The sequence below is a fragment of the Somniosus microcephalus genome, unplaced genomic scaffold (assembly GCF_052327205.1).
Source record: "Somniosus microcephalus isolate GS21.2 unplaced genomic scaffold, FLI_Smic_1.0 unresolved_chr3, whole genome shotgun sequence".
In the NCBI taxonomy this organism is placed as follows: domain Eukaryota; kingdom Metazoa; phylum Chordata; class Chondrichthyes; order Squaliformes; family Somniosidae; genus Somniosus; species Somniosus microcephalus.
In genome coordinates, this window is record NW_028225181.1 from 57,523,101 (window position 1) to 57,664,194 (window position 141,094).

At 48.2% G+C, this 141,094-nt stretch overlaps 4 protein-coding genes and 1 long non-coding RNA gene across 5 annotated transcripts in view; 2 read left to right on the forward strand and 3 right to left on the reverse strand.

Moving 5' to 3' along the window:
* The first annotated feature begins 16,320 nt into the window (after positions 1-16,320).
* LOC147091569 (uncharacterized) lies at positions 16,321-67,758 on the forward strand. The gene is made up of 2 exons (XM_085976812.1): positions 16,321-16,739; positions 66,987-67,758. Exon 2 carries the CDS (start codon positions 67,283-67,285, stop codon positions 67,661-67,663), a length of 381 nt encoding a protein of 126 aa, XP_085832938.1. The 5' UTR covers positions 16,321-16,739; positions 66,987-67,282; the 3' UTR covers positions 67,664-67,758.
* Positions 29,746-30,521, forward strand: LOC147091570 (uncharacterized; the record flags this gene model as incomplete). Its single annotated transcript, XM_085976813.1, has 1 exon — positions 29,746-30,521. A coding segment is annotated over one exon (618 nt), but the record flags the coding sequence as incomplete, so codon positions are not given.
* Positions 67,759-72,212: 4,454 nt separating the features above from the next.
* LOC147091571 (uncharacterized) lies at positions 72,213-89,221 on the reverse strand. Its single transcript, XM_085976811.1, has 2 exons — positions 89,130-89,221; positions 72,213-73,184 (listed from the first exon to the last, which is right to left on the reverse strand). The coding sequence occupies exon 2, from the start codon at positions 73,076-73,078 to the stop codon at positions 72,377-72,379; it is 702 nt and encodes a 233-aa protein (XP_085832937.1). The 5' UTR covers positions 73,079-73,184; positions 89,130-89,221; the 3' UTR covers positions 72,213-72,376.
* Positions 89,222-109,390: 20,169 nt separating this feature from the next.
* On the reverse strand, positions 109,391-115,363 carry LOC147091572 (uncharacterized). Its single transcript, XR_015075218.1, has 2 exons — positions 114,848-115,363; positions 109,391-114,645 (listed from the first exon to the last, which is right to left on the reverse strand). It is a non-coding gene; the product is annotated as an uncharacterized LOC147091572 (long non-coding RNA).
* An 8,145-nt stretch (positions 115,364-123,508) lies between these two features.
* LOC147091573 (uncharacterized) overlaps positions 123,509-141,094 on the reverse strand; it is a 43,828-nt gene continuing 26,242 nt past the window's right edge. Inside the window, exons 3-4 of the mRNA XM_085976808.1 lie at positions 127,959-128,045; positions 123,509-125,191 (exon numbers count right to left, since the gene is read on the reverse strand). Coding sequence (XP_085832934.1) covers positions 123,874-125,055 — 1,182 coding nt within the window. The 5' untranslated portion in view covers positions 125,056-125,191; positions 127,959-128,045 and the 3' untranslated portion in view covers positions 123,509-123,873. The remainder of the gene's footprint in view (positions 125,192-127,958; positions 128,046-141,094) is intronic.

Genomic DNA, 141,094 nt, shown 5'->3' on the forward strand with positions numbered 1-141,094 from the left:
ACTCGGACCGGCGCCACACGGAGCTCATGAGCGTGGTGGGGCGCATGCCTGAGGCCATCGAGTCGCTGGCGACCAGTGTGCGCGAGTTCGGGGCAGCAACTGCCGCGACTGGCCGCATGCTAACTGATGCCGTCAAGACCCTGGCGGATGTGATGCGCGCGCACACCAGGACCACAGGGCCACTCACTGCTGCCACACGCGCTGTCTCAGGCAGGCATCGCCAGGGCAGGCGCCGCACTGGACCATCCCAGCAAGCCGGCCGACGGCTGATTGCTGCGGATCCTGCAGTGCGGGCCCGGCCGAGTGCCACCGTGCCACAGCACCAGCCAGCGCATCCCAGATGCCAGCTGGCCCACATTGCGCCATCCGTCGCCGCCATTCCCCCTCTGGGGCGTCGACGGCAAGCGGCTGCAGCTGATGGTGGCCAGGCTCAGGTGCGCCACTCAGCAGACGGCCCCTCGAGGCCCAAACGCCGTGTAGGCCGCCCCCCAGCGGCATCTGGCGGAAGGGCATCTGAGCCTCAGGCGCCTTCCCCCAGCCTCGCAGCAGCCACTGGGCAGAGCTTGCGAAGGAGCAGCAGGCAGGGCAGGGGAGGCAAAATGCTGGCCAAGGTCTCGCCCTCGCGGGCCACTCAGTAGAGGGTGTGGCCAGCTTTCCTTTAATATGGCGGTGGCCATCTTTATTTTGCCCATGGTTGTGCTTTTGGAGGGCTTTTTTTTTGCGTTAGGCCGACGTTGAGGCCCGGTTTCAATAAAGGTGGAGTGGCTCCTCCCCAGTTTGTGCGAGTGAGTCGTTTGTTGGGCTTTTTGTGGGGCCCGTTTATTGTTTTTGGGGATTCATGTGGGAAGGGCTTTTCATTTTTGTGCAATAAAAAATTATCTTTATTCATGCAGTCTCCATGGTTGTTCTTCTTAGTGTTTGTTGGCTTCGCCGGCTGAGGGCTTGCGGAGCGGCTGCATTCATCTTCCCTCATGGCCCCTGGCCATTCCCTGACAGGGGGCTTAGAAGTACCGTGTAATAAGGTGGCGTCGTGCGGCCCTTGGCCCTGGTCGCTCCCTCCTGGGAACGTACTCCTGCTCCTCCTCCTCCTCCTCATGCTCCTCCTGCTCCTCCTCCTGAGGTGCTGGTCCAACATCAGGTGGCAGTGCCTGAGTCCTGCGGATAGCCAGGTTGTGTAGCATGCAGCAAACCACCACAAATTGGGAGACCCGGTCCGGCGAATACTGGAGAGCTCCTCCGGAGCGATCAAGGCAGCGGAACCGCTGCTTGAGGACCCCAATAGTTAGCTCGATGATGTTGCGGGTGGTTTGATGGCTCTCGTTGTAGGCCTCTTCAGCAGCGGTCCTGGGCGCGCGAAGCGGGGTCATGAGCCAGGTGCACAAAGGATAGCCTTTGTCCCCGATGAGCCATCCTCTTGGGGAAGGCTGTGCCTGGAACATGTCATGCACAGTACTCTGCCGCAGGATAAAGGCATCGTGGCTGCTGCCTGGGAAGCTGGCATTGACTGCCATGATGCGCTGCTTGTGGTCACATACCAGCTGCACATTCAGAGAATGGTAGCCCTTCCTGTTGCGATACTGCTCGCCATGCTCCAGAGGGGCCCGCAAAGCCACATGCGTACAGTCAATGGCGCCCTGCACCAAGGGGAATTCCCCGAGTCTGGCAAATCCCAATGCGCGCTGATGCTGGCTCTCGAGGGCCATGGGGAAGGAGATGAATTGGCTTCTCCTTCTGAACAGTGCTTCGGTCACGTGGTGGATGCAGCGATGCGCGCCGTACTGGGAGATGTTTGCTATGTCCCCAGCAGCGTATTGGAAGGAGCCGGTGGCATAGAAGTTCAATGCCACCGTCACCTTCACTTCCACCGACAGAGACGTCCTGCACCTGAGCTTTGGCCGCAGATCTCGGCGAAGCAGGTGGCAGATCTCTGCAATCACCTCCTTTCGGAATCGGAGCCTTCTAACACATCGCGCGGCACTCATGTTTAGGTAGGAGCGCTGCTGGCGGTATAGCCTGACTGGGTAAGGCCTACGTGGCCGACGCCTGTAGCCCCCTCTGCCTCTAGCCAGGGCTGCCCCTCTGACAATGCGTCTGCGAGCCCTACGGATATGGCGCTGCAGCTGCGCGTTGGCACACCATGCAGCCCCCATCAAATCCTGGCAAACAGTCTAATTTCCAAATGGCCACTTGCAGCGCTATTGCCTGAGTCCAAAAATACCTGGCTCTTGCTGCTTGAAACCAGTTAGCTATCCTCCTTGTTGTGTCTCCAGAAATGCGTTGCACAAGACTGTTTTCTGAAAAAAGGATGGCCTTTATACTGGAGAGGACGTTCCCTTTAATTAGCGCCCCCCGGGGCCCGCGCTGGTTGTGTTGCGTTCCTTTTTCCAAACGCTCCGGCCGCCCGCCGCACAATGGGGCGGTCCGACTGAAGTTTGCAATCGGGGCGGCCAAAGGGCGTTGCACGAGGATGTGACGTCATTTTCTGCGCGCGCATCCGGGCGGGCGCTAAACTTTGCGCTGGCGCTAACGGGCAACTTAATTTGGGGCGGAGCGCAAACTGCACTGCGCCCGGGCGCTACACGCATAGCGCCCGGAAATCACTTCTCTTAAGGCGCTAACTGCTGGTGCAAGCTACTGAAAATCTAGGCCCTTTACTCTTATACTCAAATCCTCTTGTAATAAAGGCCAACATACCATTTGCTTTCCTAATTGTACCTGCATGTTAACTTGGAGTGATTCGTGTACAAGGACACCCAGGTCCCTCTGAACACCAGCATTTCCCAATCTCTCACCAATTAAAAAATACACTGCTTTTCTATTTTTCCTACCAAAGTGGATAACTTCACATTTCTCTGCATTATATTCCAGTTGCCATGTTCTTGCCCACTCACTTAGCCTGTCTATATCCCCTTGACACCGCTTTGCATCCTCCTCACAACTTACATTCCCACCCAGCTTTGTATCATCAGCAAACTTGGATATATTGGAGAAGGGAGTTGTTGCTCGGGGTGGGGAAGGGGAGGTGGGGTGGCTATGTTAATAAAGGAAGGAATCACTGTAATACAGAGAAATGATATTGGGTCAAAAGATCAGGATAATGAAACAGTTTGGGTGGAGGTAAGGAATAATAAGGGGAAAAAAACACTAGTGGGCGTAGTCTATAGGCCTCCGAACAGTGGCAACTCTGTTGGACGGAGTATCAATCGGGAAATAGTTGAGGCTTGTAATAAGGGAACATCTATAATTATGGGGGATTTCAACTATCATATTAATTGGACAAATCAAATTGGGCAGAGCAGCCTTGAGGATGAGTTCATTGAATGTATTAGGGATGGGTTTCTTGAGCAGTATGTAACTGAACCAACCAGGGGGCAAGCAACCTTAGATCTGGTCCTGTGTAACGAGATGGGATTAATTAAAAATGTCCTAGTAAAGGATCCCCTTGGAATGAGTGACCATAACATGGTTGAATTCCATATTCAATTAGAGGGTGAGAAGGTTGGATCTCAAACAAGCGTGCTAAGCATAAATATTCTGGCATGGATAGAGGATTGGCTATCTAACAGAAGGCAGAGAGTTGGGATAAATGGTTCATTTTCAGACTGGCAATCAGTAACTAGTGGTGTTCCGCAAGGGTCAGTGCTGGGTCCCCAACTCTTTACAATCTATATTAACGATTTGGAGGAGGGGACCGAGTGTAACATATCAAAGTTTGCAGATGATACTAAGATGGGAGGGAAAGTAGTGAGTGAGGAGGACATAAAAAACCTGCAAGGGGACATCGACAGGCTAAGTAAGTGGGCAGAGATTTGGCAGATGGAATACAATACTGGAAAGTGTGAGGTTATGCACTTTGGCAGGAGAAATCGTAGAGCAAGTTATTATCTTAATGGCAAGAAACTGGAAAGTACTGAAGTACAAAGGGATCTGGGGGTCCCGGTGCACGAAACTCAAAAGGTTAGTATGCAGGTGCAGCAAGTGATTAAGAAGGCCAATGGAATGTTGGCTTTCATTGCTAGGGGGATAGAATATAAAAATAGGGAGGTATTGCTTCAGTTGTACAAGGTATTGGTGAGGCCGCACCTGGAATACTGCGTACAGTTTTGGTGTCCATACTTAAGAAAGGACATACTTGCTCTCGAGTCAGTACAAAGAAGGTTCACTCGGTTAATCCCGGGGATGAGGGGATGGACATATATGGAGAGGTTGAGTAGATTGGGACTCTACTCATTGGAGTTCAGAAGAATGAGAGGCGATCTTATTGAAACATATAAGATTGTGAAGGGGTCGGATCGGGTGGATGCGGGGAAGATGTTCCCGATGATGGGTGAAACTAGAACTGGGGGCATAGTCTTAGAATAAGGGGCTGCTCTTTCAAAACTGAGATGAGGAGGAAATACTTCACTCAGAGGGTGGTAGGTCCATGGAATATGCTGCCCCAAAAAACTGTAGAAGCTACATCATTACATAAATTTAAAACAGAAATAGACAGTTTCTTAGAAGTAAAAGGAATTAAGGGTTACGGGGAGCGGGCAGAAATTTGGACATGAGTCTAGGTTCGGATCGGTCATGGCCCTGTGGGTAGCGGAGCGGGCCCAGGGGCCGTGTAGCCTGATCCTGCTCCTATTTCGTGTGTCTAATTCTGTTAGATTCAGGAGATGGTTCTGTGATAGTGGATTGGCGGTTAGGATCAGATCAGCCATGATCTTATTGAATGGCGGAGCAGGCTCGAGGGGCCGATTGGCCTACTCCTGCTCCTATTTCTTATGTTCTTATGTTCTTATGTCCTGCTGTATCCTTGCCATCCTACTGAGCCAGAGAGTGCAATCTCAGGCAGCCGCTGCAGTTTTAGATGTGGCATTAACAGGGCAATCTTATGGCCCAGCAGAAGGAGGTAAAGAGTCATCTGTATCCAAGTAAACATTCAGTCACGTCCATCAGGTCGCTTACATTAGGTAGTTGGAGACGCGCTGGACACAGAGAAGCAGTCGGATAAGGAGGCATTAATTCATAATGAATCCTGCACTGTTTATTGGAATCACGTTTTCACTCTTACTGGGGCACATTTCTGTAGCAGGAAATGAATGGGATTGATATGTTTGATGGCCGGGGTTGGATAGAGCATAATGGTGTGGATGGGTTTGGTGCATCAGTTTCGTTGGGAACATGAGTTCAGCAATGCTTGTGCTGAAGTGACCTTTGAATGTCTAATTGAAATGGTTGTCCATTAGAAGTTGCTGGGCTTGTCTTCCTTGCTGCCAGTCTGGTGGAGCAGCCAGCCGTGAGCTCAGCCTCTGTCAATCCTGACTGTCCTTCCTGTCCCAACTACTGCATGGTGATGTGTCTTCTGAGAGCATAATTATGCACTGTGCAGCATACCACTATAATGGATACCTTTCTAGCGCTGTGCAATAGGACAGCCCCCACCCTCCACCCTCCCAGACCTGTTCAAGCAGCAGAATCTTTGCTTCAGCGTGACTATGGTATGCTTTATGCGTATTTTTGTCAAAGAATGTGCCTCTTTATATTTGATTTCAGGCGTGGTTTATGGATGAAATATCGAGTCATGCTGCTAACGATAATCCCGGATCTCCTTGATCCATCTGCCTGGTCTAGGTATTCCAACAACAACTTGCATTCATATAGTGCCTTTAATGTAGTAAAACGTCCTAAGACGTTTCACCGGAGAGTAATCAGACAAACATTGACACCGAGCCACATAGGGAGATATTAGGGCAGAAAGACGTAGGTTTTTAAGGAGCGTTTTAAAGGTGGAGAGAGAGAGGTAGAGAGGATTTAATTCCATTAAATAACGGTAGAAACATAGAAAAAAATAGAAACATAGAAGATAGGAGCAGGAGTAGGCCATTCGGCCCCTCGAGCCTGCTTCACCATTCAATGTGATCATGGCTGATCATCCAAGCTCAGTACCCTGTCCCTGCCTTCTCCCCATATCCCTTGATCCCTTTAGTCTTAAGAAATATATCTAACTCCTTCTTGAATATATTTAATGAATTGGCCTCAACTGCCTTCTGTGGTAGAGAATTCCACAGGTTCACCACTCTCTGGGTGAAGAAATTCCTCCTCATCTCAGTCCTAAATGGCTTACCCCTTATCCTTAGACTGTGACCCCTGGTTCTGGACTCCCCGACCATCGGGAACATCCTTCCTGCATCTAGTCTGACTACTCCTGTTCGAATTTTATAAGTTTCAATGAGATCCCCTCTCATTCTTCTAAACTCCAGCGAGTATAAGCCTAATCGACCCAATCTCTCTTCATACGTCATTCCTGCCATCCCAGGTATCAGTCTGGTGAATCTTCGCTGCACTCCCTGCATGGCAAGAACATCCTTCCTGTAGCACTGTCAACTGCCGCAGGATAAATGAGCTGTGACAGCTTTCAGGGTACCTAACATCCAGCTGGATGAAATGGTGCAATCTGTCATTCACAACCTATACATTAACTGAATGGAAAATCGAGTGCGCTTCATTACAGGTGCGCGCGAGCTCCGCGCTGCACCCTGGCAAGGCTTTATGCCCAGACATTTACACCTTTCTGAATCCCTGTGGTGCCCTATAGATTCAACACAATTGTCAATCACTTTCCTGATCAAGTGGCTTGGTCCATCTTACTAATTCCACTCAACACCCCCACCCCCCAGCTCCTCCAGGATCACCATATCGATACTGAACGTATTGCAGCACTGACCAGGGACGCAACGGTTGTACAAAATGTATTTTGCTTTTTGTCAAGCTGCACCCCTCTACGAAGCCTTTCTCCAGAATGCACCGTTACTGAAATTTAAAGAAAGACGTGCATTTATGTAGCATCTTCGCGTCACTGTTGTAATGTAGGAAACGCGGCAGCAAATTTGCGCACAGCAAGCTCCCGCAATCAGCAATACAAAAGCAAAATACTGCCGATGCTGGCAATCTGATATAAAAACAGAAAATGCTGGAAATACTCAGCAGGTCAGGCAGCATCTGTGGAGAGAGAAACAGAGTTAACGTCAGATGAAGGGTCATTGACCTGAAACGTTAACTCTGTTTCTCTCTCCACAGATGCTGCCTGGCCTGCTGAGTGTTTCCACAAACAGCAATGTGATTATGACCAGATATTCTTTTTATTTGTGATGTTGATTGAGGGATAAATATTGGCCAGGAAACCAGGGATAACTCCCCTGTTCTTCTTGGAAGTAGTGCCATGGGGTCTTTTACGCCCACCTGAGAGAGCAGACGGGGCCTCGGTTTGACTTCTCATCCGAAAGACGGCACCTCCGGCAGTGCAGCCCTCCCCTCAGCACTGTACTGGGAGCGTCAGCCTTGATTCTTGTGCTCAAAGTCTCTGGAGTGGGACTGTGAGCCCACAGACCTGCTGACTCAGAGGCGAGAGCGTGCTCCTCACTGAAAGCTGATGTGTTTCCCACAGTCAAAGTCTCTGGAGTGGGACTGTTAACCCACAGACCTGCTGACTCAGAGGCGAGAGCATGCTCCTCACTGAAAGCTGATGTGCTTCCCACAGTCAAAGTCTCTGGAGTGGGACTGTTAACCCACAGACCTGCTGACTCAGAGGTGAGAGCGTGCTCCTCACTGAAAGCTGATGTGCTTCCCACAGTCAAAGCAGGTTATCTTCGCACGATAGCAAAATGCTGCAGATGCTGCAAATCCGAAATAACAGAATAACAACATGGCCTAGAAATTCGGTGGGCTGCGCCACCAGTTAGTGACGAAAGAGGGCACTTAGTGGTTTTAGCGCCACTGGCCACGCCTCCCGCAAAATTTAGTGGGGCGCTAATGGCGGCGTTAGCCTGTAGCGCTGCGCCACCACCGATGATGTCATCAGTGTGCGCAGCGCCCCGCTACGGCCCCAATCACGATATTTGGTCGCACCCCCCGCTGTAACACCGGTCGCAATTTGCAGCCAGTTCAGGGGGGCCTACCTACGGCGGTAGTGGCACTAATTAAAGGAAGGTGCGGGGCGCCATTTTTTCTGCTGGCCGTCTGCCAGCACCTCCTCGCGCTGCCGTCCCAGGCCTCCTGAGCCCCCCTCCTGGGCAGTGCCAGCTGTGTCCCAAGTGCCCGGCCCTTCTCCTCGGTGCCGGGCTCTTTTGCCGGCACTCGCAATCTCCGATCACGCTGGTGCAGGCCCCTCCCCTTTAAGAAGGGGAGGAAGGCCTGCAGTACCGCAGCGCACCGTGCTGCAGCATGTGGTGCTGCAGCATGTTACGCTGCAACTAGACATTCTTATTATGAACACAGCTAGCTTCTAGCTAGTCATTTATTCAGTACATGTTCTCTAGGTACAGTATCTGTAGAGATGCAGCATGTGTGCTCCTGTGTGCAGGCTGCCATCTTGACTGTTGCCTTGAGGGTAGCCTAGTGCCTCATGGGTAATGTAGTCTTAATATATATACAGCTGGGTAGTGTAGTCTTATACATACAGCTCTACACAGCTCTATGGCTCCACCTAGTGTCCACTATAGAATGACATGTTATTGATCGTTACAGGCGGTAGTGGCGCTAATTAAAGGGGAGGTGCGGGGCGGCCATTTTTTCTGCTGGCCGCCTGCCAGCACCTCCTCGCGCCGCCGTCCCCGGCCTCCTGAGCCCCCCTCCCGGGCAGTGCCGGCTGTGTCCCAAGAGCCCGGCCCTTCTCCTCAGTGCCAGGCTCTTTTGGCGGCACTCACAATCTCCGATCGCCCTGGTGCAGGTCCCTCCCCTTTAAGAAGGGGAGGAAGGCCTGCAGTACCGCAGTGCACCATGCCGCAGCGTGTGGCGCTGCGGCATGTTATGCCGCAATATTCAGTTGCAGCGCCCCAAGAGGGATGCGGGGTGCCTCGAGCAGTGCCCCGCTTCCGTTTGGGGTGCTGAAACTGAATATCGGGCTGGTGCAAGCGACTCCTTCCGGGGTGGGACTTCTGGTGCCCAGGCGAGACTGGTGCCCCAAACGGGGCGCCACCGAATTTTTAGCCCCATATCTCTTAACGGCTCTTCGTTCATCCCCTCCCCCATTTCCCAGCCCCCAAACTGCCTTTTGTTTCATTTCCTGCCTTTTCTCTCAGTTCTGTAGAAGGGTTTCGACCCGAAACATTGACTCTATCTCTCTCCCCACGGATGTTGCCTGGCCTGCTGAGTTCTTCCAGCATTTTCTGCTGTTTTTTAGGTTAACTTCGCACCTGTGTAGCTTGCCTGAAGACCCGGGAACTGCAACAATACCGTTCGCGATCCTGATTGGCCAATTCATGTCCATTGTATCCGAATCACAATGGAGGCCTCGCCGCTTCAAGACTGACCTGCGCTTCCAGAGCTCGGCCGTCATGGCCCTGCAGGAGGCCAGCGAGTTCTAGCCTACCTGGTGGGGCTCTTCAAGGACACCAACCTGTGCGCCATCCATGCCAAGCAGGTCACCATCATGCCCAGGGACATCCACCTGGCCCGGCGCATCCGCGGGGAGCGCGCCTGAGCCTCCCGCCACCAGCAGCCTTGGCCCATTTGAGGAACGGGAACTTGAAACCAAACGGCTCTTAAGAGCCACTTCAATCTTTGTGGGGAAAAAGCTGTAATGCAGAGAAACCTGAATAACCCAATATTTACATTGCAAAAACAAAACAGTGCTGGGAATCTGGAATGTATGCTGGAAATACTCAGCAGGTCACCGACGTGAAACGTCAACTACGAATGTTGCAGTGACCAGTTTAAAAAAGTAGAGCATGTTACAATAATACAATATAAAATCTTGCAGCACAGGAGGGAGGTCATTCTGCCCATCATGCCTGCACCGGCTCCTTCTATCCAATTGGTTCCATTGCTCTTTCCCTATAGCCCTGCAAAAAATGGTTCTTTTTCAGTATTTATCCAATTACATTTTGAAAGTGACTATTGAATCTGCTTCCACCACCCTTTTAGGCAGCACATTCCAGCTCACAACAACTCGCTGTGTTTAAAAAAATAAATCTGAAGGCGGCGGGACATATTGAGAGAGTGGTTAGCAAAGCATATGGGATCTTGGGTTTCGTAAATAGAGGTATTGAGTACAAAAGTAGAGAAGTTATGCTGAATCTTTATGAAGCGCTGGTTAGACCACAACTGGAGTATTGCGTCCAGTTCTGGTCACCACACTTTAGGAAGGGTGTGAAGGCCCTTGAGAGGGTGCAGAGGAAATTTACCAGAATGTTTCCGGGGATGGGGGATCTTAGCTACAAGGACAGGTTGGAGAAGCTGGAATTGTTTTTATTAGAGCAAAGGAGGTTGAGGGGTGATGATAGAGGTGTACAAGATTATGACGGGTTTGGATAGGCTAGACAGGGAAAGGCTGTTCCCACTAGTTGATGGTACAAGGACTAGGGGACACATAATTAAGCTTTTGGGCAAGAGATACAGGGGGATGTGAGGAAAAACCTTTTTACGCAGCGAGTGGTGAGGACCTGGAACTCGCTGCCGACGGAAGTGGTGGAAGCGGAGACACTCAATGTTTTCAAGGGGAGACAGGATAGGCACTTGAGGGAAATAAACTTGCAGGGCTACGGGGATAGAACGGGGGAATGGGACTGAGTGGATTGCTCTACAGAGAGCCGGCATGGACTGGATGGGCTGAATGGCCTCCTTCTGTGCTGTTATGACTCTATGGCTATGGGCTCGATTTTGCCATTGGTGCGGGCTGGGGCTGTGTCAGCCGCTTTTCGTGTTAGCCACCCGACTCCAATTTGATGTGGGAAAAATATGCGATTTTCTCCTAATTGGGCAATTGATTTCCAGCGTGTGGTAACCCCTGGCCCACTTAGTCTTTCCATCCTGAAAGTCATCTCTGATGCCATCATCAATGCTGCTGGATTTAAGGCCTGCAAGTAGCCTTGCTTCTTCTGCAGACTGCAAAGCTTATGGCCTTTGGTGTGATAGATTCCTCCAGCCAATATGTCCAGCAGTAGGCCAAAGTCTGCACCAAGGTTCGATGACGCTGCCCTGCAAGCTCTGGTGGTGGGAGCAAAAGGAAATAAGAAGGTGCTCTTCCCTTCCTCAGGGAGGAAGACGCCTCCCCAGCAGATGCAAGCTCTGTGGATGCAAGTGACCCAGGAGGTCAACTCTTTGTCTATGTGCTGCAGAACCTGGTTGCAGTGCAGGAAGAGGTTTCATGACCTTCTGCACACTGGAAAAGTGAGTATGACTTTCCCATCACCCTCACTCTGATCCCCATTGCCTCTCCTCACCAGCACTCAGCTTTGACAACCTCTTCCTCCACATCCCACTTGACACTGACGTCCCTGAACCCTTACCCATTCCCTCTCTCTCTATGGTCACATTCACCTAACTATTCGACTATGCAGCCCTCACACTCCCTATCACTGTGATGCTATGAAAACAACTTACAACACACAGGGAGGGCCCTTGGTCTTGCCATCTCACTCCATCTTTGTCTCCTTCTAACCACCAATGATATGGATTCTCTACACTCACTCGTTCATTCTCACTCAAACTCCACTTGTCTCCCTCATTGCAGGAAAAGAGCACTCACAATAAGAGGGAAAGAGTGAAGACAGGAGGAAGGCCACCCTCAGTAGCCCAGCTCACCCCCTGGGAGGAGCTGGCCCTGGAGATCGTGGGAGCGGAGGAGGATGCGCAAGTGGGGGACGGACAGGCGGGTGCATCAGAGCAAGCTGGTGACAGAATAGTTTATCATCTCTCTCATTGACATTGCATGAGTCACTGATAATGATTCTGATGCTCTAACAGATTGACTTATGATCATCTGCAATATTCAATGTGCACGTAACCTTGGCCTCACATCTCTGACTCTTTCCTTTACTCCTCCACAGGACCATCGAAAGCCCCCATCCCCACTATCCAGGAGGAACAGCCTGAGCCTCCAAACTCCTCAGAGGAAGCTGCAACCTCTGAGGGTGCAGTGTCAGCAGAATTCAGCGCACCCAGCACCAGCGCAGACACTCACACTTCGGTGTTACCTTCGTGAGATAGTGCAGTGTTGTCACCTGGTGTATCACAGCGCACAAGTGAGCATCAGCAGATGGTGGAGACAGGGACAGCTGTGGCGAGTCCTAGTTGGAGGGCGCAGGACTCTGCCAGCTCGGCTCAGCAGCATGTCGAACCTCTGCCTCTGGGTCCATCCAGAAGAAGAGCGGTGCTGGAACTCCAGGAACAGGTGCAGGAGTCCCTGGCAGGTTTTGTCTCCAGGGTCGCTGCGAGTGTGGAGTGAATGGAGGAGTCCTTCACTAACATGAGCAGAGCCTTTGTGGAGGTGTTGGCGCATGAATGCATCACCACAGAAAGGATGGCAACCTCCGCGGAAAGGATGGCTACCTCCATGGTAAGGCTGGCTACGGTAGAGGAGAGGATGGCAATGGTAGAGGAGAGGATGGCTACGTCCATGGAGGAGCTTAGTCGCCAGGGTATGGAAAACATGGTATTTGTTCAGAATAGACTGACATCTCTTGAGGAGCGATGGTCAGCTCTAAGGTGCTGTCAAGCTGCTTGCTAGCTCTGAAGTGGGGCTGACCCATGAGAGGGATGTTGGTGGCATACAACAAGGAAGTGGGGGCTCCACTCCAAGCACTCACACGACCATGCCACTGCAGAGCCCTCGGTCAGAGCCCCACCAGAGTCCCCACCCGACTGAAATCGGCATCTCAACCCCTGCACAGTCACAGGAGCAGCAGGCTGTTGCCAAGCCCTCACAGGTTCGCAACCCCAGAGGACGCCCGTCAAAGATGTCGAGACAGGAGCAGCAAGAAAGTGAGCAAAGGGCCTCCACATCCGCTGAAGCCACAGGGGAAGCACCACGGAGGAGCATGCGTAAGAGGAAGATAATGCACAAGTAGTCACAAGGGTAGTCACTTGGGTGAAATGTTATGTTTAATGTTAAAAAGCCATCAGTTGGTTATTGTCATGAAAAATTCTGATGTCAACTGTTGCAGTTGTGGCGTGTGTAATATCGCTAATGGGACTTCCACATTGAGGGCTTAGGATGACTTGCAATTGTCAGTATGGTGGTCAGAGTGGTAGGAACTGCAGGTTCTTGGCCATTGTCGACGCTCTGGTAAGAAGCTGCGAGGCAAAAGTGCTTGATTGGCTAGGTTAAGCAAACCTGGCCAAGATGAGTGCGTGCCTTGCATCCCGGCCAGCAATGTGCTCGCATGCTGCTGCTGCTGGTTCATGCGCCTCTGCAAGCTGGTCGTTGTCGCTCTCCTCCTCCTCCTCATCTGAGGATGCTATGTGATGAGCCACTTGTTCCTCAGGCATCTGCAAGCCACGATGCTGTGCCATGTTGTGAAGTGCACAGCAAACCATGATGAATCTGGAAACATAGAAACATAGAAGATAGGAGCAGGAGTAGGTCATTCAGCCCCTCGAGCCTGCTCCGCCATTCAATGCAATCATGGCTGATCATCCAAATTCAGTACCCTGTCCCTGCTTTCTCCCCATATTCCTTGATCCCCTTAGCCTTAAGAAATATATCCAACTCCTTCTTGAATATATTTAATGAATTGGCCTCAACTGCCTTCTGTGGTAGAGAATTCCACAGGTTCATCACTCTCTGGGTGAAGAAATTCCTCCTCATTTCAGTCCTAAATGGCTTACCCCTTATCCTTAGACTGTGACCCCTGGTTCTGGACTCCCCGCCATCGCGAACAGCCTTCCTGCATCTAGTCTGTCTAGTCCTGTTAGAATTTTATAAGTTTCAATGAGATCCCCTCTCATTCTTCTTAACTCCAGCGAGTATAAGCCCAATCGACCCAATCTCTCCTCATATGTCATTCCTGCCATCCCAGGTATCAGCCTGGTGAATCTTCGCTGCACTCCCTCCATGGCAAGAACATCCTTCCTCAGATAAGGCGAACAAAACTGCACACAATACTCAAGGTGTGGTTTCACCAAGGCCCTGTACAACTGCAGCATGACATCATTGCTCCTGTACTCGAACCCTCTTGCTATGAAGGCCAGCATACCATTTGCCTTCTTAACCGTCTGCTGCGCCTGCATGCTTACCTTCAACGACTGGTGCACAAGGACGCCCAGGTCTCGTTGCACTTCCCCTTTTCCCAATCTATTGCCATTCAGATAATAATCTGCCTTCCTGTTTTTGCCACCAAAGTGGATAACCTCACATTTATCCACATTATACTGCATCTGCTATGCATCTGCCCAATCACCCAACCTGTCCAAATCATCCTGGAGTTTCTCGGCATCCTCCTCACAGCACACACGCCCACCTAGCTTTGTGTGTGTGTGGGGGAGGAGGGGGGGTGCGAGTCCATGGAGGAATTTGAAAACAAGGATGAGATTTTTTTAATCGAGGCGTTGCTTAACCGGGAGCCTCTGTAGGTCAGCGAGCACAAGGGGTAATGGCTGAACGGGACTTGGTGCACGTGCGGACAAGGGCAGCAGAGTTTTGGATGACCTCAAGTTTACGTAGGGTGGAATGTGGGAGGCCGGCCAGGAGTGCATTGGAATAGTCAAGTCTAGAGGTAACAAAGGACTGGATGAGGGTTTCAGCAGAGGCGGAGTTGGGTGATGTACCGGCGGCGGAAATAGGCGGTCTTAGTGCTGGCGTGGATATGTGGTCGGAAGCTCATCTGAGGGGGGTTGGGGGTTCAAATATGACACCATGGTTGCGAACAGTCTGGCTCAGCCAGCTGCCCAGGGAGAGGGAGGGAGTCGGTGATGTGGGGATGCAGTTAGTGGCGGGGACCGGTCTTCCCAACATTCAGCTGGATCAATGTCGGGCAAGCAGTCTGCAATTTAACAGGGCAACTTATGGTACCAAAAATACATTTTTCAACAGAAAATGCTGGAAATACTCAGCTGGCCAGGCAGCATCCGTGGAGAGAGAAACAGAGTTAACGTTTCAGGTCTGGGACCCTTCATCAAGTATTTCCAGCATTTTCTGTTGCTATTTCAGATTCCGCAGTATTTTCCTATTGTAATATATTTTTCAAGCTGCAGCCATGTGGAGACTCTCCCCCACGTGCCTGAAACCAGCTGCAACACCATGAGCGTTTCTGATTGGCCAGGTGGCACCCCTTGTTCCTAACTCACAATAGATTTATGCGCTGGTTCACCAATAGGAATCCTTCACTTTCTGATTCCTCATTTGCATACGGCTAGCTATTAAATAGCGCGTCCGGGAGACTTTCTCCATCACAAACCCTCGCATCCATTCACCAGGCCTGAAGGGGCGTCGCCCCGAAAAAGGGACCGAAGAAAGCGGCCACCAAGAAGCGCAGGAAGACCAGGAAGCAGATTTACAGCATCTACATCTACAAGGTGCTGAAGCAGGTCCACCCCGACCCGACACCGGCATCTCATTTATAAGCGGGTCGCTGAAAAGCTAAAATGAAATTAAATCTGTCAATTCAGGAACCAGTAATTTTAAAGGATCAATTTGCCATAATTCACAATTTAATAATGAATTATTCAGTCTCACAGATGCCATCTTAATGATTATTCAGTCCCACAGACGCTATAATTTTAATTAAAATTATTCAGTCCCACAGATGACAATCTTTAGCAGTAATGATTATTATTTAGTCTCACAAATGCCATAGTTTTAATTATTATTCAGTCCCAGATACCATAACTTTAACGATTATTATTCAATCCCACAGATGCAATGATTTAAACAATAATGATTATTATTCAATCCTGAATTGACAGATTTAATTTCACTTTAGCTTTTCAGCGACCCGCTTATAAATGAGATGCCGGTGTCGGGTCGGGGTGGACCTGCTTCAGCACCTTGTAGATGTAGATGCTGTAACTCTGCTTCCTGCGCTTCTTGTCGCCTTTGGCCCGCTTCTTGGTGGCCGCTTTCTTCGGCCCCTTTTTCGGGGCGATGCCTCTGGACGCCGCTTCAGGCCTGGTGAATGGACGCGAGGGGTTGTGATGGAGAAAGTCTCCCGGACGCGCTATTTAATAGCTAGCCGTATGTAAATGAGGAATCAGAGGATTTTAACAATAATGATTATTATTCAATCCTACAGATGCAATAATGATTATTCAATCCTACAGATGCAATAATTTAAACAATAATGATTATTATTCAATCCCACAGATGCAATGATTTTAATAACTGGTTAATATTCAGTCCCACAGAGGGCCATCACTTTAACAATAACGAGTCTGATTCTATAAGCCGCCTTTTTCGTTGGTGTCTGAGGTTGGAGCGGATTGAAAAACGCGCCAATCAGAGGCAGAGATTTGCCGGGTTTTCAGGCAATCAGAAGGCGCGGCTGGGCTGGGCTGGGCGGGGCCGGCGGCTGCTATAAAAGCCGCAGCCCGGAGCGGGGAGGAGCAGTTGGAGAACAGCGTTAGAGAGAAGTTCGCCCCCTTAGCCCCTCCAGGGGGAAGGACCGCCGCCCGCCCGGGGAGAAGGGACAGCAGTCGGCCGGCACCTTGGGCAACAAGGGCTCGCCGGTGGGCGGGGATATGACCTCACCCGCGCGCTGAGGCGGTTGAACGGCCGATCAGGAGCCACGTGACGCCGGAGCTGGCGACGGCCTTTTAACACAGTGGGCGGGGCCCCGAGGCGTTGCTGGCTGCGATTGGTGAGCGCAGCTGTCAATCTACGAGTCGCAGCCAATAGAAGAGACGGACTCAGTCAGGGACTTTAAGCGCGCGCTGTGTGGACGCAGTGCGCATGCTCGGTGCTGCTCGCAGTCCCCGGATGAGGATTCGGTTTGAGGAAGGAGATAAAATGGCGGCGGGACTGAGGAGTGGCGGATGGTGCGGTGAGTGTGGATCAGAGAATCTCCGACATTTACAGCAGCGCCTTAGGCAATCTCTGGGAACATTGGGTCGAAGTGGGGCTGGTGGTGGAAGCGGGAGGGTGGCGTGCTTGGGGCAAGTAGTGGGGGGGGGGGGGGGGGCTGCTTGGGTTGACGTGCGCTGCCTGCGCTTGTCTTCCGATTGCTCCCGGCGAAGAGACTCGGTGTTCGGCACCTTCCCGGATTCTTCTCCTCCACTTTGTGCGGTCTTGGGCCAGGGATTCCCAGGTGTCGGTGGGGATGTTACACTTTTTCAAGGAGGCTTTGAGGGTGTCCTTGAAGCGTTTCCTCTGCCCACCTGGGGCTCTCTTGCTGTGCCGGAGCTCCGAGTAGAGCGCTTGTTTTGGGAGTCTCGTATCGGGCATGCGGACAATGTGACCCGTCCATCGGAGCTGATCGAGTGTGGTCAAAGCTTCGATGCTGGGGATGTTGGCCTGAGCGAGAACACCGACGTTGGTGCGTCTATCCTGCCAATGGATTTGCAGGATCTTGCGGAGGCAGCGTTGGTGGTACCTCTCCAGTGCTTTGAGGTGCCTGCTGTACATGGTCCATTTCTCTGAGGCATACAGCACGGCGGGTATCACTGCTGCTCTGTAGACCATGAGCTTAGTGCCGGGTTTGAGGTCTTGGTCTTCAAACACTCTCTTCCTCAGGCGACTGAAGGCTGCACTGACACACTAAAGGCGGTGTTGGACTTCGTCATCGACGTCTGTCCTTGTTGACAGTCGGCTCCCGAGGTATGGAAAGTGGTCCACGTTGTGAGACTATGCCCTGAGACTATGCCCCCTAGTTCTAGCCACTCCAGCCCGGGGAAACAACCTCGCAGCATCTACCCTGTCAATCCCCTTCAGAATCTTGTATATTTCAATGAGATTACCTCTCATTCCCCTACATTACACCCCATCTGCCACCTTACTGCCCACTCACAGTCTATCTGTATCCCTTTGCAGACTCTGTGTCCTCACAGCTTACTGTCCCACCTACATTTGTAGCGTCAGCATACTTGGATACATTACACATTGTCCCTTCATCTAGGTCATTAATGTAGATTGTAAATAGCTGAGGCCCCAACACTGATCCTTGCGGCACCCCACTAGTTACAGCCTGCCAACCTGAAAAACATCCGTTTATCCCTACTCTCTGTTTTCTGTCTGGTAACCAATCCTTGATCCATGCTACTATATTACCCCAACCCCATGAGCCCGAATCTTGTGCAATAACCTTTTATGTGACACCTTATCGACTGCCTTTTGGAAATCTAAATATACTACATCCACTGGTTCCACTTTATCTACCCTGCTAGTAACATCATCAAAAACTCTAATAAATTTGTCAAACATGATTTCCCTTTCATAAAACCATGTTGACTCTGCCTAATCATGTTATGATTTTTCTAAGTGCCCTGATACCACTTCCTTAACACTGGATTCCAGTGTTTTCCGAATGACTGATGGGCTAACTGGCCTGTAGTGCCCTGTTTTCTCTCTTCCCTCCTTTCTTGAATAGCGGTGTTACATTTGCGACCTTCCAATCCGCTGGGACCATTCCAGAATCTAGGGAATTTTGGAAGATCAAAACCAATGTATCCACTATCTCTTCAGCCACCTCTTTTACAACCCTAGGATGTAGGCCGTCGGGTCCAGGGGATTTGTCGGTTTTCAGTCCTATTAGATTCTCTAGTACTTTCTCTACTTATATGAATTATGTTAAGTTCCTCACCCTCATTAGACCCTTGGTTCCCCACCATTTTTGGTCTGCTTTTTGTGTCTTCTACTGTGAAGACAGATACAAAATATTTGTTTAACGTTTCTGCCATTTCCTTATTCCCCATAATAATTTCTCCTGTCTCAGCCTCTAAGGGACCAATGTTTACTTTTGCTACTCTCTTCCTTCCTACATACTTGTAGAAAATCTTACAATCTGCTTTTAGATTTCTTGCTCGTTTTCTGTCATTGCATTTTTTCCCTTTTTTATCAATTTTTGGTCAATCTTTGCTGGTTTCTGAAACTCTCTCAATCCGCAGGCTTACTATTATTCTTTGCAACATTATAAGCTTCTTTCAATCTAATGCTATCCTTACCTTCTTTAGTTAGCCATGGTTGGATCACTTCCCGTGGAGTTTGTTTCTCAATGGAATGTATTTTAGTTGAGAATTATGAAATATTTCTTTAAATGCTAGCCACTGCTTATCTATCGCCATACCTTTTAATCTATTTTTCCAATCTACCTCAGCCAACTCTCCCCTCATACCTATGTAATTGGCTTTATTTAAGTTTAAGACACTAGTTTCGGACTTAGGCAAGTCACTCTCAAAATTAATGTGAAGTTCTAACATATTATGATCACTCTGCCCCAGAGGATGCTTTACTATGAGATTGCTAATTAACCCTGTCTTATTACACAATACAAGTTGTAACATTGTTGGTTCCATGACATTTTGTTCCAGGAAACTGTCCCGAATGGATTCCATGAACCCGTCCTGCAGACTCTTGCTCCACAGCCCTGTAGGTTACGGCTCTTCAAGTGTACACCCAAGTACTTTTTAAATGTGCTGAGGGTCTCTGCCTCTACCATCATTTCAGATAGTGAGTTCCAGACCCCCACCACCCTCTGGGTGAAAAAAATTACATCTGCTCTGCACCCTCTAGTGGATGGACTGGGGAGAAAGGTCTTTACTAGCCGAGGCATAGAATATAAGAGCTGGGAGGTAATGCGTGAACTGTATAGCTAGGCCGCAGCTAGAATACTGCGTGCAGTTCTGGTCAACACATTACAGAAAGGCTGTGATTGCATTACAGAGGGTGCAGAGGAGACTTACGGGGATTTTGCCTGGGCTGGGGAATTTTTGCTATGTGGAAAGATTGGATAGGCTGGGGTTGTTTTCTTTGGAACAGAGAAGGCCAAGGGGAGACTCGATTGAGGTGTATCAAATTATATGGGGCCTAGATAGAGTGGAGAGGAAAGACCTATTTCCCTTAGCAGAAGGGTCAATAATCGGGGGGCATAGATTTAAAGCAGATGGTCAAAGGATTCGAGGGGTTTTGAGGTGAGTTTTTTTTACACCCAGAGGGTGGTGGAGGTCTGGAACTCACTGCCTGAAAGGGTGCTAGAGGCAGAGATTCTCATCACGTTTAAAAACTGCTTGGATATGCACTTGAAGTGCCGTAAGCTACCAGGCTACGGACCAAGTGCTGGAAAGTGGGATTAGAGTGGATAGATCTTTGTCAGCCGGCTCGGACAAGATGGGCCGAATGGCGGCCTTCTGTGCAGTAAATTTCTATGATTGTGTAACCTGGGGAGGATGGGTCCAGTGTGGTCAGACAGTGTGTAACCCGGGGAGGATGGGCCCAGTGAGATCAGACAGTGTGTAACCCGGGGAGGATGGGCCCAGTGAGATCAAACAGTGTGTAACCCAGGGAGGATGAGCCCAGTGAGATCACAGTGTGTAACCCGGGGAGGATGGGCCCAGTGAGATCAAACAGTGTGTAACCCGGGGAGGATGGGCCCAGTGAGATCAGGCAGTGTGTAACCCAGGGAGGATGGGTCCACTGAGATCAGACAGTGTGTAACCCGGGGAGGATGGGCCCAGCTTCGGTTTGCCTAAAGCACAGGGAAATTGTACATTTCTATCCAGAACTTTGGTGATTTGCTGGAAGCCCAGGCGGGCGCGGCAGGGATCTGAGAAAAGGGACAACATCAGACAGAAGCACTCGGACCCAAACTTTTATTTTTATTAAGCTGAAGAAAAGTCTACATTACATTACTTCACACTATTCATGTTGTTATTTTCAGTCCTGCCATAATTAGATTTCCCGGTGGAAGACTGAGTGATTGAGAAAGGTCCACAGCTGAGAGTAAACAGGGATTGTAGACTGAGGAACGACAGCAGGTGAACCAACACAGGATTGTGAGAGCACCAACTGGAGAGAACTCTTCCGATTCAAAGAGCTTCCAGAGATCGACTGGGGGAAAAGGTCAGAGAGAATCCCATTGACTCGGATACACACTGGTCCTGGAGATGGACTGGGGAGAAAGGTCAGCGAGAGTCCCATTGACTCAGATACACACTGGTTCCTCCCTCCCTTCCATTTCCTGATTTACAGCTATTTCTGGGATGTTATTTGTATCCTCTATGGTGAAGACTGATACAAAATACCTGTACAATTCAACTGCCATCTCCTTATTTTCCATTATTAATTCCCTGACTCTCTTTATCGGACCAACACTCACTTTGTTAAATCTTTTCTTTATTAAATATCTATAGAAACTCTTACTATCTGTTTTTATATTTCTAGCTAGCTTTCTCTCGTGCTCTAATTTTTCTCCTTATTAATCTTTTAGTCACTCTTTGCTGTTTTTTATATTCTGTCCCACTGACCTGCCAGCCATCTTTGCGCAATTATATGCTTTTTCTTTAAGTTGGTTTAGTTAACCATGGATGGTGGGTCCTCCCCTTGGAATTTTTCTTTCTAGTTGGAATGTATACTGTGTATTCTGAAATATCCCCTTAAATGTCTGCCACTGCATCTTTAATGACCTGTCCCTTAACCTAATTTGCCAGTTCACTTAACTAGCTCTGCTTTCATGCCCTCGTAATTGCCCTTATTTAATTTTAAAATACTAGTCTTTGACCCATTCTTCTCTCCCTCAAACTGAAGGTAAAATTCAAACATATTATGATCGCTGCTACCCAGGGGCTCCTTCACTGAGGTCTTTAATTCTATCTCGTTGCACAATACCAGGTCTAGTATAGCGTACTCTCTGGTTGGCTCCAGAACGTGCTGTTGTAAGAAACTATCCTGAAAACATTCTATGAACTCCTCACTTAGACTACCTTTGCCCATCTGATTTTTCCGGTCTCTATGTAGATTAAATCCCCCATGATTATTGCCATACCTTTCTGACAAGCTCCTATTAGTTCTTCCTTCATACTCCATCCTACCATGTGGTTACTGTGAGGGGGACTGTACACCACTCAAGTGACTTCTTGCCTTTATCATTTCTCATCTCTACCCAAACCGCTTCTACATCCTGGTTTCCTGAACTTAGGTCATCCCTCTCTATTGTGCTAATACCATCATTAATTAACAGAGCCACCCCTCCACCTTTTCCTAGCTTTCTGCCCTTCCTAAATGTCACGTACTCTTCAATATTCAGGTCCCAATCTATGTCATCCTGCAGTCATGTTTCTGTAATGGCTATCAGATCACATTTATTCCTATTTGCGCCATCAGTTCATCTGTTTTGTTTTGAATGCTACGTGCATTCAGATGCAGAGCCTTTAGTTTTGTCCTTTTATTTTTGTAACCTCTAGCCTTAACTGTTGATTTACTCTTAGATTTGTCCCCTCTATCCCTTCCTGTCACGGTCTATTAATCATTTCCCATATTAATACCTTTCTCTATTGCCTTGTCGCTACTCTTTGATTTACCACATCTTCCCAAATTTGATCCCTTGCCCCCACTATTTAGTTTAAAACCCTCTCTACCGCCCTAGTTATATGACTCGCCAGAACACTGGTCCCAGCACGGTTCAAGTGAAGACCGTCCCAACGATACAGATCCCACTTTCTCCAGTGTGGTGCCAGTGCCCCAGGAATCGAAACCCATTTCTCCCACACCAGTCTTTGAGCCATGCATTCTTCTGTCTAATTTGATTTACCCTATGCCAATTTGCTCGTGGCTCAGGTAATAATGCAGACATTATTACCCTTGAGGTTCTGCTTTTTAATTTAGCCCCTAGCTGCTCACAGTCTCTCAGCAGAACCGCTTTCCTAGTTCTAACTGTGTCGTTGGTACCTACATGGACCACGACCATTGGCTCCTCCCCCTCCCACTGCAAGTTCCTCTCTAGCCCAGAGCAGATATCCTGAACCCTGGCACCGGGCAGGCAACACAGCCATCTGGACTCTCGCTCTTGGCCGCAGAGAACTGTATCTATCGCCCTGACTCTGCTATCCCTTATTATCACTATATTCCTATTAACTCCCCCCGCTTGAATCGCTTCCTGTACCTCAGTGCCACGGTCAGTTTGCTCATCCACCCTGCAGCCACCGCTTTCATCCATACAGGCCGCAAGAACCTCAAACCTGTTGGACAATTGCAAAGGCTGAGGCTCCCATACCTGCCTCACTTTAAATTTAATTTGAATGAATTAAAGGGTAAGGCATGGCAGGAGAGCTCTGTGCCGTGGTATGCTCCTCCTGCACTATGTGGGAAATCAAGGACACTTCCTGTGTCCCTGACGACCAGGTGTGCCGGAAGTGTATCCAGCTGCAGCTACTGACAGACCGCATTGCGGCGCTGGAGCTGCGAGTGGATACATACTGGAGCATTCGCGATGCTGAGGACGTCGTGGATAGCACGTTTAGGGAGTTGGTCATACCGCAGGTAAAGGCTGCACAGGCAGGAAGAGAATGGGTGGCCACCAGGCAGAGTAGTAGGCACAGGCAGGTAGTGCAGGGGTCCCCTGTGACCATCCCGCTCTCACAGATATGCCGCTTTGGATATTGTTGGGGAGGATGGCTTATCGGGAAGGCAGCAGCAGCCAACTTCCTGGCACCGTGGGTGGTTCTGCTGCACAGGACGGGAGGAAAAAGAGTGGGAGAGCTATAGTAACAGGGGATTCTATTGTAAGGGGAACAGATGGGCGTTTCTGCAGGCACAAATGTGACTCCAGGATGGTATGTTGCCTCCTGGTGCAAGGGTCAAGGATGTCTCCAGAGCGGCTGCAGAACATTTTGGAAGGGGAGGGTGAACAGCTAGTTGTCGTGGAGCATATAGGTACCAACGATATAGGTACAAAACGGGATGAGGTCCTAAAAGATGAATATAGGGAGTTAGGAGGTAAATTTAAAAATAGGACCTCCAAGGTAGTAATCTCAGGATTGCTACCAGTGCCACGTGCTAGTCAGAGTAGAAATAGAAGGATATTTCAGATGACTACGTGGCTAGAGGAATGGTGCAAGGGGGAGGGATTCAAATTCCTGGGACATTGGAACTGGTTCTGGGGGAGGTGGGGCTAGTACAAACCGGACAGTTTGCACCTGGGCAGGACCGGGACCGATGTCCTAGGGGGAGTGTTTGCTGGTGCTCTGGGGGAGGGTTTAAACTAAAATGGCAGGGGCTTGGGAACCTGAGCAGGGAGACAGAGGAAAGGGAAACAAGGATAGAAGCAAAAGACAGGAAGGAGAAAAACAAAGGTGGCGGTCAGAGAAATCATGGGTTTAAATCAATCATAGCCACAGTAAATAATAATTCTAAAAGGTGTAAGAGTGTTTAAAAAAAGCAAGCCTGAAGGCCTTGTGTCTTAATGTGAGGAGCATTCATAATAAGGTGGAGGAATTAGTTGCGCAAATAGAGGTAAACGGATGTGATATGATTGGGATTTCGGAAACATTGCTCCAGGGTGACCAAGGCTGGGAACTCAACATCCAGGTGTATTCAATATTCAGGAAAGATAGGCGAAAAGGAGGTGGGGTAGCATTGCTTTTTAAAGAGGAGATTAACACAATTGAAAGGAAGGATATTAGCTCTGATGATGTGGAATCTGTATGGGTAGAGCTGAGAAATACCAAGGGGCAGAAAACGTTAGTGGGAGTGTTATACAGACCGCCAAACAGTAATGCGGCGGTTGGGGATGGCATTAAACGGGAAATTAGAGACGTGTGCAATAAGGGCACAGCAGTTATCATGGGTGACTTTAATCTACATATAGATTGGGCTAACCAAATTAGTAACCATATACTGTGGAGGAGGAATTCTTGGATGGTTTCCTGGACCAATATGTCAAGAAACCAACTAGAGATCAGGCCATCTTAGACTGGGTATTATGTAATGAGAGAGGATTAATTAGCAATCTTGTTGTGCGAGGCCCCTTGGGTCAGAGCGATCATAACATGATAGAATTCTTCATTATGATGGAGAGTGAAGTAGTTGACTCCGAGAGTAGGGTCCTGAATTTAAATAAAAGAAACTACGATGGTATGAGGCGCGAGTTAGGTAGGATTGATTGGGGCATGTTACTCAAAGGGTTGATGGTGGATAGGCAATTGCAAACATTCAAAGATTGCATGGATAAACTACAGAATTTGTTCATCCCTGTTTGGCATAAAAATAAAACAAAAAAGGGGACTCAACTGTGGCTAACAAGGGAAATTAGGGATAGCATAAGATCCAAGGAGAGGACATATAAATTGGCCAGAAAAAGCAGTAAACCTGAGGATTGGGAGCAGTTTAGGATTCAGCAAACGTGGACAAAGGGATTAAGTAAGAGGGGGAAAATAGAGTATGAGAGTAAGCTTTCAGGGAACATAAAAACTAACTGTAGATATGTGAAGAGAAAAAGATTGGTGAAGTCAAGCATAGGTCCCTTGCAGTCAGAATCAGGTGAATTTATAATGGGGAACAAAGAAATGGCAGGCCAATTAAATACATACTTTGGTTCTGTCTTCACAAAGGAGGACACAAATAACCTCCCGGAGATGTCGGGGAACATAGGGTCTAATGAGAGGGAGGAACTGAAAGAAATCAGTATTTGTAGGGAAATGGTGTTAGGGAAATTGACGGGATTGAAGGCCGATAAATCCCCAGGGTCTGATAATCGACATCCTAGGGTACTTAAGGAAGTAGCCCTAGAAATAGTAGATGCATTGCTGGTCATCTTCCAAAATTTGATAGACTCTGGAACAGTTCCCATGGGTTGGAGGGTAGCTAATATTACCTCACTATTCAAAAAGGTGGCCGAGAGAAAACGGGGAATTATATCGGTAGTGGGGAAAATGCTAGAGTCCATTATAAAAGATGTAATAGCAGAGCACTTGGAAAACAGTGACAGGATCGGACAAAGTCAACATGGATTTACAAAAGGTAAATCATGCTTGACTAATCTACTGGAATTTTTTGAGGATGTAACTGGTAGAATAGATAAGGGAGAACCAGTGGATGTGGTGTATTTGGACTTTCAGAAGGCTTTCGATTAGGTACCGTATAAGAGATTAGCGTGTAAAGTTAAGGCACATGGGATTGGGGGCAAGGTACTGACTTGGATAGAGAACTGGTTGGCAGACAGGAAGCAAAGAGTTGGAATAAACGGGACTTTTTCCGAGTGGCAGGCAGTGACTAGTGGGGTACCGCAGGGATCGGTCCTAGGACCCCAGCTATTCACAATATATATAAATGATCTGGGCGAGGGAACTAGATGTAACATCTCCAAGTTTGCAGACGACACAAAGCAGGGTGGGCGTGTGTGAGGAGGATGCCGAAAAACTCCAGTATGATTTGGACAGGTTGGGTGATTAGGCAGAAGCATGGCAGATGCAGTATAATGTGGATAAATGCGAGGTTATCCACTTTGGTGGCAAAAACAGGAAGGCGGATTATTATCTGAATGGCAATAGATTGGGAGAAGGGGAGGTGCAACGAGACCTGGGTGTCCTTGTGCACCAGTCGCTGAAGGTAAGCATGCAGGTACAGCAGGCGGTTAAGAAGGCAAATGGTATGTTGGCCTTCGTAGCGAGAGGGTTTGAATACAGGAACAAGGATGTCTTGCTGCAGTTGTACAGGGCCTTGGTGAGACCACATCGTGAGGATTGTGTGCAGTTTTGGTCGCCTTATCTGAGGAAGGAATTTCTTGCCGTGGAAGGAGTTCAACGAAGATTCACCAGGCTGATACCTGGGATGGCAGGAATGGCGTATGAGGAGAGATTGGGACGCTTGGGCTTTTACTCACTGGAGCTTAGAAGAATGAGAGGGGATCTCATTGAAACTTATAAAATTCTGACGGGACTGGACAGACTAGATGCAGGAAGGATGTTCCCAATGGTCGGGGAGTCCAGAACCAGGGGTCACAGTCTAAGGATACGGGGTAAGCCATTTTGGACAGAAATGAGGAGGAATTTCTTCACCCAGAGAGTGGTGAACTTGTGGAATTCTCTACCACAGAAGGCAGTAGAGGCCAATACGTTAAATATATTCAAGAAGGAGTTGGATATATTTCTTAAGGCTAAAGGGATCAAGGGGTATGGGGAGAAAGCAGGGACCGGGTACTGAATTATGATGATCAGCCATGATTGCGTTGAATGGCGGAGCAGGCTAGAGGGGCCGAATGGCCTACTCCTGCTCCTATCTTCTATGTTTGTATGGTTCTATGCTTTAGTTTGAGCTGGAGTGGAGATGGAGGAGAAGCTGCTGGGTTTAACCGCCAGTACTTCTGAGCCCAGGAGGACCCAACAATTTGCAATGTGAGACTGTCAAGGGAGGTGGATTCTAGGGGAGATTAGGTTGTTAAACAGACACTGTCTGTACATAGAGTCATAGTTATACAGCACAGAAAGAGGCCCTTCTGCCCATCGCATCCGAGCCGGCCATCAAGCCCTGTCTAATCTAATCCCATTTTCCAGCATTTGGTCTGTAGCCTTGTATGCTATGGCATTTCAAGTGCTTATCCAAATGCTTCTTGAATGTTGTGAGGGTTCCTGCCTCTACCACCCTTTCAGGCAGTGCGTTCCAGATTCCAACCACCCTCTGGGTGAAAAAGTTCTTCCTCAAATCTCCTCTAAACCTCCTGCCCCTTACCTTGAATCTATGCCCCCTTGTTATCGACCCCTCTACTAAGGGAAAAGTTTCCTTTCTATCTACCCTATCTATGCCCCTCATAATTTTGTACACCTCAATCAGGTCCGCCCTCAGCCTTCTCTGCTCCAAGGAAAACAAGCCCAGCCTGTCCAGTCTTTCTTCATAGCTGAAGCGTTCCAGCCCAGGTAACATCCTGGTGAATCTCCTCTGCACCCTCTCCAAAGCAATCACATCCTTCCTGTAGTGTGGCGACCAGAACTGTACACCGTATTCCAGCTGTGGCCTAACCAGCGTTTTGTACAGCTCCATCATAACCTCCCTGTTCTTATATTCTATGCCTCGGCTAATGAAGGCAAGTATCCCATATGCCTTTTTAACCACCTTGTCCACCTGTTCTGCTGCCTTCAGGGATCTATGTACATGCACACCAAGGTCCGTCTGATCCTCTGTCTTTCCTAGGGTCCTACCATTCATTGTGTATTCCCTTGCCTTGTTAGCCCCTCCAAAATGCATCACCTCACACACTTTTCAGGGTTAATTTCCATTTGACACTGTTCTGCCCATCTGACCAACCCATCTATATCGTCCTGCAGACTGAAGCTACCCTCCTCGCTATTTACCACCCCACCAATTTTCGTGTCATCTGCGAACTTACTGATCATACCTTTTACATTCACATCCAAATCATTAATGTAGACCGCAAACAGCAAGGGACCCAGTACCGATCCCTGCGGTACCCCACTGGACACAGGCTTCCAGTCACAAAAACAACCTTCCACCATCACCCTCTGCCTTCTGCCACTAAGCCAGTTTTGGATCCAATGTGCCAAGGCACCCTGGATCCCATGGGCTCTTACCTTCTTGGCCAGTCTCCTATGCGGGACTTTATCGAAAGCCTTACTGAAATCCATGTATACCACATCCACTGCACTACCCTCATCCACACACCTAGTCACCCACTCGAAAAAATTCAATCAAATTGGTCAGACATGATCTTCCCTTGACAAAGCCATGCTGACTATCCCTGATTAATCCTTGCCTCTCCAAGTGGAGACTAATTCTGTCCCTCAGAATTTTTTCCAATAATTTCCCTACCACTGATGTTGGGCTCACTGGCCTGTAATTCCCAGGTTTATCGCTACTACCCTTCTTGAATAATAGTACTACGTTAGCTGTTCTCCAGTCCTCTGGCACATCCCCTGTGGCCAGAGAGGTTCTGAAAATTTGTGTCCGAGCCCCTGCAATCTCTTCCTTTGCCTCACACAGCAGCCTGGGATACATCTCGTCCGGGCCTGGGGATTTATCCACTTTTAAGCCTGCTAAAACCGCTAGTACCTCCTCCCTCTCGATGCTAATATGTTCAAGTATATCACAGTCCACCTGCCCGATTTCTATGTCTACATCGTCCTTCTCCATAGTGAACGCAGATGCAAAAAATTCATTTAAAACCCCACCTACATCTTCTGGCTCCACACACACATTGCCACTTTGGTCCCTAATGGGCCCTACTCTTTTCCTAGTTATCCTCTTGCCCTTAATATACTTATAAAACACCTTTAGGATTTTCCTTTATTTTGCTCGCCAGTGTTATTTCATGGCCCCTCCTCGTTCTAATGCAATGTAAAAGAGTATTGTTTTAGGAACAAGTATTTCTGTACAGGCTTTTAACCCAGTTTATATCTACAGATTTGTTTTAATTCATTCTTGGGATGTGGGTGTCGCTCGCAAGAGCAGCAAATATTGCCAATCCCCAGTTTCCCGTTGAGAAGTGGGTGGTGAGTCGCCTTCTTGAACTACTGCAGTCCGTGTGGTGAAGGTATTCCCACAATGTTGTTAGGTAAGGAGTTCCAGGATTTTGACCCAGCAATGATGAATATATCTGAGTCAGGATGATGTGTGACTTGGAGGGGAACTTGGATGTGATGGTGCTCCCATACAACAGCTGCCCTTGTCCTTCTAGGTGGTGGAGGTTGCGGGTTTTGGAGGTTCTATCAAAGTTCTGGTCGAGTTGCAGATGTATAAAGTTTCTTTCCTTCGCCCCCTCCCACCTCTCTCTCTCTCTCCTCCCATAGAGGCCAGAGTCTTGTGTAGGCCCAGACCAGGTGGCGGATTCCCTTCCATGAAGGACATTAGTGAACCAGTTGGGTTTTTATGACAATCCGGCAGCTTTTATGGTCACTTTTTTCTAGTGCCGGTCCCACAAATGACCAGATTCACTGAGCTCAATTTCACAACCTGCCTTTGTTTTCTTGTGGGTTGTCTCTCACACTCCCAGTTTTAAATTAATTTTACAGGGCACTGGAAGGGGAGGATTTACAGACGGTAAGCTCAAACCAAACCACTTCAAGATCTGACAGTCACTCGACTCATCGGATCTGAATATCACCGGCCTCTGAACATGGAAGCAAAAAGCACCGTTCACAGCGGGGAGAAACCGTACACGTGTTCTGTGTGTGGTCGAGGCTTCAGCCAACCCTCTGGCCTATCGAGACACAAGCGCATTCACACCGGGGAGACGCCGTTCACCTGCTCGGAGTGTGGGAAAGGGATTCACTCAGTTATCCACCCTGCTGAATCACCAGCGAGTTCACACTGGGGAGAGGCCGTTCACCTCGGAGTGTGGGAAGGGATTCACTCAGTTATCCCACCTGCTGAGACACCAGCGAGTTCACTCTGATGAGAGACCTTTTAACTGCTCGGACTGTAGGAAGTGCTTTAAAACTTCCAGGGAACTGATACGCCATCAACGTGTTCACACTGACGAGAGACTGTTCAGGTGCTCTCACTCTGAGACTGGGTTTAGGCAGTCATCTGAGCTCACTGCACACCAGCGCACTCACACTGGGGAGAGACCGTTCAGGTGCTCCATGTGTGGGAAGGGATTCACTCAGTTATCCCACCTGCTGAATCACCAGCGAGTTCACACCGGGGAGAGGCCGTTCACCTGCCCTGAGTGTGGTAAGGGATTCACTCAGTCATCCCACCTGCTGACACACCAGCGAGTTCACAAGTGACTGCAGGGGTTGGATTCTGTTGTTGCTGCTGTTAATCACATCCAGGACTGAACCATGTTCATTCTGACAGGTGGGGATTGTTTCTGCTGATGTTAATAACTCCGGGAACTGGGCTGGAGTTTAATATTCTGGATATATGTCAAATAAATCAACTTTGTTTCAAACACGTTTTTGTAGATCTTTGTCTTTCCCACCTGAGTGTTTAGCATCACCTGGCTGGAGCTCAAAGGATAATCTTGGGGAGGATCGTACGGCGGGAACAGAACTCCAGCCTGGACACAGTCCTTCAGGGCCACACTGAGAGGGGCAAACGGCACTTTGGTCTTTCTTCTCTCTCTTCACTGACAGCAAAGTTGCCGTGTGGGTTAATCTCAAGGCGTGTGAGAAATGTGTCCCAGCCACTCTCTGCCATGGTTCAGAGCTCCTGGGCACGGAACAGAAGGCTCCTTTAGGAATGTACCCAAGTGCTTTTTTTTTTAATGGCCTTATTAACCTGTGTTGCTACTTTTAGTGATTTGTGTATCTGTATCCCTGGAACCCTCTGCTCCTCCAGCCCATTTAGACTCTTAGGGGGAAATTCGGTGGCACCCCCTTTGGGTCGCTAACATCACTGGGGCTAATTTTAGCCCCCTGAAAAAGTTAGCGCCCCTGCACATTAAATTCAGTGGTAGCGCCCCAAGCAGGAGGCGGGGTGCCACTGGAAGTGCTCCCCTCCCTCTGGAGGCGCTACCAGTGATTTCACGGTGCTTCGTGTAACAGCGCCACGCTCGCCGGCACATAGGACTGCGTCATAGCAGACCTCCCTCCCTGATTAAAGCGGAGGGGCCTAGCACTGCGCACACTGGGGCCGTGCTGGACCACCGGGGAGCAGGGTGTTGGATCAAGAGGAGCGCCCGACTGAGCGATCACGGCCGACACCCCGAAGAAGAAAGGGGAAGGGGGCAGGTGCTCGCAGTTGGCCAAAATAAAAAGTTGCCGCCCGACACCTGCCCTTTAAGTGGTGTCGCCGCGGCTGCAGGAACGACCCCTGACGCTGTCGGACATGTCATCCGGCGATAGGTCAGGGGTTGCAGCCGGGGTGCTGCACATGGCAATGACATCATTGCCGGCGGTGCGGTGCCACGGGGCGCAACCAGCTGCCGCTGCCGCTAACCTTCCACTGAATATCACAGGAGGCACAAAGCAACACAATTTCACCCCCTTGTCCAAGTCATGTGTGGCCTCCTTATTCTTCCCACCAAAACACACCACTTCACACTGATCTACAGTGAAATTCATTAACACACCACCTCACACTGATCTTTTGTGAAATTCATTTGCCAATTACACCCCATGCTGAAATTTATTAATGGCTTCTTGCATTTTGTCTTCCTCAGTATTAACTCTACCTTCTTTGGTGTTATCAACAAACTTTGAAATTGTTCTTCTGATTCCCGAGTCCAAATCATTTATGAACAACTATGATCCCAGCACAAATCCCTGTGGAACACCATTGTACCTGATCGAGTATGTCACATGGCCCCTCGCGCCTGCTCCGCCATTCAGTAAGATCATGACTCATCATTGACCTCAGCTCCACTTTTCCACCCGATCCCCATATCCCTTGATTCCCCTAGAGTCCAAATATCTAACTATCTCAGCCTTGAATATACTCAAAGACTCAGCATTCACAGCCCTCTGGGGCAGAGAATTCCAAAGATTCACAACCCTCTGAGTGAAGAAATTCCTCCTTATCTCAGTCTTAAATGGCCGACAACCTATCCTGAGATTATGCCCCTTAGTTCTACACAGTCCAGCCAGGGGAAACAGCCTCTCCACATCTACCCTGTCAATACCCCTCAAAATCTTGTATGTTGCAACTTAAAATGTACATTTCCCCTCATTTTTCCTCCCAAAATGTATCACTTCACATATCTCTACACTAAATTTCATCTGACCCCTACCTGTTCAATCTACTAACCCATGTATATCACATTTAAATCACTCTTCACAGTTCCCCACACTCCCTATTGTAGTCTCATCTAGATATTTTGATCTTGTGCTCCATAAACCCAAGCCCAGATCATTTGTCTATATTGAGAAGAGCAATGGTTCCAACACTGACCCTGGGGGACACCACTGTTTACATCCCTCCAGTCTGAACATCCATTAACCACTACTCTCTGTCCTTTACAAAACTTCCTATCCATGCTGCCCCACTCCCTTTAATACCATGAGCCTTAACTTGTCCTCCCACTTTTAAAGGTTTGTGTAACTGAGCCGTTTGTTTCCTACAATACAACACTGTCAGTGACTACACTTCCAAAGTACTTCATTGGCTGTGAAGCACATTGCGACGTCCTGAGGTGGTGAAAGGTGCTATATAAATGCAAGTCTTTTTTGTAGGTTTTTGAGATATTAACATAAAAAGGCTAAAATTCATTGTCATGAAGTGTCTCATGTAATATGCATTATGGGAAAGAGAAGTTTAGTCTGAGTTAGAAACTCAAACAGGTGTTTCACTGCAGAGAGATCGCCATGGCAACACTGATGAGACATTCCATTCACTGAATCGACTGATTGGAATCTGTAATCAGATCAGGGGAAAAACAGGTTTTGTCTGTTATTAAACACAATATAAGCTTAAAGCAGAGTGAGAAGTAGAATAGTTTAAATTATAATGTGTGCTGTTCATATGTATAATTGTGAAACTATAAGAAATAACATAATTAACAGCAGGCATGGTAGTTTAGGGATGATGAGAACATTACTGAAGAAAAGTAACTGTTGGGAACCAGGGAATGTGTCCTTGTAAATCACAGATTAGCAAACTTCCAGCTGTCTTTTCCTCGCTTCCTGCCAAAACCCAGCAGAGAAGACAAAGAGTCAGGTGCCAGAGATGGATCACTGCAGGGTATAAAAGTGAGGGGATACTGATGTAAGGGGGCAGTTGGGACTGGAGATCAAGCTCAGGGCACCTGAGGTTCCATCCAGCGAGCTGACCTCATGTAATGTTAGTGGGGGTGGTATACAGACCTCCAAACAGTAATGCGGAGGTTCGGGATTGCATTAAATGGGAAATTAGGGATGCGTGCAATAAGGGCACAGCAGTTATCATGGGTGACTTTAATCTACATATAGATTGGGCTAACCAAATTAGTAACAATACTGTGGAGGAGGAATTCCTGGAGTGTATACAGGATGGTTTCCTGGACCAATATGTCGAGGAATCAACTAGAGATCATGCCATCTTAGACTGGGTATTATGTAATCAGAAAGGATTAAGTAGCATTCTTGTTGTGCGAGGCCCTTTGGGTCAGAGCGAACATAATATGATAGAATTCTTCATTAAGATGGAGAGTGAAGTATTTGACTGAGACTAGGGTCCTGAATTTAAATAAAGGAAACTACGATGGTCTGAGCAGCAAGTTGGGTAGGATTGATTGGGGAATGTCACTCAAAGGGTTGATGGTGGATAGGCAATGGCAAACACTCAAAAATCGCATGGATGAACTACAGAATTTGATCATCCCTGTTTGGCATAAAAATAAAACAAAAAAGGTGACTCAACCATGGCTAACAAGGGAAATTAGGGATCGCATAGGATCCAAGGAGAGGACATACAAGTTGGCCAGAAAAATCAGTAAACCTGAGGATTGGGAGCAGTTTAGAATTCAGCAAAGGAGGACAAAGGGATTAATTAAGAGGGGGAAAATAGAGTATGAGAGTAAGCTTTTAGGGAACATAAAAACTGACTGTAAAAGCGTTAATAGATACTATCTGGAGTGCCCGGCAGTGCCAAGGCTTTTTCGAGGGCATGTTGTTGTTGGAAGAGAGAGAGAGAGAGCGACTGAGGGAGGGGTGAGGGGGTGAAGAGAGGGGAGGGGGACGGGGGGAGAGGGAGGGGGGAGGGGGAGGGGGAAGGAGAGAGGGAAGGAGAGAGGGAAGGAGACAGTGAGGGAAGGAGGAAGAAACCGGGCAGCCCAGCCTAAAGATGGCGCTGTTCGGGCCCACATTGAAGTTCCGCCATGATCAAAGATGGCATCACAAGGAAATTGCCGTGCCGCCATTATCAAATATGGCGCTGTTGTTTCGCTACATTGAACTGCTGCCAGGGTGAAAGATGGCCGGGCCCAGTTGCCGGGGTAACCCTCCTCCCCTCCCGATCTCCAGAGCCGGTTGCCGGGTTAAACCTTTCCCCCCTTCCGAACCCGTGCCCCGCGCGCACCCCCCGCCCGAGCTGGCGATGGCTCCGGGGAGCTCCGTGCCGCCCCACGCACTGACATGGCCCCGCCCTCCCGAGTTGGCTTCAAGCGAGCCGGCTTCAAGACCGCCGAGCGGGGAACAGAGAGAGACGGGCGCAACCGCCTAGGAGACCCCGTGCTCCCGACTGAGTCAGTGGACGCGAGAGTGATGAGAACGGGGGGGAACCGAGGAGAGCGGGGGGGGGGACCGAAGGGGGGGTGCGGGGTGGGAGGAGCTTGCCACAAAACAATTGCCTACGGTCCAGCATAGCTGGCAACAAACGCCCAGGCTTCGAGGCCTACCTGCAAAAATGGGGAAATGTAGGAAAATTAATGAGATTAGATAAAAGATTTAGAAAGCAATTAACTTTTTTAAAAAACAATATGTGTTTTAAAAGCAACTTTTTTTTATTAAAGGCGCAGAAAGCGGGAAAAAGAAATGAAAAGTTTGGAATCAAGATGGCGGCGACTCACCTCAGTTCAGAACGATAAGGGCCGCCCACACACGCACCGATTGGTTGACCGTCAGGTCACCGAAGCGTAGGATTGGTGAATCGTCCCATCACTCAAATCTAGGAGGGCCCGCCCGCACGCACCAGGAACCCGCCACGCAGCGATTGGTCGACCGTCGGGTCGCTCGACCATACGATTGGTCGACCTCGACGTCACTCAATGCTAATGAGCAGATAAAGAGTGGAATTTTGAACGTTTTTTGGAGACCTCGGGCACAATTTTAGTCTCACCGAACCGTAAATATGCTTACGACCGTTCTGGAATCGTAAGCTTTCTTTTGATGTAACACACATGTAGGTACGCTCTATAACTTGAGAGTGTATAGCCGGACAGACAGACGGAATGACAGACAGAAGAACTGCTTTATGTATATATATATATATAGATAGATGTGAAGAGAAAAAGATTGGTGAAGTCAAGCGTAGGTCCCTTGCAGTCAGAATCAGGGGAATTTATAATAGGGAACAAAGAAATGGCAGGCCAATTAAATACATACTTTGGTTCTGTCTTCACAAAGGAGGACACAAATAACCTCCCATAGATGTCGGGGAACATAGGGTCTAATGAGAGGGAGGAACTGAAAGAAATCAGTATTTGTAGGGAAATGGTGTTAGGGAAACTGATGGAATTGAAGGCCGATAAATCCCCAGGGCCTGATAATCGATATCCTAGGGTACTTAAGGAAGTGGCCCTAGAAATAGTAGATGCATTGCTGGTCATCTTCCAAAATTTGATAGAATCTGGAATAGTTCCCATGGACTGGAGGGCAGCTAATGTTACCCCACTATTCAAAAAAGGTGGTAGAGAGAAAACTGGGAATTATAAACCGGTAAGCCTGATATCGGTAGTGGGGAAAATGCTCGAGTCCATTATAAAAGATGTAATAGCAGAGCACTTGGAAAACAGTGACAGGATTGGACAAAGTCAACATGGATTTACAAAAGGTAAATCGTGCTTGACTAATCTACTGGAATTTTCTTAGGATGTAACTGGTAGAATAGATAAGGGAGAACCAGTGGATGTGGTGTATTTGGACTTTCAGAAGGCTTTCGATAAGGTCCCACATAAGAGAATAGCGGATAAAGTTATGGCACATGGGATTGGGGACAAGGTACTGACTTGGATAGAGAACTGGTTGGCGGACAGAAAGCAAAGAGTTGGAATAAACGGGTTGTTTTCCGAGTGGCAGGCAGTGACTAGTGGGGTACCGCAAGGATCGGTCCTAGGACCCCAGCTGTTCACAATATATATTAATGATCTGGACGAGGGAATTGGATGTAATATCTCCAAATTTGCAGACGACACAAAGCTGCGTGGGAGGGTAAGCTGTGTGGAGGATGTCGTGAAACTCCAGTACGATTTGGACAGGTTGGGTGATTGGGCAGAAACATGGCAAATGCACTATAATGTGGATAAATGTGAGGTTATCCACTTTGGTGGCAAAAACAGGAAGGCAGATTATTAAGAACATAAGTGTTGTGTATGTACCTTTAAGGGAATAACTGGTCTCAGACTGCAGTACCGGCAGTGACCACCCCTGTATAAAAGGCCCTAGCAGGCTTCTGTAGTTTCAGTGTCCAGGTTGTCTCCATTCAGTAAAGACTTGTTATAATCAACTCCTGCAGTCCGTGTCTCAATTATACACGGACATAATACTGGCAACGAGTAAGAAACGAACTTACCTGCAACTTGGCAGCACCTCAGATGACGTTATTGAAGGTCGAAGCCAGAAGAAAGAAAAAAATAACAATAATCCAAAGAAACTCGAGAAACGGGCGTCGACCGTGGGCAACCGCCCTCCAAATCATCGAATTGAAAAGTGCAGGAGTGACTGTCGAGAGCCAGGCTTGGTCTCCAGTCTGTGGTTTCCCAGCTAATTGGGCTGGTGGCAGGTACTGCACTGATCCTTCCTGGGCTGCGGCGGGCTAGAGCTCGATCGGGTGGCTCTGCAACGGGGCCGGCAGCGAGTCGGGAAGCAGAGAGAGAGAGATGGTGGAGCACACAGGGCGCGGCCGGTGCTTCGCAGCCGGGCAGTGTTCGGACCTAAGAAGAGGGAGGGAAGTGTCCCAGGGGGTCCGCTCCACGACGGGAACGGTTCTTCAATTAACGGAGCAAATATTGAAGCGCGATAGAAAAATAAATATACCGCAGAGAGCGGCGTTGGCAGCAGTGGCAGCGGTGGGAAAGCGCGGGAGGTGCCATCTTAACTCAGCAGGGAAGAAGGAAAAGCATGGGAGGCGCCATTTTGATCCATCGGGGACGAAGGGAAAGCGTGGGAGGTGCCATCTTAGATTTTCAAGATGCCAAAGACTGGCGATATCACTGCCTTCGATAATGCAATAGAAGACTGGACCACATATGTGGAAAGAGTCGAGGTATATTGCGAGGCAAACGAAATAGCCGATGAGAAAAAGGCATCGGTATTGCTAAATTTAATGGCCGCAAGAACGTACGGCCTATTGCGGGACCTGATTACTCCAGCCAAACCGAAGGCGAAGAGTTTTAACGAAATTGTTGCTATCCTACAGGAACACCTAAATCCTACACCGCTGCTGATAGCAGAAAGATTTAAATTCCACAGGAGAAATCAGCATAAAAATGAGAGCAATGCTGATTACCTTACGGAACTACGCAAGCTATCAAAGCACTGCCAGTTCGGAGCAGGACTGGCAGATACCTTACGGGACAAATTTGTCTGTGGACTCCTGAGTGAAGGAACCCAGAAGAGGTTACTCTCCGAGAAAGAGCTGACGCTAGATAAGGCTTTCAGCGTGGCAGTATCGTACGAAGCAGCAGCAAGGGGAGCTGCGGAAATACAACAAAAGCCACAGGAATACGGCACCCATGAAATGACACGGGGATTAGCAAAATGTTATCGTTGCGGCAGAACAAACCATGACCAGAAGGACTGCTGGTCCAAGGACAAAATATGCAGGCAATGTGGAAAGATGGGACACATTGCATGAGTTTACAGGTCTGGGAAGAAGACCAATGACAACAAAAAGGCTACTAAGGAACCGTACAGGAAAGTACAAAAGATGACGGACAGTAGTTCCGAAGACCAGATGAGCGATAGTGAATCCGGGAACAAGAGACGAAGCTGTCTCAAACTTCACAACGTAATCGCAAAAGAGGATCATCAAACCATTTGGGTCACCCTCACGATAGCAGGGTCCCAAGTCAAAATGGAATTGGATACAGGATCAGCTCTAACCGTCATGAATCGACGAGACTATGAGCGGCTATTCTCACACATACCCTTGAGAGAGACATCCATTGTCTTGAGGACGTATACGGGGCAAAAAGTATACTCCAGAGGAAAAATAAGGGTGCCTGTCAAATACAACGGCAAGAAAATACGGAAATTGTATCTCTACATTCTGCAAGATGGTGGACCACCGTTATTGGGACGTGAATGGATCAGAAAGATAAGTTTAGACTGGCACTCCATTTAGGTACTGACGGTGGCTGGTAAAAAGGATGACGACGTCACTCCTGGACGATTGTCAACAATCTTAGCTGACGCCAAAGAGGTATTTCAACAAGAACTGGGCACTCTTAAAGGCGTAACCACCTCGATAAAAATAGAGGAGAATGCAATTCCCAAGTTTTTCAAAGCAAGACCGGTACCATATGCAATTCGCCCAGCCGCCGAGGCAGAGCTGGAGAATCTGGAGAAGGCAGGCGTGTTATCTAAGGTAGACTGGAGCGAGTGGGTGACTCCCATCATTCCTGTCATGAAGAAAACGTTAAACAATAAGTCTGAGGAGCCAAGGAAGGTTCGCATCTGTGGGGACTTCAAGGTGACGGTGAACCCAGTCCTTCACACAGTACAATATCCTCTTCCACGGATAGAAGATATCTTCGCCTCACTATCTGGAGGGAAGCGTTTTACAAAAATTGACCTAGCACAAGCATATTTGCAGATGGAGGTTGAAGAATCCTCCAGGAAGTATCTCACGATTAACACTCACAAAGGTCTTTACCAGTATAATCGACTGGTATTCGGAGTAGCATCAGCTCCGGCGATATGGCAAAGAGCGATGGAACAAGTCCTGCAAGGGATTCCGGGGACTCAGTGTTACTTGGACGACATCCTAGTGACAGGTGAAGATGACAGTGAACACCTTGCCAACCTAGAGCAGGTGCTCACTAGACTACGTGAACATGGGCTACGAGCCAATCGCCCTAAGTGCGAGTTTTTTAAGAAACAGATATCGTATTGTGGCCACGTGATTGATGAAGAGGGGTTGCATAAGTCCCCTGACAAAATTGAAGCGGTAGTTAAGGCTCCAGTGCCTGAAAATGTGCCGCAACTGAGGTCATTCCTCGGATTGGTGAATTACTACCATAAGTTTTTGCCGAATTTGTCCACAATCCTGCATCCACTGAACGCCCTACTACGAACGGGAGTAGCATGGAAATGGAGCGATGAATGCAAGCGGGCCTTTCAGAAGAGTAAGGACCTAATCACTTCAAGAGAAGTATTGGCTCACTACAACCCATCATTACCGATAAGACTGGCGGTGATGCGTCTCCCTACAGTGTTGGGGCGGTACTGTCACATAAATTCCTTGATGGTTCAGAGAGGCCGATAGCTTTTGCGTCACGCTCGTTAACTTCAGCCGAGCGTAACTACGCCCAGATTGAGAGAGAGGCCCGCAGCCTGGTGTGGGGGGTGAAGAAGTTCAATCACTAGCTGTACGGTCAGAAATTTACTCTACTAACTGATCATCAACCTCTCGTCTCCATTTTCAACCCTCAGAAGGGCGTACCGATAATGACGGCAGAACGGCTACAGAGGTGGTACTTTTTCCTAGGGGCACACCAATATGACATCGAGTACAAAGGAACTAAACAGCATAGGAATGCTGATGGATTGTCGCGCCTACTGTTGCCGATGGTGGAAGAAGAACTGGCAGTGGATCCAGTGGAGTTATTCCACTTGACTATAGTCGAATGTCTCCCTCTGACGACTGCAAACATAGAAAAGGAAACACAAAATGACCCGACACTCTCCTGGGTCTATGATTTAACGGTGAATGGATGGCCAGCACATGGCGAACCACTGCTGCCAGCATTCGCACCGAGAAGAGAACAGCTGTCAGTGTGCAGAGGAACCTTGATGTGTGGATCCAGAGTAGTAATTCCACCCAAATTGAAGGATAGAGTGCTCAATGAGCTTCATGAGGGTCATCTGGGAGGGGTAAAAATGAAGAACTTAGCCAGAGCGTTTGTGTGGTGGCCGGGAATTGATAGAGAAATCGAAGAGATGACCAAGAGCTGTACAGGAGGCCAGAAGGTCCAAAAAGCCCCTCTACATCCATGGGAGTGGCCCTCATCTCCATGGCAAAGGGTGCACATTGATTTTGCTGGTCCCTTTATGGACTCGATGTTTTTAATTGCAGTGGATGCACATTCAAAGTGGCCAGATGTAATAAAAATGTCCTCAACCACCACAGAAAAAACTATCACAGTCTTACGAACCATATTCGCCAGGAATGGGCTGCCTGAACAGATTTGCTCTGACAATGAACCACAGTTTGTTTCTGAAGAGTTCCAGAGGTTCTTAAAGAACAATGGTGTTAAGCATTACACATCCGCCCCATATCATCTAGCCACTAATGGATTGGCTGAGAGGTTTGTTCAAACATTCAAGAAGGCTATCAAGGCAATGTGTAATGAAGATATACCCCTACAACACAAGGTGGATAACTTCTTGTTTGCCAACCGGAATGCGACCCATGCGGTTACCAACCAAACTCCAGCCATGTTGTTCTTCAATCGAAGACTGCGATGCCGCTTGGATTTGGTTAAGCCAAACGTCAGAAGAGATGTGGAGAACAGGCAGTTTCAGAATATGAATGAAAGGCCGACCAGGAGTTTTAAGATACGTCAACCAGTTTTGGCCCGGGACTACCGCACAGAGAAATGGCAGCCAGGAACGATCTGTACACGGCAAGGACCTCTAATGTATACCGTGGACGTTGGAGAGAGCATTGTAAGACGCCATGCTGACCAGATTCTAGAGTCACTGGAAAACGTCAACTCCACACCATGATCTGATACACCTGGCGATGAAACCGAAGTACCAATTGCATCTACCGCAGAATCGGTGATATTGGAAGCAGACGAACCAAACAATGACATTGATCCCGACGCAACCTTGCCAGAAGAACCTGATATCCCAAAGAGGCATTATCCAGACAGAATCAGGGAGCCTCCTCAAAGACTGAACTTATAATTGCTTAACTTCAACCAATGTATCCAGCAACCGTAATTGTAATTAGTTATTATTTAGTTGTTAAATGAATGTTATGTACTGTTTATCTAAAAGGGGAGGAATTGTTGTGTATGTACCTTTAAGGGAATAACTGGTCTCAGACTGCAGTACCGGCAGTGACCACCCCTGTATAAAAGGCCCTAGCAGGCTTCTGTAGTTTCAGTTTCCAGGTTGTCTCCATTCAGTAAAGACTTGTTATAATCAACTCCTGCAGTCCATGTCTCAATTATACACGGACATAATAATAAGAACATAAGAAATAGGAGCAGAAGTAGGCCATATGGCCCCTCGGGCCTGCTGCACCATTCAATAGGATCATGGCTGATCTGAATCTAGTCTCACGTCCACTTCCCTGCCCTCTCCCCGTAACCCCTAATTCCCTTATCTGCTAGGAAAATGTCTATCTCCATTTTAAATTTATTTAATGTTGCAGCTTCCACAGCTCTCTGGGGTAACAAATTCCAGAGATTTTCTACCCTCTGAGTGAAGAAGTTTCTCCTCATCTCAGTTTTGAAAGGGCAGCCCCTTATTCTAAGATTATGCCCCTTAGTTCTAATCTCACCCATCAGTGGAATCATCCTCACCGCATCCACCCGATCAAGCCCCCTCACAATCTTTTATGTTTCGATAAGATCGCCTCTCATTCTTCTGAACTCCAATGAGTAGAGTCCCAACCTACTCAACCTTTCCTCATACGTCAACCCCCTCATCTCTGGAATCAACCGAGTGAACCTTCTCTGAACCGCCTCGAGAGCAAGTATATCTTTTCTTAAATATGGAAACCAAAACTGCACGCAGTATTCCAGGTGTGGCCTCACCAATACCCTGTATAACTGCAGCAAGACTTCCCTGTTTTTATACTCCATCCCCCTTGCAATAAAAGCCAAGATTCCATTGGCCTTCCTGATCACCTGCTGCACCTGCATACTAACTTTTTGTGTTTCATGCACCAGGACCCCCAGATCACTTAGTACTGTAGCACTTTGCAGTTTCTCTCCATTTAGATAATAACTTGCTCTTTGATTTTTTCTGCCAAAGTGCATAATCTCACACTTTCCAACATTATATTGCATCTGCCAAATCTCTGCCCACTCACTTAGCCTGTCTATGTCCTTTTTGCAGGTTTTTTATGTCCTCCTCACTCACTGCTTTCCCTCCCATCTTTGTATCGTCGGCAAACTTGGATATGTTGCACTCGGTCCCTTCCTCCAAATCGTTAATATAGATTGTAAGTGAAGGTAAGCATGCAGGTGCAGCAGGCGGTTATGAAGGCAAATGGTATGTTGGCCTTCGTAGCAAGAGGGTTCAAGTACAAGAACAAGGATGTCTTGCTGCAGTTGTGCAGGGCATTGGTGAGACCGCACCTTGAGTATTGTGTGCAGGTTTGGTCACCTTACCTGAGGAAGGATGTTCTTGCCATGGAGGGAGTGCAGCGAAGATTCACCAGGCTGATACCTGGGATGGCAGGAGTGACGTACGAGGAGATACTGTGTCGATTGGGCTTAAAGTCACTGGAGTTTAGAAGATTGAGAGGGGATCTCATCGAAACCTATAAAATTCTGTCAGGTCTGGACAGACTAGATGCAGAAAGGATGTTTCTGATGGCCGGGGAGTCCAGATCCAGGGGTCACAGTCTAAGGATAAGGGGTAAGCCATTTAGGACTGAAATGAGGAGGAGTTTCTTCACCCAGAGAGTGGTGAACCTGTGGAATTCTCTGCCACAGAGGGCAGAGGAGGCCAATTCATTAAATATATTCAAGAAAGAGTTAGATATATTTCTTGAGGCTAAAGGGATCAAGGGATATGGGGAGAAGGCAGGGACAGGGTGATGAATTTGGATGATCAGCCATGATCTCATTGAATGGCGGAGCAGGCTCGAAGGGCCGAATGGCCTACTCCTGCTCCTATCTTCTATGTTTCTATGAAAGGGTTCGAGTACAGGAACAAGGATGTCTTGCTGCAGTTGTACAGGGCCTTGGTGAGACCACAGCTTGAGTATTGTGTGCAGTCTTGGTCGCCTTATCTGAGGAAGGATGTTCTTGCCATGGAGGGAGTGCAGCGAAGATTCACCAGACTGATACCTGGGATGGCAGGAATGACGTATGAAGAGAGATTGGGTCGCTGGAGTTTAGAAGAATGAGAAGGGATCTCACTGAAACTTATAAAATTCTAACAGAACTAGACAGAGTAGATGCAGGAAGGATGTTCCTGATGGCTGGGGAGTCCAGAACCAGGGGTCACAGTCTAAGGATAAGGGGTAAGCCATTTAGGACAGAGATGAGGAGGAATTTCTTCACCCAGAGAGTGGTGAACCTGTGGAATTCTCTACCACAGAAGGCAGTAGAGGCCAATTCATTAAATATATTCAAGAAGGATTTAGATATATTTCTTAAGGCTAAAGGGATCAAGGGATATGGGGAGAAGGCAGGGACAGGGTACTGAGTTTGGATGATCAGCCATGATCTCATTGAATGGCGGAGCAGGCTCGAGGGGCCGAATGGCCTACTCCTGCTCCTATCTTCTATGTTTCTATGTTTCTAAGTTACTGTGGACACGCGGGACTTGCATGTTTACTCTGATAGAGGATCAATATAAGGTACGGTAGAGGACAGAGAATCTGCTGACCTTATATTTCCGAATAAGGTATTAAAGTTGGTGACATGAGACTCTCAGTTCTGCTAATTAATAAGACAAGGCATTTGCTAGAATCTTACACCCCAAAGTCCCTCTGCTCCTCCATACCTTTAAAAGTTTTACCATTTAATGTAGATTTCCTACTTTTTTCTGCCAGCCAAAATGCATCACCTTATAATTCACTGCGTTAAATTTCATTGACATCTACATGCCCCATTTACTAACCTGTGTATTCACACTGAAGTCACTTACAGTCCTCTTCACAGCTTCCCACAGTCCCTATTCTGGTCTCATCTGGAGATTTTGATCTTGTGCTCCATATAGCCAAGCCCATATCATAGAAACATAGAAAAATAGGAGCAGGAGTAGGCCATTCAGCCCTTTGAGCCTGCTCCACCATTCAATATGATCAAGGCTGATCCTCTATCTCAATACCATATTCCCATTCTCTCCCCATACCCCTTGATGCCTTTGTGTCTGGAAATCTATCTATTTCCTTCTTAAATATATTCAGTGGCTTGGCCTCCACAGCCTTCTGTGGTAGAGAATTTCACAGGATCCCCACCCTCTGAGTGAAGAAATTTCTCCTCATCTCAGTCCTAAATGTCCCACCCCGTATCCTGAGACTGTGACCCCTCGTTCAAGACCACCCCAGCCAGGGGAAACCTCCTCCCTGCATCCAGTCTGTCTAGCCCTGTCAGAATTTTATACGTTCCAATGAGATCCCCTCCCATTCTTCTAAACTCTCATGAATACAGGCCTAGTCGGTCCAATCTCTCCTCATACGACAGTCCTGCCATCCCAGGAATCAGTCTGGTGAACCTTTGCTGCACTCCCTCTAAGGCAAGTATATCCTTTCTTAAGTAAGGAGACCAAAACGGCACACAGTACTCCAGGTGTGGTCTCACCAAGGCCCTGTACAACTGTAGTAAGACATTCTTGCTCCTGTACTCAAATCCTCTTGCAATGAAGGCCAACAAACCATTTGCCATCCTAACTGCTTGCTGCACCTGCATGTTTGCTTTCAGTGACTGGTGTACAAGGACACCCAGGTCCCTCTGTACATCAACATTTCCCAATCTATCACCATTGAAATAATACTCTGCCTTTCTGTTTTTCCTACTAAAGTGGATAACTTCACATTTGCCTGGATGAGTGTAGCTCCAACAAGACTCCAGAAGCTCGACACCATCCAGGACAAAGCAGCCCGCTTGATTGGCACCCCATCCACCACCTTAAACATTCACTCCCTCCACCACCGTCGTACCGTGGCTGCAGTGTTTACCATTAACAAGATGCACTGCAGCAACACGCCAAGGCTTCTTCGGCAGCACCTCCCAAACCCGCGACCTCTTCCACCGAGAAAGACAAGTGCAGCAGGTGCATGGGAACACCACCACCTCCAAGTTCCCCTCCAAGTCACACACTATCCTGACTTAGAAATATATCGCTGATCCTTGTTCGTCGCTGGGTCAAAATGCTGGAACTCCCTAACAGCACTGTGGGAGCACCTTCACCACACGGACTGCTGTGGTTCAAGAAGGCGGCTCACCACCACCTTCTCAAGGCCAACTAGGGATGGGCAATAAATGCTGGGCCATCCAGCGACGCCCTGATCCTAGACATGACTAAAAATCATGTATCCGCATCATACTGCATCTAGAGCAGCCCAGCGCGCATGTGTGAAAGGGGAGGGGCGGGCCTTATATTGAGCATGTGCAGTACGGTACTGGAGACTGATGGAGGATCAGAGGCCGTTCGAGCGATTCCACAGTGGGTAAAAACCAGAGGTGCAGGGGAGTAATGGACCTGTGAATGGTTGAGGAGATTTCATAAACAACTTGTGTAGGCCACAAGCCACTAATAATAACCTGAAGATCCCGTGTTTGCAGCTGGGGGGGATTTCTTCCACGAGCAGGCCCTGGTTAACGGCCGCCATCTTTGTAAAGGAGTGCGGAACGTTCCTGTGAGATGCCATTCTGACTCTGTGTGTAACCGGATGCATGCGCGACCATCTTAGTACAGGAACATAGTGTGGACGGGGCTTCCAACCAGGCCCTAGTGCCCGGGAGTGACAATCAATGTCTCAGTTATTGTATTCTCACTCTCCACACAGGGGATTTCTCACCATCTCTCCTGAAGGCGCTGGTAAGTGCTAAGCTTAGAGTTTATATGCCATAGAATTGTAAGAGAAGAGGGTCAGAAGGTTGTGGGTTCAAGTCCCACTCCAGAGACTTGAGCGCAGAAATCTAGGCTGAAACTCCAGTGCAGTGCTGAGGGAGTGCTGCACTGTCAGAGGTGGCGCTTTTTCAGATGCGACGTTAAACCGAGGCCCCGTCTGCTCTCTCAGGTGGGCATTAAAGATCCCAGGACACTATTTCGTAGAAGAGCAGGGGAGTTATCCCTCAATCAACATCATTATAAAAAAAGATTATCTGGTCATTATCACATTGCTGTTTGCGGGAGCCTACTGTGCACAAACTGGCTGTCACCTGTCCTACACTGCAACACTGACTACACTTCAAAAAGCACTTCATTGGCTAGAAATCGCTTTGGGATGTTCAAGGTTGTGAAAGGCACCACAGAAATGCAAATCTTTCATTCTTTCAGAGCTGCGCCCCAATGTACAGTCCCAGGGTTAGAATCCCCATGTACAGTCCCAGGGTTAGAATCCCCATGTACAGTCCCAGGGTTAGAATCCCCATGTACAGTCCCAGGGTTAGAATCCCCATGTACAGTCCCAGGGTTAGAATCCCCAAGTACAGTTCCAGGGTTAGAATCCCCATGTACAGTCGCAGGGTTAGAATCCCATTGTACAGTCCCAGGGTTAGAATCCCCATTTAAAGTCCCAGGGTTAGAATCCCCATTTAAAGTCCCAGGGTTAGAATCCCCATGTACAGTCCCAGGGTTATAAACCCCATGTACATTCCCAGGGTTAGAATCCCCATGTACAGTCCCAGGTTTAGAATCCCCATGTACAGTCCCAGGGTTAGCATCCCCATGTAAAGTCCCAGGGTTAGAATCCCCATGTACAGTCCCAGGGTTAGAATCCCCCTGTACAGCCCCAGGGTTAGAATCCCCACGTACAGTCCCAGGGTTAGAATCCCAACGTACAGTCCCAGGGTTAGAATCCACACGTACAGTCCCAGGGTTAGAATCCCCATGTACATTCCCAGAGTTAGAATCCCCACGTACAGTCCCAGGGTTAGAATCCCCATGTACAGTCCCAGGGTTAGAATCCCCATGTACAGTCCCAGGGTTAGAATCCCCATGTACAATCCCAGGGTTAGAATCCCCATGTACAGTCCCGCGGTTAGAATCCCCATGTACAGTCCCGCGGTTAGAATCCCCATGTACAGTCCCGGGGTTAGAATCCCCATGTACAGTCCCTGGGTTAGAATCACCATGTAGAGTCCCGGGGTTAGAATCCCCATGTACAGTCCCAGGGTTGGAATCCCCATGTACAGTCCCAGGGTTAGAATCCCCATGTACAGTCCCACGGTTAGAATCCCCACGTACAGTCCCAGGGTTAGAATCCCCACGTACAGTCCCAGGGTTAGAATCCCCACGTACATTCCCAGGGTTAGAATCCCGATGTACAGTCCCAGGGTTAGAATCCCGATGTACAGTCCCGGGGTTAGAATCCCAATGTACAGTCCCAGGGTTAGAATCCCCAAGTACAGTCCCAGGGTTAGAATCCCCATGTACAATCCCAGGGTTAGAATCCCCATGTACAGTCCCGGGGTTAGAATCCCCATGTACAGTCTCAGGGTTAGAATCCCCATGTACAGTCCCGGGGTTAGAATCCCCATGTACAATCCCAGTGTTAGAATCCCCATGTACAGTCCCAGGGTAGAATCCCCATGTACAGTCCCAGGGTTAGAATCCCCATGTACAGACCCAGGGTTCGAATCCCCATGTCCAGTCCCAGGGTTACAATCCCCATGTACATTCCCAGGGTTAGAATCCCCATGTACAGTCCCAGGGTTAGAATCCCCATGTAGAGTCCCAGGGTTAGAATCCCCATGTACGGTCCCAGGGTTAGAATCCCCATATAGAGTCCCAGAGTTAGAATCCCCATGTACAGTCCCAGGGTTAGAATCCCCATGTACAGTCCAAGGGTTAGAATCCCCATGTACAATCCCGGGGTTAGAATCCCCATGTACAGTCTCAGGTTTAGCATCCCCATGTATTGTCCCAGGGTTAGAATCCCCATGTACAGTCCCAGGGTTAGAATCCCCATGTACAGTCCCAGGGTTAGAATCCCCATGTACAGTCCCGGGGTTAGAATCCCCATATACAGTCCCAGGGTTAGAATCCCCATGTGCAGTCCCAGGGTTAGAATCCCCATGTACATTCCCAGGGTTAGAATCCCCATGTACAGTCCCAGGGTTAGAATCCCCCTGTACAATCCCAGGGTTAGAATCCCCACGTACAGTCCCAGGGTTAGAATCCCAAAGTATAGTCCCAGGGTTAGAATCTGTTAAGCCTGTGTGTTATATTGAGAATTAATACACAGACCACAAGAGTAAACTTTAACAGGTCTTTACTAGTCGAAGGTCAGGGCGGAACTGCCCAATAAATCATTACACAGCACTTATATACCGGTGTGGTCACCACCAGTATTACAGTATACCGCAGCCAAGATAAAGTAGTGCAACTCTTAAAATAGTTCTCTTAAAGGTGGAACGGTTACATACACCACAATCCTCCCTTTTTAGCTTAACAGTATATATTCCCCATTAACATAACATAACATATATACACAACTTCATGCAAAAACAGTTCACAGATTCAGTCTCTCTGGAGGCTTCCTGACTCGGTCCGGATAACGCCTCGGTGGTGTAGTAGTTTTCGGTGGTGTGGTAGGTTCTTTTGGCAAGGTCGATTCGGCTTGAATGCCAGTGTCGGGTTCATCTGATTCCAGTATCACCGGATCGGAGGTAGATCCTATGGGTATCTCTGCTTCATCATTAGGCGTATAGAGTTGTGGAGTAGGTTGTCCCTTTTCGGATGACTCTATAATCTGGTCAACATGGTGCCTTATTATGCTTTCACCAATGTCCACGGTGTACATCAGCGGTCCTAGTCGTGTGCAAATAGTTCCAGGCTGCCATTTCTCGGTACGGTAGTCCCGGGCCAAAACTTGTTGACCTATCTGGAAGGTTCTCGTTGGCCTTTCATTCATGCCTTGAAATTGTCGGTTCTCTACGTCCCTTCTGATGTTTGGCTTGATCAAATCCAGCCGGCATCTTAATCTTCTATTGAAAAACATCATGGCGGGAGTTTGGTTTGTAACCGCATGTGTTGCATTCCTGTACGCCAACAAGAAGTTATCTACCTTATGTTGTAGATTTATGTCTTCCTTCCCCATGGCCTTTATGGCCTTCTTGAAGGTCTGGACAAACCTTTCAGCTAATCCATTGGTGGCGGGATGGTATGTGGCGGACGTGTAGTGCTTAACCCCATTGTTTTTAAGAACTTCCTGAATTCTTCGGACACAAATTGCGGTCCATTATCAGAACAGATCTGTTCCGGCAGCCCATTCCTGGCAAATATGGTCCTTAATACTGTGATGGTTTTTTCCGTGGTGGTGGAGGACATTTTTATTACCTCCGGCCACTTGGAGTGTGCATCCACCGCGATTAAGAACATTGAGTCCATAAATGGACCAGCAAAGTCGATATGTACCCTTTGCCATGGAGATGAGGGCCACTCCCATGGATGTAGAGGAGCTTGTGGTGGGGCGTTTTGGACCTTCTGGCATCCTAGACAGCTCTTGGTCATTTCTTCGATGTCTCCATCGCTACCTGGCCACCACACAAACGCTCTGGCTAGGTTCTTCATTTTCACTCCACCCAGATGCCCCTCGTGAAGCTCCTTTAGCACTTTATGCTGGAGTTTGGGTGGAATCACCACTCTGGATCCACACATCAAAGTTCCTCGGCACACTGACAGCTGTTCTCTTCTTTGCGAAAATGCTGGCAACAGTAGTTCACCATGTGCTGGCCATCCCTTCACCGTTAAATCATAGACTCGTGAGCGAGTCGGGTCATTTCTTGTTTCCTTTTCGATCATAGAATTTGTTACTGGTAGACATTCCACTATGGTTGAGTGGAACATCTCCACTGGGTCCACTGTAGGCGCCTCTTCTACCGTTGGCAACGGTAGGCACGATAAACCATCAGCATTCCCATGCTGTTTTGATCCTTTGTATTCTATGTCATATTGGTGGGCCCCTAGGAAAAGGGACCACCTCTGTAGCCTTTGCGCTGTCATAATGGAAACGCCCTTTTTAGGGTTGAATATGGATACCAACGGCTGGTGGTCTGTCAGCAGTGTAAACTTCTGGCCCTGCAGGTAATGATTAAACTTCTTTACTCCCCACACCAGGCTGAGAGCCTCCCTATCTATCTGAGCATAGTTGCGCTCCGCGGAGGTCAATGATCTGGATGCAAATGTGACTGGCCTTTCCGAGCCATTTGGCAACTTGTGAGAGAGTACTGCTCCTATACCATAAGGAGAAGCATCACAAGCTAAACGAATAGGTAGCGTTGGGTTGAAGTGAGCCAACACTTCCTCTGAGGTGATCAATGCCTTGCTTTTGCGAAAGGCCTTCTTACAGTCCTCGCTCCACTTCCATGGTACTTCTTTCTGCAAAAGAGCATTCAGCGGGTGCAGCACCGTGGATAGATTTGGCACAAACTTATGGGAATAGTTAATCAACCCTAGGAACGACCTCATCTGGGATACATTTTCCGGAGCGGGAGCCTTCACAACAGCTTCGATCTTGTCAGGTGACTTGTGCAGCCCCTCCTGGTCAATGACATGACCACAGTACGAGATCCGTTTCTGAAAGAACTCACATTTCTGGCGATTAACTCGAAGGCCATATTCCTTCAACCTGGCGAGCACCAGTTTCAAATTTGCAAGGTGTTCCTCATCGTCATCTCCTGTAATCAGGATATCGTCCAAGTAACATTGAGTGCTTGGAATTCCCTGTAATACCTGCTCCATGGCCCTCTGCCAAATTGCTGGAGCCGAAGCCACTCCAAAAACCAGTCTATTATATCGATACAAGCCTCTGTGTGTGTTGATTGTGAGATACTGGCGCGACTCTTCCTCAACTTCCATCTGTAAGTACGCTTGCGCCAGGTCTATCTTGGTGAAGCGTTTCCCGCCAGACAATGAAGCAAAGATATCCTCAATCCGCGGAAGCGGATATTGCACCGTGTGAAGCACCGGATTAACTGTGATCTTGAAGTCTCCACAGATGCGGTCCTTCCCCGGTTCCCCTGGCTTGTTACTTGATGAACGCTTCATGACGGGAACAATGGGCGTGGCCCACTCACTCCAGTCCACCTTAGACAGTACTCCTGAACGTTCTAGCCCTTCCAGCTCAGCTTCCACAGCAGGTCGTATCGCATAAGGTACCGGTCTGGCTTTGAAAATTTTTTGGGTTTGCATGTTCTGCAATCTTGATTTTTGCCTTAATTCCTCTCAGTGTTCCCAGTCCCTGTTGGAACACCTCTTTAGCCTCATCCAATATTCTGGACAATCGTTCAGGTTTGACATCTTTTTTTCCAGAATCTACCGTTATTGCGTTTAGGGAGTGCCAGTCCATATTTATTTTCCTGAGCCACTCCCGTCCCAGAAGTGGTGGACCTCCCTCAGGTAGTACATATATGTCCATTCCTTGGTGTGCTTTGCCCTTGTGTACCACCTTGACTTTTATCTTTCCGATGGGGTATACTCTTTGCCCCGTGTATGTCTGCAATACTATCTCCATATCCCGTAGGGGAATATGTGTGAATAACTTTTTGTAATCTTGCTTATTCATGACCGTCAACGCCGATCCGGTGTCCAATTCCATCTTCACGTGGACTCCTGCTATCTGCAGTGTGACCCAGATAGTTTGGCGGTCGGCTTCCTTACTCACATTGTGAATTCTCAGACTACCCAGTTCCTTGCTGTTGGAGTCTGAATCCGAATTCTGTTCATCTGAACTCTTCTCAGCCACCTTATGTACCTTTCTGCACTTTTCCTGCAGTGACTTTTTGTTGCTGGTCTTCTTTCCTGACCGGCATACTTTAGCTATGTGACCAAGCTTGCCACATTTTCTACATTCCTGGTTTTTAAACCAGCATTGGTTCTGCTCGTGTGTTGTCTTTCCACAACGATAACATTTCGTTGTACCCAGAGCCATTTGATCTATGCTGAGTACCGCTGCCTTCAGCTGCATTTCCGCAGTGCCTCTCGCTGCGGCTTCGTGCGATGCTGCAATAGTGACAGCCTTATCAAGTGTAAGATCATTCTCTTCAAGCAGCCGCTTTTGTGTTCCTTCTTTCGACAATCCACACACGAATTTGTCTCTCAGTGCCTCTGTCAGGTTTTCCCCAAACTGGCAGTATTTCGCTAGCTTACGCAGTTCAATTAAATACTCCGCGTTGCTTTCCTCTTTCAGTTGCGTTCTCGCATAAAATTTAAATTGTTCTGCTAACATCAGCGGTGTGGGGTTCAAATGATTTTTCAGGATAGCAACAATTTTAGCGAAAGTCTGATCCGTCGGTTTAGCTGGTGATAGAAGATGCTTCAATAGCCCGTATGTATTCGCACCCATTGAGTTTAGTAAGGTTAGTGCTTTATCTTCATCTGATATTTTATTTGCCTTACAATATATCTCTATGCGTTCTACATACGTGGCCCAATCTTCAACATCGGGATCGAAATTGTTGATGTTACCACGCTTAGGCATCCTCGCACTCTTCTTGAGAAACAAAAAGAAATTTTTCTTTAACTTTTTTTTTCAAAATGGCGCGTTCCCACGCTCGTCTTCTTCCCCCCCCCCGCTGGCTGTAATGGCGATTGCCGTATTGCTGCGTTTGCCCTCCCCAGCGGTTTTCAAATCGTGCCTCCCAGCTCCCTTGCAGTCCGGTCCTTTCCCCCGGCTGCGGCTGAGTTCTCCGCGGTTTTTTTATTATTTTTATTTTCTCCCGCGCTTACGACGTCCCGGTCGGCGGTTTAAAAAAAAAAAATTCTCCCGCGCTTACGACGTCCCGGTCGCTGCGCCTCGCGGCCTCGGTAGCTGCCCGGCCTTTCTCACCGGTCGCGGTCGAGCTCTCTCTCGACGCTGTTGCGTCTCCCAGCCCGCTTGCAGCCCGGTCTTTTACACCGGCTGCGTTTGCATTCACCGCGGCTCCCGTGCCTTACGCTGCCCCAGTCTCAGCGACTCTGGCCCCGACTTCTGTCCGGCTCTTTTCCCTGGCCATGGTCGAGTTCTCCGCCCTTATATCCTCTGTTTTTCCCTCCCCTACTTCACAGTCAACATGGCCAACTTGCTGCTCGTCGCTGATCGGCTTACCCACAACCATGATAGAAGGGATGATCACTGCCTGTTGCTGATGGAAGGCTTCGTGTCAGAATTCTTCCTTTGCTCTGCAGACCCGAGTCTTATCTCAGCAGAATGAGGAGGGTGGATGCCTCCTTCTCGATGCCCGTTAAACTGCCTTGGTTGTATCTCTGCCGCAGGGTAAGATCGTACTCGTCGCCACTGTTAGGTCTGTGTGTTATATTGAGAATTAATACATAGACCACAAGAGTAAAATTTAACAGGTCTTTACTAGTCGAAGGTCAGGGCCGAACAGCCCAATAAATCATTACACAGCACTTATCTACCGGTGTGGTCACCACCGGTATTACAGCATACCGCAGCCAAGATAAAGTAGTGCAACTCTTAAAATAGTTCTCTTAAAGGTGGAACGGTTACATACACCACAGAATCCACACGTACAGTCCCAGGGTTAGAATCCCCACGTACATACCCAGAGTTAGAATCCCCATGTACAGTCCCAGGGTTAGAATCCCCATGTACGGTCCCAGGGTTAGAATCCCCATGTACAGTCCCAGGGTAAGAATCCCCATGAACAGTCCCAGGGTTAGAATACCCATGTACAGTCCCAGGGTTACAATCCCCATGTACAGTCCCAGGGTTAGAATCCCCATGTACAGTCCCAGGGTTAGAATCCCCATGTAGAGTCCCAGGGTTAGAATCCCCATGTACAGTCCCAGGGTTGGAATCCCCATGTACAGTCCAAGGGTTAGAATCCCCATGTACAATCCCGGGGTTAGAATCGCCATGTACAGTCTCAGGGTTAGCATCCCCATGTACAGTCCCAGGGTTAGAATCCCCATGTACAGTCCCAGGGTTAGAATCCCCATGTACAGTCCCAGGTTTAGAATCCCCATGTACAGTCCGAGGGGTAGAATCCCCATGTACAACCCCAGGGTTAGAATCCCCATGTACAGTCCCAGTGTTAGAATCCCCATGTGCAGTCCCAGGGTTAGAATCCCCATGTGCAGTCCCAGGGTTAGAACCCCATGTACAATGCTGGGGTTAGAATCCCCATGTACAGACCCGGGGTTAGAATCCCCATGTACAGTCCCAGGGTTAGAATCCCCATGTACAGTCCCGGGCTTAGAATCCCCATGTACAGTCCCAGGGTTAGAATCCCCATGTACAGACCTGGGGTTAGAATCCATATGTACAGTCCCAGGGTTAGAATTCCCATGCACAGTCCCAGGGTTAGAATCCCCATGTGCAGTCCCAAGTTTAGAATCCCAATGTACAGTCCCAGGGTTAGAATCCCGATGTACAGTCCCAGGGTTAGAATCCCCATTTACAGTCCCAGGGTTAGAATCCCCATGCACAGTCCCAGGATTAGAATCCCAATGTACAGTCCCAGGGTTAGAATGCCCATGTACAGTCCCAGGGTTAGAATCCCCATGTACAGTCCGAGGGTTAGAATCCCCATGTACAGACTCAGGGTTAGCATCCCCATGTACAGTCCCAGGGTTAGAATCGCCAAGTACAGTCCCGGGGCTAGAATCCCCATGTACAGTCCCAGGGTTAGAATCCCCATGTACAGTCCCATGGTTAGAATCCCCATGTACAGTCCCAGGGTAAAAATCCCCATGTACAATCCCAGGGTTAGTATCCCCATCTACAGTCACAGGGTTATAATCCCCATGTACAGTCCCAGGGTTAGAATCCCCATTTACAGTCCCAGGGTTAGAATTCCCATGTACAGTCCCGGGGTTAGAATCCCCATGTGCAGACCCGGGGTTAGAATCCCCATGTGCAGACCCGGGGTTAGAATCATTATGTGCAGTCGCAGGGTTAGAATCCCCATGTACAGTCCCAGGGTTAGAATCCCCATGTACAGTCCCAAGGTTAGAACCCCATGTACAATGCTGGGGTTAGAATCCCCATGTACAGTCCCAGGGTTAGAATCCCCATTTACAGTCCCGGGGTTAGAATCCCCATGTACAGTCCCGGGGTTAGAATACCCATGTACAGACCCGGGGTTAGAATCCCCATGTACAGTCCCAGGATTAGAATCCCCATGTACAGACCCGGGGTTAGAATCCACATGTACAGTCCCAGGGTTAGAATCCCCATGTACAGTCCCAGGGTTAGGATCCCCATGTACAGTTACAGGGTTAGAATCCCCATGTACAGTCCCAAGTTTAGAATCCCCATGTACAGTGCCAGGGTTAGAAGCCCCATGTACAATCCCAGGGTTAGAATCCCCATGTACAGTCCCAGGGTTAGAATCCCCATGTGCAGTCCCAAGTTTAGAATCCCAATGTACAGTCCCAGGGTTAGAATCCCCATGTACAGTCCCAGGGTTAGAATCCCCATGTACAGTCCCAGGGTTAGAATGCCCATGTACAGTCCCAGGGTTAGAATCCCCATGTACAGTCCGAGGGTTAGAATCCCCATGTACAGTCTCAGGGTTAGCATCCCCATGTACAGTCCCAGGGTTAGAATCACCATGTACAGTCCCGGGGTTAGAATCCCCATGTACAGTCCCAGGGTTAGGATCCCCATTTACAGTCCCAGTGTAAGAATTCCCATGTGCAGTCCCGGGGTTAGAATCCCCATGTGCAGACTCGGGGTTGGAATCCCTATGTGCAGACCCGGGGTTAGAATCCCCATGTACAGTCCCAGGGTTAGAAACCCCATGTACAATCCCAGGGTTAGAATCCCATTATACAGTCCCGGGGTCAGAATCCCCATGTACAGTCCCAGGGTTAGAATTGCCATGTACAGTCCCAGGGTTAGAATCCCCATGTACATTCCCAGGGTTAGAATCCCCATGTACAGTCCCAAGGTTAGAATCCCCGGGAACAGTCCCGGTGTTAGAATCCCCATGTACTGTCCCTGGGTTAGTATCCCCATGTACAGTCCCAGGGTTAGAATCCCCATGTACAGTCCCAGGGTTAGAATCCCCATGTACTGTCCCTGCGTTAGAATCCCCATGTGCAGACCCGGGGTTAGAATCCCCATGTGCAGACCCGGGGTTAGAATCCCCATGTACAGTCCCAGGGTTAGAATCCCAATGTACAGTCCCAGGGTTAGAATCCCAATGTACAGTCCCAGGGTTAGAATCCCCATGTACAGTCCCGGGGTTAGAATCCCCATGTACAGTCCCAGGGTTAGAATCCCCATGTACAGTCCCAGGGTTAGAATCCCCATATACAGTCCCAGGGTTAGAATCCCCATGTACAGCCCCAGGGTTAGAATCCCCATGAACAGTCCCAGGGTTAGAATCCACATGTACAGTCTCAGGGTTAGAATCCCCATGTACAGTCACAGGGTTAGAATCCCCATGCACAGTAACAGGGTTAAAATCCCCATGTACAGTCCCAGGGTTAGAATCACCATGTACAATCCCAGGGTTAGAATCCCCATGTACAGTCCCAGGGTTAGAACCCCCATTTAAAATCCCAGGCTGAGAATCCCCATGTACAGTCTCAGGGTGAGAAACCCCATGTACAATCCCAGGGTTAGAATACCCATGTACAGTCCCAGGGTTAGAATCCCAATGTACAGTCCCGGGGTTAGAATCCCCATGTACAGTCCGAGGGTTAGAATCCCCATGTACAGTCCCAGGGTTAGAATCCCCATGTACAGTCCGAGGGTTAGAATCCCCATGTGCAGTCCCAGGGTTAGAATCCCCATGTACAATCCCAGGGTAAGAATCCCCATGTACAGTCCCAGGGTTAGAATCCCCATGTACAGTCCCAGGGTTAGAATCCCCATATATAGTCACAGGGTTAGAATCCCCATGTACAGTCCCAGGGTTAGAATCCCCATGTACAGTCCCAGGGTTAGAATCCCCATGTACAGCCCCAGGGTTAGAATCCCCATGTACAGTCCCAGGGTTAGGATACCCATGTACAGTCCCAGGGTTAGATCCCAATCTACAGTCCTGGGTTTAGAATCCCCATTTACAATCCCAGGGTTAGAATCCCCATGTACTGTCCCAGGGTTAGAATCCCCAAGTACAGTCCCAGGGTTAGAATTCCCATGTACAGTCCCAGGGTTACAATCCCCATGTACAGTCCCAGGGTTACAATCCCCATGTACAGTCCCAGGGTTAGAATCCCCATGTACAGTCCCAGGGTTAGAATCCCCATGTAGAGTCCCAGGGTTAGAATCCCCATGTACAGTCCCAGGGTTGGAATCCCCATATAGAGTCCCAGGGTTAGAATCCCCATGTACAATCCCGGGGTTAGAATCGCCATGTACAGTCTCAGGGTTAGCATCCGCATGTACAGTCCCAGGGTTAGAATCCCCATGTACAGTCCCGGGGTTAGAATCCCCATGTACAGTCCGAGGGTTAGAATCCCCATGTCCAGTCCCAGGGTTAGAATCCCCATGTACAGTCCCAGGTTTAGAATCCCCATGTACAGTCCGAGGGGTAGAATCCCCATGTACAACCCCAGGGTTAGAATCCCCATGTACAGTCCCAGTGTTAGAATCCCCATGTGCAGTCGCAGGGTTAGAATCCCCATGTACAGTCCCAGGGTTAGAATCCCCATGTGCAGTCCCAGGGTTAGAACCCCATGTACAATGCTGGGGTTAGAATCCCCATGTACAGTCCCAGGGTTAGAATCCCCATGTGCAGTCCCAAGTTTAGAATCCCAATGTACAGTCCCAGGGTTAGAACCCCATGTACTGTCCCAGGGTTAGAATCCCCATGTAGAGTCCCAGGGTTAGAATCCCCATGTACAGTCCCAGGGTTGGAATCCCCATATAGAGTCCCAGGGTTATAATCCCCATGTACAGTCCCAGGGTTAGAATCCCCATGTACAGACCCGGGGTTAGAATCCACATGGACAGTCCCAGGGTTAGAATCCCCATGTACAGTCCCAGGGTTAGGATCCCCATGTACAGTGACAGGGTTAGAATCCCCATGTACAGTCCCAAGTTTAGAATCCCCATGTACAGTGCCAGGGTTAGAAGCCCCATGTACAATCCCAGGGTTAGAATCCCCATGTACAGTCCCACGGTTAGAATCCCCATGTGCAGTCCCAAGTTTAGAATCCGAATGTACAGTCCCAGGGTTAGAATCCCCATGTACAGTCCCAGGGTTAGAATCCCCATGTACAGTCCCAGGGTTAGAATCCCCATGTACAGTCCGAGGGTTAGAATCCCCATGTACAGTCTCAGGGTTAGCATCCCCATGTACAGTCCCAGGGTTAGAATCGCCATGTACAGTCCCGGGGTTAGAATCCCCATGTACAGTCCCAGGTTTAGAATCCCCATGTACAGTCCCAGGGTTAGAATCTCCATGTACAGTCACAGGGTTATAATCCCCATGTACAGTCCCAGGGTTAGAATCCCCATTTACAGTCCCAGTGTAAGAATTCCCATATGCAGTCCCGGGGTTAGAATCCCCATGTGCAGACTCGGGGTTAGAATCCCTCTGTGCAGACCCGGGGTTAGAATCCCCATGTACAGTCCCAGGGTTAGAAACCCCATGTACAATCCCAGGGTTAGAATCCCATTATACAGTCCCGGGGTTAGAATCCCCATGTACATTCCCAGGGTTAGAATCCCCATGTACAGTCCCAAGGTTAGAATCCCCGGGAACAGTCCCAGGGTTAGAACCCCATGTACAGTCCCAGGGTTAGAATCCCCATGTACTGTCCCTGCGTTAGAATCCCCATGTACTGTCCCTGGGTTAGAATCCCCATGTGCAGACCCGGGGTTAGAATCCCCATGTGCAGACCCGGGGTTAGAATCCCCATGTACAGTCCCAGGGTTAGAATCCCAATGTACAGTCCCAGGGTTAGAATCCCCATGTACAGTCCCAGGGTTAGAATCCCCATGTACAGTCCCAGGGTTAGAATCCCCATGTACAGTCCCAGGGTTAGAATCCCCATATACAGTCCCAGGGTTAGAATCCCCATGTACAGCCCCAGGGTTAGAATCCCCATGAACAGTCCCAGGGTTAGAATCCACATGTACAGTCTCAGGGTTAGAATCCCCATGTACAGTCCCAGGGTTAGAATCCCCATGTACAGTCCCAGGGTTAGAATCACCATGTACAATCCCAGGGTTAGAATCCCCATGTACAGTCCCAGGGTTAGAACCCCCATTTATAGTCCCAGGATGAGAATCCCCATGTACAGTCCCAGGGTGAGAAACCCCATGTACAATCCCAGGGTTAGAATACCCATGTACAGTCCCGGGGTTAGAATCCCAATGTACAGACCCGGGGTTAGAATCCCCATCTACAGTCCGAGGGTTAGAATCCCCATGTACAGTCCCAGGGTTAGAATCCCCATGTACAGTCCGAGGGTTAGAATCCCCATGTGCAGTCCAAGGGTTAGAATCCCCATGTACAATCCCAGGGTAAGAATCCCCATGTACAATCCCAGGGTTAGAATCCCCATGTACAGTCCCAGGGTTAGAATCCCCATGTACAGTCCCAGGGTTAGAATCCCCATATATAGTCACAGGGTTAGAATCCCCATGTACAGTCCCAGGGTTAGAATCCCCATGTACATCCCCAGGGTTAGAATCCCCATGTACAGTCCCAGGGTGAGAATCCCCATGTACAGTCCCAGGGTTAGAATACCCATGTACAGTCCCAGGGTTAGATCCCAATCTACAATCCTGGGTTTAGAATCCCCATTTACAATCCCAGGGTTAGAATCCCCATGTACTGTCCCAGGGTTAGAATCCCCAAGTACAGTCCCAGGGTTAGAATTCCCATGTACAGTCCCAGGGTTAGAATCCCCATGTACATTCCCAGGGTTACAATCCCCATATACAGTCCCAGGGTTACAATCCCCATGTACAGTCCCAGGGTTAGAATCCCCATGTACAGTCCCAGGGTTAGAATCCCCATGTAGAGTCCCAGGGTTAGAATCCCCATGTACAGTCCCAGGGTTAGAATCCCCATGTACAATCCCGGGGTTAGAATCGCCATGTACAGTCTCAGGGTTAGCATCCCCATGTACAGTCCCAGGGTTAGAATCCCCATGTACAGTCCCGGGGTTAGAATCCCCATGTACAGTCCCAGGTTTAGAATCCCCATGTACAGTCCCGAGGGGTAGAATCCCCATGTACAACCCCACGGTTAGAATCCCCATGTACAGTCCCAGTGTTAGAATCCCCATGTGCAGTCGCAGGGTTAGAATCCCCATGTACAGTCCCAGGGTTAGAATCCCCATGTGCAGTCCCAGGGTTAGAACCCCATGTACAATGCTGGGGTTAGAATCCCCATGTACAGTCCCAGGGTTAGAATCCCCATGTGCAGTCCCAAGTTTAGAATCCCAATGTACAGTCCCAGGGTTAGAATCCCCATGTCGAGTCCCAGGGTTAGAATCCCCATGTACAGTCCCAGGGTTGGAATCCCCATATAGAGTCCCAGGGTTAGAATCCCCATGGACAGTCCCAGGGTTAGAATCCCCATGTGCAGTCCAAGGGTTAGAATCCCCATGTTCAATCCCGGGGTTAGAATCGCCATGTACAGTCTCAGGGTTAGCATCCCCATGTACAGTCCCAGGGTTAGAATTCCCATGCACAGACCCAGGGTTAGAATCCCCATGTACAGTCCGAGGGTTAGAATCCCCATGTACAGTCCCAGGGTTAGAGTCCCCATGTACAGTCCCAGGTTTAGAATCCCCATGTACAGTCCGAGGGTTAGAATCCCCATGTGCAGTCCCAGGGTTAGAATCCCCATGTACAATCCCAGGGTAAGAATCCCCATGTACAGTCCCAGGGTTAGAATCCCCATGTACAGTCCCAGGGTTAGAATCCCCATGTACAGTCCCAGGGTTAGAATCCCCATATATAGTCACAGGGTTAGAATCCCCATGTACAGTCCCAGGGTTAGAATCCCCATGTACAGCCCCAGGGTTAGAATCCCCATGTACAGTCCCAGGGTGAGAATCCCCATGTACAGTCCCAGGGTTAGAATCCCCATGTACAGTCCCAGGGTTTGGTCCCAATCTACAGTCCTGGGTTTAGAATCCCCATTTACAATCCCAGGGTTAGAATCCCCATGTACAGTCCAAGTGTTAGAATCCCCATGTACAGTCCCAGGGTTAGAATCCCCATATACAGTCCCAGGGTTAGAATCCCCATATACAGTCCCAGGGTTAAAATCCCCATGTACAGTCCCAGGGTTAGAATCCCCATGTACAGTCCCCGGGTTAGTATCCCCATGTACAGTCCCAGGGTTAGAATCCACATGTACAATCCCAGGGTTAGAATCCCCATGTACAGTCCCAGGGTTAGAATCCCCATGTACAGTCCCGTGGTTAGAATCCCCATGTACATTCCCAGGGTTAGAATCCCCATGTACAGTCACAGGGTTAGAATCCCCATGTAAAGTCCCAGGGTTAGAATACCCATGTAAAGTCCCAGGGTTAGAATCCCCATGTTAAGTCCCAGGGTTAGAATCCCCATGTGCAGTCCCAGGGTTAGAATCCCCATGTACAATCCCAGGGTCAGAATCCCCATGTACAGTCCCGGGTTTAGAATCCCCATGTACTGTCCCAGGGTTAGAATCCCCATGTACAATCCCAGGTTTAGAATCCCCATGTACAGTCCAAGGGTTAGAATCCCCATGTACAGTCCCAGGGTTAGAATCCCCATGTAAAGTCCCAGGGTTAGAATCCCCATGTACAGTCCCAGGGTTAGAATCCCCATGTACAATCCCAGGGTTAGCATCCCCATGTACAGCCCCAGGGTTAGAATCCCCATGCACAGTCCCAGGTTTACAATCCCCATGTACAGTCCCAGGGTTAGAATCCCCATGTACAGTCCCAGGGTTAGAATCACCATGTACAGTCCCAGGGTTAGAATTCCAATGTACAGTCCCAGGGTTAGAATCCCCATGTACAGGCCCAGGGTAAGAATCCCCATGTGCAGTCCCAGGGTTAGAATCCCCATGTACAGTCCCAGGGTTAGAATTCCCATGTGCAGTCCCAGGGTCAGAATCCCCATGTACATTCCCAGGTTTAGAAGCACCATGTGCAGTCCCAGGGTTAGAATCGCCATGTGCAGTCCCAGGGTTAGAATTCCCATGTGCAGTCCCAGGGTTAGAATCCCCATGTACAGTCCCAGGGTTAGAATCCCCTTGTACAGTCCCAGGTTTAGAATCCCCATGTACAGTCCCAGGGTTTGAATTCCCATGTACAGTCCCAGGGTTAGAATTCCCATGTATTGTCCCGGGGTTAGAATCCCCATGTACAGTCCTAGTGTTAGAATCCCCATGTACAGTCCCGGGGTTAGAATCCCAATGTAGAGTCCCGGGGTTAGAATCCCCATGTACAGTCCCGGGGTTAGAATCCCCATGTACAGTCCCAGGGTTAGAATCCCCATGTACAGTCCAAGGGTTAGAATCCCCATGTACAGTCCCAGGGTTAGAATCCCCATGTACAGTCCCAGGGTTAGAATCCCCATGTACAGTCCCAGGGTTAGAATCCCCATGTACAGTGCAAGGGTTAGAATCCCCATGTACAGTCCCAGGGTTAGAATCCCCATGGACAGTCCCAGGGTTAGAATCCCCATGTACAGTCCCAGGGTTAGAATCCCCATGTACAGTCCCAGGGTTAGAATCCCCATGTACAGTCCCAGTGTTACAATCCCCATGTACAGTCCCAGGGTTAGAATCCCCATGTGCAGTCCCGGGGTTAGAATCCCCATGTACAGTCCAAGGGTCAGAATCCCCATGTACAGTCCCAGGGGTAGAATCCCCATGTATAGTCCCGGGATTAGAATCCCCATTTACAGTCCCAGGGTTGGAATCCCCATGTACAGTCCCAGGGTTAGAATCCCCAAGTACAGTCCCAGGGTTAGAATCCCCATGTACAGTCCCAGGGTTAGAATCCCCATGTACAGTCCCAGGATTAGAATTCCCATGTACAGTCCCAGGGTTAGAATCCCCATGTAAAGTCCCAGGGTTAGAATCCCCAAGTACAGTCCCAGGGTTAGAATCCCCATGTACAGTCCCAGGGTTAGAATCCCCATGTACAGTCCCAGGGTTTGAATTCCCATGTACAGTCTCAGGTTTAGAATCCCCATGTACTGTCCCAGGGTTAGAATCCCCATGTACAATCCCAGATTTAGAATCCCCCTGTACAGTCCGAGGGTTAGAATCCCCATGTACAGCCCAGGGTTAGAATCCCCATGTACAGTCCCAGGGTTAGAATCCCCATGTACCATCCCAGGGTTAGCATCCCCATGTACAGTCCCAGGGTTAGAATCCCTATGTACAGTCCCAGGGTTAGAATCGCCATGTACAGTCCCAGGGTTAGAATCCCCATGCACAATCCCAGGGTTAGAATCCCCATGTACAGGCCCAGGGTTAGAATCCCCATGTACAGTCCCAGGGTTAGAATCCCCATGTACAGTCCCAGGGTTAGAATCCCCATGTACAGGCCCAGGGTAAGAATCCCCATGTGCAGTCCCAGGGTTAGAATCCCCATGTACAGTCCCAGCATTACAATCCCCATGTACAGTCCCAGGGTTAGAATCCCCATGTACAGTCCCAGGGTTAGAATCCCCATGTACAATCCCAGGGTTAGCATCCCCATGTACAGTCCCAGGGTTAGAATCACCATGTACAGTCCCAGGGTTAGAATCCCCATTTACAGTCCCAGGGTTAGAATCCCCATGTACAGCCCCAGGGTTAGAATCCCCAGGTACAGTCCCAGGGTTAGAATCCCCATGTACAGTCCCAGGGTTAGAATCCCCAGGTACAGACCCAGGGTTAGAATCCCCTTGTACAGTCCCAGGGTTAGAATCCCCATGTACAGTCCCAGGGTCAGAATCCCCATGTACATTCCCAGGTTTAGAATCACCATGTGCAGTCCCAGGTTTAGAATCGCCTTGTGCAGTCCCAGGATTAGAATTCCCATGTGCAGTCCCAGGGTTAGAATCCCCATGTACAGTCCCAGGGTTAGAATCCCCAAGTACTGGCCCAGGGTTAGAATCCCCTTGTACAGTCCCAGGTTTAGAATCCCAATGTACAGTCCCAGGGTTTGAATTCCCATGTACAGTCCCAGGGTTAGAATTCCCATGTATTGTCCCGGGGTTAGAATCCCCATGTACAGTCCTAGTGTTAGAATCCCCATGTACAGTCCCGGGGTTAGAATCCCAATGTAGAGTCCCGGGGTTAGAACCCCCACGTACAGTCCCAGGTTTAGAATCCCCACGTACAGTCCCAGGGTTAGAATCCCCATGTACAGTCCAAGGGTTAGAATCCCCATGTACAGTCCCAGGGTTAGAATCCCCATGTACAGTTCCAGGGTTAGAATCCCCATGTGCAGTCCAAGGGTTAGAATCCCCATGTACAGTCCCAGGGTTAGAATCCCCATGTACAGTCCCAGGGTTACAATCCCCATGTACAGTCCTAGGGTTAGAATCCCCATGTACAGTCCCAGGGTTAGAATCCCCATGTACAGTCCCAGGGGTAGAATCCCCATGTATAGTCCCGGGATTAGAATCCCCATTTACAGTCCCAGGGTTAGAATCCCCATGTACAGTCCCAGGGTTAGAATCCCCATGTACAGTCCCAGGGTTAGAATCCCCATGTACAGTCCCAGGGTTAGAATCCCAATGTACAGTCCCAGGGTTAGAATCCCCATGTACAGTCCCAGGGTTAGAATCCCCATGTACAGTCCCAGGGTTAGAATCCCCAAGTACAGTCCCAGGTTTAGAATCCCCATGTACAGTCCCAGGGTTAGAATCCCCATGTACAGTCCCAGGGTTAGAATCCCCAGGTACAGTCCCAGGGTTAGAATCCCCAGGTACAGTCCCAGGGTTAGAATCCCCAGGTACAGTCCCAGGGTTAGAATCCCCATGTACAGTCCCAGGGTCAGAATCCCCATGTACAGTCGCAGGGTTTGAATTCCCATGTACAGTCCCAGGTTTAGAATCCCCATGTACTGTCCCAGGGTTAGAATCCCCATGTACAGTCCCAGGTTTAGAATCCCCATGTACAGTCCCGGGGCTAGAACCCCCATGTACAGTCCTGGGGTGAGAATCCCCATGTACAGTCCCGGGGTGAGAATCCCCATGTACAGTCCCAGGGTCAGAGTCCCCATGTACAGTCCCAGGGTTAGAATCCCCATGTACAGTCCCAGGTTTGGAATCCCCATGCACAGTCCCAGGCTTAGAATCCCCATGTACAGTGCCAGGGTTTGAATCCCCATGTACAGTCCCAGGGTTAGAATCCCCATGTACCGTCCCAGGGTTAGAATCCCCATGTACAGTCCCAGGGTTAGAATCCCCAAGTACAGTCCCAGGGTTAGAATCCCCATGTACAGTCCAAGGGTTAGAATCCCCATGTACAGTCCCAGGGTTAGAAACCCCATGTACAGTCCCAGGGTTAGCATCCCCATGTACAGTCCGAGGGTTAGAATCCCCATGTACAGTCCCGGGGTTAGAATCCCCATGTACAGACCCAGGGTCAGAATCCCCATGTACAGTCCCAGGGTCAGAATCCCCATGTACATTCCCAGCGTTAGAATCCCCATGTACAATCCCAGGGTTAGAATCCCCATGTACAGACCCAGGGTCAGAATCCCCATGTACAGTCCCAGGGTTAGAATCCCCATGTACAGTCCCAGGGTTAGAATCCCCATGTACAGACCCAGGGTCAGAATCCCCATGTACAGCCCCAGGGTTAGAATCCCCATCTACAGTCCCGGGGTTAAAATCCCCATGTACAGTCCCGGGGTCAGAATCCCCATGTACGGTCCCAGGGTTAGAATCCCCATGTACAGCCCCAGGGTGAGAATCCCCATGTACAGCCCCAGGGTGAGAATCCCCATGTACAATCCCAGGGTTAGAATCCCCATGTACAGTCCCGGAACTGGAACCCAGCTCCCGGAAGTGGAATTTCAGCCTCAGTGTTACAAGTTTCATCGGTTACCGGCTGGAGAGATGAATAATTCAAACTGACCCAGAGCTTTTTGATTGGTTCAGTCTGTATATCATTGACCGGCCATTTTAAATTTGAGTGGTCAAGTATTCAAATTCCTGTAAACTCTAATCCCAGATATAAAAGAGGGTAGAGCTGTATTTAAATCAAAGAGTCTTCTTGGAGATTCTCCGAGAGAAGAACCTGGTCAGCTTGAAACAGCTGAAAAATCAGATAAAAATGTCCAATTAGCAGTTTTTGACCAACATCGACTCCCACAGGGATGGGGAATTCTAGAATAAGGAAGGAGCCGGTCAGGTTTTGAAAGGTCTTTACAAAGGATTCGAGGGACTCTTACATATGGGATCTTTCTTTATTTCATCCACTCGAGCAGTTCGAGAACGGACTTCCTCCTGTGTATGTAGAGCTGGATCAATGGGCTGGGACGTGTTTACTTGTTCATCTTTTGTTGAATGCATTTGGTAAGTAAATTTAAAACCAGCTTTGCAGGCGCGATGCTCTATTCACACATTAAAAGTGAGAGAGATGCTGTGGGACACATACTAAGTCAAGTGGCTGAAAATGATTAACAGCCTGGGTTTTGTGTTCAGTGATCACCATGTACAGTCCCAGGGCTAGAATCCCCATGTGTGAAGGAACGTTGTATAGAAACTAGAAGTGTCTGTTCTGAATTTCTATCCTGTACTTAGTGATGACTTTTGTAAACTCCTTTTACAGGGCATTAGAAGGGGCGGATTTGCAGACGGGAAACTTAAACCAAACATCACGTCAAGATCTGACAGTCACTCCATTCATCAGGACCTGAAGAAGATCATCGGCCTTTGAATGTGGAAGGAGAAATGTTTGTCTGTTCTGTCTGTGGGAAAAGATTTCAAACATCAGTGTGACTGGAAAAGCACCGAGACACACACACCCGAGTGAGAGTGTTCCAGTGCACTGACTGTGGAAAGAGCTTTAACCAGTTACACAGCCAGAAAAAACATCGCACCATTCACAGCGGGGAGAAACCGTACATGTGTTCTGTGTGTGGACGAGGCGTCAGCCAATCGTCCAACCTAAAGAGACACAAGGACACCCGCACCATGGAAAAACTGTGGAAATGTGGGGACTGTGGGAAGGGATTCAATTACCCTTCTGAGCTGGAAACTCATCGACGCAGTCACACTGGAGAGAGGCAGTTCACCTGCTTCGTGTGTGGGAAGGGATTCACTCGTTCATCCACCCTGCTGAGACACCAGCGAGTTCACACCAGGGAGAGGCCGTTCACCTGCTCCGTGTGTGGGAAGGGATTCACTAATTCAGCCCACCTTCTGAGACACCAGCGAGTTCACACTGACGAGAGACCTTTTAAATCTCCGACTGTGCGAACTGCTTTAAAAGCTCTGAGGAACTGATTCACCACCAGTGAGTTCACACTGACGAGAGACCATTCAGTTGCTCTCACTGTGGGAAGTAGTTCAGGTGTTCATCCAATCTCATTGAACACCAGCGAGCTCACACTGGGGAGATGCCGTTCACCTGCTCCGTGTGTGGGAAGGGATTCACTAATTCAGCCCACCTTCTGAGACACCAGCAAGTTCACACTGACAAGAGACCTTTTAAATGCTCCAACTGTGCGAACTGCTTTAAAAGCTCTGAGGAACTGATTCAACACCAGCGAGTTCACACTGATGATGAACCATTCAGTTGCTCTCACTGTGGGAAAAGGTTCAGGCAGTCATCCCATCTCATTGTACACCAGCGAGTTCACACTGGGGAGAGACAGTTCACCTGCTACGTGTGTGGGAAGGGAATCATTGATTCATCCACCCTGCTGAGACACCAGTGAGTTCACACTGGGGAGAGGGCGTTCACCTGCACAGTGTGTGGGAAGGGATTCACTCAGTCATCCAACCTGCTGACACCAGCGAGTTCACAAGTGACTGCAGGTTTTGGATTCTGTTGTAATTGCTGCTGTTAATCACATCCAGGACTGAACCATGTTCATTCTGACAGTTGAGGTTTATTTCTGCTTAAGTTAATATCCACTATTACTAGGCTGGAGGTTAATATTATAGCTGATTGACCTGTTGGGGCTGCAATGTCCCTTTAAGAACCGTTGTCTGTGATTGTTCCCCTTAATTCAGGACTTTCATAAGAAATTATTTGGCAATAAAATTATGAATTTTACTTTAACACTAAATTGACCTTTGGTACAAAATCTACAATTTATTGTCTGAAAAGTTCCACTGATTAACATCTCCAATTAGAAAGTGCTGATTAATCCTCACTGACTTGCACATTACACACAGTCGCACCTCCATTATCCACCAGAAAGAAGGGGAATGGGAATTGATGGAGAATCAAGAGTCCCCAAATGTTGCCTCCACTGTCTGGTACAGCAATCTCCTCGGCACGGGAATGGAGACAATTTCAATCCAAGTAATAGGCTGAGTTTAATCTTTCTGGGCCTGTGGGATTGGTTCATATCAGACAGGAGGAGATTGGTGTCAGTGACTGTGGGGTTGGTTTATATCAGACAGGCGGAGATTGGTGTCAGTGACTGGGGTTGCTTTATATCAGACAGGAGGAGATTGGTATCAGTGACTGTGGGGTTGGTTTATATCAGACAGGAGGAGATTGGTGTCAGTGACTGGGGTTGGTTTATATCAGACAGGAGGAGATTGGTGTCAGTGACTGGGGTTGGTTTATATCAGACAGGAGGAGATTGGTGTCAGTGACTATCTAACCCATACTGTACCTGCCCTGGGAGTGTTTGATGGGACAGTGCAGAGGGAGCTTTACTCTGTATCTAACCCGTGCTGTACCTGCCCTGAGAGAGTTTGATGGGACAGTGTAGAGGGAGATTTACTCTGTATCTAACCCATGCTGTACCTGCCCTGGGAGTGGTTGATGGGACAGTGTAGAGGGAGCTTTACTCTGTACCTAACCTATGCTGTACCTGCCCTGGGACTGTTTGATGGGACAGTGTAGAGGGAGCTTTACTCTGTAATTAACCTATGCTGTACCTGCCCTGGGAGTGTTTGATGGGACAGTGTAGAAGGAGCATTACTCTGTATCTAACCCGTGCTGCACCTGCCCTGGAAGTGTTCGATGGAACAGTGTAGAGGGAGCTTTACTGTGTATCTAACCCGTGCTGTACCTGACTGGAGATAGTTTGATGGGCTACGTGGTGTTTGCCTCAATGACCACAATATTTAACCCAAAGCCGATGTGATATAAACGCATCAGCTTCTTAATAGAGTATTAAAGTTGGTGACAGTGGATGCCTGAACCTGCTAATTAATAGGACAAGGGGTTCACTAGAATCTTACACCCCAAGACTCTCTTCCCTACTCCATTCTAAGTTTTACCATTTGATGCATTTTTTTAGATTTTAGGAGGAAGAAAAATGTATCAGCTCCCATTTCTCTACGTTAAACTGCATCTGCCATCTCCCTGCCCCATTTATAACCTGTGTATGTACTGAAGTCGCTAACAGGCCTTTCACAGTTGGCCAATGTCCCTCTTTTGGCATCAAGAGATTTTGATCTTGCCCCATAAACTCAAGCCCAGAACATTTCTCTATATTAAGAGCCATGGTGCCAACACTGACCCTGGGGGACACCACTGTTTACATCCCTCCAGTCTGAAGAACATCCATTAACCACTACTCTCTGTTTTCTGCCCTTTACCCAACTTCCTATCCACGCTGCCCCACTCCCTTTAATACCATGAGCTTTAATTTGATCAACAAGCCTCCGGCCCTCACCCGTGTTGTTGATGAGGAGTAGCCGCTCCGGAGGTCAGTCCTGGTCCTGGTCCTGGTCCTGACCACCTGATCGAGCTCTGCACCTGCTGCACCAGCTCTGCCTCGCCGAGCTTGGCTTCCGCACGACTCACCCTCAACCCGCTGCCCAGCAGAGCCATTGCTTCCAGCACCTGGTGCTCCTCCTCCCGCAGGTCGTCCCCGGACCTGGCCATCAGCACCAGGTGGGAGCCAGCCCGCAGCCTGGGAGCCAGCACCAGGGACAGCCTCTTCCCCAGACCCCTGGGAGGTGCCCATGAGGAGACACAGGCTCTTGCTGAGGTCCCTCAGTCCTCCATCCATCCTCGCCCCTTCCTCTTGCATCAGATCCAACTCCTGCTGATCTGTATCTTGTCATCACCAGCCATCTGCACTTTGATCAAATTGGGCAACTGGTCTGTATTGTTGCAGTCTAGAATTTTTTTTTCCATTCAGTCTCAGGAGTGGGCGCCACGGGAAAAGCCAGTATTTACTGCCCATCCCTGGAGGTTGAAGGCATGTAACCCTGTCAGGAGCGCCCCTGCCACAGGACTCAATATCCACCCCCTCCACCACTGGTGCACTGTGTCTGCAGTATGTACGGTCTACAAGCTGACCACGGTCAGGCTGTGTGGAGTCAAGGGCCAGGTAACAGAATGGATGGAAAGATCGCAACTAACTTCCCTTAACTCCAATCCTCTGATTTCTGTTTTGTACCCATCTTTCCATCCATTCTGCTGCCAGGCCCTTCACTCCACATGGCCTGACCTGGGTCATCTTGTCGATCTTACAGACTGTTTATGGATCGCAAGCTGGTTACAAAACAGAAAACAGAAGGTAGGGGTTGGGAGTAGCTACTCAGACTGGGAAAAGTTGGGAAGTGGTGTTCCACAGGGATCGGTGCTGGGATCACTGTTGTTCATAAACGATTTGGACTCGGGAATCAGAAGAACAATTTCAAAATTTGTCGAGGACACCAGATTGGGAGGTAGAGTTAATACTGAGGAAGACAAAATGCAAGAAGATATTAATAAATTTCAGATTGGGCATGTAATTGGCAAATGAATTTCACTGTAGATCAGTGTGAGGTGGTGTGTTTTGGTGGGAAGAATAAGGAGGCCACACATTACTTGGACAAGGGGGTGAAATTGGGGTGCTTTGTGCCTCCTGTGATATTTAGCAGGAGGTTAGCGGCGGCGGCAGCCGGTTGTGCCACGCGGCACTGCACCGCCGGCAATGACGTCATCGCCATGCGCAGCACCCCGGCTGCAACCTTGGGTTGCGACCCCTGACCTATCGCCGGACGATATGTCCGACAGGGTCAGGGGTCATTCCTGCAGCCGCGGCGACACCACTTAAAGGCCAGGTGTCGGGCGGCAACCTTTTATTTTAGCCGACTGCCAGCACCTGCCCCCTTCCCCTTTCTTCTTTGGGGTGTCGGCCGCGATCGCTCAGCCCGGTGCTCCTCTTGATCGGACACCCTGCTCCCCGGTGGTCCAGCAGGGCCCCAGTGTGTGCAGTGCTAGGCCCCTCCCCTTTAATCAGGGAGGGAGGTCTGCTATGATGTGCTATGTGCCAACGGGCGCTGTTACACGAAGTGCCATGAAATTCACCGGTAGCGCCTCAAGAGTGAGGGGAACGCTTCCAGTAGCACCCCGCCTCCTGCTTGGGGCGCTACCACTGAATTTAATGCACAAGGGCGCTAACTTTTTCAGGGGGCTAAAATTAGCCCCGGTGACGTTAGCGACCCAAAGGGGGCATCACCGAATTTCCCCCCAAGAGTCTAAATGGGCTAGAGGAGCAGAGGGATCCAGGGATACAGATACACAAATCACTAAAAGTAGCAACACAGGTTAATAAGGCCATTAAAAAAAAGCACTGGGGTACATTCCAAAAGGAGCCTTCTATTCAGTGCCTAGGAGCTCTGAACCATGGCAGAGAGTGGCTGGGACACGTTTCTCACACGCCTCGAGATTAACCCGCACGGCAACTTTGCCGTCAGTGAAGACAGACAAGACCAAAGTGCCGTTTGCCCCTCTCAGTGTGGCCCTGAAGGACTGTGTCCAGGCTGGAGTTCTGTTCCCGCCGTACGATCCTCCCCCAGATTGTCCTTTCTGAGCTCCAGCCAGGTGATGCTAAACACTCAGGTGGGAAAGACAAAAATCTACAACAATGTGTTTAAAACAAAGTTGATTTATTTGACATCTATCCAGAATATTAAACTCCAGCCCAGTTCCCAGAGTTATTAACATCAGCAGAAACAATCCCCACCTGTCAGAATGAACATGGTTCAGTCCTGGATGTGATTAACAGCAGCAACAACAGAATCCAACGCCTGCAGTCACTTGTGAACTCGCTGGTGTTTCAGCAGGTGGGATGACTGAGTGAATCCCTTCCCACACTCAGGGCAGGTGAACGGCCTCTCCCCAGTGTGAACTCGCTGGTGTCTCAGCAGGTGGGATGACTGAGTGAATCCCTTCCCACACTCAGGGCAGGTGAACGGTCTCTCCCCAGTGTGAACTCGCTGGTGTGTCAGCAGGGTGGATGACTGAGTGAATCCCTTCCCACACTCAGCGCAGGTGAATGGCCTCTCCCCAGTGTGAGTGCGCTGGTGGACAGTGAGCGCAGGTGACTGCCTGAACCCAGTCCCGCAGTGAGAGCACCTGAACGGCATCTCCCCAGTGTGAGTGCGCTGGTGTACAATGAGCTCAGATGATCGCCTGAACCCAGTCCCGCAGTGAGAGCATGTGAACGGTCTCTCCCCAGTGTGAACACGTTGATGGCGTATCAGTTCCCCGGAACCTTTATAGCACTTCCCACAGTCCGAGCAGTTAAAAGGTCTCTCCTCAGTGTGAACTCGCTGGTGATTCAGCAGGGTGGAGGAATTATTGAATCCCTTCCCGCACTCGGAGCAGGTGAACGGCCTCTCCCCAGTGTGAATGCGCTTGTGTCTCGATAGGCCAGAGGGTTGGCTGAAGCCTCGTCCACACACAGAACACGTGTACGGTTTCTCCCCGCTGTGAATGGTGCTTTTTGCTTCCATGTTCAGAGGCCGGTGATATTCAGATCCGATGAGTCGAGTGACTGTCAGATCTTGAAGTGATGTTTCGTTTGAGCTTCCTGTCTGTAAGTCCTCCCCTTCCAGTGCCCTGTAAAATTAATTTAAAACAGGGAGCGTGAGAGACAACCCACAAGAAAACAAAGGCAGGTTGTGAAATTGAGCTGAGTGAATCTGGTCATTTGGTGGGCCGGCACTAGAAAAAAGTGACCATGAAAGCTGCCGGATTGTCATAAAAACCCAACTGGTTCACGGATGTCCTTCAGGGAAGGAAATCCGCCACCTGGTCTGGGCCTACACAAGACTCTGGCCTCTATGGGAGGAGAGAGAGAGAGAGAGAGGTGGGAGGGGGAGGGGGCAAAGGAAAGGAACTTTATACATCTGCAACTCGACCAGAATTTTGATAGAACCTCCAAAACCCGCAACTTCCACCACCTAGAAGGACAAGGGCAGCTGTTGTATGGGAGCACCATCACATCCAAGTTCCCCTCCAAGTCACACATCATCCTGAGTCAGATATATTCATCGTTGCTGGGTCATAATCCTGGAACTCCTTACCGAACAACATTGTGGGAATACCTTCACCACACGGACTGCAGTAGTTCAAGAAGGCGACTCACCACCCCCTTCTCAACGGGAAACTGGGGATTGGCAATATTTGGTGCTCTTGCGAGCTACGCCCACATCCCAAGAATGAATTAAAACAAATCTGTAGATGTAAACTGGATTAAAAGCCTGTACAGAAATACTTGTTCCTAAAACAATACTCTTTTACATTGTACGGACAGTGTCTGTGTAACAACCTAATCTCCCCCAGAATCCACCTCCCTTGACAGTCTCACATTGGAAATTGTTGGGTCCTCCTGGGCTCAGAAGTACTGGGGGTTAAACTCAGCAGCTTCTCCTCCATCTCCACTCCAGCTCAAACTGAAGCATAGAAACATACAAACATAGAAGATAGGAGCAGGAGTAGGCCATTCGGCCCCTCTAGCCTGCTCCGCCATTCAATGCGATCATGGCTGATCATCAAAATTCAGTACCCGGTCCCTGCTTTCTCCCCATACCCCTTGATCCCTTTAGCCTTAAGAAATATATCCAACTCCTTCTTGAATATATTTAATGTATTGGCCTCTACTGCCTTCTGTGGTAGAGAATTCCACAGGTTCACCACTCTCTGGGTGAAGAAATTCCTCCTCATTTCTGTCCTAAATGGCTTACTCCGTATCCTTAGACTGTGACCCCGGGTTCTGGACTCCCCGGCCATTGGGAACATCCTTCCTGCATCTAGTCTGTCCAGTCCTGTCAGAATTTTATAGGTTTCAATGAGATCCCCTCTCATTCTTCTAAACTCCAGTGAGTACAAGCCCAATTGTCCCAATCTCTCCTCATACGTCATTCCTGCCATCCCAAGTATCAGCCTGGTGAATCTTCGTTGAAGTCCTTCCACGGCAAGAACATCCTTCCTCAGATAAGGCGACCAAAACTGCACACAATACTCACTCTGTGGTCTCACCAAGGCCCTGTACAACTGCAGCAAGACATCCTTGTTCCTTTACTCAAACCCTCTCACTATGAAGGTCAACATACCATTTGCCTTCTTAACCACCTGCTGCACCTGCATGCTTACCTTCAGCGACTGGTGCAGAAGGACACCCAGGTCTCGTTGCACTTCCCCTTCTCCCAATCTATTGCCATTCAGATAATTAATATGCCTTCCTGTTTTTGCCACCAAAGTGGATAACCTCGCATTTATCCACATTATACTGCATCTGCTATGCTTCTGCCTAATCACCCAACCTGTCCAAATCATACCGGAGTTTTTCGGCATCCTCCTCACACACGCCCACCCTGCTTTGTGTCGTCTGCAAACTTGGAGATGTTACATCAAGTTCCCTCGTCTAGATCATTTATATATATTGTGAATAGCTGGGGTCCTAGGACTGATCCCTGCGGTACCCCACAGGGTACCCCACTGTCTGCCACTCGGAAAAAGACCCATTTATTCCAACTCTTTGCTTCCTGTCTGCCAACCAGTTCTCTATCCAAGTCAGTACCTTGCCCCCAATCCCATGTGCCTTAACTTTACACGCTAATCTCTTATAGGATATCTTATCGAAAGCCTTCTGAAAGTCCAAATTCACCACATTCACTGGTTCTCCCTTATCTATTCTACCAGTTACATCCTCAAAAAATTCCAGTAGATTAGTCAAGCATGATTTACCTTTTGTAAATCCATGTTGACTTTGTCCGATCCTGTCACTGCTTTCCAAGTGCTCTGTTATTACATCTTTTATAATGGATTCTAGCATTTTCCCCACTAACGATATAATTCCCCGTTTTCTCTCTACCACCTTTTTTGAATAGTGGGGTAATATTAGCTACCCACCAATGCATGGGAACTGTTCGAGTCTATCGAATTTTGGAAGATGACCAGCAATGCATCTACTATTTCTAGGGCTACTTCCTTAAGTACCCTAGGATGTCGATTATCAGGCCCTGGGGATTTAATCGGCCTTCAATCCCGTCAATTTCCCCAACACCATTTCCCTACAAATACTGATTTGTTTCAGTTCCTCCCTCTCATTAGACCCTATGTTCCCCGACATCTTTGGGAGGTTATTTGTGTCCTCCTTTGTGAAGACAGAACCAAAGTATGTATTTAATTGGCCTGCCATTTCTTTGTGCCCCATTATAAATTCCCTGATTCTGACTGCAAGGGACCTATGCTTGACTTCACTAATCTTTTTCTCTTCACATATCTACAGTTAGTTTTTATGTTCCCTGAAAGCTTACTCTCATACTCTATTTTCCCCCCTCTTAATTAATCCCTTTGTCCTCCTTTGTTGAATCCTAAACTGCTTCCAATCCTCAGGTTTACTACTTTTTCTGGCCAATTTATATGTCCTCTGCTTGGATCTTATGCTATCCCTAATTTCCCTTGTTAGCCACGGTTGAGTCACCTTTTTTGTTTTATTTTTATGCGAAACAGGGACGAACAAATTCTGTAGTTCATGCATGCGATCTTTGAATGTTTGCCATTGCCTATCCACCATCAACCCTGAGTAACATTCCCCAATCAATCCTACCCAACTCGCGCCTCATACCATCGTAGTTTCCTTTATTTAAATTCAGGACCCTAGTCTCCGAGTCAACTACTTCACTCTCCATCTTAATGAAGAATTCTATCATATTATGATTGCTCTGACCCAAGGGGCCTCACACAAGACTGCTAATTAATCCTTTCTCATTACATAATACCCAGTCTAAGATGGCCTGATCTTTAGTTTGTTCCTTGACATATTGGTCCAGGAAACCATCCCGTATACACTCCAGGAATTCCTCCTCCACAGTATGGTTACTAATTTGGTTAGCCCAATCTAGATGTAGATTAGAGTCACCCATGATAACTGCTGTGCCCTTATTGAAGGCATCTCTAATTTCCAGCATTACTGTTTGGAGGTCTGTATAACACTCCCACTAATGTTTTCTGCCCCTTGGTATTTCTCAGCTCTACCCATACATATTCCACAGCATCAGAGCTAATATCTTTCCTTTCAATTGTGTTAATCTCCTCTTTAAAAAGCAATGCTACCCCACCTCCTTTTCGCCTATCTTTCCTGAATATTGAATACCCCTGGATGTTGAGTTCCCAGCCTTGGTCACCCTGGAGCCATGTTTCTGGAATCCCAATCATATCATATCCGTTTACCTCTATTTGCGCAACTAATTCATCCACCATATTATGAATGATCTTCGCATTAAGACACAAGGCCTTCAGGCTTGTTTTTTTAAACACTCTTACACCTTTTGAATTATTATTTACTGTGGCTATGTTTGATTTAAACCCATGATTTCTCTGACCGCCACCTGTTTTTCTCCTGCCTGTCTTTTGCTTCTTTCCTTGTTTCCCTTTCCTCTGTCTCCCTGCTCAGGTTCCCAACCCCCTGCCATTTTAGTTTAAACCCTCCCCCAGAGCACTAGCAAACACTCCCCCCGGGACATCGGTCCCGGCCCTGCCGTCCGGTTTGTACTAGCCCCACCTCCCCCAGAACCGGTTCCAATGTCCCAGGAATTTGAATCCCTCCCCCTTCTACTCTGACTAGCACGTGGCACTGGTAGCAATCCTGAGATTACTACCTTGGAGGTCCTATTTTTTAAATTTACCTCCTAACCCCCTATATTCAGCTTTTAGGACCTCATCCTGTTTTTTTTACCTATATCGTTGGTACCTATATGCACCACGACAATTGGCTGTTCACCCTCCCCTTCCAAAATGTTCTGCAGCCGCTCGGAGACATCCTTGACCCTTGCACCAGGAAGGCAACATACCATCCTGGAGTCACGTTTGCGGCCGCAGAAACGCCTATCTATTCCCCTTACAATAGAATCCCTTATTACTATAGCTCTCCCACTCTTTTTCCTCCCGTCCTGTGCAGCAGAACCACCCACGGTGCCAGGAAGTTGGCTGCTGCTGACTTCCCCTGATAAGCCATCCTCCCCAACAATATCCAAAGCGGCATATCTGTTTGAGAGGGGGATGGTCACAGGGGACCCCTGCACTACCTACTACTCTGCCTGGTGGTCACCCATTCTCTTCCTGCCTGTGCAGCCTTTACCTGCGGTGTGACCAACTCCCTAAACGTGCTATCCACGATGTCCTCAGCATCGCGAATGCTCCAGTATGTATCCACTCGCAACTCCAGCGCCGCAATGCGGTTTGTCAGTAGCTGCAGCTGGATACACTTCCTGCACACATGGTTATCAGGGACACAGGAAGTGTCACAAGAATTACAGACACCCTATAAACTCCGCCGCCTCGCTCTTTATATCACCACCGCCGCTCCTCACAGGTGGTCCGCCGCCGCCACTGTGGGGCCTACCGGTGCCTCGGATAATAGATACATAGAAGATAGGAGCAGGAGTTGGCCATTCGGCCCCTCGAGTGCTTGAAGGAAAGAAATTTGCAGGGTTACGGGGAAAGGGCGGGGAGTGGGACTCACTTAACTGGTCTTGCAGAGAGCCGGCACGGGCTCGACGGGCCAAACGGCCTCCTTCTGTGCTGTAACCATTCTATGATTCTATAAAATATTAGAAAGTTTGTTCCACAGAAGCACGAGGTTTATCTGCTTTTATTGATGAATTTAAAAAGTCTCTATTAAAACCTGAGCCAGTGTGTTGTGAGCCAAAGAGCCTTGTGTCCAATGCGGGGAATAAAGGCCCACAGCCTCCCCTGGCCCCGGGCCCCGAACCCCGAACAAGGGACTGGAGAAACTCGCTGCCCTGCGGATCTGACAATCAGCCGGCGCTAGTCCCGCCCCTCGGGCTCCCCGATTGGTTGGAGGACCCGCTGCCGGCTCGCTCCTCCAGCCCTGCCCCGCTCGCTCCCTATTGGTCGGAAGCTCCCATCAATCAGGCCGCGGGCCCGGGTCACGTGTCCCCGAGGAGATCACATGCTCCGTCCAACTGACTGCGCTCGGTCCGGGGCCTCGCGGACTCTCAGGTTTTTCTATTTCTCTTTATTCTCTCCCGATCCCCCCTCACCCTAACCCCGTGTGATTCTCCACCCAATCAATCAGAGTGGAGAAAACTCACTTTGCGTCACCGATCGCGACTCTGGAACCGACACCAAGGCCTTTTCCCGGAATGCCCCGCGCCGACTCCGTCCGGCAGGATCCGACCGCGCAGGTGCAGCTCTGAATGGGGGAGGGGGGTTGGTGTCCTCTGGGCATGCGCAGTTATTACCCTTGGTGACCGGGAGGGGGTCGCTGTGCCGGACTCGGTCCAAACCGCTGCTCTGTGTGTGAATGCGCGGACGCTCGGCTGTCAATCAACCATCAGCCAGGAGAGGGCACTGGTGAGACCAGTGAAGAAAGAAAGACTTGCATTTATATAGTGCCTTTCACCACCACTTGACGTCCCAAAGCGCTTTACAGCCAATGAGGTAGTCACTGTTGTAATGTAGGAAACGCAGCAGCCAATTAGCGCACAGCAATCTGATAATGATCAAATAATCTATGTTTTTTGTTATGTTGATTGAGGGATAAACACATTGGCTAGGACACCAGGGATAACTCCCCTGCTCTTATTCAAATAGTGCCACAGGAGCGTTGATGTCCACCTGAGAGAGCAGACGGGGCCTCGGTTTAAAATCTCCTCCAAAAAACAGCACCTCCGACAGTGCCGCACTCCCTCAGTACTGTACTGGAGTGTCAGCCTAGATCTTTGTGCTCAATTCTCTGGAGTGGGACTTGAACCCACAACTTTCTGACTCAGAGGCGAGAGTGCTACCCACTGAGGCACAGCTGACACTAAAGAACAAGCAGTTCTGACGAAAGGTCATCGACCTGAAACGTTAACTCTGTTTCTCTCGCCACAGATGCTGCCTGACCTGCTGAGTATTTCCAGCATTTTCTGTTTCTATTAAAGAAACGAGGGAGTGATTGCTGACTGGAAGAATGTTGGGTCATCCTGCGCATGCGCACCTCCCTGGCGGCTGAGGCAAAACACCGACTCGCCCCCACCTGAGCCGCGCACAAGATGTTGCGGCTCCGCATGCGCGCCCGATGTTCCAACCGCGGGGTTTTGTGCGCTGAGCATGCGCGTTGCGGACCGATCGGGACGGGCGACTGTAGAGCAGGAGGGAAGAGCGCAGGGGCCATGAGCACATGCGCGGGACTCAGTCAACAGAGCGCTTTCTGCAGTGCCGGGGACTTGTGGGTATTACAGCCGCCATTACTGCTGATCCTTTCAACCAACATGTGCAGCAGCTGGGGCCTGAAAATCAGCTTCACTGCCCCTAGGTTCGGAAAGGGGAAAATTAAACAACAGTTTCCCTCTGATCCTTTTCTGAACTCTATTTACAGGGTTATAGAAGTGGAGCAGTTACAGGCGGGAAGCTCAGGCCAAACATCACGTCAAAATCTGACAGATTCGCTCGATTCATCAGGAACTGAATATCATCGGCCTTTGCACATAAGAACATAAGAAGTAGGAGTAGGCCATACGGCCTCTCGGGCCTGTTCTGCCATTCAATAGGATCATGGCTGATCCGAATCTAGTCTCACGTCCACTTCCCTGCCCTCTCCCCGTAACCCCTAATTCCCTTATCTGCTAGGAAACTGTCTATCTCCATTTTAAATTTATTTAATGTCGCAGCTTCCACAGCTCTCTGGGGTAGCAAATTCCATAGATTTACTACCCTCTGAGTGAAGAAGTTTCTCCTCATCTCAGTTTTGAAAGGGCAGCCCCTTATTCTAAGATTATGCCCCCTAGTTCTAGTCTCACCCATCAGTGGAAACATCCTCACCGCATCCACCCGATCAAGCCCCCTCACAACCTTATATGTTTCGATAAGATCGCCTCTCATTCTTCTGAACTCCAATGAGTAGAGTCCCAACCTACTCAACCTTTCCTCATACGTCAACCCCCTCATCTCTGGAATCAACCGAGTGAACCTTCTCTGAACCGCCTCGAGAGCAAGTATATCTTTTCTTAAATATGGAAACCAAAACTGCACGCAGTATTCCAGGTGTGGCCTCACCAATACCCTGTATAACTGAAGCAAGACTTCCCTGTTTTTATACTCCATCCCCCTTGCAATAAAAGCCAAGATTCCATTGGCCTTCCTGATCACCTGCTGCACCTGCATACTAACTTTTTGTGTTTCATGCACCAGGATCCCCAGATCCCTTTGTACTGTAGCACTTTGCAGTTTCTCTCCATTTAGATAATAATTGCATAACCTCACACTTTCCAATATTATATTGCATCTGCCAAATCTCTGCCCACTCACTTAGCCTGTCTATGTCCTTTTGCAGGTTTTTTATGTCCTCCTCACTCACTGCTTTCCCTCCCATCTTTGTATCGTTGGCAAACTTGGATATGTTGCACTCGGTCTCTTCCTCCAAATCGTTAAAATAGATTGTAAAGAGTTGGGGTCCCAGCACTGACCCCTGCGGAACACCACTGGTTACTGATTGCCAGCCCGAGAACGAACCATTTATCCCAACTTTATGTTTTCTGTTAGATAGCCAATCTTCCACCCATGCCAGTATATTACCCCCAATCCCGTGATTTTTTAAATCTTGATCAGTAATCTTGTGTGGAACCTTGTCAAATGCCTTTTGGAAGTCCAAATACACTACATCCACTGGTTCCCCTTTATCCACCCTGTATGTTACGTCCTCAAAGAATTCGAGCAAATTTGTCAAACATGGCTTCCCCTTCTTAAAACCATGCTGACTCTGTCCTATTAAATTATGTTTATCCAAATGCTCTGTTACTGTTTCCTTAATAATGGACTCCAACATTTTGCCAACCACAGATGTTAGGCTAACTGGTCTATAGTTTCTGGCTTTTTGTCTACTTCCAGTCTTAAATAAGGGTGTTACATTAGCAGTTTTCCAATCTGCTGGGACCTTTCCTGAGTCCAGGGAGTTTTGGAAAATAATCACCAATGCATCCACAATCCCTACCGCCACTTCTCTCAAGACCCTAGGATGCAGGCCATCAGGTCCGGGGGATTTATCCACCTTAAGTCCCATTATTTTACCGAGTACTATCTCCTTAGTGATTTTAATCGTGTTTAGCTCCTCCACCACCATTGCCCCCTGTTTGTTCAGTGTTGGGATATTTTTAGTGTCCTCTACTGTAAAGACTGATACAAAATATTTGTTCAGCGTCTTTGCCATCTCCATGTTCCCCACCACTAGTTTCCCGGTCCCATCCTCTAAGGGATGTCAACGTTCACTTTAGCCACCCTTTTACTTTTTATGTAGCTGTAGAAACTCTTGCTATCTGTTTTTATATTTTTTGCTAGTTTACTTTCATAATCTATCTTCCCTTTCTTAATTAATCTTTTAGTTATTGTTTGCTGGCTTTTAAATGCTTCCCAATCTTCTATCCTCCCACTAGATTTGGCTGCTTTATATGCCCTTGTTTTCAGTCGGATACTATCCTTTATTACTTTACTAAGCCACAGATGGCTGTCTTTTCTTTTACTCCCCTTTTTCCTCAGTGGAATATATTTATCTTGAAAGATGTGAAATATCTCCTTGAATGTAGACCACTGCTCCTGTACCGTCTTACACTTCAATCTATTTTCCCAGTCCACTTTAGTCAATTCTACTCTCATACCTTCATAGACTCCTTTATTTAAGCTCAGTATGCTGGTTTGGGATCCAACTCTCTCACCCTCAAACTGAATTTGGAATTCAACCATATTATGGTCACTCATTCCAAGGGGATCCTTTACTAGGACATTTTTTATTAATCCTGTCTCATTACACAGGACCAGATCTAAGATTGCCTGCCCCCTGGTTGGTTCAGTTACGTACTGCTCAAGGAACCCATCCATAATACACACTATGAACTCTTCCTCAAGGCTGCCATGCCCAATTTGATTAGTCCAGTCAATATGAAAGTTAAAATCCCCCATGATTATAGCTGTTCCCTTATTACAAGCCCCAACTATTTCCTGATTTATACACCGACCAACAGAGTTGCAACTGTTAGGAGACCTATAGACTACGCCCACTAGTGACTTTTTCCCCTTATTATTCCTTATCTCCACCCAAACTGTTTCACTATCCTGATCCTTTGACCCAATATCATTTCTGACTTTTGCAGTGATTCTATCCTTGATTAACATAGCAACCCCAGCTCCCCTTCCTTCCTGTCTGTCCTTCCTAATTGTCAAATACCCTTGTATGTTTAGTTCCAAGTCATGATCATCTTGCAGCCATGTTTCTGTAATGGCCACCAGATCATACCCATGTGTAGTTATTTGTACCGTCAACTCATCTATTTTGTTACGAGTGCTGCGTGCATTCAGATAAAGAACTTTCAAATATGTTTTCTGACAATTTATTCCTGCTTTTACCCCCTTCACTACTTTACCATTATACATTCTGTCCCTTCCTGACATGCTCTGGTTTTTAATCCCCCCACTGCTACCTTGCTCTATTGCCTTCTCCGCTGTCATTTTTATTTTTCGCTCTCTTAAAACCTCCCCCACATGGAAGGAGAAAGCAGCGATGACAAACCGCACACGTGTCCAGTGTGTAGACACGGATTCAGCCGATCGCCTGACCTGGTGAGACACGTGCACCGTCACACCGGGGAGAAACCGGGTAAAGATGGGGACAGTGGGAAGGGAGTCAATTCCCCGTCTGCATTGGAAGTTCAATGGCGCAGTCACACCAGGGATAGTCCATTCACCTGCTTCGTGTGTGGAAAGGGATTTGTTTGTTCATCCCACCTGCAAACACACCAGCGAGTTCACACTGGGGAGAGACCATTTCAATGTCCTGGCTGTGGGAAGAGCTTTAAAAGCCCCGGGCATCTGAAGCGACACCAGCTTGTTCACAGTGATGAGAGGCCGTTTACAGGTTCTGACTGTGGGAAAAGCTTTAAAAGCCCTGGGGAGCTGAAGAGACACCGGCTCCTACACGCTGGGGAGAGGCCATTCACCTGATCCGTGTGTGTGGGAACGGATTCGCTCGGTCCTCCAGCCTGCTGGCCCATCAGCGAGTTCACACTGGAGAGAAACCCTTTAAATGTTCTGGCTGTGGGAAAAGCTTTAAAATCTCCAGGGAGCTGAAGAGACATCGGCTCGTATACACTGGTGAGAGTCCGTTCACATGCTCCGTGTGGGGGAAGGGATTCACTCAGTCATCCACCCTCCTGTCACATCAGCTTGTTCACACTGACGAGACCCTTTAAATGTTCTGACTTGTGGGAAGAGCTTTAAAAGCTCCAAGAACCTTAAGAGACACCAGCGTGTTCACACTGATCATAGAATCTAACAGCACAGAAGGTGGTGATTCGGCCCATCGTGTCTGTGCCGGCTCTTTGAAAGAGCTGTCCAATTTAGTCCCACACCCCAGCTTTATCCCCAGAACTCTGCAAACTAGTCCTCTTCAAGGACATGTCCAATTACTGTTTGAAAGTTCCTGTGGAACCTGATTCCAGCATCCTTTCAGATGGTGCGTTCCAGATCTTAACAACCCTCTGTGTGAAAACAATTCTCCTCATTTCCCTCTAGTTCTTTTAGCAACTATTTTAAATCTGTGACCTTTGGTTACCGACCCACATGCCAGAGTGAACAGTTTCTCCCTACTTGCTCGATCAAAACCCCTCATCATTTTGAACCCCTCTATTAGGTCTCCTCTTAACCTTCTCTGCTTTAAGTGGAACAATCCCAGCTTCTCCAATCTCTCCACATAACTGAAGTCCCTCATCCCTGGTACCATCCTGGTCAACCTCCTCTGCACCCTCTCCAAGGCCTTGACATCCTTCCTAAAGTGTGGTGCCCAGAACTGTACACAAGACTCCAGCTGAGGCCAAAACCCTGCAGCTGTACAACACCCTGGTTAGACCACACCTGGAGTACTGTGAGCAGTTCTGGGCACCACACCTTAGGAAGGATATATTGGCCTTGGAGGGAGTGCAGCGTAGGTTTACCAGAATGATACCCGGACTTCAAGGGTTAAGTTACGAGGAGAGATTATATAAATTAGGGTTGTATTCCCTAGAATTTAGAAGGTTAAGGTGTGATCTGATCGATGTTTTCAGGATATTAAGGGGAACAGATAGGGTAGATAGAGAGAAACTATTTCTGCTGGTTGGGGATTCTAGGACTGGGGGCATCGTCTAAGAATTAGAGCCAGACCTTTCAGGAGTGAAATTAGGAAACACTTCTACACACAAAGGGTGGTAGAAGTTTGGAACTCTCTTCCGCAAATGGGAATTGATGCGAGATCAATTGTTAATTTTCAATCTGAGATTGATAGGTTTTTGTTACCCAAAGGTATTAAGAGATATGGGCCAAAGGCGGGTGTATGGAGTTAGATCGCAGATCAGCCATGATCACATTGAATGGCAGAACAGGCTCGAGGGGCTGAATGGCCTCCTCCTGTCCTATGTTCCTAATTAGTGATTTGTAAAGGATTAGTATAACTTCCTTGTTTTTGTATTCAATGGCCCTATTTACAAAGCCAAGTATCCCACACGCTTTCTGAAACCTCACCAACTTGCCGTGGCACTTTCAAAGATTTGTGAATATGGACCCCCAGGTCCCTCTGCCCTTGCACCCCCTCAAAATAGTCCCATTTAGATTATACGGCCTCTCCCTGTTGTTTCTCCCAAAGTGCATCACTTCACACTTATCCTCATTTAATTTCATCTGCCTTGTATCTGCTCATTTCACAGTCTGTCTCTGTCCTCCTGAAGTCTGCTACTACTATGCTCACTATTTACTACGTTGCCAAGTTTTGTATCATCTGTAAACTTCAAACTTATACCCAATCCAGGTCATTTATATATATAAGAGAAAAGCAATGGTCCTAATCCTGACCCCTGGGGGAACCCACTGCATACTTCCCTCCAGTCAGAAAAACATCCCTCAGCACTGCTCACTGTCTCCTATCCCTCAGCCAATTATATACCCAAATTACCATCAGCCCTTTAATTCCCTGCGCTTCTATATTCCGAGTAGGTCTCTTGTGTGGTACTTTATCAAATGCCTTTTGAAAGTCCATAAGAACATAAGAAATAGGAGCAGGAGTAGGCCATATGGCCCCTCGAGCCTGCTCCGCCATTCAATGAGATCATGGCTGATCATCGATCTCCATATCCCATGATTCCCCTAGAGTCCAACAATCTATCGATCTCAGCCTTGAATATACTCAAAGACTCAGCATTCACAGCCCTCTGGGGCAGAGAATTCCAAAGATTCACAACCCTCTGAGTGAAGAAATTCCTCCTCATCTCGGTCTTAAATGGCCGACCCCTTATCCTGAGACTGTGCCCCCTAGTTCTAGGCACTCCAGCCAGGGGAAACAACCTCTCAGCATCTACCCTGTCAATCCCCTTCAGAATCTTGTGATATTCAATGAGATCACCTCTCATTCTTCTAAACTCCAGAGAGTATCAGCCCATTCTACACAATCTCTCATCATAGGACAGCCCTCTCATCCCAGGAATCAATCTAGTGAACCTTCGTTGCACCGCCTCCAAGGCAAGTATATCCTTCCTTAGATAAGGAGACCAAAACTGTGCACAGTACTCCAGGTGTGGTCTCACCAAGGCCCTGTACAATTGGAGCAAGACTTCCTTACTCTTATACTCCAACCCCCTTGCAATAAAGGCCAACATGCCACTTGCCTTCCTTATTGCTTGCTGTACCTGCACGCTAGCTTTCTGTGTTTCTTGCACGAGGACACCCAAATCTCTCTGAACACCAACATTTGAAAGTTTCTCACCATTTAAAAAATATTCTGTTTTTCTATTCTTCCTACCAAAGTGAATAACCTCACATTTCCCCACATTACACTCCATCTGCCACCTTACTGCCCACTCACCTTAGTCTATCTATATCCCTTTGCAGAGTCTTTGTGTTCTCCTCGCAGCTTACTGTCCCACCTAGCTTTGTATCATCAGCAAACTTGGATACATGACACTTGGTCCCTTCATCTAGGTCATTAATATAGATTGTAAATAGCTGAGGCCCCAACACTGATCCTTGTGGCACCCCACTAGTTACAGCCTGCCAACCTGAAAAAGGTCCGTTTATCCCTACTCTCTGTTTTCTGCATGTTAACCAATCCTCTATCCATGCTACTATATTACCCCCAACCCCGTGAGCCCTAATCTTGTGTAATAATATTTTATGTGGCACCTTGTCGAATGCCTTTTGGAAATCCAAATATACTACATCCACTGGTTCCCCTTTATCTACCCTGCTAGTTACATCCTCAAATAACTCCAATAAATTTGTCAAACACGATTTCCCTTTCATAAAACCATGTTCACTCAGCCTATCCATGTTATGATTTTCTAAGAGCCCTGATACAACTTCCGTAACAATGGATTCCAGCATTTTCCCAACGACTGATGTCAGGCTAACTGGCCTGTCGTTCCCTGTTTTTTCTCTCCCTCCTGCCTTGAATAGCGGTGTTACATTTGCGACCTTCCAATCCGCTGGGACCGTTCTAGAATCTCGGGAATTTTGGAAGATCAAAACCAATGCATCCACGATCTCTTCAGCCACCTGTTTTAGAACCCTAGGATGTAGGCCGTCGGGTCCAGGGGATTTGTCGGCTTTTAGTCCCATTAGTTTCTCCAGTACTTTACATTAAGTTCCTCACCCTCATTAAACCCTCGGTTCCCCACCATCTTTGGTATGCTTTTGTGTCTTCTACTGTGAAGACAGATACAAAATATTTGTTTTAACGTTTCTGCCATTTCCTTATTCCCCATAATAATTTCTCCTGTCTCTCCCTCTAAGGGACCAACGTTGTCAGCTAGAGCTCAGTGGGCAGCTCATTATCAAGATGTTGTAAATGTTCTTAATGTTCAATAAAGTATATTTATAAAAAAAAAAGTTGGTAGCTCACTCGCCTCTGAGTCAGAAGGTTGTGGGTTCAAGTCCCACTCCAGAGACTCGAGCACATAAAGCTAGGCTGACACTCCAGTGCAGTGCTGAGGGAGTGCTGCACTGTCGGAGGGGCCGTCTTTCTGATGAGACGTTAAGCCGAGGCCCCGTCCGCTCTCTCAGGTGGATGTAAAAGATCCCATGGCACTATTTCGAAGAAGAGTAGGGAAGTTATCCCGGAGTCCTGGCCAATATTTATCCCTCAACCAACATAACAAAATCAGGTTATCTGGTCATTATCACATTGCAGTTTGTGGCAGCTTGCTGTGCGCTGCCACATTTCAACAGTGACCCCACTTCAAAAAGTACTTCATTGACTATAAAGCGCTGAGATGTCCGGTGGTAGTGAATGGCGCTATATAAATGCAAGTCTTTCTTTACTTTTGCTACCGCCTTCCTTTTTGATGCTTTTGATTTAATGATTAAACATTTAAGAAATTATTGCAGTGACAAAGGCTGTCTCTGAAACTGCAGGAAATTTGTCTTTAAATAATCTTTTTAAAATTTATCTTTAGTGAAGCTGCTGTGGCTCTGGCCCTTTGCCAGGCCCGCTGCCTGCGGCCCCTCTCCCAGATTTCAGCCCTAGCTCTGTGCTGACTGCGGCCCCTCTCCCAGATTCCAGCCCCAGCTCTGTGCTGACTGCGGCCCCTCTCCCAGATTCCAGCCCCAGCTCTGTGCTGACTGCGGCCCCTCTCCCAGATTCCAGCCCCAGCTCTGTGCTGACTGCGGCCCCTCTCCCAGATTCCAGCCCCAGCTCTGTGCTGACTGCGGCCCCTCTCCCAGATTCCAGCCCCAGCTCTGTGCTGCCTGCGGCCCCTCTCCCAGATTCCAGCCCCAGCTCTGTGCTGACTGCGGCCCCTCTCCCAGATTCCAGCCCCAGCTCTGTGCTGACTGCGGCCCCTCTCCCAGATTCCAGCCCCAGCTCTGTGCTGACTGCGGCCCCTCTCCCAGATTCCAGCCCCAGCTCTGTGCTGACTGTGGCCCCTCTCCCAGATTCCAGCCCCAGCTCTGTGCTGACTGCGGCTCCTCTCCCAGATTCCAGCCCCAGCTCTGTGCTGACTGTGGCCCCTCTCCCAGATTCCAGCCCCAGCTCTGTGCTGACTGAGCTGCTCTCACCTGGGGACAGCGCGTCACAATCGGCCCCAGCGCACCTGAGCTGGAGGAGGCCCCGCCCCCTTTCTGCGCAGCCATTGGTGGGCGGACCCGGGCCCGCCCTCTTCCTATTGGTCAAAGCTCCCGTCAGTCACAGGCCGGGCCGGCCTCCATCTTCCTCTGATGACGTCACATTCGGGCCCCAGCCTCAGCGCCAGAGAGAAAGGTCCCGCCCCCTAGCCTCGCCACCACTGGTTGGAGGACCAGGCCGCCCAGTTCAGTCCTCCCAGCTCAGCCGTCTTCCTATTGGTCCGCGCTCCCGTCAATCACAATCACCTTGCTTCGGTTCACTTCGCCACGGCGCGCGGCTGAATCCGCTCCATCCGGTGTCCGCGGAGGCCCCGCCCGCCCCGACTCTCAGGTTTGGTTTTCTCGTATTTTACTTTATAATCTCACTCTCCGCTCCCCCCTCACCTCGATTTAAATCGATTCCCAAACACTTTACTTTACCCGGCCGCTGATTCCGCCTCTTCCCGGGCCCGGTCTTCGGTCTGATCCCCGGAGGCCCCGCGCAGCCTGCTTCTGTGGTGGGGCCGAATGAGTATGCGTGGCTCCGCCTCTCCACATTTAAAGGGACACCCACTCCCTCCTCATTTAAAGGGACACCCAACACCTCTACATTTAAAGGGACACCACCCCCCTCCACATTTATACGGACTCCCTCTCCCCGTCCACATTTAAAGGGACACCCAATTCACAATTCACAATTCAAATCGCTTTATTGGCATGATAAGTTACATCTTATGTTGCCAAAGCATCAAAATACATTTATGGTTTAGCACATAAACGCAGTTCTATTCATACAGTGTATAAACAGATATATCCCTGAGTGTATAAATATACATTCGCATAATTTATATATATTCTTTTCTTAGGTTTACTGGTTGTCCCTCTGTTTATGGCAAGCTGTAACATAGTGTGCCGCTAGTGTTACAATGTTTCTCTCTTCCCCTAGTAGGTATGGGCGTTTTTGGTCGTCATTCAAATTTCTGAATTCAGGGCATATTTGTGAGAATTTTTGGTAGAAATTCTCCCTGATGCCCTGATATTTTCCACAAGCTGTGAGGAAGTGCATCTGTCTCCACTACTCCCTGACTGCAGTGAGAGCATATCCTGTCTTCTCTTGGCAGCCTGGTCTGCCTGTGTCTGCCTTTTTCGATCGCTAGGCTATGTTCGCTAAGTCTGTACCTTGTCAAGGTTCTTCTCAGTTTGTTATCCTTTACCATGGTCAGGTAATCAGCTATGTTGTATTGTCTGTTTAGGGCCAAGTAGCAATTGAGTTTGCTTTGGGTTTTTGTTGTTTCTGCCCAATATGTCAGATATTTTTCCTTTTGCTTAGCGACGATTGTGTTGGGTCGAATTCTTTGTGTTACCCTCTCACTGTCCTGGGGCTGGTTATTGTTAGTATTGTTAGTAGTTACTTCACTGAGTCCCAGGACTAGTTGACTGAGGGTATTCTTCTTTATGGTCAGCTCTTGGCATTTCAGGGCGTCGTAGTGATAGCATTGGGGATTGCTCATTTGTAGGTGATTCCAAAATTTGGTGGCTCTTTTTTGGATAGTGATTATTAATGGATATTGGCCTAGTTCTGCCCTGCATGCATTGTTTACTGTTTTCCTTTGAGTCCGGAGGATACTTTTACAGAATTCTGCATGTAGGATCTCAATTGGGTGTTTGTCCCATTTTGCAAATTCTTGTTGAGTTAGCGGTCCCCATACCTCACTGCCATAGAGTGCAATTGGTTCAATTACTGATTTGAAAATTTTGAGCCAAATGCTAATTGGGATTTCTATTTGGATTGATTTTTTGATGGCATAGAAAGCCCACCCCCTCCACATTTAAAGGGACACCTACCCTCTCCACATTAAAAGGGACACCCACCCCCTCCACATTTAAAGGGACACCCACCCCCTCTACATTTAAAGGGACTCCCTCCCCCCTCTTGTGTGTTCTTCTGATTAAAGGGACAGTGACAGTTCCCCCGGCCACCGCACCTTAGCAAGGATGTGAAAGACCTTGAGAGCCAGCCAGTTGGTAGCACCCTGAGTCAGAAAGTTTTGGGTTCAAAGTCCCCATTCCAGGGACTCGAGCACATAAATCTAGGCTGACGCTCCGGGGCCGTGTCGAAGGAGCGCCGCACTGTCGGAGGGGCAGTACTGAGGGAGCACCGCACTGTTGAAGGGTCAGCAATTAGGGAGCGCCGCACTGTCAGAGGGCCGTCTTTCGGATGAGACGTTCAGGTGGACATAAAAGATCCTATTTTGAAGAAAGGGCAGGAGAGTTATCCCCGGTGTCCTGGCCATTATTTAACATGCAAATTGGCTGCAGTGTTTCCTACATTACAACAGCGATTACACTTCAAAAAGTACTTCATTGGCTGTAAAACCTTTGGTCGTGAAAGGCGCTGTATAAATGCCAGTCTTTCTTTATTTTCTCTCCTGTATTTACATTAATTACTTATATAAAGCTGTTTTACCATCTCTTGCAAGGGGAGGAATTGCAGACGGGTAGCTTAGCGCAAACTTCACACGAAGATCTGACAGAGTCACTCGATTCATCAGGACCTGATTATCATCGACATATGGAAGCGGAAAGCAGCAATCAGAGTGTGGACAAACTGCACTTGTGTGTGGATATGGATTCAACCGAACGAGCAGCCTGGGGAGGCACAAGTGTAACCAAAGCGAGGAGAGTCCGTGCAAATGTCGGGAATGCGGGAAGGGATTCAGTTGCCTCTCCGAGCTGGAGACTCATCAACGCAGTCACTCCGTGAAATGGCCGTTCACCTGCTCCGTGTGTGGGACGGGATTCACTCATTCAGGCTCCCTGCGGGCACACCAGTGAGTTCACACCGGGGAGAGGCCGTTCACCTGCTCCGTGTGCGGGAAGGGATTCACTCAACAATCCGCCCTGCTGAGACACTGGCGAGTTCACACCGACGAGAAGCCATTCGCCTGCTCTCACTGTGAAGAGGTTTAACCAGTCTTGCCACCTGTTGATACATGAGCATGTTCACACCGATGAGAGACCTTTTCAGTGCTCCGACTGCAAGAAGGGCTTCAGAAGATCCAGCGACCTGTTACAGCACCAACGAGTTCACACCGGGGAGAGGCCGTTCACCTGCTCCGTGTGTGGGAAGGGATTCACTCTCTCCTCCACCCTGCTGATGCACCAGCGAGCTCACACTGGGGAGAGCCCGTTCACCTGCACCGTGTGCGAGAATGGATTCAGCCATTCTTACTCTCTGCGGGTGCATCAGCGAGTTCATACTGACGAGAGACCCTGTAAGTGCCCTGACTGTGAGAAGAGCTGTAAAAGCGCCAAGGATCTGAACAAGCATCAACACATTCACACCGGGGAGAAGCCGTTCAGCTGCTCTCACTGCGGAAAGAGGTTTGGTAAGTCATCGAACCTGGTGAGACGCCAGCGACTGCACACCGGGGAGAGGCCGTTCACCTGCTCCGTGCGCGGGAAAAGTTTCACTCGTCCCTCCTCTCTGCAGGAACACCAGCTGGTTCACACTGACGAGAGGCTGTTCTCCTGCTCCGTGTGCGGGAATGGTTTCACTCGTCCCTCCTCTCTGCGGGAACACCAGCTGGTTCACACTGACGAGAGGCCGTTTAAATGTTCCAACTGCGACAAGAGTTTCAAATGCTCCAAGGGCCTGAAGATGCATTGACGCATCCACTCTGGGGAGAGGCCGTTCAGCTGCTCTCACTGCGGGAAGAGGTTTACGCACTCATCCGATCTTCTGAAACACCAGTTCACCCACACTGGGAAGAGGCCCTTCCCCTGCTCAGTGTGTGAAAAGGGATTCAGCTATCCATCTGACCTGCTGAGGCACCAGTGAGTTCACACCTGAGCGCACTGGTCCCATTCTGCTGTTAATCACATGAAGGACTGTTGTGTGTTAATAATGGCAATTGCAGGGTTGGGGGGGCGGTTTGAAGATGCTGATAATAACCCCAGTAACTAGGCTGGAGTTTAAGAGGGGTCAGCCTCGGCTCAGTGGGTGACACTCTCACCTCTAGAGTAAGAAGGTCGTGGGTTTGAGTCCCACTCTGGAGACTTGAGCACATAATCTAGGCTGACACAAAGAGTTGGAATAAACGGTTCTTTTTCCGAGTGGCAGGCAGTGACTAGTGGGGTACCGCAGGGATCGGTCCTAGGACCCCAGCTATTCACAATATATATAAATGATCTAGACGAGGGAACTAGATGTAACATCTCCAAGTTTGCAGACGACACAAAGCTGGGTGGGCGTGTGTGCTGTGAGGAGGATGCTGAGAAACTCCAGTATGATTTGGACAGGTTGGGTGATTGGGCAGAAGCATGGCAGATGCAGTATAATGTGGATAAATGTGAGGTTATCCACTTTGGTGGCAAAAACAGGAAGGCAGATTATTATCTGAATGGCAATAGATTGGGAGAAGGGGAAGTGCAACGAGACCTGGGTGTCCTTGTGCACCAGTCGCTGAAGGTAAGCATGCAGGTGCAGCAGGCGGTTAAGAAAGCAAATGGCATGTTGGCCTTCGTAGCAAGAGGGTTCGAGTACAGGAACAAGAATGTCTTGCTACAGTTGTACAGGGCCTTGGTGAGACCACACCTTGAGTATTGTGTGCAGTTTTGGTCGCCTTACCTGAGGAAGGACGTTCTTGCCATGGAGGGAGTGCAGCGAAGATTCACCAGGCTGATACCTGGGATGGCAGGAATGACGTATGAGGAGAGATTGTGTCGATTGGGCTTATACTCACTGGAGTTTAGAAGATTGAGAGGGGATCTCATCGAAACCTATAAAATTCTGTCAGGCCTGGACAGACTAGATGCAGGAAGGATGTTTCTGATGGCTGGGGAGTCCAGAACCAGGGGTCATAGACTAAGGATAAGGGGTAAGCCATTTAGGACTGAAATGAGAAGGAATTTCTTCACCCAGAGAGTGGTGAAACATAGAAACATAGAAGATAGGAGCAGGAGTAGGCCATTCGGCCCTTCGAGCCTGCTCCGCCATTCAGTGTGTTCATGGTTGATCATCCAAATTCAGTACCCTGTCCCTGCCTTTTCCCCATATCCCTTGATCCCTTCAGCCTCAAGAAACATATCCAACTCTTTCTTGAATATATTTAATGAACTGGCCTCCACCGCCCTCTGGCAGAGAATTCCACAGGTTCACCACTCTCTGGGTGAAGAAATTCCTCCTCATTTCAGTCCTAAATGGCTTACCCCTTATCCTTAGACTATGACCCCTGGTTCTGGACTCCCCGGCCATCAGAAACATCCTTCCTGCATCTAGTCTGTCCAGACCTGACAGAATTTTATAGGTTTCGATGAGATCCCCTCTCAATCTTCTAAACTCCAGTGAGTATAAGCCCAATCGACACAATCTCTCCTCATACGTCATTCCTGCCATCCCAGGTATCAGCCTGGTGAATCTTCGCTGCACTCCCTCCATGGCAAGAACGTCCTTCCTCAGGTATGGTGACCAAAACTGCACACAATACTCAAGGTGCGGTCTCACCAAGGCCCTGTACAACTGCAGCAAGACATCCTTGTTCCTGTACTCGAACCCTCTTGCTACGAAGGCCAACATTCCATTTGCCTTCATTTGCAGCTGCATGCTTACCTTCAGCGACTGGTGCACAAGGACACCCAGGTCTCGTTGCACTTCCCCTTCTCCCAATCTATTGCCATTCAAATAATAATCTGCCTTCCTGTTTTTGCCACCAAAGTGGATAACCTCACATTTATCCACATTATAGTGCATTTGCCATGTTTCTGCCCAATCACCCAACCTGTCCAAATCGTACTGGAGTTTCCCGACATGCTCCTCGCAGCTTACCCTCCCACCCAGCTTTGTGTCGTCTGCAAATTTGGAGATATTACATCCTATTCCCTCGTCCAGATCATTAATATATATTGTGAACAGCTGGGGCCCTAGGACCGATCCTTGCAGTACCCCACTAGTCACTGCCTGCCACTCGGAAAACGACCCGTTTATTCCAACTCTTTCCTTTCTGTCCGCCAACCAGTTCTCTATCCAAGTCAATACCTTGCCCCCAATCCCATGTGCCTTAATTTTGCACGCTAATCTCTTGTGTGGGACCTTACCGAAAGCCTTCTGAAAGTCCAAATACACCACATCCACTGGTTCTCCCTTATCTATTTTACCAGTTACATCCTCAAAAAATTCCAGTAGATTAGTCAAGCATGATTTACCTTTTGTAAATCCATGTTGACTTTGTCCGATCCTGTCACTGCTTTCCAAGTGCTCTGCTATTACATCTTTTATAATAGACTCTAGCATTTTCCCCACTACCGATGTTAGGCTTACCGGTCTATAATTCCCTGCTTTTTCTCTACCACCTTTTTTGAATAGTGGGGTAACATTAGCTACCCTCCAATCCATGGGTACCGTTCCAGAGTCTATCGAGTTCTGGAAGATGATCAGTAATGCATCTACTATCTGTAGGGCCACTTCCTTAAGTACCCTGGGATGTAGACCATCAGGCCCTGGGGATTTATCGGCCTTCAGTCCCATCAATTTTCCTAACACCATTTTCCTACAAATAATGATTTCTTTCAGTTCCTCGCTTTCATCAGACCCTATGTTCCCCGGCATCTCTGGGAGGTTATTTGTGTCCTCCTTTGTGAAGACAGAACCAAAGTATGCATTTAGTTGGTCTGCCATTTCCTTGTTTCCCATTATAAATTCCCCTGATTCTGACTGTAAGGGACCTACGCTTGACTTCACTAATCTTTTTCTCTTCACATATCTATAATAGCTTTTACAGTCAGTTTTTATGTTCCCTATTAGCTTACTCTCATATTCTATTTTCCCTTTCTTAATTAATCCCTTTGTCCTCCTTTGTTGACTCCTAAACTGCTCCCAATCCTCAGGATTATTGCTTTTTCTAGCCAATTTATATGTCCTCTCCTTGGATCTTATGCTATCCCTAATTTCCCTTGTTAGCCACGGCTGAGTCACCTTTTTTGTTTTATTTTTACGCCAAACTGGGATGAACCAATTCTGTAGCTCATCCATTCGGTCTTTGAATGTTTGCCATTGCCTATCCACCGTCAACCCTTTGAGCGCCATTCCCCACTCAATCCTACCCAACTCGCTCCTCAGACCATCGTAGTTTCCCTTATTTAAATTGAGGACCCTTGTCTCTGAGTCAACTACTTCATCCTCCATCTTAATGAAGAATTCGATCATATTATGATCGCTCCGACCCAAGGGGCCTCGTACAACAAGATTGCTAATTATTCCTTTCTCATTGCATAATACCCAGTCTAAGATGGCCTGATCTCTGGTTGGTTCCTCGACATATTGGTCCAGGAAACCATCCCGTAAACACTCCAGGAATTCCTCCTCCACAGTATTGTTACTAATTTGGTTGGCCCAATCTATATGTAGGTTAAAGTCACCCATGATGACTGCTGTGCCCTTATTGCACGCTTCTTTAATTTCCCTTTTAATGCCATCCCCAACCTCCACCTTACAGTTTGGAGGTCTATATACCACTCCCACTAATGTTTTTTTCCCCTTAGTATTTCTCAATTCTACCCATACAGATTCCACATCATCAGAGCTAATATCCATCATTACAATTGTGTTAACCCCTTCTTTAACCAGTAATGCTACCCCACCTCCCTTTCCTTTTTGCCTATCTTTCCTGAATATCGAATACCCCTGGATGTTGAGTTCCCAGTCTTGGCCATCTTTGAGCCACGTTTCTGTAATCCCAACCAAATCGTAATTGTTTACCTCTATTTGCGCAGCCAATTCATCCACCTTATTATAAATGCTCCTCGCATTAAGACACAAAGCCTTCAGGCTTGTTTTTTTAACGCTCTTAGACCTATTAGAATTATTATTTACTGTGGCCACGTTTGATTTAAACCGTTGATTTCTCTGACTGCCACTTTTAGAGTCATAGAGTCATAGAGTTTTACAGCGCAGAAAGAGGCCCTTCGGCCCATCGTGTTTGCGCCGTCCATCAATCCCTGTCCAGTCTAATCCCATTTTCCAGCATTTGGTCCATAGCCTTGTATGCAATGGCATTTCAAGTGCCCATCCAAATGCTTCTTGAATGTTGTGAGGGTTCCTGCCTCTACCACCCTTTCAGGCAGTGAGTTCCAGCTTCCAACCACCCTCTGGGTGAAAAAGTTCCTCCTCAAATCCCCTCTAAATCTCCTGCCCCTTACCCTGAATCTATGCCCCCTTGTTATTGACCCCCCTACTAAGGGGAAAAGTTCCTCTTTATCTACCCTATCTATGCCCCTCATCATTTTGTACACCTCAATCAGGTCCCCCCTCAGCCTCCTTTGCTCCAAGGAAAACAACCCCAGCCTGTTTAGTCTTTCTTCATAGCTGAGGCGCTCCATCCCAGGTAACATCCTGGTGAATCTTCTCTGCACCCTCTCCAAAGCAATCACATCCTTCCTATAGTGAGGCGACCAGAACTGCACACAGTACTCCAGCTGTGGCCTCACCAGCGTTTTGTACAGCTCCATCATAACCTCCCTGCTCTTATATTCTATGCCTCTGCTAATGAAGGCAAGTATCCCATATGCCTTTTTAACCACCTTATCTACCTGTTCCGCTGCCTTCAGGGACCTATGTACATGTACACCAAGGTCCCTCTGACCCTCTGTACTTCCTAGGGTCCTACCACTCATTGTGTATTCCCTTGCCTTATTTGTCCGTCCAAAATGCATCACCTCGCACTTTTCAGGGTTAAATTCCATTTGCCACTTTTCCGCCCATCTGACCAACCCGTTAATATCGTCCTGTAGCCTGAGGCTTTCCTCCTCGCAATTTACCACCCCACCAATTTTCGTGTCATCCGCGAACTTACTGATCATACCTTTTACATTCTCATCCAAATCATTAATGTAGATCACAAACAGCAAGGGACCCAGCACCGATCCCTGAGGTACCCCACTGGACACAGGCTTCCAGTCACAAAAGCAACCTTCGACCATCACCCTCTGCCTCCTGCCACTCAGCCAGTTTAGGATCCAACGCGCCAAGGCCCCCTGGATCCCATGGGCTCTTACCTTCTTGACCAGTCTCCTATGCGGGACTTTGTCAAAAGCTTTACTGAAGTCCATGTAAACCACATCCACAGCATTTCCCTCATCCACACACCTAGTCACCCCCTCGAAAAATTCAATCAGATTGGTCAGACATGATTTACCCTTGACAAAGCCATGCTGACTATCCCCGATTAATCCTTGCCTCTCCAAGTGGAGACTAATTTTGTCCCTCAGAATTTTTTCCAATAATTTCCCTACCACAGATGTTAGGCTCACTGGCCTGTAATTCCCTGGTTTATCCCTGCTACCCTTCTTGAATAATGGTACTACGTTAGCTGTTCTCCAGTCCTCTGGTACATCCCCTGTGGCCAGAGAGGTTCTGAAAATTTGTGTCAGAGCCCCTGCAATCTCCTCCTTTGCCTCACACAACAGCCTGGGATACATCTCATCCGGGCCTGGGGATTTATCCACTTTTTGGCCTGCTAAAACCGCTAGTACCTCCTCCCTCTCGATGCTAATATGTTCAAGTATGTCACAGTCCCCTTGCCCGACTTCTATGTCTACATCGTCTTTCTCCATAGTGAACACAGAGGCAAAAAATTCATTTAAAACCCCACCTACTTCATCTGGCTCTACACACAGCTTGCCACTTTGGTCCCTAATGGGCCCTACCCTTTCCCTGGTTATCCTCTTGCCCTTAATATACTTATAAAACATCTTAAGATTTTCCTTTATTTTGCTCGCCAGTGTTATTTCATGGCCCCTCCTCGTCCTCCTAATTTCCTTTTTAAGTATGCCCCTGCACCTTTTATACTCCTCTAGGGCTTCCTCCGTCTTTTGTCTTTTGTAACTGCCAAAAGCCCCCCTTTTTTTCCGAATGCATTTTTGTATATGCCTTGTCATCCAAGGTTCCCTTTGCTTGTTGGTCCCACCCTTGACCTTTACAGGAACATGTTGGTGTTGTACTCTCTCTATTTCCCTTCTGAAAGCCTCCCACTGTTTTAATGTGGATTTTCCTATAAGTAGCTGCTCCCAGTCCACTTTGGCCAGATCCTGCCTTATCTTATTAAAATCGGCCTTCCCCCAATTGAGAACCCTTATTTCCGGGCCGTCTTTGTCTTTTTCCATGACCACCTTAAATCTCACCGAATTATGGTCACTATCGCCAAAATGCTCTCCTACAGACACTTCCACCACCTGCCCGGCTACATTCCCTAGAATTAGGTCCAGTACCGCCCCCTCTCTTGTAGGACTTTCTACATGTTGGCTCAAAAAGCTCTCCTGGATGCACTTTATGAATTTTGCACCCTCTAAGTCTTTCACACTCTGACTATCCCAATTTATATTGGGGAAGTTGAAATCCCCCACTATTATTACCCTATTATTTTCACACTTTTCTGAGATTTGCCTACATATCTGTTCCTCTATCTCCCCCTGACTGTTTGGGGGCCTATAGTACACTCCCAGCAAAGTGCTTGCCCCCTTTTTGTTTTTAAGTTCTACCCATATGGCCTCATTAGAGGAACCCGCTAATATATCATCCCTCCTTACAGCAGTAATTGACTCCTTAATTAATATTGCAACACCCCCTCCCCTTTTACACCCCCCTCTGTCTCGCCTGAAGATTCTATACCCCGGAATATTGAGCTGCCAGTCCTGACCCTCCCTCAACCATGTCTCCGTGATAGCAACAATATCGTACTCCCATGTGTTTTTCTCCTTCCTATCTTTTGCTTTTATCCCTGTTTTCCTTTCCTCTGTCTCCCTGCTCAGGTTCCCAACCCCCTGCCATTTTAGTTTAAACCCCCCCGAACAGTGCTAGCAAACCTCCCCGCAAGGATATTTATCCCGCTCTGGTTCAGGTGCAACCCGTCCGACTTGTACAAGTCCCACCTTTCCCAGAAGCAGGCCCAGTGATCCAGGAAACTAAAGCCCTTCCTCCTGCACCAACTCTTTAGCCATGCATTCGTCTGCTCTATCCTCCTATTCTTATACTCACTAGCACGTGGCACCGGGAGTAATCCAGAGATTACAACCTTTGAGGTCCTGCTCTTTAATCTGCTACCTAGCTCCCTAAATTCTTGTTGCAGGACCTCATCCCTTTTCCTACCTATGTCGTTGGTCCCAATGTGAACCACGACCTCTCCCTGTTCACCCTCCCCCATCAGAATGCCCTGCAGCCGTTCAGTGACATCCTTGACCCTGGCACCAGGGAGGCAACAAACCATCCTGGAGTCACGTCTACGGCCACAGAACCGTCTATCTGTTCCCCTTACGATAGAATCCCCTACCACTATTGCTCTCCCACTCTTTTTCCTCCCTTCCTGAGCAGCAGCAACACCCCCGGTGCCAGGAAGTTGGCTGCTGCTGCTGCCTTCCTCTGGTGAGTCGTCCCCCTCAACAGTATCCAAATTGGTATACCTGTTTGAAAGGGGGATGGCCACAGGCGTCTCCTGCACTACCTGCCTGCTTCTACTGCTCCGCCTGGTGGTCACCCATTTCCCTCCTGCCTGTGCAGCCCTACCCTGCGGCGTGACCAACTCATCAAACGTGTAATCCACGACCCTCTCAGCATCGTGAATGCTCCACAACCCATCCATCCGCAGCTCCAGTGCCTCAATACGGCCCGTTAGTAGCTGCAGCTGGATGCATTTCTGGCACACGTGGTCATCAGGGACACTGGCAGCGTCCCTGAATTCCCACATAGAGCAAGAGGAGCACAACACGGGGCTGGGCTCTCCTGGCATGACTTACCCCTATAATTAATTTAAATTAATTCAATACCACCAGTTAAAGATATACACTAGGGCGCTTATTTAACAACTGTCCCCACTACACCACAGAGACCCAAGAAAATATAAACCACAGAATTTAAGCTTGTAATAAAAGAAATACTCACCAACCAATCACTTACCTGCTTCCTGGTGACGTCACACTTGGATTACTTTTTACACCTCTCCTCTGCTGTTGAATTGGTCTCGCCTCACCTCGCAACTGCCGCCGATTTCAAACTGCCGGTATTTAAGCTCTGCCACCGGTCGCTGCCCCCTCACAGGTCTGATGCTCTGATCGGGCCTCACCTCGCAACTGCCGCCGATTTCAAACTGCCGGTATTTAAGCTCTGCCGTCGGTCGCTGCCCCCTCACAGGTCCGATGCTCTGATCGGGGCTCACCTCGCAACTGCCGCCGATTTCAAACTGCCGGTATTTAAGCTCTGCCGCCGGTCGCTGCCCCCTCACAGGTCCGATGCTCTGATCGGGCCTCACCTCGCAACCTGTGAACCTGTGGAATTCTCTGCCACAGAGGGTGGTGGAGGCCAGTTCATTAAATATATTCAAAAAAGAGTTGGATATATTTCTTAAGGCTAAAGGGATCAAGAGATATGGGGAGAAGGCAGGGACAGGGTACTGAATTTGGATGATCAGCCATGATCTCATTGAATGGCGGAGCAGGCTCGAAGGGCCGAATGGCCTACTCCTGCTCCTATCTTCTCTGTTTCTATGTTTCTATCCAGGACTGAACCATTCAGGCAACTGAGGCTTGTTAATGTTAAGAGCCCCCAATAACTGGGCTGGATTTAAAGATTATTCCCTGTTCTCTCAGTACTCGTGAGCAGAGAGAAGCTGATGTTATAGAATCATAGAGCACAGTGGGATGCCTTTTGCCCCATTGTGCTGGTGCTGGCTCTCTGAAAGAGCGATGCAATTAGTCCCACTGCCCTGCTCTTTCCCCACAGCCCTGCAAATTTCTGCCTTTAGTATATATCCAATTCCCTTTTGAAAGTTACTATTGAATCTGCTTCCACCTCCCATTCAGGCAGTGCATTCCAGATCATCACAATTCGATGTGTAAATAAAGTCTCCTCATTTCCTCTCTAGATTCTTTTGCCAATGATCTGAAATCTGTGTCCTCTCGTTACCGACCCTCCTGCCAGTGACAACAGCTTCTCCTTGTTTGCTCGATCAAAACCCCTCCTAATTTTGAGCCCCTCGATCACAGCTCCATTTAACCATCTCTGCTCCAAGTTATATTGCCATTGTTTTGTGAATTTTTGCTGTGATTGAGGTGCTGGATGTCCGTGCCTGGGGAATGGGACATTCTGTCCTCGTGAGCACCGAGTGTCAGCATCCAGCAATCTCTGGTCAGGGACTGTCTTTTTAAACTGCCTCACCTCAGCTTTTTGACTCCCTGATTTCATTATTAAACATTTCAGAGTTTTTGCAGAGTGACCAAGGCTGAACAGATAAATGTGAGGTATTACATGTTGGTAGGAAGAATGGGGAGGTCACTTATCACTTGGAGGGTGCGAGTCTAGGTGGGGTAGAGGAACAAAGGGATCTCGGAGTACAAATACACAAATGACTAAAAGTTGCGACACAGGTTAGCAAGGCCATAAAAAAGCAAACCAAGCACTAGGGTTTATTTCTAGAGGGATAGAATTGAAAAGTAGTGAAGTTATGCTAATCCTGTGTCGAACCTTGGTTAGACCACACTTAGAGTACTGCGTACAGTTCTGGTCGCCATATTATAAAAAGGATATAGAGGCACTGGAGAGGGTGCAGGGAAGATTTACAAGGATATACCAGAAATGCGAGGGTATACATATCAGGAAAGGATGAACAGGCTGGGTCTCTTTTCTCTTGAAAACAGAAGGCTGAGGGGTGACCTAAGAGAGGTCTTTAAAATTATGAAAAATGTTGATAGAGTGGATACAGAATGTTTCCACTTGTGGGGAAGAGCATAACTAGAGGCCTCAATATAAGATAGTCACCAAGAAATCCAATAGGGAATTCAGAAGAAACTTCTTTACCCAGAGAGTGGTGAGAATGTGGAACTCGCTGCCACAGGGAGTGGTTGAAGCGAATAGTATCGATGCATTTAAGGGGAGGCTAGACAAGCATATGAGGGAGAAGGGAATCGAGGGTTATGCTGATAGATTTAGATGAGGAAAGACGGGAGGAGGCTCGAGTGGAGCATAAACACCGGCATGGACTGGTTGGGCCGAATGGCCTGTTTCTGTGCCGTATATCCGATGTAGTCCTATGTCAAGTATCCCAGCTGGCTTAGCTCCAGGCACTTTAGCTCAGTGGGCAGCATTCTCACCTCTGAGTCAGAAGGTCATGGGTTCAAGTCCCAGTCCAGAGACTTGAGCATAAAAATCTACGCTGACACTCCAGTACTGAGAGAGTGCTGCACTGTCAGAGGTGCCGTCTTTCGGATGAGATGTTAAACCGAGGCCCCCGTCTGCTCTTTCAGGTGGATGTAAAAGATCCCATGGCACTACATTGAAGAAGAGCAGGGGAGTTCTCCCCGGTGTCCTGGGGCCAATATTTATCGCTCAATCAACATCACTGAAATAGATTATCTGGTCATTGTCACATTGCTGTTTGTGGGAGCTTGCTGTGCGCCAATTGGCTGCCGTGTTTCCTACATTACAACAGTGACTACACTTCAGAAGTACATCATTGGCTGTAAAGCACTCTGGGACATCCTGAGGTTGTGAAAGGCGCTATATAAATGCAAGTCTTTCTTTCTCAGCAAGAGGGCGAGTGTCAGTGGTTGGAGGGAGGAGCTCAGTGTTGTCACTGGGTGGGCACAGACAGATTGAAGCTAAAAGACAGAGAATGCTGAAGTTTGGAATGATAACAACCAAAGTCAGGAGATGAGCCCTTTGCCTAGATAAGGGAGGTGGTTGCTAAGAGACCGACAGACCTAATAACACTGCAAACTGCTCAGGCAGCAGACTTGTTGCAACATGTGAGGTCACGAGTGAGTTGGTGCCCAGACAACAGAGCCTTGGGCATTCCTGAGAGAGACAAACTGGTTCTGTAACCGGGAGAACAGGTTGAGGGAGTCACCCTACGTGGGACGGCTCGTCTGAGGTGTTAACACAGAGTCAGCTTGGGAATGGGATGATCAATGAATCATAGAATCATAGACATTTACAGCACAGAAGGAGGCCATTCGGCCCATCTTGTCCGTGCCGGCCGACAAAGAGCTATCCAGCCTAATCCCACTTTCCAGCACTTGTTCCGTTGCGTGGTAGGTTACAGCACTTCAAGTGCATATCTGTTAGTGTGAAAATTATATAGCTTAAAGCAGCAACATAAAGAATTAAAGAATGTATTGTAAGAAGTGAACTTGTAAATAAGAAACAAGACGAAACAAACTCAGCTTAAGAGGGGGCGGCTCAGCTCGGGACACAACCTGTAATCCCCCCTTAGGCTTTACAACATTAGCTGCCCTCATTTTGTGTTAAATTCACAAAGCTTCCATCTTTGTCCCATGAGGATTCCCCATAGTATGTCTAAGTGCTGTTGTGGTGGGCAAGGGGCAGGAATTAACTGTTTGTGTCTGTTCCCATTAAAACCATTGTGCTTGACATTAATTTAATTGAGGAATAGTGGACATTTTTAAGTAGTTTCTTGCCAGATTGAGGGTAGGCAAGATAATTGATAGAAGGCCGCCAATCAAATTACATCAGTGCCCTTCAGCCAGTCAGATTAATGTGTTCAAATGAGGCAAAATAAAATGAACAGTTATTGAATGTGGGAAACACTAAATATTTCCCATTTATTCAGTGGTGCAGCCTTCTGCAAACTATTTGCTGGAAGCCCTTTGGATGTATTAATGTAATTCTACTATTCTATAATGCAAAGTCGATGAATCAGAATTGTGAGTATTGATGAGTTACAGTAATTGGTAGCTGCAAAACTGCCCATTTTGTAATTAACCATTAAAAAGTGCCCAAAGTTCTGGAAGATTCCATGTCATTTTATGTTGCCAATCCTGTGAGGACAGGGGCGTTGTTGCTGGGGGAGCGAGATTGGTTGAAGACACCCGTGTGTAATATTTTGCGAGAATGTATAAAAGAAGTTTCAATACCTTGTTGCTAAGGGAACGTGATTGGGTGAGGACAGGAGAATTGTTGCTGGGGGAGAATGTTGTCCATTTCTGTCCTGGACTCTCAGTGATGGCTTTTGGAAACTCCTTTCACAGGCTGTGAGATGGGCAGGATTGACGGACGGGGAAACTCAAACCAAACTTCACATAAAGATCTCAGAGAGTCACTCCATTCATCAGGACCTGAAATTCATCGGCCTTTTGAGTGTGGAAGGAGAAATGTTTGGGAGGTAAATAGCACGGAGTCCAGTTCTATGGAGTACGGCTTCTACAGAGTACTTAACTCGGGAATTGGGTGAGTGAGGGAATTCGATGAGGTGGGGGTAAGAGGTGCTGCTCGATACGTGAAAAAATATAAACTCGGGTTTAATTAGGACTGTGAGCTAAGTTACATTAAAGATCTAAAGCATATAGCTAAACGTAATAAATTAAACAAGGTTATTACATAGATTAAAAACTATTAATAGACAATTGGGTATTTCAAAACTTGAAAACCTAATTAGTTGAACAAAATACAATAGAGATGGCGGGGCAGGTGATGTGTTGCAGCTGGAGCATGTGGGAGTTGGTGGACCCCAGTGTGATCCACAGCAACCACATAGAGTCATAAAGGCACAGAAGGAGGCCATTTGGCCCATCGAGTCCGTGCCGGCTCTCTGTAGAGCAATCCAGTCAGTCCCATTCCCCCACTCTATCCCCGTAGCCCTGCAAGTTTATTTCCCTCAAGTGCCTATCCAGTCTCCCCTTGAAAACATCGAGTGTCTCCACTTCCACCACTTCCGTCGGCAGCGAGTTCCAGGTCCTCACCACTCGCTGCATAAAAAAGTTTTTCCTCACATCCCCCCGTATCTCTTGCCCAAAAACTTAAATCTGTGCCCCCTCGTCCTTGTGTAGGGGTTCCCCTATTTTCCCTGAACATTGAAAAGATTGGTCCACATCGTGGACGAAGAATTGGGTGATGTGACTTGTCTACAATGTTTTAAAATGTGCCTAAAACCGCAAAAGACTGTTCCGAGATGGAAAGAACGTGGACAACACGGGAGTCGAGGAGCTCTTCACACACCTCGAGACAGTACTTTATTAATAAAATCGTTCCCTGGAGTCTGGGCAATCACAACAGCTTTTAAAATGGCCACAGAACGCATTGGCCAAGAACCGTGGGGTTTGGAAAGCCTGTACAGCTTGTAATGTGTCTGTGTGAAAGACCTGTCAATCAAAACAGGGAGGTTCCCCTTTCTCTTCAGAGGCAAGGTTTGTTTATTGACTTAAGCAATTGCCCACTTGAGAATTGACCACAAGACAATCGATTTGTAACTGCTATGTTTACACAGCATTCAAGGAGCTCTCTCAATCAATGAGACATTGAAACTGCGGAACCGGATCTTGAATGGGAACCGTTTAAGCATTGAATGTGTTCAAATCACCTGGCATTCTGGACAATAGGGCTGTTGCATTCTCTTTTGTTTTAGCCCAGGTGAACTCCGGATGTGGGCGGGATCATTTCGGCCCCACAGTGCAGACTCTAACCCAGTCCAACCACTTTGAGTTAGCCAATCACAGCTTTTCTCTTGTGAATTGAAATTTTGGGCGCGAATTTTCCAGACAGGCAAACAGCAGCGGGGGGAGGGGGCTTATAAGGTATATAAAGTAGCTGCTGAAAAGCTATCACTCTCTTTACTTCCTGGGACCACAGGTGAGCCTCTCTCCCTCTCTCTCTCTCTCACTTCGCTGGACCACATGTGAGCAGAATTTCTGATTCCTCAGCAAAGCAACCTAGTAAAGAGTTAAGGGATGGTAATTAAGGGGATATTGCTAAGATTGTTTAATCAACATTGTAGTCACTTACCCCTCGTTTTTACTGTCTGCATTCCCCCATTTAAGCAATTTTACTGTAATTACTGTGTTCGTGTGGTATAGTTTGATATTTTGATTATAGTTTCTTTTAGTTAATAAAACTTGATTTTTCTCTCATCCAAACCACGTGTCCGTTTTAATATCATTAATTATAAGTCCTGCAGTCAGAACTGGAAGGTGGGGTAGTGATTCGAAACCGCCGTTTTAAAATTGGTTTATTTGGAATGGGTCAGAGTGCAGGCAAAGGCTGCAGACCAGGTGAATTACCTTAAACCAGTTTATAGATGCCCCCCCTTACACTTGTACCATCAACTAGTGGGAACAGCCTTTCCCCATCTAGCCTATCCAAACCCATCATAATCTTGTACACCTCTATCAAATCACCCCTCAACCTCCTTTGCCCTAATGAAAACAAATCCAGCTTCTCCAACCTGTCCTTGTAGCTAAGATCCCCCATCCCCGGAACCATTCTGGTAAATCTCCTCTGCACCCTCTCAAGGGCCTTCACATCCTTCTTAAAGTGTGGTGACCAGAAGTGTCTGCAGCGCGAGGAACTTCAGCTCAGAGTTAGAGTCAGAGTTATACAGCACAGAAAGAGGCCCTTCGGCCCATCGTGTCAGCGCCGGCCATCAAGCCCTGTCTATTCTAATCCCATTTTCCAGCACTGGGTCCGTAGCCTTGTATGCTATGGTGTTTCAAGTGCTCATCCAAATGCTTCGTGAATGTTGTGAGGGTTCCTGCCTCTACCACCCTTTCAGGCAGTGAGTTCCAGATTCCAACCACCCTCTGGGTGAAAAAGTTTTTCCTCAAATCCCCTCTAAACCTCCTGCCCCTTACCTTGAAACTATGCCCGCTGGTTATTGACCCCTCTGCGAAGGGGAAAAGTTCCTTTCTATCTACCCTATCTATGCCCCTCATAATTTTGTACACCTCAATCAGGTCCCCCCTCAGCCTTCTCTGCTCTAAGGAAAACAACCCCAGCCTGTCCAGTCTCTCTTCATAGCTGAAGCGCTCCAGCCCAGGTAACATCCTGGTGAACCTCCTCTGCACCCTCTCCAATGCAATCACATCCTTCCTATAGTGTGGTGACCAGAACTGCACACAGTATACCAGCTGTGGCCTAACTAGCGTTTTGTACACCTCCATCATAACCCCCCTGCTCTTATATTCTATGCCTCGGCTAAGGAAGGCAAGTATCCCATATGCCTTTTTAACCACTTTATCTACCTGTCCTGCTGCCTTCAGAGATCTATGTACATGCACACCAAGGTCCCTCTGATCCTCTGTCCTTCCTAGGTTCCTACCTTTCATTGTGTAATCCCTTGCCTTGTTAGTCCTCCTAAAATGCATCAACTCACACTTTTCAGGGTTAAATTCCATTTGCCACTGTTCTGCCCATCTGACCAATCTGTCTATATCGTCCTGTGGCCTGAGGCTTCCCTCCTCGCTATTTACCAATCCACCAATTTTGTGTCACCTGCAAACTTACATTCATATCTAAACCATTAATGTACACTACAAACAGCAAGGGACCCAGCACCGATCCCTGTGGTACACTGCTGGACACAGGCTTCCAGTCACAAAAACAACCTTCGACCATCACCCTCTGCTTCCTGCCACTAAGCCAATTTTGGATCCAATGTGCCAAATTGCCCTGGATGCCATGGGCTCTTACCTTCTTGACCAATCTCCCATGTGGGACTTTGTCAAAAGCCTTACTGACGTCCATGTAGACTACATCAACTGCACTACCCTCATCCACACACCTAGTCACCCCCTCGAAAAATTCAATCAAATTGGTTAGACATGATCTCCCCCTGACAAAGCCATGCTGACTATCCTTGATTAATCCTTGCCTCTCCAAGTGGAGACTAATTCTGTCCCACAGAATTTTTTCCAATAATTTCCCTACCACTGATGTTAGGCTCACTGGCCTGTAATTCCCTGGTTTATCCCTACTACCCTTGTTGAATAATGGTACTACGTTAGCTGTCCTCCAGCACCTCCCCTGTGACCAGAGAGGTTCTGAAAATTTGTGTCCGAGCCCCTGCAATCTCCTCCTTTGCCTCACACAGCAGCCTGAGATACATCTCGTCTGGGCCTGGGGATTTATCCACTTTTCAGCCCGTTAAAACCACTGGTACCTCCTCCCTCTCAATACTAATTTGTTCAAGTATATCACAATCCCCCTGCCTGATTTCTATGCCTACATCGTCCTTCTCCATAGTGAACACAGATGCAAAATATTCATTTAAAACCCCACCAATATCTTCTGGCTCTACACACAGATTGCTACTTTGGTCCCTAATGGGCCCTATTCTTTCCCTGGTTATCCTCTTGCCCTTAATATACTTATAAAACACCATGGGATTTTCCTTTATTTTGCCTGCCAGTGTTTTTTCATGCCCCCTCTTCGCTCTCCTAATTTCTTCTTTAAGTACCCCCCTGCACTTTCTATACTCCTCTAGGGCTTCCACTGTTTTTAGCCCTTTGTATCTGCCAAAAGCCTCCCTTTTTTTCTGAATCCATTCTCGTATATCCCTTGACATCCAAGGTTCCCTGGGCTTGTTGGTCCCACCCTTGACCTTTACGGGAACATGTTGCCGTTGTACTCTCTCAAGTTCCTTTCTGAAAGACTCCCACTGCTCTGATGTGGATTTTCCTACAAGTAGCTGATCCCAGTCCACTTTGACCAGATCCTGCCTTATCACATTAAAATCGGCCTTCCCCCAATTTAGAACCTTTATTTCCGGTCCATCTATGTCCTTTTCCATGACTACCTTAAATCTCACCGAATTATGGTCACGGTCACCAAAATGCTCTCCTACTAACATTTCTACCACACGCCCGGCTAAATTCCCTAGAATTAGGTCCTGTCGAAGTCTCGACTCCGAGTAAGACTCTGAAACAAACTGTACCGTCAGATAAGCAAAGCTTTATTTTACTTGCATACAAGTGTATACAAGGAGAGAGCTGCCTGGACAAAGGCTAGGCCAACATCTCTAAAGGACATCAGCAAATGCAGCATATTTATACACTCAAACAAGCAAGTGTTCCATAGATCACGTGTAATGGTATTGTATCATCTTAAACACATTAAGAGTTTAAACAAGGACAATCAAAAGGTCAGCAGGACAGAAATGTCTTCAGACAAAGTTAGTTAATTATATTCTGTCAGGAGGTTTTGTTTGAATCTTGTTACCAAAAAACGATTTGCTCACTCATGTCTGATTATCATATTTATACAGTGAAGAACACAAGTTCAATATGATCATGTATAAAGAGAAACGAGATTGACCTTTAACAGAATTGTTTTCATTCTTTGGCCAGATGCCATTAGCAGTGCGGTTACCCAATAGTTCTGCAATGTATTGTTCTGGCAGGTTGTGATTAACTTAATTGCAATAGGTCAGAAGATTACGTTAGTTGCTGCTGACTTGGTTTTAGTCCACAGGCAATGGTACAAAAATACATTAGATGTCAAGTATCCCATCATGCATTGTAAGGGCAAAATCATATTTCCACATTCCCTGCTTTTGTCCTTATCAAGGACAACCTAGTCTAGCAAGATTGCATTTAATCTTTCCTTCTCCATCAAATAGGTCCTTGTTCTGTACCTGCATCATTACTTTAACTGGTTCTGCATAATAACTGTGGCCAACGCTTGGTCCTCTACTCTTACTCTTATCCAGGCACAATGAGCTTACTGGTCTCCCTATCCCAGATGTATTGGTGAGGACCAGGGAGGGGAGCTGTCTAGCATGGTCATACTTAGGCTGATACCATCCTTTGAGGGTGTCCAAATCGTACCCTGCCGAGGTCCAATGCCTTTGCCAGTCTTCGTCTACTATAATCTTTTTGGGGCCATTTAACTCATACTTGGTAATACTCCCATTTTGGCGTAAAATCCATTCCATCGTCTCTGACTCATTGAAGGGGATAGGTCTTAATGGAATTCCCCCTTTACTATATATGGGAACATGGGCACAAACCCGACAGCTGGAAGCGCTTACCGTTGTTGTGTACATGTATGCCATATACAAAAATGTATTTATATACAATTCGGGCATTGCAGGTATTATAAGTGTCCCAAGGAAACATAGTCCTAATGTCCAGTTCCATTTACTGATGGGGTTGGTGATTCCTTTTCCTTGTTTTCTGGAGCTCTTTTGCAGTGGGAGGCGTGGATCCATGTTGGTCTCTCTTTCACCTTTACAGCAGTATTCGTTGCTAGGAGTACTTGGTACGGACCTTCGAATCTGGGTTGGAGACCGTTCTTTCTCTTGAATACTTTTCTCTTGAATACTTTCATGTATACGTTGTCTCCTGGTTCTAGGTTATGGCACCTTCCTTCAGCTGGTTCAACCTGGGCTTGCTTGACCTGTTGGTGGAAACTGGAAATACACTTAGTTAAGGCAATGCAATAATTCAACATATGTTCATTCATCTTGTGAATGTCCATCTGCTTGGCAGTGAAGGGTGCAGAAAATGGCCGTCTCTGAGGTCGTCCCATGACGACTTCACGTGGCGACAGTCCCGTCGTTCTGTTTGTTGCTGATCGCCTTACCATCAATGCCAAGGGTAACAGGTCGACCCATTTAAGTCCTGTCTCGCTGCAGAGTTTGGAAAGTTTATTTTTCAGCATACCATTATATCTTTCTACCAGTCCCGCTGACTGTGGATGATAGCTGCAGTAGAAGTGTTGGTTGATCTGTAAAGCCTTACACATTTCTCGCACAACTGTCCCAGTAAAATGTGATCCATTGTCACTTGAAAGTTGTGCAGGTATACCAAATCCTGGTACAATTTCTTTTAACAAACATTTTGCAACAGTAACGGCATCGTTTTTTTTTACATGGAAAGGCTTCAATCCATCGTGAAAACACATCTACAATAACTAATACATACTTAAATCCTAAACATACCGGTAATTCAATAAAATCCATCTGTAAATGTACAAAGGGTCCTGTTGGATTTGGGTGGGAGGCAGCCTGTACCTTTTCCGTTTTACCTGGGTTCATTGTTTGGCAGGTAATGCATTGTTCACTAATTTGTTTTGTAATTGTCAATGCCTGGTGAATACCAAGTTTGTGTGATATAGTCTGCCATCCCCCCTTTGCCTGCATGTGAACATGTGGACACATCGGGCAATCCATGGGAGTATTGACTTGGGAGCCACCATGCGGCCGTCATGGTAGACCCATACTCCTTCAGGTGTTTTAAAACAAGAATCATTCACCCAAGCTAACACTTCGTCCGGACTGGCCTGTAATTGATAGGCCAAAATGTCATCAATTGTGGGTGGGGGATTGTCTGGATCTTGATTTCTAAGAACATATGCAGACACTTGTGACCCTGTATCAGATAGAGCAGCAGCCTTAGCTGCTCGATCCGCCCTATCATTGCCCAAAGAAGCCTGGTCTTGATTGCCTGTATGTGCTTTGCATTTAATAACAGCAATTTTTGTAGGACACTGGAGAGCCTTTAAAAGGTTATCAATTTGTTTAGCATTTTTAACTGTAGATCCTGATGAAGTCAGGAATCCTCTAAGTTTCCAAATTTGACCATAATTATGAGTGACTCCAAATGCATACCGAGAGTCAATATAAATATTCACTGATTTTCCTGTAGCTAAAATACATGCTCTTGTAACGGCAAACAGTTCTGCTTGTTGTGCTGAAAAGAAAGATGGTAGTCAGCATACTTCGATAATTGAATGATCATCGGGAATGGCATATGCACTTTTTGGTGAGCCCTTTTCGTCTGAGGGCTGATCCATCCACATAAAATATAAAATCGCTATTGTCCAGAGGAGTTTCTACAATGTCTGTACGAGGCTTAGTGATAAGCTGAGTCACTGATTCACAATGCCTCTTGGGTAGGTGATGCAATTAGCAGGTCGTCTACGTACTGTATGAGGGTTAACCCATCGGTTAAGACAATGTCCTGTAAATCATGTTTGAGGCACTGCGAAAAGATAGTTGAGCTTTCTGTATAGCCTTGTGGCAGCCTGGTCCATGTGTATTGGGTTCCTTTGAACGTGAAGGCAAACAGGAACTGGGAATCTTGGTGAATAGGAATGCTGAAGAAGGCTGAGCAGAGATCAATGACCGTATAATACCTTGAATTAGGAGGTATACTGGTCAGGATGGTGGCTGGGTTTGGGACCACCGGGTAGGCAGGGAGAACAGACTCGTTAACTGCTCTTAGGTCTTGAACCAACCCTGACTTATTCTCCACTCCTGTTGAACTGCAGCTTTTGATAGGTGTAGGACCATCTGTCCTAGATCAGAAGATTTGAATTCATGTGCCACTGCTAGTAGAGTCTTTTACCCTGAATAATTCCCATGCTGTTTGGGTCAACAAGATTGGTGATGCTATTCCTTCTTGCCCAATTAAAATTCTTCGGATTTTAAGTGAATATTTCTGATGCAGAAAGGGCTTGTAATTAATTGCCACTTCTAGATCTTCTCCCGTTTTGTCATAATAGGCTATACAGTGCAATTTATCATGCCAATGTCCCAAATTAAACTGCTTCTGGTATTCTGATACTGATCTTGTGACATACTGCAATGCTCCCACAGCCATCAGTAATTGTTTACTGAGGTTGTCATCATGATTAGTCCAACAATACAAAATAGGAGAATTGTGGACCTGCAATGGGTACATCCCACATCGGTCAGTTGGAACATGTACCTTCAGTCCTTTTTCCGTACATGATATCACTGCTTTCATTTTACACAACAAATCTCTTCCTAATAAGTTGATGGGAACGTCTTCAGATAATAAGAATGCATGCTGTTCATGAAAGTCTTTCATCTGTACATCCAATGGAGTGGGCCATACCATAGTCTGGGTTGTTCCTGAAAGTCCTACACACTTGACACTCTGATTGGTACAAGGTGCTCCTACTGCATATTGTTTAGTCAAGACCGAATTAGTTGCTCCAGTGTCTACCAAAAAATGGAACTTGTGTTCCATTCATATTTAAATTTATAAATGGCTCTTCTTTAGAATTTAATGGTACTGCAGGCAATTGTTCCACTGCTTGTTGTTCCTGGGCAATGTCTGGGGTGGGCTCTAAGTAACGTCATGCTGAACAATTTGGATTTTGTCCAAACTCTTCGTTTGGGCCACTTTGATTTCCCCACGGATTGCTAGTTGTCCAATTAGTCTGTGGACGAGTGTGAAGCTGGGCTTGGGTATTTCTGTTTCCGGATACATTTTGTGGACCCCGCCAACCCTGATTTGTTTAACTTTTTGTTGTTTATTCTGTTCCTGATTAATCTCATCCCTCTTTTTATTATGTTTACTAACTTCTATACTTCGTTCGCGTCGCCTCTCTGCTTCCTTTTTCCAATCTGAGAAGGCTGACCAATTTACTACTTTTTTTCCTTTTCTAGTTGGGTCCCTTTGTTTTTATGAGGCATTCCTTGAGACAGGTAATTCTGTCTATGTTAAAGGTGCCATCTGGTGGAAATGGGTATTTCCCATTTCGGGTCCATCTGGACCACCTTGGCAGGTCATTGATTGAAACTCAACCGCAGTTTTGAAAAATATAACAAGCAGGGGTGCCTTTCTCTGGGATTTTACTAGATTTGGCACCCTTTTTTTTTTACTTAATTGGGACTTTCCTGTTGGTTAGTCTCAACTAGGTGTAATTTCTCTGGATCGCAATAACCCGTTTCCCCTTTGCGATTTTGCAACCAAGTTGCTGTAAGAGATGAAAAGAAACACATACTAACAATAACAAGACTAATTGCAACCAAGTTGCTGTAAGAGAGGAAAAGAAACACATACTAACAATAACAAGACTAATAATAACTAACGCGACAGACCACACAGGTAAACAAATTAGGTAACTCATTAAAATCTTCTACTATATACTGAACAATAGACAATTCTCAGTCTGTGTTATTCGCCACTGCAGAACTGAGTCCTTATACTTTAATGAAATCTCTGAAGGTCTCCTGCCTTCTGCCGCAAGACTCTCTCTCCGGCTTCTTAATCTCCGGGGGACCCACCCCCACTGCAGTATCAAACTTCTAGCGCTTTTCCTTTTTACCCTTGGTACCTTTTCTTAGTCCGGGATCACCCGACTTTACTGTGTCTTATCTGGACGGTCTATTTCAGGGCTCAGGTTTTCGAAATCGTCTCCTTTTCTGATAGACTGAAAGAGGAAATAATTACAAAAATGACAACTCAACCCTGGAAAAATGAGTCTCAACTGATCGCAGTACTGTAGCCAATAGCAAACAGAAGACACTAGTTTTCAGACTGAGAGGGAATCCCTTTGGTGGCTAATGCCACTTATAACTGGCCAGTTAGGATTCGTTCCCAGAAAGATACCGTGTCTTCGTCCGTTTACTCACCGGTACAGCAAGCGATCTCGGTGGAACCTCCAAGAAATACTGTCGAAGTCTCGACTCCGAGTAAGACTCTGAAACAAACTGTACCGTCAGATAAGCAAAGCTTTATTTTACTTGCATACAAGTGTATACAAGGAGAGAGCTGCCTGGACAAAGGCTAGGCTAACATCTCTAAAGGACATCAGCAAATGCAGCATATTTATACACTCAAACAAGCAAGCGTTCCATAGATCACGTGTAATGGTATTGTATCATCTTAAACACATTAAGAGTTTAAACAAGGACAATCAAAAGGTCAGCAGGACAGAAATGTCTTCAGACAAAGTTAGTTAATTATATTCTGTCAGGAGATTTTGTTTGAATCTTGTTACCAAAAAATGATTTGCTCACTCATGTCTGATTATCATATTTATACAGTGAAGAACACAAGTTCAATATGATCATGTATAAAGAGAAACGAGATTGACCTTTAACAGAATTGTTTTCATTTCTTTGGCCAGATGTCATTAGCAGTGCGGTTACCCAATAGTTCTGCAATGTATTGTTCTGGCAGGTTGTGATTAACTTAATTGCAATAGGTCAGAAGACTACGTTAGTTGCTGCTGACTTGGTTTTAGTCCACAGGCAATGGTACAAAAATACATTAGATGTCAAGTATCCCATCATGCACTAGTAAGGGCAAAATCATATTTCCACAGTCCAGTATTGCCCCCTCTCTTGTAGGACTTTCTACATGCTGGCTCAAAAAGCTCCCCTGGATGCACTTTAAGAATTCCGCACCCTCTAAGCCTTTCACACAGATGAATGCTGGAGGAGGGGCGTGTCTAAAGTAAAAAGGCAGCGGTTGTGAATATTTATTTTATATTTAATCATATTTTCTAAAGTATTGTCTTATTTTAAATTAAATTGAAAAGGGTTTATTTTTAGCCCACCATCATTATGGTTCTCCAGCCCAGAATACTGGTGGAGGCCTTTCAGCTCCATCGATGCCTGTTCTGCAATTCAATCAGAACATGGTTGATCCGTACCTCGACTCCAGTTACCCGCCTTTGCTCCGTATCCCTCGATACACTTACCCAACAACCATGTATCCATCTCAGTCTGGAACATTTCTATTGACCCCCCGCCCCCACCAGCTTCCATATCCACTATGCTCGCTCCTTTATTTAAACAGGACCTTTGTACCCTCGGAAAAGAGTTACTGTGACTTTGATTATCTGAGCCTCCACATTTAAAAAGGACCCATCAGCCATTCATTATTTTCGCCACAGTTGAATATTTCACATTTTTGATACTGCTACTAAGGGGTTAACTCCTAATGTCACACGAAGCATTTTTCAACAGGAAGGAATTCAGCTCAATCCTGACAAGGAGGAACGATCAGAGGCTGGGTATTCTGCAGCCAGTGGCTCACCTCCTGACTCCCAAAAGCCTCTCCGCCACCTACAAGTCAGGAGTATATTTATACAGTGCTTTCTTATCAAACTGGAACTGGCATTGCCTAATATGATAGTCTCTGGTTACTGCATTGTCCAGAGACACAAGTCAACAGTTTCTTCAACATACTTCAACAACGTTAGATGCATGTAAAAGTACCGTGGCCTTGCTGTGGTAAGGAGAACCCTTCTAGTCTGCAGACATTCTTATCATAACATAACATTTCTAATCTAAACATTCTATTCTGAAAATATCCAAGGGTGGTTGGTTGCTAAGTGATATCTGTATATCTCCCTCTGTCTCTACTAACCACATTTTTCCCTATATCGAATGAACTAAACACAAACACCTTTCAGAAGCTGAATTAACTGAGTTCCATGTACCAACATTGACTGAAGGATAAATATTGGCCAAGACATTGGGGATAACGCCCCTGCTCTTCTTCGAAATAGTGCCATGGGATCATTTATGTCCACCTGAGAGAGCAGACAGGGCTTCGGTTTAACATCCCATTGGAAAGACGGCACGTCCGACAGTGCAGCACTCCCTCAGCACTGCACTGGAGTGTCAGCCTAGATTTTTGTGCTCAAGTCTCTGGAGTGGGACTCAGAGGCAAGAGTGCCACCTACTGACCACAGCTCACAGTTAAATTATTGAAAGGACAGGGAATGTATGTAACAAGTCATCCATTAGCTTATTGTAGAAACAGCGACTCAATAGACTGTGTTTCAAACAAAGCTGATTTATTTATAAAGAATATTAAAACCCCAATAACTGGGCTGGATTTTAACATTAACAAACCCCAGTTGCCTGAATTAACATGGTTCAGTCCCAGATGTGATTAAAGGCATCGGAAACAGTGGAATCGATCCACCGCAGTCACAATGTGGACACTCTGGTGTGTCAGCGGGTGGGACACACCAGGGAATCCCTTTCCACACACTGAGGTTAACTCTAATGATCGGGAGTCCCAGGGTTTCGGATACCCGATAATCAAGCTCACAAGAACACAAATTGTCTCTCCATGCTTTATTAAGAGTGATGTAGAACACAGATCGGGTGATAATTCCCTCAATCTGGAGAATAGAAGTACAGTGGATTCGCGCTTGATCTTCTCGAGTCTGTTCCAACTGACAACGGCTTAAGTGGCTTGTTCTTATACACAAGCTTGGTTACCGCTCAGGAAATTGGATTGTTTGGACCCGTCTGTTGACCGCCTCCTGAACTCCTGCTAATTCAGGGAATTTAGTCCATCTGTGACCAGACTATAACCACAAGCCCGTCTAGTAATCACACCTATACTGTCCGTGAGGTTATCAGATTCACACCCAGACGTTGTGCCTTCACTTGTCTGGCACTTCATCCCATAACACGGGTACAGGGGGCTCAGTAATGTTTCATTCATCAGAAAAAGACAAAGTACAACAACATACTGGTCAGCTTAACAGAATCTCATCATATTTATGTGGCTATAAATATAAAAGTCACTAATAAATCCAGGAGGGAATTCAGGGGAAATGTCTTTACCCAGAGAATGGTGAGAATGGGGAACTTGCTACCAGAGGGAGTGGTTGAGGTGAACAGCACAGATGCATTTATGAGGAAGCTACATGAGGGAGAAAGGAATGGGAGGATGTGTTGATCGGGTTAATTGAAGTAGGGTGGGTGTGGGGCATAAACACTGGCATGGACCAGTTGGGCCGAATGGCCTGTTTCTGTGCTGTACATTCTATGTAACACCATGAACAGTCAATCGAAGGGAATCATCAGCACAACAACCTTAAAGATTAAACAGCAGTACAAGAATTTCAAAACATTCATCCATTCCATGTTCATGATGTCCCCGCTGTCTGCAGGGCCCTGCGCTACAGAACAATGTGAGCTCGCTGGTGTCTCTTCAGGTTCCCGGAGCTTTTAAAGCTCTTACAACATAAGAAGTAGGAGCAGGAGTCGGCCATACGGCCCCTCGGGCCTGCTCCGCCATTCAATAGGATCATGGCTGATCCAAACCTAGACTCACGTCCACTTCCCGGCCCGCTCCCCGTAACCCCTAATCCCATATCAGCTAGGAAACTGTCTATCTCTGTTTTACATTTATTTAATGTCGCAGCTTCCACAGCTCTCTGGGGTAGCAAATTCCATAGATTTACTACCCTCTGAGTGAAGAAGTTTCTCCTCATCTCAGTTTTGAAACAGCAGCCCCTTATTCTAAGATTATGCCCCCTAGTTCTAGTCTCACCCATCAGTGGAAACATCCTCCCCGCATCCACCCGATCAAGCCCCCTCACAATCTTATATGTTTCAATAAGATCGCCTCTCATTCTTCTGAATTCCAATGAGTAGAGGCCCAACCTACTCAACCTTTCCTCATAAGTCAACCCCCTCATCTCCGGAATCAACCGAGTGAACTTTCTCTGAACTGCCTCGAGAGCAAGTATATCTTTTCTTAAATATTGAAACCAAAACTGCACGCAATATTCCAGGTGTGGCCTCACCAGTACCCTGTATAACTGAAGCAAGACTTCCCTGCTTTTATACTCCAACCCCCTTGCAATAAAAGCCAAGATTCCATTGGCCTTCCTGATCACCTGCTGTACCTGCATACTAACCTTCTGTGTTTCATGTACCAGGACCCCCAGATCCCTTTGTACTGTAGCACTTTGCAGTTTCTCTCCATTTAGATAATAACTTGCTCTTTGATTTTTTTCTGCCAAAGTGCATAACCTCACACTTTCCAACATTATATTGCATCTGCCAAATCTCTGCCCACTCACTTAGCCTGTCTATGTCCCTTTGCAGGTTTTTTATGTCCTCCTCACTCAGAACATGTAAATGGTCTCTCATCAGTGTGAACTCGCTGGTGTCCCTTCAGTTCCGTGGAGCTTTTAAAGCTCTTCCCACAGTCAGAACATTTAAATGGTCTCTTGTAGGAGTCTCTGCACTCCTAACAAAGAATCTATAACTTACTGGAAGTTAACAAACTGAATTTATTGTCTAAGAACTTTACAAAACAAGAAACTACAGGAGAAGCTCAAAATAGGTCTTTTCTCTTTCAATCCACACGAGGACTGGCTGGTCCCGCCCTCTACCTCTGACGTCATGACGTCATCATGTTCCTCACCGAAGGGGACGTCACGTGACCCACGTGATGACGTCATCGCGTCAGATCGCGATGTTGTTGATCTAGCTCTGTTTAACCAGAGCCAACTTGAAAGGTAATAACATTGGTTACAGACAATTAATGCTAGAGGTAATAACATTGGTTACAATTATGTAACACACTTAGTGGTTTTGCCACATACGCCCCCCCAGAATTGTCTTTAACGAAAAGAGTCAATCGCTGAGGAGGTCGGACAAGTCTGTTGGACCGACTCCGAAATTCCCGGAGGGGAAAACGCTGAGCAGGTGGTGAACTGGTAGGCGGTACGGCGGTGTCAGGTGTGGTAGCGGCCGGCAGCCGGCCGCGGCGCGGAGGCTGCGCCAGCTCGATCGGTCGTTCGAGGTCCAGGTGCGCAGGCTTGAGGCGATCGACAGAGATGTGATCTGGTTTGTCCCCGACGTCAATCACGAAACTCTTGTCCCCTGCCTGCAAAACCTTGAAAGGTCCGGCATACGGCGGTGCGAGCAAGGTACGATGGCCGTCCTGGCGCACAAACACGAACTTGGCTTTCGACAACTCCCCCGGGACGTTGGGCGAAAGCAAACCATGCCGTGAGGTCAGAACTGGGCGGAAACAGCGGGCCGCATCCCAGAGGGTCTCTTTGTGTGGCCGCGGACCATGGTCGTGTAGGTAATGGCAGGAATTCACCTGGGACTCGAAGCGGTTGCCCGTAAACCATCTCTGCCGCCGCCGACTGGAGATCTTCCTTCGGCGCCGTGCGGAGTCCTAACATCACCCACGGCAGTTTGTCGACCCAGGATGCATCCAGCAGGCTGGCCCTGAGCGACGCCTTCAAGGAGCGGTGGAACCGCTCGCACAAGCCGTTCGCCTGTGGGTGATAGGCCGTAGTGCGGTGGAGTTTAACGCCCAACACGGAAATCACCTCGTTCCACAGTTCGGACGAAAATTGCGGCCCCCGATCCGAAGAAATGTCCGCAGGGACACCAAAACGGGCTACACAGGACGAAACGAAAACTCGAGCAACGTCCGCAGATGTAGTGGACGTCAGGGGAACTGCCTCCGGCCACCTCGTGGTGCAATCCACCATCGTCAAAAGGTACGTAAAGCCCCGGGAAGGTGGGAGTGGTCCCACTAAGTCGATGTGAATATGATCAAATCGCCGTTCCGGGACCTCGAAGATGGCGAGCGGGGCTCCGACATGGCGCTGCACCTTGGACCGTTGGCAAACAACACAAGTGTTCGCCCAGTCCCTGACGTCCTTGCGTATTCCCCTCCATATGAATTTGGAGACCAGCAGTTTTTGCGATGCCCGCACCCCAGGGTGAGATAGGCCATGTAAGGCATCGAAAATCGTACGATGCCATTTAGACGGGATGATTGGACGGGGTGCACCCAGTGAAACATCGCAGAGCAGAGTGGTACCTGCGGAATGGAAAGGCACATCCCTCGGCTGGAGGCTGTTTGGAACCGAACGAAAACCCTGGGTCTCCGGGTCATCCGCTTGGTCAACCGGCATCTGTGCGTAGTCAATGCCCAATTGGACGGCATGGACGGCGGCACGGGATAGGCAATCGGCGACGACGTTGTCCTTACCGGCCACATGTCGGATGTCGGTGGTGAACTCCGATATGTACGTCAGCTGCCGTTGCTGCCGAGCCGACCATGGTTCTGCAGACTTGGTCATTGCGAACAGCAATGGCTTGTGGTCCACAAACGCGATGAAGTGTCGTCCTTCGAGGAGGAAACGGAAATGGCGGATGGCCAAAAACAAAGCTCTCGATCGAAAGTACTGTACCGGTGTTCATGCCGTTGTAGCTGGCGGCTAAAAAAGGCCAGGGGTTGCCACGCGCCGTCGACCCACTGCTCCTGGACGGCCCCCACTGCGTAGTCTGATGCGTCCGTCGTGAGAGCGATGGTGGCTCCTGGCAGGGGGTGTGCTAACATGGTCGCATTGGCGAGTGCGGCTTTCGTCTCCTCGAAAGCACGGTCCATGTCCTGTGACCATACCACAGGGTCCTTTCCCGTCGAGCCTCTGAGGGCCTCATATAGAGGACGCATGAGCTGTGCAGCCCTGGGGATGAAACGATGATAGACATTAACCATCCCCAGGAACTCCTGTAAAGCTTTCACGGATTTCAGTTTCGGGAACGCCACAATTGCCTCCACCTTGACCCGAAGTGGCGTTGCCCCCGTGGGGGTTATGCGGTGGCCCAGGAAATCCAGTTGCGATAGGCCGAAACGGCATTTGTCCAAGTTAACGATGAGGCCGTGCTGCTGAAGCCGTCTGAAAAGGACCCAAAGGTGCTCGAGGTGTTCCTCCTTGGAGGTGCTGGCAACCAGAATATCGTCCAAATAAACAAAGTCAAGGTCCCGCAGGACTGAATCCATGAGGCGCTGAAACGCCTGTGCCGCGTTCTTAAGCCCAAAGGGCATTCGCAGGAATTCAAAGAGTCCAAAGGGGGTAATTACCGCTGTCTTTGACATCCTGAGGGTGCACCGGCACCTGATGGTAACCACGGACGAGGTCGATTTTGGAGAAGATGGACGTCCCCGCCAAATGTGCTGAGAAGTCCTGTATATGGGGAATGGGGTAGCGGTCGGGCGTCATTATGTCGTTGAGGCGGCGATAATCCCCACAGGGCCGGCATCCCCCGCCGGGCTTGGGGACGATGTGGAGCGGGGAGGACCAGGGGCTACTGGACCGACGGATGATCCCCATTTTTTCCATCACGGCGAACTCCGCCTTTGCTGCCGCTAGCTTACTGGGCTCTAAACGTCGCGCCCTGGCGTAAACGGGCGAGCCGGTAGTCGAAATATGGTGCTCCACCCTATGCTTGACGGTCGGAGCCGAAAAGTTGGGCTTCGTCAGCTCGGGGAAACCCTCGAGGAGCCGGGCGAAATCGTCGGGCTGCGGCCGCGCACATGAAATTGTGTGTGACACAGCCGTGCTGCACGTCCCCGAAATATCGTCGAGCGCGGCGGCGCGAACGAGGCATCAATTTTTCACGTCCACCAACAGGCCGTTGGCACCGAAAAAGTCAGCACCCAACAGGGCCTGTGAGATTTGAGTGGTGATGAAATGCCAGCTGAAAAACTGTCCACCGAAATATACTCGGACGAGGCGCTTCCCGCAAATGCGGATCGAACCCCCGTTGGCCCCTTGCATAGGGGGACCACGGCTGCTGGAGCGAAGGTCTATGACCGAGGCGGGCAGTATGCTGCATTGCGCCCCCGTGTCGCATAGAAAACGATGGCCGGAGATGGAGTCGGTTACGTAGGTGAGATTCCCGGAAGCACCAATCGCCATCGCGGCAGCAGGGGAAGTACCGGGACCGGCGTGCATGACTCGCGGCGGTCTATTCGACGGTCTGATAACGAAAATGCATGGCGAGCGACAGCAGCGGGCCTTCGGGCCGAAACGAGCCTGGTAGTAGCAGAAACCGGTCGTCGGAGGCGCCTTTGTCGGAGCCGGGGTTGGGGCCGGGCTCTTCGTGGCGGGGTGTTGCACGAGGGCGCAGTATTGTTGCCGGACCGCGTAAATCTTATCCGCCTCATCGGCGAGCGCGACGCAGTCTGCGGTTTCTGCTCGGGCGAGGGACGCCTGTACTTGCTCAGGAAGTTGAGTAAGGAACAGTTGCGAAACAGAAAGCACTGGGGCTCGGACCCCAGGAGAGTCAGCATATGACTCATCATTTCCGAGGGTTTGGAGTCTCCTAACCCTGGTAGAGCCAGTAAACGGCGAGCACGCTCCACTTTGGGGAGACCAAATACCTGCAGCAATCGTGTCTTGATGGCGACATACTTGTCAGCAGTCGGAGGACTCTCCAGCAGGCTGATGATTCTCGACGCCGTCGAGCTCTCGAGGGCGGAGACCACATGGAGATATCTGGTCTGATCCTGAACAATGTTGCGGAGCTCAAATTGCGCCTCGGCTTGCACAAACCAAGAGGCTGCCTGTTGTTCCCAGAATTGGGGGAGCTTCAAGGCCACTGCGTTGGCCTCCATCACTGGCCTGTGTTCGGCGTTCACCGTGAAAAACGATTGCGAGGAATCGGGGTCACCAATGTAGGAGTCTCTGCACTCCTAACAAAGAATCTATAACTTACTGGAAGTTAACAAACTGAATTTATTGTCTAAGAACTTTACAAAACAAGAAACTACAGGAGAAGCTCAAAACAGGTCTTTTCTTTCAATCCACACGAGGACTGGCTGGTCCCGCCCTCTACCTCCGATGTCATGACGTCATCACGTTTACCGCCGAAGGGGACGTCACGTGACCCACGTGATGATGTCATCGCGTCAGATCGCGATGTTGTCGATCTAGCTCTGTTTAACCAGAGCTAACTTGAAAGGTAATAACATTGGTTACAGACAATTAATGCTAGAGGTAATAACATTGGTTACAGACAATTATGTAAGTCACTTAGTGGTTTTGCCACACTCTCATCAGTGTGAACTCGCTGGTGTCCCTTCAGATCCCTAGAGCTTTTAAAGCTCTTCCCACACACGGAGCAGGTCTCTCCCCAGTGTGAACTCGCTGGTGTTTGAGCATATTCGAGGAATGAGTGAATCCCTTCCCACACACGGAGCAGGTGAATCGCCTCTCCCCAGTGTGAACTCGCTGGTGGCTCTTCAGCTCCCCGGACCTTTTAAAGCTCTTCCCACAGACAGAACATGTAAATGGTCTCTCATCAGTGTGAACTCGCTGGTGTCTCTTCAGTTCCGTGGAGCTTTTAAAGCTCTTCCCACAGACAGGACATATAAATGGTCTCTCATCAGTGTGAACTCGCTGGTGTACCTTCAGTTCCACGGACCTTTTAAAGCTCTTCCCACAGACAGAACATGTAAATGGTCTCTCATCAGTGTGAACTCGCTGGTGTAACTTCAGTTCCGTGGAGCTTTTAAAGCTCTTCCCACAGACAGGACATGTAAACGGTCTCTCATCAGTGTGAACTCGCTGGTGTAACTTCAGATCCCCAGAGGTTTTAAAGCTCTTCCCACAGTCAGAACATTTAAATGGTCTCTCATCAGTGTGAACTCGCTGGTGTATCAGTAGTTGGGATGGCTGAGTGAATCCCTTCCCACACACGGAGCAGGTGAATGGCCTCTTTCCTGCTCTCCCCAGCTGGTGTCCCTTTAGCTCCTGGGACCTTTTAAAGCTTTTCCCACAGTCAGAATGTTTCACCGGCTGCTCCCTAGTGTGAACTCGCTGGTGTGCCAGCAGATTCGAGGACCGAGTGAATCTCTTCCCACACAGGGAGCAGGTGAACAGAATCTCTCCTGCTCTCTCCAGCTGGTGTCTCTTCAGATCCTGGGACCTGTTAAATCTCTTCCCACAGTCAGAACATTTAATGTGAACAAGCTGGTGTCTCAGGAGGGTGGCAGAATGAGAGAATCGCTTCAAAAACACGGAGCAGGTCAACGGTCTCTCATCGGTGTGGACAAGCTGGTGTCTCAGCAGCATGGAGGGTGAAATTAATCCCTGCCCACACACGGAACGGGTTAAAGGTCTCTCCCTAGTGTGAACTTGCTGGTGTATCATTGGAGCGGATGGCTGAGTGAATCCCTTCCCACACACGGGGCCGGGGTTTCTCCCCGCTTCGGGTATTTGTAGATTTTGAAGCTCTTTCAGAACATTTAAAAGGTCTCTCATCAGTGTGAACTCACGGGTGTTCCAGCAGATTGGAGGAGCGACTGAATCAGGTCCTGATGAATCGAGCGACTCTGTCAGATCTTGACGTGATGTTTGGTTTGAACTTCCTGTCTGTAAATGCTCCACTTCTAAAACCCTGTAAAAGGAGTGTAGAAAGGGTAAGTGGGGAAGGTGTTTTTTTTTTGGCTAATTTTGTCTCAAAGAACCAACAGGGTAGAGCCGGTCCCACTGGTGTCCAGCCGTGCCCACAATAACCAGCGGGCCAGAAACAGCCCAATCCACCTCAGTGACTTGGTCCTGAAGTCAAAACAAGTCTCATCAAATGACATCCTTTGTGACTGTGACAAAGGTAAACTATCCCTCCTCGTCCTTCCTGACTTGTCTGCAGCCTTTGACATGGTTGACCACTCCATCCTTCTCCCAACGCCTCTCCCCTGTCGTCCAGCTGGGTGGGACTGCACTCGCCTGGTTCCATTCTTATCTATCTAATCGTAGCCACAGAATCACCTGCAATGGCTTCTCTTCCCGCTCCCGCATCGTTACCTCTGGTGTCCCCCCAAGGATCTATCCTTGGGCCCCTCCTATTTCTCATCTAAATGCTGCCCCTTGGTGACATCATCTGAAAACACAGCCTCAGTTTCCACATGTACGCTGACGACACCCAGCTCTACCTCACCACCACTTCTCTCGACCCCTCCACGATCTCTAATCCGGTTCTGGGTGAGCAGAAATTTTCTCCAATTAAATATTGGGAAGACTAAAGCAATTGTTTTCAGTCCCTGCCACAAACTCCATTCCCCAGCCACTGACTCCATCCCTCTCCCTAACATCTGTCTGAGGCTGAACCACACTGTTTACAACCTCGCTGTCATATCTGACCCTGAAATGAGCTTCCGAACACATATCTGCAGCATAACAAAGACCGCCTATTTCCACCTCGGTAACATCGCCCGTCTCCACCCCTGCCTCAGCTCATCCGCTGCTGAAACCCTCAGCCGGGCCTTTCTTACCTCTAGACTCGACTATTCCAACGCACTCCTGGCTGGCCTCCCACATTCTACCCTATGTAAACTTGAGGTGATCCAAAACTACCCGTGTCATAACTCAACGCCAAGTCCCGTTCACCCATCACCCCTGTGCTCACTGACCTACATTGGCTCCCGGTTAAGCAATGCTTCGATTTCAAAATTCTCATCCTTGTTTTCAAATCCCTCCATGGCCTCGCCCCTCCCTATCTTAGTTATTCCCTTCAGCCTCACAACCACCCACCGCCCACGGTAGAATCATAGAAAAATAATGACACAGAAGGAGGCCATTTGGCCCATCTTGTCCGTGCCTGCCGATTAAGTGCTATCCACACTAATCCCACTTTCCAGTACTTGGTCCATGGCCTTGTAGGTTACGGCACTTCAAGTGCACATCCAAGTACTTTTTAAAATGTGATGAGAGTTTCTGCCTCTACCACCCTGTCAGGCAGTGAGTTCCAGACCCCCACCACCCTCTGGGTGAAAAATTTCTCCTCAACTCCCCTCTAAAGCTCTGACCAATTACTTTAAATCTTCGCCCCCTGGTTGTGGACCCCTCTGCCAAGGGAAATAGGTCCTTCCTATCTCGGCCCCTCAGAATTTTATACACCTCAATCAGGTCTCCCCTCAGCCTCCTCGATTCCAAAGAAAACAACCTCCTCCCCCCGAGACATCTGCGCTCCTGCAATTCTGCCCTCTTGAGCATCCCTGATTATAATCGCTGCACCATCAGTGGCCGTGTCTTCTGTTGCCTCGACCCTAAGCTCTGTGATTCCCTCCCTGAATCACTCCGCCTCGCTATCCTCCTTTAAGACATAGAAACATAGAAGATAGGAGCAGTAGGCCATTCGGCCCCTCTAACCTGCTCCGCCATTCAATAAGATCATGGCTGATCATCCAAACTCAGTACCCTGTCCCTGCCTTCTCCCCATATTCCTTGATCCCTTTAGCCTTAAGAAATATATCTAACTCATTCTTGAATATATTTAATGAATTGGCCTCCACTGCCTTCTGTGGTAGAGAATTCCACAGGTTCACCACTCTCTGGGTGAAGAAATTCCTCCTCATTTCTGTCCTAAATGGCTTACCCCTTATCCTTAGACTGTGACCCCTGGTTCTAGACTCCCCAGCCAGGGGGAACATTCTCCCAGCATCCACCCTATCAAGCCCTGTAATAATTTTGTATGTTTCAATGTGATCATCTCTCATTCTTCTGAATTGAAGAGAATACAGGCCTAGTTTACTCAATCCCTTCTCATACGACAGTCCCACCATCCCAGGAATCAATCTCGTGAACCTTCATTGCATTGAACTCCCTCTATGGCAAGTATATCCTTCCTTAGGTAAGGAGACCAAAATTGTACACAGTACTCCAGGTGTGGTCTCACCAAGGCCCTAAATAATTGGAGTTAGACTTCTTTACTCCTGTACTTATATATTTCTTAAGGGAAGGAGGCAGGGACAGGGTACTGAATTTGGATGATCAGCCATGATCTCATTGAATGGCGGAACAGGCTCGAGGGGCCAAATGGCCGACTCCTGCTCCTATCTTCTATGTTTCTATGTATTCAATCTTTCCTTGTACCTGAAATTCTCTAGTCCTGGCAACATCCTCGTAAATCTCCCGTCTCTAGCAGTCACATCTTTCCTGCAATGGGACGACCAGAACTGCACGCGGTGGCCTAACTGGTGTTTTTGTAAAGTTCAAGCAGAATCTCCCTGCTCTTACATGATACAGAAAGAGAGAGACACTGCCCCTTTAAATACCTGGGGGGCACCCATTCCCCTTTAAATGGCCAAGCAATTTTTTTTTTGTTGAAAAGGGGCCGCAGTCGCCTTTGACTCCCCCCCACCCTCTCACCCACCACAAATACTCACGAGAGAGAGAGGAGGAAGAATGCTGGTCTTTGTCCCTTTTAAAAGTGGCTGCCCACCAAAATGTTCACAGCACCAGGGCTCTTTGTTCTGGATAAAAGTCAAAAAGAGAAAAGGTTCACTTATTTTTAAATCAATGCAATTGATGAATAGCCTTGCAATAAAGGTAATGCAAAGGAATAAACAATCACAAGCTTGTTTTTTTCCCCACCCTCCCCTTTAACAGCTCCTGCAGACAATGAAAGCAGGAAAAGAGCCTGCAGCCCAACGAGGTCCCGACCCCCTTCCCGCGCCGCCATTGCTTGGAGGACCGTCAGCCCGCCCGGTCCTCCCAGCGTTTTCCGCGCTCCTGATTGGCGGGCGCCTCGCGTCAATCACCCCCCTCCGCTTACGCGCTGACGCCAGCACGCAATGACCTGGGATCGGTTGGATCGGCGCACGCCACCGCAAGGTTAAAAAAAAGACACTCCACACAAATGAGGAGAAACAAAAATAATAATAATCGCACTTTAGAGGGGAGGAGGTTGGGGGAATTAATGTGTTTTCAATTTGTTTCGCAAAAAAAAAAATTTGAAAAGCTTTCCAACGGTGCGAGGCGGGCTGCGCATGCGCTCCAGCCAGCCTTTGACTCCCCCACATGGGCGGCGCCTGGACACGCCCACTGGCCTTGCCCTGCACCAATCACAGCGCGGGCAGGCGCGTCTATCAATCGTCACCTGTCAATCACCCTCCCATCCCCCTCGTGGTGTCGATTGACAGCGGTGTCAGCCAATGAGGTGCAGGAAGGGGCGGGACCAGGGCCAGGACTGACAGCAAGCCTGAACTAACTCAATTAAATACCTGCATTCAGCCAAAAAAAAACTTTTATTTAGTCAGCCAAAAAACAGCAAAGCAAATGAGGTTTGCTGAGTCAGCAAAGCCTATTTTAAAGAATTCTCGAGCGATATCGCAGGGATCGGTGCTAGGACCCCAGCTATTCACAATATATATTAATGATCTAGACGAGGGAACTAGATGTAATATCTCCAACTTTGCAGACGTCACAAAGCTGGGTGGGTGTGTGTGCTGTGAGGAGGATGCTGAGAAACTCCAGTATGATCTGGACAGGTTGGGCGATTGGGCAGATGCATGGCAGATGCAATATAACGTGGATAAATGCGAGGTTATCCACTTTGGTGGCAAAAACAGGAAGGCGGATTATTATCTGAATGGCAATAGATTGGGAGAAGGGGAAGTGCAAAGAGACCTGGGTGTCCTTGTGCACCAGTCGCTGAAGGTAAGCATGCAGGCGCAGCAGGTGGTTAAGGAGGCAAATGGTATGTTGGCCGTCGTAGCGAGAGGGTTCGAGTACAGGAACAAGGATGTCTTGCTGCAGTTGTACAGGGCCTTTGTGAGACCACACCTTGAGTATTGTGTGCAGTTTTGGTCGCCTTATCTGAGGAAGGATGCTCTTGCCATGGAGAGACTGCAGCGAAGATTCACCAGACTGATACCTGGGATGGCAGGAATGATGTATGAGGAGAGATTGGGTCGATTGGGCTTGTACTAGCTGGAGTTTAGAAGAATGAGAGGTAATCTCATTGAAACTTATAAAATTCTAACAGGACTAGACAGACTAGATGCAGGAAGGATGTTCCCAATGGTCGGGGAATCCAGAACCAGGGATCACAGTCTAAGGATAAGGGGTAAGCCATTTAGGACAAAGATGAGGAGGAATTTCTTCACCCAGAGAGTGGTGAACCTGTGGAATTCTCTACCACAGAAGGCAGTGGAGGCCAATTCATTAAATATATTCAAGAAGGAGTTAGATATATTTCTTAAGGCTAAAGGGATATGGGGAGAAGGCAGGGACCGGGTACTGAGTTTGGATGATCAGCCATGATCTCATTGAATGGTGGAGCAGGCTCGAGGGGCCGAATGGCCTACCCCTGCTCCTATTTTCTATGTTTCTATACAGTGCAGGAGGAGGCCATTCAGTCCCTCGAGCCTGCTCCACTATTCAATGAGATCATGGCTGGTCTGCAGCCTGACTCCATACGCCCGGCTTTGGCCCATATCCCTTAATACCTTTGGTTAACAAAAATCTATCAGTCTCCGATTTAAAATGAACGATTGATCTTGCATCAATTGCCGTTTGCGGCAGAGAGTTCAAAACCTCTACCACCCTTTGTGTGTAGAAGTGTTTCCTAATTTCACTCCTGAAAGGTCTGGCTCTAATTGTTAGACTCTGCCCCCTAGTCCTAGAATCCCCAACCAGCGGAAATAGTTTCTCTCTATCGCCCCTCTCTATTTCCCCTCAATATCTTGAAAACTTCCATCAGATCGCCCCTTAACCTTCTAAATTCTAGGGAATACAACCCTAGTTTGTGTAATCTCTCCTCATAACTTAACCCTTGGAGTCTTTGAAAGAGCTCTCCAATTAATCCCACTCCCCTTATATCCCTGCAAATTTTTCCCCTTAAAAGTATTGATCCAATTCTCTTTTGAAAGTTACTATTGAATCTGCTTCCACCGCCCTTTCAGGCAGCGCATTCCAGATCACAACAACTCGCTGTGTAAAAAAAGTTTCCTCATGTCACCTCTGGTTCTTTTACCGATTATCTTTAATCTGTGTCCTCTGGTTACCGACCCGCCTGCCGCTGGAAACAGTTTCTCTTTATTTACTCTATCCAAACCCTTCATGATTTTGAACGCCTCTATTAAATCTCTCCTTAACCTTCTGCTCTAAGGATAACAATCCCAGCTTCTCCAGTTTTTCCACATAACTGAAGTCCCTCATCCCTGGAACCATCCTGGTAAATCTCCTCTGCACCCTCTCCAAGGTCTTGACATCCTTCCTAAAGTGTGGTTCCCAGAATTGGACACAATACTCCAGCTGGTGCCTAACCAGTGATTTATTAAGGTTTAAGAACATAAGAAACAGGAGCAGGAGTAGGCCATTCGGCCCTTCGAGCCTGCTCCGCCATTCAATGAGATCATGGCTGATCTTCTGTCTCAACTCCATTCACCGGCCCTATCGCCATATCCCTTGATGCCCTTACTAGTCAGAATTCTATCGACTTCTGTTTTGAATATACCCAATGACTGAGCCTCCACTGCCCTCTGGGGTAGAGAATTCCAAAGATTCACCATCATCTGTGTGAAGAAATGTCTTCTCACCTCAGTCCTGAATGGCCTACCCTTTATCCTGAGGCTGTGGCCCCTGGTTCTACACTCCCCAGCCAAGGGAAACATTCTCCCAGCATCCACCCTATCAAGCCCTGTAATAATTTTGTATGCTTCAATGAGATCCCCTCTCATTCTTCTGAATTCAAGAGAATACAGGCCTTGTTTACTCAATCTCTTCTCATACAACAGTCCCGCCATCCCAGGAATCAATCTCGTGAACCTTCGTTGCACTTCCTCTATGGCAAGTATATCCTTCCTTAGGTAAGGAGACCGAAATTATACACAGTACTCCAGGTGTGGTCTCACCAAGGCCCTATATAATTGGAGCAAGACTTCTTTACTCCTGTACTCAAATCCTTTTGTAATGAAGGCCAGCATACCATTTGCCTTCCTAATGGCTTGCTGCACCTGCACATTCACTTTCAGTGACTAATGTACAAGCACACCCAGGTCCCTTTGAGCATCTGCATTCCCCAATCTTTCACCATTTAGGAAATATTCTGCCTTTCTGTTTTTTCTACCAAAGTGGATAACTTCACATTTATCCACATTATATTCCATCTGCCATGTTCTCGCCCACTCACTGAGCCTGTCGAGATCCCCTTGAAGCCTCTTCACATCCTCTTCACAACTGACACTGCCGCCTAGCTTTGTATCATCAGCAAATTTGGAAATGTTACATTTAGTCCCCTCATCCAAATCATTGATATAGATTGTGAATAGCTGGGGCCCAAGTACCGATCCTTGCGGTACCCCACTAGTCACAGCCTGCCATCCTGAAAAAGACCCGTTTATCCCTACTCTTTGTTTTCTGTCTGTTTACCAGTTCTCAATCCATGCTAGTATATTACCCCCAATTCCATTTGCCCTAATTTTGTTCACCAACCTCTTGTGTGGGACCTTATCGAAGGCCTTCTGAAAATCCAAATACATCACATCTACCGGTTCCCCTTTGTCTACTCCACTAGTTACATCCTCAAAGAACTCCAATAGGTTTGTCAAACAGGATTTCCCTTTCATAAATCCAGTTTGACTCTCCCCAATCTTACTATTAGTTTCTAAGTGCCCAGTTATTGCATCCTTTATAATAGATTCCAGCATTTTCCCAACTACTGATGTGAGGCTAACAGGTCTGTAGTTCCCCATTTTCTCTCTCCCTCCTTTCTTAAATAGCAGGGTTAGCGATGCCTCCCTTCCGGAGGAGCTTAACAACTTCTACGCTCGCTTCGACAGGGACCCGGCTACCAAAGCCTTGCCACCCCCGGAAGACCAGGTGCTCACTCTGTCAACCTCCGACGTAAGGGGTGTTCTACGTGGAGTGAACACACGAAAGGCTGCTGGACCGGATAGCATCCCTGGATGGGTACTCAAGGAATGTGCTGATCAGCTGGCTGATGTCTTCACCGCCATCTTCAATCTGTCATTGGCCCAGGCAGTAGTCCATGCATGCTTCAAGACCGCTACCATTATTCCTGTGCCAAAACAAACGGCTGTGACGTGCCTGAACGACTATCGACCTGTCACACTCACACCCATCATAATGAAGTGTTGCGAGAGACTGGTCCTGGCTCACATCAAAGCCAGTGTCCCCGCCTCTCTTGACCAACACCAGTTTGCCTATCGTGCAAACAGATCAACGGAGGATGCAATCACAACTGCTCTACACTCGGCACTGAATCACTTAGATGGTGAAGAGACCTACATCAGAATGCTGTTCATAGACTACAGCTCAGCATTCAACACTATCGTCCCCAACAAGCTGGCCACCAAACTCCACACTCTTGGCCTGAACACTTCCCTCTGCAACTGGACCCTGGACTTCCTAACAAACAGACCCCAGTCTGTCAAATTAGGTAACCACACCTCCCCCCCCCTGACCCTGAACACGGGGGCCCCACAAGGATGTGTGCTGAGCCCCCTCCTCTACTCCCTCTTCACCCACGACTGTGTGGCTGTTCATGGTTCCAACACCATCATCAAGTTTGCGGATGATACCACAGTAGTAGGCCAGATCACCAACAACGATGAGTCAGCCTACAGGGAGGAGGTCCAGCATCTCGTGAAGTGGTGCGCCGATAACAACCTGGCCCTTAACATCAAGAAAACCAAAGAAATCATTGTAGACTTCAGGAAGTCTAAAGGCGGAAGTCACACCCCCATCCACATCAATGGGGCTGTGGTGGAAAGGGTGGACAGCTTTAAGTTCCTCGGAGTCCACATCACGGAAGACCTCTCCTGGTCCCTCAATACCTCCTCTCTGGTGAAGGTGGCCCAGCAGCGCCTATATTTCCTAAGGAGGCTGAAGGGATGTAACCTGTCACCCCTCATCCTCTCTAACTTTTACCGCTGCACAATAGAGAGCATCCTGACAAACTGTATCACAGTATGGTAGGGCAGCTGTAGCTACAATGACCAGAAAGCCCTGCAGCTGGTAGTCAAAACTGCCCAACGCATTACCGGCACCCGGCTACCGACCATAGAGCACATATACCAGAAACGCTGTTTACGGAGGTCACGGTCCATCATCAAAGACCCTACCCACCCCAGCCACAGTCTGTTCACCCTCCTGCCATCTGGGAGACGCTACAGATGCATTCGCACCCGTACGACCAGATTTAGGAACAGCTTCTTTCCCAGGGCTGTCATCCTACTGAACTCCACAAATAAACTCTAAAGCCTGCACATCTGCCAATGCACTTTATTATGGTTATGTTTATGTTAATGTATTACAAGCCAAATGTATGTTGAATGTTTAAATGTCTTAATCTAAATGTACACTCTCGGGAGCCGCAAGCTTACATTTCGTTGTACTGCACTTGTACACTAACAATGACAATAAAGTTGATTATTATTACATTTGCTATCCTCCAATCTGCAGGAACCATTCCAGAAGCTATAGAATTTTGGAAGATGACAGCCAATGCGTCCACTATCTCAATGGCCACCACTTTCAAAACCCTAGGATGTAGGTCATCCGGTCCTTCGGATTTATCAACTTTTAGTCCCATTAATTTTGCTAGTACTGTTTTATTACAAACTAGCTGGAGTGCCCGGCGGTGCCGAGGGTTCTTAGAGGGCATGTTGTTGTTGGAAGAGAGAGAGAGAGAGACTGGGGGGGAGTAGAGAAAGACGGGGGAGGGAGAGAGAGAGAGAGAGATGGGGGGGAGAGAGAGAGACTGGGGGGGAGAGAGAGAGAGAGAGAGAGACAGAGACAGAGACTGGGGGGGAGAGAGAGAGAGAGACTGGGGGGAAGAGAGAGAGACTGGGGGGAAGAGAGAGAGAGAGAGAGAGACTGGGGGGAAGAGAGAGAGAGAGAGAGACTGGGGGGAAGGGAGAGAGAGAGAGACTGGGGGGAAGGGAGAGAGAGAGAGAGACCGGGGGGGGAAGGGAGAGAGAGAGAGACTGAGACTGGGGGGGGGGGGAGAGAGAGATGGGGGGGAGAGAGAGAGAGACCGGGGGAAGAGAGAGAGAGAGAGAGAGACTGGGGGGGAGAGAGAGAGAGAGAGAGACTGGGGGGGGAAGAGGGAGACACTGGGGGGGAGAGAGAGACTGGGGGGGAGAGAGAGAGAGACTGGGGGGAGAGAGAGAGAGACTGGGGGGGGAAGAGAGAGAGAGAGAGAGAGAGAGAGACTGGGGGGGAAGAGAGAGAGACTGGGGGGGGTAGAGAGAGACTGGGGGGAAGAGAGAGAGACTGGGGGGAAGAGAGAGAGAGACTGGGGGGAAGAGAGAGAGACTGGGGGGGAAGAGAGAGAGACTGGGGGGGAAGAGAGAGAGACTGGGGGGGAAGAGAGAGAGAGAGAGACTGGGGGAAGAGAGAGAGACTGGGGGAAGACAGAGAGAGAGAGAGAGAGAGACTGGGGGAAGAGAGAGAGAGAGAGACTGGGGGGAAGGGAGAGAGAGAGAGACTGGGGGGAAGGGAGAGAGAGACTGGGGGGAAGGGAGAGAGAGACTGGGGGGGAAGGGAGAGAGAGAGAGACTGGGGGGAAGAGAGAGAGAGAGAGAGACTGGGGGGAAGAGAGAGAGAGAGAGACTGGGGGGGAAGGGAGAGAGAGAGAGGCTGGGGGAAGAGAGAGAGAGAGAGACTGGGGGAAGAGAGAGAGAGAGAGACGGGGAAGAGAGAGAGAGAGAGAGAGAGACTGGGGGAAGAGAGAGAGAGAGAGACTGGGGGAAGAGAGAGAGGGAGAGACTGGGGGAAAGGGAGTGGGAGAGGGGGGGGAGGGGAGTGAGAGAGACAGCACAAAAGATGAGCTGCTGAGATTTAGTGTTTTTAGTGTCTAATGTGGGGAAAAAAGGTTACATTTAAGTATTAATTTTTGCTAAGTTAGTTCATTTTAGTTTATTTCTATTTAGTTTAAGTTTAAGGTTAGTTTAAACACAGAAAGAAAAGAAGAAAAAAAAACGGAAAAAAAAGAGCGCCAAAGACAGGACCCGAAAAAAAAGGAAAAAAAAAACAATCATGAGGAAATTCAGGAAACAAACAAAAAAAAGAGCCAAAGCAAAAAGAAATAAGGGAAGAAATATACAAAACAAAGAAAAACCTGAACAGCGGCCGCAGCAGCAGCCGAAGCGAGGGGACACGGCGAAGGCCGCACGGAGACGCAGCCGGAGTGAGGTGACTCAGCCGCATCGAGCTCGGGGAGGCCGCACGGAGATGCAGCGGCAGCCGGAACGAGGGGACTCGGCTGCATCGAGCTAGTGGAAGCTGCACGGAGACGCAGCGGGAGCCGGAACGAGGTGACTCGACCGCATCGGGCTCGGGGAAGCCGCACGGAGACGCAGCGGCAGCCGGAACGAGGGGACTCGGCTGCATCGAGCTCGGGAAGGCCGCACGGAGACGCAGCGTCAATCAGAGCGGCGACTCCAGAACGGCGGCCGGAACACAGGACCGTGGAGGAGCCAGACCGAGACAGAGGCCTGGAGACCTCCCAGTCGCAGACAGTGACCGAGGCAAAGCGAAATTCGAGGAGGCGAGGTGACTCGGGACGCAGCCCAGCAATCCAGCAATCGGCACAGCCGAGGGGACTCGGGCCGCAGCCGAGCAATCCATCACCCGGCACAGCCAAGGGGACTCGGGCCGCAGCCCAGCAATCCAGCAACCAAACGGGAACGAGAAAACCAAGACTGTGAGTACAGGGCCCAGGGAGGGAGACTGAAGCCAGGGAAAGGTCGGAGGAGCCAGCCGAGACAGAGGCCCAGAGACCTCTGAGGGGGAGGGGAACAGCCCAGAGGCACCGTGAAACAGCGGCTCACAGACTCAGACCTGGGAAGGGTGAACCCAGGAGCCAAGGCCCAGGGACCACGGGGTCGGAGAGGGGGACCGGGAAAGGTCGCGAACAGGGAGAGGGAAACACCAAACCCGGGGCCCCAGAAAAGCTTATTCTAAGATACCAAAAATGAGCGAATCAGAAGAGCCACAACAGCCCCCGAGGGACACTGAGAGCAACCGCTTCCAGATTCCCCCAACATCAAAAAAAATGCTATAAAATCGATCAAGCATGATCAGATGAGAGAAAAACCAGAAACTCTTTTTGCTGACAGGTACAACAATGGGACAAAAAGTAACCTCATTTTCTACTCAGATCAGCCAGCGGCTTGGATCACAGCAATAAAATCACACTATACCAGTGTTAAGCTAGAAAATACCGCAAATGGGTCCAAAATGAAAATTAACACACCAGGAGACAGGGCAACCACGACTGTCAACGTATACAATACCGGAACAATATTAGTGCAAGGCAACCTCGACAAATTTGTAACGGCCTTCAGGACACTGAAAGGATTAACTAAGAGGGGAAGGAACAGCCTCAGAGTGGCCCGCACTCCCCCCAACATTGACAACTTACCAGGAGGAAATCTGCCTGGTCAGGAGGTGAACGAGCCACACAGTTCAAACCAGACACTAACCCCGGGGACCCACAGCCACACGATACAACTGACAAACCCCAGCATAACTACCAGGGAGGAAGCCACACATAGTCCCCCTACCAATTCCAGCTCACCAAGAGAAGAGCAGCATAGCCAGGAAGTGAGTGAGCCTTCCAGGGCCGACCAGACACATACCCCGGGATCACACAGCCAGATACAACTAAAAGATAAATTTAATCAATTAGAGATAGAGATGGTTAAACTTAGAGAGGAGTTCCTCAAAATGAATCACGAACAAAAGCAGGAGAGGGAGAGACACAAGAGAGAGCTGAATCTACTTGAGAACCAGGTGAATCTACTTGGGAATCGGGTGAAAGAGCTGCAGGAAAAAGAAGAGAGCCATAGAAGAGAGATAACACCATTAGACCAGCAACCAGGGGCTAGAGATAAGACAAGACAGAGCCGGACGGAACGGCTGCACTCCCACACGGAACAAACGCAGCAGACACACAATACAAGGGGTGCCACACAGACCGACCAGCATACTGATTCTCAATCTTCCCCCACCACCGTGGAACCACAAGCGAGCCGCTCACAAGAGGAATGCACACACCAGACACCCCAGCCCAGCACACACACTATGAGTCCAGGCGAAAGCCACCAGACAGTAAACACAAACAAGGCTGACATCGTAATACTCATAGACTCAAATGGGAAATTTCTATGGGAGAAAAAGCTCTTCCCTAGAAGTAAAGTAGAAAAGATCTGGTGCCCAACAACAGACAGAGCCATGGGATGGCTGACCAAAGCCCGATTGGGCTCCCCCCAACACATAATAATACACACGGGCACAAATGATCTAAAGGCCCAACCAAAAGAGGTAGCAACATCGCTCAGAGCAATGATTAGGAAGGCAAGCAGTACATTTCCAAACACTAGAATCACTGTTTCCACAATATTGCCGAGAACAGACTTTAACAGCAACACAATTCATGAGATAAATGCCAGCATAGCAAGAGACTGTGAATCAAAACACAACGTGCACCTGGCCCAACACCCCACCCTCGATGAGGAATGTCTTTACGACCACGTCCACATCCAAGGAAAAGAATATCGATCTTTGCTAAAGCCCTGAAGGACGTCGCTTTTAACCGGGTCCATACCCAGACTCCAAGAGGACCCCCCCCCCCCGACCACCAGAGATCAGCGGGGTACATATCAGGACCACTACAAAGACCACCAACACACCAACCGAGACCAGAGAGGATCCCCATGCAAAACAACAATATCAGACCTGCACCACTCCTGTCCCACAGGGGAACAGGACCGCTCCCAGCCAGACAGAGGAGAGATGCACAGGACGTACGCAATACCTCAGACAGAGACAATCCATTAAGAGACAATAAGCAGATGTGCAGCAGCATCTACTTCCGCCTTATGGATCAAGGACTAATTAATAGAAAGAACTGTAACCAAATAGTATTAACTTTTATAGACAACCGAGATGATCTTTTTTTCCCACACTTAGACACGACAAACATGTAACACTCTTTAACCTATCATAGTAAAAGATCAAACTTAACCTGAAATCCTTATATATTTCGACCTGGAATATCCAAGGTCTACGCTCTTCGGTGCTAGACGTGAAGAGTAGGACCCCAGAGTTCATAGATGAAACTAAAGATCTAGATATTATCATTTTACAGGAAACTTGGTATAAAGGAAAAGGACACACTGGCTGTCCCCAAGGGTACACCGAGCTGGTGGTCCCCTCCAATAAATTACCAAGTGTAACCCAAGGCAGAGACTCCGGAGGCATACTGATCTGGTTTAAAACAGAACTTAAGAATTACATCAAATTTATAAAAAAGGGCGAAAACCACATGTGGCTCAAAATTGAGAGGGAGATTATCTCAAACACCCAAGATGTTTACATTTGCGCACTTTATATCCCTCCAATGGATTCCCCGTACTTTAAAGAGGACACCTTCTCCAACATAGAGGGGGAAATTATCCAATACCAGGCCCAGGGGAACGTGTTGATCTGTGGGGACCTCAATTCAAGAACGGGCGAAGAACCAGACTTCACCAATAATCAGGGAAACAATTACGTATTCGGGAATAACACTTTGACATCCCTTCCCTTCCATACAGGCATAACTGCGACAAGCAGACAAATACCAACGGAAAACAGCTACTACAGCTCTGTCGAAACCTGGGTCTGTACATTGTCAATGGTAGGTTCATAGGAGACCTCCTAGGAAGATCGACCTATTGCTCACCTCTTGGCTGCAGCACCGTAGACTATATGATTACAGATTTGGACCCATCCTCTTTCAGAGCATTCACAGTCAAACCACAAACAACACTGTCAGATCACAGTCAAATTACTATGTATCTCAAAAAGACAGAAACAAACAACATAGAAACACAACCCAGTAAACTGTACAACACCAAAAAATCGTACAGATGGGCCAAAAACGACACGGAAAAATATCAGAAAACAATTAGCAATGCATCAACTCAAGCTCTCTTGGACACCTTTCTGGATAACATATACACTCACAATACAGAAGGCGTAAACCGGGCAGTGAATAACCTAAACAATATTTTTGATAATTTGGCAACAAGCGCAAACTTGAAAGCCCGCAAGAACAAACCCAAAACAAAAAACTATGAAAAATGGTTTGACCCAGATTGCCATAACATGAGGAAAAAACTTAGAAAAATATCAAACCAAAAACACAGACATCCAGAAACGAGGAATTACGCCTTACTTATTGTCAGACACTAACATAATACAGAAACACACTCAGAACCAAAAAAGAGCAATATATTAAGAATACACTCAGCTCCATGGAGGAATCCATTGATTCCAATTGTTTCTGGGACAACTTGAATACACTACACAAAAAACAACACGACGAATTGGCCATTCAAAATGGGGACACATGGGTAAACCACTTTGAAAAATTATACCAGAAAAACGCACTAAGGCCAGAGCAACACCAAATATGCAAAAAACTGGAAAAGCTAGAAATGGCCATAAAAGATAACCAAAACCCGCTAGACTCCATAATAACAGAAAAAGAACTTTTTGAAAAACTCAAGGACCTGCAACCAGGAAAAGCTTGCGGGACAGACGGCATACTAAACGAGATGATTAAACACACAGACGACAAAATGAAACTGGCTATCCTAAAACTCTTCAACTTGGTTCTGAGTGTCAGTTATTTCCCTGATATCTGGAACAAAGGACTCATAACGCCCATATACAAAAGTGGGGACAAAGTCGACCCAAACAACTATCGAGGCATCTGTGTAAACAGTAACCTGGGGAAGGTATTCTGTAGCATCATAAACAAAAGACTTATAAACTTCCTTGAGGAGCACAATGTCTTGAGTAAAAGCCAAATTGGATTCCTGCCAAACTATAGAACATCAGATCATATCTTCACCCTACAGACCCTAATTGACAAACACGTTCACAATAACAAAAGCAAAATCTATGCATGCTTTATAGATTTCCAGAAGGCTTTCGACTCCATCTGGCATGACGGTTTATTCCTGAAACTTATCGAAAGCGGGGTAGGGGGAAAAACATATGATGTAATTAAATCAATGTATACAAACAACAAATGTGCAGTTAAAATTGGAGACAAACAAACAAAATACTTCCCACAGGGGGCGGGGGGTGACGCAGGGCTCGCCAATCCCACTGACACTCTTTAATATTTACATAAATGAATTGGCAAAACTACTTGAACAATCTACAGCACCCGGCCTCACCCTATATGAATCCAAGGTTAAATTCCTCCTCTACGCAGATGACCTGGTTCTGCTGTCACCAACTAAGGAGGGTCTACAGCAGAACCTGGACCTGCTGGAGTCGTACTGCCACACTTGGGCCCTGACAATAAATCCCCAAAAAACCAAAGTCCTTGTGTTCCAGCAAAGATCCAAACATCAGGGACCCAAAATAAATTTCACACTAGGAACAACCAAAATTGAACAAACCACTAACTACACATACTTGGGCTTAAAAATCAGTTCTACGGGAAACTTCAAACTGGCTGTGAATGAACTGAAAGAGAAAGCAAGAAGGG

What these genes read in the sequence shown, in the direction of transcription:
- LOC147091569 (XM_085976812.1), top strand. Translation starts at nt 67,283, where the DNA reads ATGTGTTCTGTGTGTGGACGAGGCGTCAGCCAATCGTCCAACCTAAAG.
- LOC147091571 (XM_085976811.1), bottom strand. Translation starts at nt 73,078, where the DNA reads ATGGAAGCAAAAAGCACCATTCACAGCGGGGAGAAACCGTACACGTGT.